This window comes from Dama dama, chromosome 19, assembly GCF_033118175.1.
Source record: "Dama dama isolate Ldn47 chromosome 19, ASM3311817v1, whole genome shotgun sequence".
In the NCBI taxonomy this organism is placed as follows: Eukaryota; Metazoa; Chordata; class Mammalia; order Artiodactyla; family Cervidae; genus Dama; species Dama dama.
This window is the reverse complement of record NC_083699.1, coordinates 59931414-60075592: the sequence shown is the minus strand read 5'-3', so window position 1 is coordinate 60075592 and position 144179 is coordinate 59931414. Positions and strand designations below refer to the sequence as shown.

Sequence of the window (144179 nt, the reverse complement as noted above, 5' to 3'; positions counted from 1 at the left end):
TGCAAGTGAGGTACCCCTTGAGCTGGAACATGTTGCTGCAGGGCCTGCAGATGTTGGCTAGCCTGGGCTGGCTGCTGCTCAGCAATGGAAGCCTGCGAACCGCACTGAACCTCGGTCTGCCTCAACACGGGGGTCACAAAGTTGTTACTAGGCGGAAATAATCGGGTGAGGCCGTCCCCGTGTGCTGGGTTGCTAATAGGCACAACTGAGTTTGAAGAGTTGGGAGGGATCTGACCAACCATCATTTGAGTTTGATCGGAAATGCTGTCTGGAGTTCGGCTCATCAGGGACAGACCTTCAAGCCGGAGGGCTGGCTGACAATGCTTCTGACGTTTAGCTGAAGACAGTAAAAGGTCATCCTGGACAGCACGCTTAGCAGAGTCTTTACGGCTTTCATGACTTGGCTTTAAGAGTGGCTCTTGAATTGGTGTGTTTGGTACGGTACCAGCCATAGTACTTAGCTGTTCTTGGGAGTATTCGGTCATCAGGGATGGTCCAGGAGGCTGACTGCCGTAGGAGCCAGATGAAACTGTCAGATTCACTGTTGTAGGAACAGTTGTTTGTTCTGAAGTTTGGGATAAACCAGTGCAACTGACCAGAGGATGGCTGAGGGTACTCTGGTGGATAAGATTATTCACACTTAAACTGGTGATGCTTGTTGGCTGGGAAGTCGAAACCTGTAAAGAGGCATTTGATGTTTTCATTCCTATAGAACAACTTGGTTTTTCAAGGGGCCTATCCACAGTGGCTTCAATTGAATCCTGAGAATTAAATTCATTTGGTGTTGCTTCTGCCTGTCCTGGACCATTCTCTTTAGATATCTGTGTTTTGAAAGGCTGGTCTCCCTCTAAAGAGGATGCTTCAGAAGGCTTTGAAGGAACTTCCCGTATATCAGCTGGTACCTGGGTACCAGCTCTTCTCTTCTCAAGGTTCTCCTGGTCAAAAATAGCTCGTGCTGCAAGAGCAACTATATCAGTTTGCTCCACAAAGGTACAGCTGTCACATGTATTAGTCGTTGCATTGCTGGTGACATCCTCTCTGGCTGTTTCAGGAAGCATAGATGCAACTGAGAAACTATGACTGCTGCCAGAGCTGGTTGACATAGGAGAGTCAGCCTGCCTACTGGTAAGCAAAGAACCATTAATAACCTCCTGGTCAGGGATGCAGGAATGAGGCTGTCCTGGATCTCTATCATCACTGCTCATCAGTAATAGCTCCTGTTTGGGATGCAATTCAACATTTGAATCAACTATTTTAGAATTTTCTGAAGAAAAGTCAGGATGGTCCACCTGGACTGAAAGAGATGATTTCTGAGGGTCTTTTTCTTTAGCAAGACCGGACAGCAGTACAGTTAAACCTTGCCCCTTTAAGAGACCTGTGGTTTGTACTGTATCTGATGACTCTTGCTCAACCCTGCAAGGGTCAGCAATGACTTCTATCTCAGAAACACAGTCAGTACTTGTAGTGCTTGTGGTAGATGACAAATGAGAAACCTGAGAGACCAAAACGGGGGCATCATTCGCAGAGGAAATCAACATGTTGGCTGACATGTGGGATCTGGCAGCTTCTGGCAACGCCAAACTACTTGGTGGCTTATCCTGAGATGTCTCTTGTTGCGAAATGGGGAGAGAATCTTTGGATTTTGCTGGGGCCATTGTAAATTGTTCACTTGTTACAGATTCTTGGGAGGGTGAGCTAGACTCTTCGGCTGACTTAGATTTGGGTACAGACTCAGGCATCACTGATTCAGAATTCAGAACATTCAAAGAATGTGAACCAGAAACACTTACACTATTTGTCTGGGACACAGTGGCAGATGGTAACACACCAGGGAGGCTTTCCAGAAGTTCATCATTACATGATGGCTCTGCGGAACCTTCAGTGCTGGGGCCGTCTGACTTGCCCACATCTCTGACTGGATTCAGGGAGCAGGCTGACTTGTTAGCGGCTAAGTGTTTCTTGACACCCAGCTTCTTATTCAACCTTTTTGCCTTCGTGATAGGCAAACAAGCCACAGTGTTCACTGAGGGAGTAGTCACTAGGTTGTAAGTACTGGGTAGTGTGGCTGAATTATCTGTTGTCACGGGAGGTGCTACAGTTGTTAATGAAATACAGTTAGCTGGGGTAATTTGACTATTTGCAGCAGTTTGAGGATGGACTGGCTGGCTAACAGACAACTGTACACAGCTTTGCCCAGCCATCTGCGATATGCTTTGATTGAGGCTGGCCAAAGCGCCAAACGTATTCAGGGCAACATTGGTATTTGGATCTTCGCTGGTGGTGGGCTGAATAATTTGCATAGGGGTTTGATTTGTAGTTCCTGATGAAGACATCACAGGCTGCAAAGCAAAGAGCTGTCCGTTTAAAGAAATGGTTTGAGGCTGCTGTTGGCTGGATACAGTAACAGAAAGAGTTTGTGTGGAATTTGATGCTGATAAAGATGTAGGTCGTGGTAATATATGGACAAGGTGCTTTCCTCCAAAAGTCTGCGGGGTGGAAACATTTTGCACTGAATTGTTAGACCCTATAATAGCACTGACTCCATTGACAGGGAGTCGAACAGAACCAGGAGGTGGAGCAGAGAGAAGTGGCAAAGTATTCTGGTTAGCTGCCTGGATGATGACTATCTGCTGACCTCCTGTTTGGTTGGGAACCTCTGCCCTCATCACTGTTGGGCACGGGGTGGTGCTGGGTGGTTGAAGGATGATAACATTCTGATTAGCAGGAGCTGCGTTAACAGCCGACCCCACTGGCTGAGCCATCTGAATCACCTGCATGGCAGAATTCAATGGGAGGATACTTTTTGGAGGCTGAGATTTAACTTGTGGCTGGGTGATCAGTGGCTGCATAGGTAAAGGTGGACAGGAAGGCAAGGTTACAACTACTTGCTCAACTGGCTGCCCCTCTGCTGGAAAGGAATTATTCAAGCTGATGCCTGGAGCCACACATCTACTGTGGTTGGCTGTCGTGGGGCTAATGCTAGACTCATTTAATACTGGGGTCACAGCAGAAGATGGTGTCTGGCTTAAGGGCTGAATAGTGTTTCCCGCCAGTTGCAAAGTAGTCCACGTCGTCTGTGTGTTTCCAGCTGAGGAAATTCGGGTAAGGCTATTCATGTTTTTCAAATCTGAAGCACTGACAGCTGAAGAAGGCAAAGAACAAGAAAGGGTCCAACCACTGTCCATAGGGTTTGAAGAAAGGGTGCTTACAGGCATGGTGGTCATCCCTCCTCCAGGGACAGACGGGGTCACCACCATGGTAACACTTGCGGAGTCTGCACCCTTGCTACTGCTTGCTACACGAGAATCACCGGCAGATCTGGGAGGCTGGGAGCAGACTGCAGTGGTGACGGACACAACCAGGGTGGTTTGAAGATCACTTCTGCGATCCTGTGTGCTCAGGCAGGACTCGCTTCCAGGCTGTCCTTGAGTGGCAGTTGCTGAGCAGCTGGAGGAGATGCTTGTGGCACAAGGGACCGTTTTCTTCAATACTTGGGGGCTTTCTTGCCCCTTCTTATTTTCAGAAGAATTTTGATCATTTAGACATGCGTGCAATGAAGGATGCTGGGGTGGTTCAGGCCCAACAGGAACCGCGATCAGTGAGCTGCTGGTGGGACCAGGCGCACCCACCTCGCTTTCGGAGGTGGCGAGCTCGAGAATGCTTTGAGCAGAAAGAGCAGCAGGAAGACAAAGAGGAACAGGCTGGTTGGCAACCAATGCAGAAACCGTGGTCTGATGCCATGGCTTGTTTTCAGAAGGGTAAACTCCAGAAATAGACACAGGAGTCACAAGATTGCAAGTCCTCTGTACTGGCACCACATTGGCAGTTTGCTTTTGTAAATTATGACCAACATTAAAGGTTATCCCTTGAACAGCTGTTCCCTGGCTGTTTCCACCAGGCTGACTCCCATTGGAATAAACAATGATATTTTTTTGAACCTGGTCACTGGGAATAACAACAGAGACCTTTGAATTTTTAAGATTTCCTTTCCAGTGGATTGTGGGGTCGTCATATAAACATATGTCATTTGCTTTTAGTAATTCAATATATCGGCCATTTTCTTTTTGAATCTCTTCCAGTTGTTTACGTAGCTTTTTAATTTCTTCAGCTATGATATCAAAAAGAAAAAAATTTTTAAATTACCTCTAAATGTCAGTATTTACATCAATTTAAGAAAGAGCTGTATACTGAGCTACTGAATTCTAATTTTAGCAGTCTAAGTACCTCAATTGAGGATCTTCAGCTCTTTTACAATATAAGTTCTTTCTTCTTTTTAGAATGGTGTCTCAAACCTCTATCTCAATCCTTTTAAAAGTACATATCTTTAAAGATCAACAACTCAAAGGTCAAAAATTACTCATAAGGTAGAAATCTCAAAATTACCGAATTCAAAATAGGGCAGCTAAAAAGGTGAAGCAAGGAAAGACATACTGCTATCATGGTAACATGCTAGGAAAATAACACTGAATATCAATATACTAGCATTTCAATGTTAAAATAACGAACATTACTTATGGTGGTAACAGTCTTTCTCCCCCTCCCCCAACCGACCACACTAGCCACACAGCTTGTGGAATCTCAGCACCCTGAAGCCATGTCATGGCAGGGAAAGTTCAGAATCCTAACCACTAGGCAACCAGGGAACTCCAGACAGTCTCTATTATAAACGGCTTTGAAACAATAGAGACGAAGTAGAACATGTAAGAAGTAAGGTGGGAGGGCGAGAAGAAAGCATCAATGGTTGCATTTTCCTTGGTAAGGCCATGTACTCTACTGAGGAATGAAGATATCTGTGATGCCCTAAACCATTTTAAAAGAGACAGCCTCACTCATGGATCCTGCTAAGGGTTAGGCTTGGCTGCTGGTATATGCTCTGTGACCCTATATAGCTCCACCTGCCTTGTCATAGTGGTAGGTATTCACCATTCCCTCCGCCAAAGGCAGCTGATCCTCAAGGCCAATACCCTAGCTGGTAGCCTGAAATAAAAAGTTCTGTTCCAACAAGGAGGAGCTGAGACTGTCAAATTGCTTTTCTCAGGTATTTAAACAGGAGACACAGAATAAAGATGCCAATGTGCTACAGATATCAGGAATTAAAGCACAATTATCATGGACCAAATAATAAAGACGACTGTTTTCACTTACTGCACACTTACTATATGCCTGGCACTTTTCATTCACTATCTCATTTAATAATAATAAAAATAGTAACAACAACAAATAACATTTATCAAACATTTACTATGTTCTGGGCTTTACTCTAAGTGCTTTACCTGTGTATCTCTTTTAATCCTCATAACGACCATGATATGGGAACTACCTTTGTCATCACTACTTTTAGATGTAAAGAAACAGGTTCAGAATAACCATATAATTTGTTTCAAGTTGACCAGATAGATGTTACAATTATCCTCATTTTAAGATAGGAAGACTGAGACTTGGAGCTGAGTAAAGGAAGCCAAGACTCAAACCCTGGTGGTCCTGACTCCCAAGGCCACTGCTGTGGTCACTGTGTGAGACTGTCATATGGACAGTGAGTATGTGAAGGAAGCTGTTGGGAGAAGAAAAGAAGAGACAGCAGATGCACACACACACACACACACACACACACACACACAAAGGATGATGACAGAAACGACAACACGATCGGACTTAAGGGGCCTCAGGTGCTCCCCCAACTCCTGGTCTGGCTATTCAGCTCCTCTTGGATCCCATGAGACTTGAGTTTCCCTTTTCCTTAAGGTAACTTGATGGCCTCAGACACTGGACTATGAAACCAGAGGAGCCCTCATTAGAAATGTATACATCACTCTAGCCTTATCATCCCTTTTGTGAGTGCCAAACACTGATTGGTTACCAAACATTGATTATGTATCTAATTGCCCAACAGCAGCATAAAACAGGACCTGGACCATAAAAGACAGCTGGCTGAGGCGGGTGGGGTAAGTTGTCATCTAACTTAAAAGTAAACAAGAATTCGGAGCGCTGACCTTCTAGATGTGCTTGCCAGTATCCTCCTCATTTCTTACAATAATCACTGCTTTGCATCATCTCCACCTCAATAATTCCACCTTTGTTTCTCTCCTTTTAAGGTGACCTACTGAGCTGTCATAGGATATTCTCTCTCTGCTCTTCTCAGAGACATAAATGAAAGATGGCTCAAACTGCCCTACCCCTCAGAGCTTTATACTTGCCTGGGGTATATTTTTTTTCAGCTGTCATAAGGAAATCTTCTCTTTAGTGCAAGTGGGAAAACAGAACTCATCTGACAGCATAAAAAAGTCACCTCTAAAAATCAATATTATTAAATGATCAGGAAGTACATGCAATACACACAATTATGAACTGAATGCTTTGGCCTTTTGAGTTAATTCACAGTTGAGGGTTGACACAGGCATATACCTGTTTTTAAGTTACACTGAGCAGGACTCCCCCTACATCCTCTTATGGGATTTCCCCTAGCTGGGAGCTCCATCTAGAATGAAGGAGAAACAGAACTATTCATGAGTTAAGCAAACAGGAAGTACAAAAAGAGTATAAAATAAAAATTGTGTATGCCTACAAGGTAAGAATTGCTCAAAGAAGAGGGGAAGAAGTAAACTTGAATAAAGGCTGAATTCATTTGCAACACTATTCTCACAGATCCACTGAATACATGGTCTTAATAATGTTTCGGGGCAAAAAAGCCTTCTGTATTACGATACTAATATCTAAAAAAGTATCTGTATTACGATACTAATACAGTATCGTAAGTTGCACTGTGACACAAAGACCTGAACACTGAAAAAACAATGGAAAGGAAGAATCTCAAGATCTTTACCTTGTTCGTTGTTTCCTCCGTTAAGCAGGAGTTCATCATTCTGCCTTTTCAATTCTGTTATGTACTTAAAGGCTTGGTCCAGGATCATATTCTTGCTCTGTCAAAGAAAGTCAACCATTTAAATGTTTCACTGGAGGTTAAGAACTCACCAGAAGAAAGTTACAACTTTGGTTTTTCCAATATGTATGATACATATCTTTTCACAATTTAAAACTGGCACTGTATTCAAAAACTACTATTCACCTTTTATTTATTAAGTATTTACTGAGGCTCTGTTCTAGGCACTGGGGATGTAATAAACAAAAAGGACAAAGTTCTTGAACCTTGAGGAATATTACTTGTTTACGAGGAATTATTATGTAAAAATATTTATACTTACAAATAAAACCAGGTGGTGATAAGTGTTATCAAGAAAAATAAAGTAGGGTCTTTTACTCTTTTAATCAAGTCACCTCCCCTCCAGGCTCCAGTTCGAGTTCAGATGCATCTTTCTCTAGGAACTCCTTCATAGGTCTCTCTGTTCTAGAATTCTGTATTTCCTTGGGTAAACTGCAGGAATTGTTCCTCTCCTACTAGAATATTTACTGTGTGCTAGAATCACAACATAGCATAATGGATGGGCGTGCAGGCTCCTCCACTTAGCATTTTTGTAACTTGGGAAAGTAACTTATTCTTTCTAAAGCTCAGTTCATTTGTAAAATGGGGATAATAAAGGTGTCTACCTTGAAGGTGTGGTAAGGTTAAAGGCTTTAATACAGACTCTTAGAACTCGATGGGGTATAAAGAAAAGTGCTTCATAAGTGTTAGGTACTTGTAGCTACTATATGTCTGGTGCTATGTTAAGTACTTCAAACGCATTATTTCTTGGACTCATTAGAAGAACTATGTTGTTATTCCTTATTTTTTTAAACTTTATTGATGTACAGTTAACTAAGATATTTAAAAAAAAAATAATAGTAAAGAAGGGTAAGGAAGGAGTCACAGAGATGGCAGAGGTTACTCTGTGCTGTGGACTGAATGTTTGTGTCCCCCCATAATTCATGTTAAGGCCCTAATCCCTGAAGTGATGGGGCTTTTGGAAGATAATTAGGTCATAAGGGTCTATTCTCATGGATGAGATCACTGCCCTCAGAAGAAAAAACATGAGAGAGGTAATCACTGTCTCTGCCATGTGAGGACACAACCAGGAATAAAGCCCCCATCAGGAACCAAACCAGCTGGCACCTTGATCTGGGACTCCCAGCCTCCAGAATTGTGAAAAATACATTTCCGTTGTTTAAGTCACTCAGTCTATGGTAATGTTCTTAGAACAACCCAAACTGACTTAGACATTCTGCTACAATATATTTCATAAAGGGAGGCTGAGGAAGGCTCTCTGTGAGGTGATGTCTAAGCAAAATTTTGAAGGGAGTATAAGAAAGCATGCCCTGTGGACATCTGAAGAAAGAAGGCTCAAGCAGCAGAACTGGCAAGGACTAAGGCTCCCAGGCAGGGTTGAGTTTGGCATGTTGGAGGAACAGAATGAGACAAATGAGATGAATAAGACAAAAGGCAGTATATAGGGCAACAGTGGGAGGAGACAAGCCAGTGAGGGCCTTTAAGACCATGCAAAAATTTCAGATTTTAATGTTATAATTTACTCTGTCAACCACAACTACAAATTATTTTAAATAGTAGGTTGAGATAATAATGTCACTTGGTTGAGTTTTGGTGCCATGCTCCTAGTATATTCCATTCCTAAGCTTTTACAGAAAGGCTGTATTTTACGTCAAAGTCCCTGTACTATTTAATCTAATTTTTTAAATGGAAAACATAATATATACATACTATAAAAAATGTAAATAATGAAGAGATATATAATGAAAAGCACATCCCTTTTGACTTTAGCCCTCTAAAGCCCTTTCCAGAGTCAACCAAGTTACTTATGTATCTTTCCAGAAATATTACATGCCCATACATTTATATGTTATATATACGTATATGTATGTGTGTGTATATATATATATATATATGTATACACCAACACATACACACATATCTTTTTTTAAAAAATCCAAATATAAGGATACTATAAACAGTATGTTACATGGATACAACTAGAGATTATCATACTAAGTGAAGTAAGTCAGAAAGAGACAAACACCATATGATATCACTTACATGTGGAATCTAAAACACGGCACAAATGAACCTATCCACGACACAAAAACAGACTCACAGACATTGAGATGAGACTTGTGGTTGCCAAGGCGGAGGTGGGGAGGGAGATGGATGGACTGGGAGTCTGGGGTTGGTAGATGCAAATTATCATATTTAGAATGCATAAACAACAAGGTCCCACTGTATAGCACAGGGATAGCCCTGGGATAAACCATAATGGAAATGAATTTTTAAAAAAGAAATATATATATGCATATAACTGAATCATTTTGCTGTACAGTAGAGATTGGCACAATATTATAAACCAACTATACTTCAATAATACTTCCCTGATAGCTCAGTTGGTAAAGAATCCGCCTGCAATGCAGGAGACCCCTGTTTGATTCCTGGGTCGGGAAGATCCCTTGGAGAAGAGGTAGCTTACCCACTCCAGTATACTTGGTCTTCCCTTGTGGCTCAGATGGTAAAGAATCCGCCTGCAATGCGGGAGACCTGGGTTCAATCCCTGGTTGGGAAGATCCCTTGGAGAAGGGAAAGGCTACCTACCCTAGTATTCTGGCCTGGAGAATTCCATGGACTATATAGTCCATGGCGTCACAAAGAGTCAGACACGACTGAGTGACTTTCACTTTATACTTCAATAAAAAGATTTTTAAGCATGTTTTAATTTTTAAAAACATACTTTGGATATTATGGTCATTTTAACAATATTAATTCTTCAAATCCTTGAGCATGGTATATCTTTCCATTTGATTGTGTTGTCTTTTAATTTTTTTCACCTGTGTCTTATAGTTTTCCAAGTATAGGTTTTTACCTCCTTAGTTAGATTTATTCCTAGGTATTTTATAGCTTTTGACGCAACTATAAATAGGATTGTTTTCTTAGTTTCTTTTTCAGATACTTTGCTCTTAGTGTATAGAAACATAACAGATTTCTGTATGTTAATTTTGTATGCTGCAAATGTATCATACAACTTTACTAAATTCATTCATGAGTTCTAGTAGTTTCCTAGTGGCATCATTAGGATTTTCTATGAAGAATATCATGTCATCTGCAAAGAGTAATAGTTTACTTCTTTCTTTCCAACTTAGATTCATTTTATTTGTTTTTCTTATCTGATTTCTGTGGCTAGCACTTTTTTTCTATTGGAAGATAATTACTTTACAATGTTGTGTTGGTTTCTGCCACACAACATGAATCAGTCCTAAGTATACATATGTCCTCTCCTTCTTGAACCTCCCTCCCACCCCTCCATCCCACCCTACCCCTCTAGGTTGTCACAGAGCACCAGCTTAAGCTTCCCGTGTTATAAAGCAACTTCCCACTATTTTACATATGGTAATGTAAATGCTTCAATGCTACTCTCTGAATTCATCCCACCCTTTCCTTCCCCCACTGTGTCCCCAAGTTCTCTATGTCTGCATCTCTATTCTTGCTCTGCAAATATGTTCATCAGTATCATTTTCCTAGATTCCATGTATATGCATTAATATATGATATTTGTTTTTCTCTTTCTGACTTACTTCACTATGTATAACAGGCTCTAGGTTCATCTACCTCACTAGAACTGACTCAAATTTGTTCCCTTTTATCGCTGAGTAATATTCCACCTATATATACATACCCATTCATCTGTTGATGGGCATCTAGGTTGCTTCCATGTCCTGGCTACTGTAAATAGTGTTGCAATGAATACTGGGGTGTGACTAGCACTTCTAACACTATGATGAGTAAATGTGGCAAGAGTGCACATTCTTGTCCTGAAGAAATGCTTGCAACTTTTTACCACTGGGTGTTAGCTGTGGGCTTGTCAAATATGGCTTTGTTATGCTGAGGTATGTTTTCTCTATAGCCACTCTGTTGGGAGCTTTTATCATAAATGAATATTGAATTTTGTCAAAAGCTTTTTCTGCATCTATTGAGATGATCATATGATTTTTTTTCTCATTGTATTGATAATGGTATAAAACATTGATTGCTCTGCAGAAAGTGAACCATCCTTGCATCCCAGGGATAAACCCTTCTTGATCATTGTTTATGATTTTTTAACGTACTTTTGAATTCGACTTGCTTACGTTTTGTTGAGAATTTTTGCATCTACTTTCATCAGTGATATTGGCCAGTAATTTTTGCACTCATGGTTTGAAAGGATTAATATTGTTAAGATGAGCATACTACTCAAGGCAATCTACAGATTCAATGCAAAATCAAAATACCAATGGCATTTTTCACAGAACTGGAATGAACAATTTCAATATTTGTATGGAAACAATCTTGAAGAAGAAAAAAGTTGGAGGTATCATGCTCCTTTATTTCATAAAGCTGCAGTAATCAAAACAATATGGTACTGTCCTAACACACACACAGAGCAATGAACAGAATAGAGAGCCAAGAAATAAACCTATCCATTTATGGTCAATTAATCTATGACAAGGGCTTCCCTGGTGGCTCAGAGGTTAAAGCGTCTGCCTGCAATGTGGGAGACCCATGTTCGATCCCTGGGTCGGGAAGATCCCCTGGAGAAGGAAATGGCAACCCACTCCAGTATTCTTGCCTGGAGAATCCCATGGACGGAGGAGCCTGGTAGGCTACAGTCCACGGGGTCACAAAGAGTCGGACACGACTGAGCGACTTCACTTCACTTCACTTCAATCTATGACAAAGGAACCAAGAATACTTTGAGGAAAAAAGACAATCTCTTCAGTACATGGGAAAACTGGACAGCTACACATAAAAGAATAAAATTGGAAATTTTCTCACACCATACACAAAATAAACCGAAAATGGATTAAAGAGTTAAATGTAAGACTGGAAACCATAACAGTCCTAGAAGAAAACACAGGCAGAATGTTCTTTGACATAAATTGCCACAATATTTCTTTGTATCTGTCTCCTAAAGCAAGGGAAACAATAGCGAAAATAAACAAAAGGGACAACATCAAACTAAAACTAAGATAATGTCCTTTCTTAAAGCAAAAGTTGAGACAAAAGCAATTGATAATGCCCACCTTCTCTACTGCAGACAGGGGTGGGGACATGAGGCAAAAGTGAAGAAAGTCTAAATCTATTCAACTTCTAGAAACCAATACTGACTTGCACTGCACACTCTAGGGCACTAAGAAAGAAATGATTATGGTGTCCTCTCAGAGAAACTTGTAGGAATAAAACCCAAGAGGAGGAATATTTCACTAGGCAAATACCAAAGCTTACTGAGCAGTTACTATACACTGAGATATGGGAAAAGAAAAACAACCAGGAGACACAGTGCCAGCCCTTAAGTTTGCTTTTGTGTTAAGGAAACAGAAAGTATATTTTTAAGAAGACGGAAAAATACATTTATGCAAGACTGGGTACCACCTTGCAGGGAAGAATGAAAAGAAACTGAATTATAAGAACTTGCTGAGGGAAACAGTGTTGAGAAGTGAACAAATTGATCTGGCCCTCCCCAACAAACATCTGGGATGGTTTGGGACTGGGAAGCTCCAGTGACCATTGAAGGTGGGGTGAGGCAAGGGGTTAAAAATTGAGGGGACTGGTAGAAAGATTCTTCTTTTGTAATAAGAACCAGTCCCCACACACACCCTATGCAACTGGATGACTTCCACTCCTCCCCAACCACAGGAGACAAGTTTATTTCCTGTGAAATTTGAACCCAAGGATTTCGGCCTCAGAGACACTTTCATGGCACAGAAGTGGACAAAATGAGGCTCCTAAGTGAAAACATGGTGGGTGGGGAAGTAAAACAATGCTTCCTAAAGCATGAGGCTCTCCAGCACCCATTCCCTGCCCCAGCTCCCAGAATGATGGCAATGAGGTAGTCCTCTTCCCACCATCCCCGCTACTAGGTAGGGTGGTGAAGGATCCTTCTCCATAAAATAAAAATTAATAGCTAATTCCAAAAGAAGAAAATCTACAAATGTTGGCATTTTTTCATTCAATAACAACAATAACAACACTGGATCATCAGACAATCACTAAACCATTAGGACCACCAAAAGATAAGCCTGTTCAATCAGCTTTTTAACGCCACCTTCTCAAATATGAAAAACAGTTGAGGTGTCATTAAACATTTAAGGAATGTCTCCAAAAAGAAAGACAAAACATCAAAACAGAGGAGAAACATTTTTAAAAACCAAAACCCTATATATTATTCTCAAAGATGAGATAATACTGCATCATCATAAACAATATAAATGGAACAAAGACAATAAGAAAAAAAGATGTGGGAATTAAAAATATGAGAGCTGAAATTAAAAACAGAAGCATTGAGGACTTCCCCTGTGAGCCAGTAGCTAAGACTGTGCTTCCATTATAGAGGGCGTGGGTTCTGTCCCTGGTCAGGGAACTAAGATCCCATGTGCTGCCTGGCCAAAGACAAAAAACAGAAGATTTGAAAGAGACCAACTAATTGAGACTGAAAAAGAAGGGTAGAGGGGTCCAGAAGTAAAGTCTTAAAGGAAAAATAGGGAAAATGAAATTTCATGGCAATGTGACCATGCAGAAATTATAGTAAGAGACTGTTGGGAGGTGTGGAAAGAATTAGAGAGATGTACAAAAAAAAAAAAAAAAAATCAAGCAAATGAAAAATAATGAGGTGATTATTAACTCTAAAAAAACATTTTTTGACAGGGAACAAAAATAATCATTCTGAGCACAGAAACAACTTAGGGAATTACCTGATCACAAGCAATTGGTTAAAGTATAGGAGGATTTCTTACCTGTTTCAGTGCAGGAGAGCATGGAATCAGCTCTCCTATTCTGTTTATCCCAGCATTGATTTTCTTCTTTCTATGCCTCTCCACTAGATAGAGAAAAAATTCACTTATCAAACCTTGCAGTACTGCTGCCAAAGTGCCTCATTCTCCAAGGGTAAAGAAATTTTAGGTAAAGAAATCTCAAAGAAAGTCTTATCAAACAGTGTCTACTGAATACAAATAACCATAATAAGATTTCTAAGAATGTCATATTCTAAGTTTAGTGTTATGGAAATCAATACAAGCCATACTTTTTTTTTTTCTTTTTTCCTCTCCCCCACCTCCTGAAGAGCTTTCTCCACCTTTATCACCTTTTATTTGGATTTTAAATAAAGGGATCTGTAATAATTAAATTCAAACTACAAAAACAAATTACTAATACTATATTACTCTTAGGTCATTATTATATTTCAAGTAACTATTAGAGATTTTAATGATAACTAAATTTCAAGAACCTGCTACTAGTTATGTTACTAGAAAGCTGCTGCTTTATAGCAAACAGCAAATTAGACCTTTCCAGGCAGATTAAAGAACTTCAAAACACCTTTTAGGCTGACTAGAAGGCATTTTTCGAGTAAAAATAGCTATTAGTTGTGACTTAAAATAGATGAGAAAAGGCAGTGACTTATTTTTCTCTATGGTGTCTGTGCTGTTCACTTTGCCCCATCTAAGGAGCTAGACAACTGACAACTTGTGAGAAATGTGCCAGGCATGCATGCTACAACTTTAAAAGCTGTATGAAAGAGGCAAGAAGATCCAAGAGATTATCTAAATAGTTTCTATAAGATACTTAAAATAGAAAAATTGGTTTACATTTTGTTAATTTTCTAAAATCTTCCTTTTAACAAAGGATTTCAGTGCTTCTAAGAAGATGACCTTTCAGATACAGCATAAGTAGGTCTTTTTTTTTTTTCTTTTTTTTCATAAGTAGGTCTTATTTCACAAATATATATTTTTCGCCTCATAATCTAGCAGTGAGAACACCCTCTCAAAGACAGTGATTTACTTTCTCAATAAATTACTATCAGGACATATTTATTGTCCCACGTGACATTTAATTCCAATAAAAAGATTTAGCTCATAAGGCAAAAAAAAAAAAACAATTTAGATGTACTGATAGGGCAAAAAAACCACACAGAGCAATAAAATAGAGCTCACCATTCTTCTGAATGCTCTAACAATAATATTTGTTGTTATCTAAGAGCATACTTTCTAATGTGTGTAGACAAAACAACAACAAAAATAATATTAAGACTCTATCCACAGTGCTAACAGGGAATTCACATGCAGTGAACTCCCATTCTGGGGAACAGCAGTGTCCCATCAGTGTTCAACACTTCTTTCCATAGATAAAGTCTTCCCCAGGTTCCTTTACTTAGGGAAAGGAAGATATTATTTATAGAGTAAAAGAAACAATTAAATATATATTTTTAGATCTGACCACAGTCCCTGATGGAAAATAAAATGTTAAACAATATATCAAATTGTCAAAGTATGCACAATTACTTCTATAAATGTTTACCGGGCTATGGCCTGTAATTCTAATATTTAAGATAAAAGTGAAGTTTTTTTTCTATATTTCTTCTTATAATTGAGGATTCCACAACTTAATTTAAAACTGGTCACATTTCAAGTAACTTTAAAATCTATAGCCACTTCTTCCCAACTCCTGTAGGCAGCTAGCCTCCTTTAAAATTTCTGCAGACACAGACCCTTCACTCTTTCCATAAGGAGTATATCTGGAGTTCCTCAGAGGGTGAAATCACTTAAAACACTAGCTCCAGAGGTATACTAATCCTTAAATTAGCTAAATAGACTATAAGTCTTCATGAGACTTAGGGAGTACTTTGTCAACTAAAAACAATACAGCACAAATCTTTACGTATAAAATAAATAAGCTATATTGTACAACATAGGAACTACAGCCAATATTTTATAATGACTATACATGGAGTATAACTTTTAGAAATTGTGAGTCACTATGTCATACACTTGTAATTTATATAATATTGCACATCAACTTTACTTCAATTTTAAAAAATGAAAAGTAAAACCCCAAACAATAAAAGAACACTTTCCTAGAATGTAATGAATAATGATTCTGTGCTCATAACATGAAAACACAATCAGCTACAGTATAATTTCATTTTGAATACAAAAAATGCTAACAAATAAAATTTAAAGTATTGTTTCTACCTGCATTGTGTGTCTCCCGATTTTTCTTTCTGAAACAAAAAATATAGATAATAGGAACATGAAAATAATAGGAAAACATTTTACTTTATATTTTGAGAACCATAAAAATTAATTTGATGAATTTGTATTTGTTGTATCAATAAGAAGCCATTTTAAAGAAAATTTTCTCAATAATAGATTATGGTATAAAAACCTGACTACAGATACATCAGTATAAATTCAGAATTCACAACTACTGAAAGTAACTACTATTCTCTATTTTCTCTTACCCCAAAGTCATTGGTTGGGAAGTAAATCAATCATTGAAAACTGATCTATTTGAAAAATGTAATTAAGGAGCTAGTCAATTCCTAAAGTGATAATGCCAAGTACCGTTGACCCTTAAACATCATCATCTGGGACTTGTTCACCTATATAGAGATTTTCTTCAATAGTGAATTCTATAGTACCACAGGAACCAGAGTTGGTTGAATCCATGGATATGGAACCGTGGATATGGAAGAACCATGAATAAGAGGTCTGGCTATACCCTAACTACCACTATGTTCAAGGGTCAACTGTAGCTGATTTCCAGTGTTTGCTCTGGCACTGGCTAAGGGTGGGGGTGACTGTGTAAAGAAGACAAACAGTAAAGAGGAACCTTGTAATCCCAGGGAGGGAAGTGTGGCAGGCACCGGCACTCATACATTAACAACTGCCATCTGAGACATCTTTTGCATTTATGTACATTAGGTTATCCAAATTCTTACATTTTCTCAAAAGCTGATCTACTAAAAATCACCAATTTTCGCATATATACCATTATTCAATACATAAGCATTCTCTAATAGCTATCTAATCTCTAACAATGATTGTAATATTTAATAATGGAACCATTGGTCATGCAATTCCAAGCAAAAATATTGCCTAAAATGATGGAAATTCTGAAGGAGGTATTATACAAGGAACCAGAACTAATGTTATATTGATGTGCATACTGGCATTAATGGTTCGTAATGTCACAAAATGTCTATTCAAACTGACTTCAGTCTAAGTGAACTTTGCGTCCACCACAAAGACTAATATTGAATGCAAGTAAAAATCTCAGAAGAAACTAAAATTTTAGCATATATTTAGGTATTATACTGTTTTAACTACTGACAGTCATTTTACCACTTATACTGCTAGCAGAATTCAAAGGACAGGTAAATTTTAACTATAAACCCCTTTCCATATATCTATTTATATTTATCCACAGCTATTTTTGAAGAGTAATGGTTTTCTACACTTCCAAATTAAAGTTCCCTAAAGGACTACCTGTTTCAAAAAGTGGGGACCAATTCTGCCTATCTGCCAAAACTGTATTATTTTTGGACTGTGGCTTCATACCTGTGCTGCTTTTTTGTAGGAGTCTCTTTCTCTGTCATTTCTGGCATGGTTACAGTGATAGGAACCTACAAGGCATGAAAAAACATGTCAGAAAGTCTAAAGGCATTCTAGTATCTGGGAGAAAGTGATTAATAGCAATTTGGTTTGAATACCAAGATGCTAATAAAATAAAAATGACATCATGAAAAAGCACTGGATTAGGTATTGTGGACAGGAAAAAAAGCATAAGAAAATAGGACAAAAAATATTGTAACCTGCAGCTGGATAACATGCTGAATGTCAAATGTGAGATATAGCCAGGAAGTGCTTGAGAACACTGGAGAAGAGAAGGATCATTACAGATTTGGAAATCAAGAAAAGCCTAAAGGGGGTATAGATTTGAGCAAGATCTGGAAAGACAGGTAAAACATACTTGAGTTGGGAGAATATGTTCTTTGCTCATGATACAAAATTGAAAACAATGGTCATTCTCTCTAAATGCAGAAAAACCAAAAGTGACAAGTATACAAATATATGCTATCCCCCATATGGAAGCAAGTATTCATTCATTTACTCATTTGCTGGGCTTCTTTCATTTCAAACTACTAGAAGTTTTAAACATTATCACTTGAGAATCATTAAAATCTGAGTTTGAGTATGAAAATTCTATTAATACTTAAAATACCATGATACTAAAGAATACATATATTATATGGAAATACACTCAAAAAGCCTGAAAGCAAATATATGACAATATTAATCACAGTTATATAAGCCCAGAAATATTATAGGTGATTTCTCTCTCTTTTCTGATTTTCAAGAATTTTGCAATAACTTTAATGCCTTTAAATCCCAGGGATTGGCAATTTTTCAAAAGAGGCCTGTCAGGTTGGGCTACCTGTTCTGATATACTGCAAGAGGTTGCAAGTGCAGTTTCCCATTTTCTCTCTGAAGGTAGAAAGTAAGGAATTGGAGTCAGTGTGAGTTTAAAATCTGGTTCTGCCATTTCCTAGTTGTGAGGTCCTGGGAAAGTTGTGTAACCTCTTGGAAACTCAGACATTTCATCTAGAAAATGGATCATAATCACAGTATCTAGATCACTGGGTTGTTTCAAGAAAGAAAAGAGGAAATACAGCAAGGAAAGGACAACAGCACGGTGCCCATTTGTAGTGAGGATTTAATCAATGTCAGCCATGGATATAAATGACCTGGATAACCACAGTGATGTGGTCGCTCACCTAGAGCCAGACATCCTGGAGTGTGAAGTCAAGTGGGCCTTAGGAAGCATTACTGTGAATGAAGCTAGTGGAGGTGACAGAATTCCAGCTGAGCTATTTCAAATCCTAAAAGATGATGCTGTTAAAGTATTGCACTCAATATGCCAGCAAATCTGGAAAACTCAGCAATGGCCACAGAACTGGAAAAGGTTCAGCTTTCATTTCAATCCCAAAAAAGGGCAATGCCAAACAATGTTCAAACTACTGTACAACTGAGCTCATTTCACATGCTAGCAAGGCAATGCTCAAAATACTTCAAGTTAGGCTTCAGCAGTGCGTGAACCAAGAACTTCCAGATGTACAAGCTGAATTTAGAAAAGGCAGAGGAACCAGAGATCAAATTGCTAACATCAGATGAATCATAGAGAAAGCAAGAGAATTCCAGAAAAACATCTACTTCTGCTTCATTGACTATGCACAAGCCCTTTACTGTGTGGATCACAACAAACTGTAGAAAATTCTTAAAGAGATGGGAGTGCCAGACCACTTTACCTGTCTCCTGAGTAAGTTATATATGAACCAAGAAGCAACAGTTAGAACCTTATATGGAACAACTGGTTCAAACTGGGAAAGCAGTATGACAAGGCTGTATATTGTCACCCTGCTTATTTAACTTCTATGCAGACTACATGAAGCAAAAAGCCAGGCTAATGAATCACAAACTAGAATTAAGACTGCTGGTAGAAATATCAGAAATATCAATAACCTCAGATATGCAGATGATATGACTCTAATGGCAGAAAGCAAAGAGGACCTAAAGAACCTCTTGATGGGGGTAATAGAGGAGAGTGAAAAAGCTGGCTTACAACTCAATATTCAGAAAACTAAGATCATGGCATCCAGTCCCATCATTTCATGGCAAATATATGTGGAAACAGTGGCAGATTTAATTTTCTTGGGCTCCAAAATCACTGCAGATGGTGAATGCAGCCTTGGAATTAAAAGATGCTTGCTCCTTGGAAGAAAAGCTATGACAAACCTAGACAGTATATTTAAAAGCAGGGATATCACTTTGCCAAGAAAGGTCTGTTTAGTCAAAGCTCTGGTTTTTCCAGTAGTCATGTACAGATGTGAGAGTTGGACCATAAAGAAGGCTGAAAGTCAAATAATTGATGCTTTCAAATTGTGTCCTGGAGAAGACTCTTGAGAGTCCCTTGGACAGGAAGGGGATCAAACCAGTCAAGCCTAAAGGAAATCAACCCTGAATGTTCATTGAAAGGACTGATGCTGAAGCTCCAATACTTTGGCCACTTGATGTGAAAAGCTGACTCACTGGAAAAGGCCCTCATGCTGGGAAAGGTTGAGGGCAAGAGGAGAAGGGGACAACGGAGGATGAGATGTTCAGATAGCATCACGGAGTCAATGGATATGAGTTTGAGCAAACTCCAGGAGACAGTGAAGGACAGGGAAGCCTGGCTTGCTGCAGTCCATAGGGTCACAAAGAGTCAGACATGACTTAGTGACTGAACAACAACAACAGCCATGGATATTGACGATGTATTTCAGGTTAAGGCTTTAGCTCAGGAAAGGAGGGAGAAGAGTCCTGGGAAAGAAGTAAAAGTAGATGCAGACAAGGTGCTGACAGAAAAGTACTGACTGAATCAGCCTGAGGAGAAACATGTGCTCTAGATCTATTTCTGGCAGCTTATTTATTCCACTTTCTCCCTAACATTTATGAAGTCCAGATCAGCCTGAAAGCAAGTTCACATTACATAATGCGGGACACGTGAGTAAATAAATCAATCCCTGTCACCTTTCTCACCCAAGGGCTTGCAGAATCTCTTCACTTTTGATTCCTGGCTTCCAACGCCTCCCGTTTCTGATCCAAATCTATCATCTTCTGCCAGAAGATGGTCTATAAGTTATGTTTTCTTCTTACTACACAAGAGAAAAATCAGTGAATGTTTATAGGTTTCCATTAGCAGCATGAAATAAAACGAGGACTAGCAACCTAAGGCAGGCAGGCAGATATTCCGTGGCCTACAGGGTGATCCTGAATTCTCCGCACCTCTTAAAAGTTAACAAACCTAGTTGCTTTGAAAAGTCACTTCCCAGTGGGTTATGCATGCTCCACCCCCACAAAAATGGTAGCACAGCAGCCATTGGACAGTCTCCAGGAGGGGAGTCTCTCTTTTCTTATGATGGCTCACTGTCACTTGCCTTCTGCCTAGCTTTTACACTAATCGTCCTCAATTCTAAAATTATCTTTCCTTCAATCTCCTACTTCCCCATTCTCTCTTGTGAGAGTGACTGAAGACTTACTCAAGGACCTTCCACTAAAGGCACCAGGAAGACAGCTCTCATATCTGCACATTGTATGTGCTCTTTAAACATGTCAACATGGGGAGAATTCCCTGGTTGTCCAGCAGGTAGGACTTTCCTTGTCGTGGGCCTGGGTTCAATCCCTGCTCAAGAAACTAAGATCCCACAAACCCTGCAGCATGCCCCCCCAAAAGGTGGGGGCTTCATCCCAGACAAATGAAAAGTGCTAAAGAGGGCCACAGAATTGGCGCTTTTGAACTATGGTGTTGGAGAAGACTCTTGAGAGTCCTTTGGCCTGCACGGAGAGCCAACCAGTACATCCTAAAGGAAATCAGTTCTGAATATTCATTGGAAGGACTGATGCTGAAGCTGAAACTCCAATACTTTGGCCACCTGAGGCAAAGAACTGACTCATTTGAAAAGACCCTGATGCTGGGAAAGATTAAAGGCAGGAGGAGAAGAGGACAACAGAGGATGAGATGGCTGGAAGACATCACCGACTCAATGGACATGAGTTTAAGTAAATTCCAGGAGTTGGCAATGAACAAGGAGGCCTGGCGTGCTGCAGTCCATGGGGCTGCAAAAAGTCGGACACAACTGAGAGACTGCACTGAACTGAAGGAGGGCCCAGGAATCTGTATTTCCAAAAAGGTCTCTTTGTGATTTTTCTTTTTCTTTTCTTCTTCTTCTTTTTTTTTTTTTTTGTACAAAAGAAACTCTTTTTTAGGGCAGTATTTCCTAAACATTCCTATTAACCCAAAGATAACAGTTTAAAAATATAGATTCTCAGCTCATCCCAGATGCACTAAATCTGTCTCAAAAGAAGGAATTCCAACCTCCAAGGTAGGAGCCTGAAATTTAATGAGTGCCCGCAGGTGGTTCTTATCTGGACAACTTGAAAGCACAGGCTTGTGTGAAATTCAGGGACCTGATCAATACTTTACTGTAGGAGAGATTGTTTGGGATGTGGTATGAGAGTTGACCAGATAATTTTACCTATAAACCAGTAAAGTCAGATTTGCCTCATACCCACATGAGTCAGCATTTGGTGATTAATATCACTGTTCCAGTTGTTCCCCTCCAGTTGTCTTCTTTTCTTAAACTTTTCAGATTCACATTACAATTAAGATACATGAAGTAAAAGTGTTTTTTTTTTTTTTAAACATCTAGGATCTTAAAGCAATGACAATAGAGTCCTATCACATAAGTAGAGACAATCAATATATTGCAGTGGGGTGAAAGCCAGCAGTTTACTGAAAGAGGAATACAACCTCAAATCAAAATCACCCAGTTTACCAAATGTCAGTATAAATATCCATCTCAAAGCACATTTTAGCCAATTCAATTAACCTAATTCAATGCAAAATTATCTCCATGTCCAGTATCTCCTGATATTAAAATTGTATGCCTGACACTGAAAAAGAACATTTACTGGAACAAAGAACTACTTAATATTGTCATGAATCCTTGTCCACTTATTACCCTACTAATAAGGAAACAGTATTTTTAATATTTATATAACCAAATACAAATACACCCTTTAAAATATTTGAAGTATCATGAATTTTTAAAGAAAACTGTCAAAATGTTACAGTAGTAATCTATATTATTTTTCATGGTAAGAAAGTTATTTCTGAAATTAGTCAAACTCAGTGATTCTCAAAGTGTGGCCTTCAGATCCCCTGTATCAAAATCACATCTGTGGCTGATTCATGTCAATGTATGGCAAAAACCACTAAAATAAATAAATAAATAAAATAAAATCCCTTGGAATTTCAAAAACAAAAAAATTAACAAAAAAGATGAAAAGAGAAAAAAATCACATCTTTTTTCTTTTTTTAATGTGGACCATTTGTAAAGTCTTTATTGAATTTGTTATAACACTACTTCTGCTGTTTATATTCTGATTTTTTGACTGTGACACTTGTGGGATCTTAACGCACTGATTAGGAATCAAACCTGCACTCCCTGCACTGGAAGGCAAAGTTCTAACCACTGGGCATCCAGGGAAGTCCCCAAATCATCTTTTTTCCCCATGAGGTAACTTTTTCCCCGTGAAGTAAAGCTTACATATTAGTAAAATGCACAAATTTTAGTATAACAATCAGTGAGTTTTGACAAATGCATATACCTGCGTGACACAACCTCTATCTAGGCACAGAGCATTATTATCATGAGAGAAAGTTCTCTCATGACCCTCCTGTCAATCCCTTCCCCTACTCCCACGAGGCAACCAGTGTTCTCATTTATTTTTTTCACCACAGAGCTTTATAATGTTTTATCTGAAATTCTACTGTGGGGGGTGGGGGGTAGAAAGGGAACCTGGACCAGACTGTAAAGGAATATTTTACGCCTAATGAATGTGTTCAGATTGCATCTTAAGATCAGTGGTTCTACAGAAACTAGCCTAGCCCTGATCTGAAGTAAAATGAAATCCCCTAGTCTACAGTAAAATGGAAAAAAGGACAATGCAGTTAGGATTTTTTTCTTTATTGATATATAACTTACATACAATAAGTCACTAATTTAAGTTCACTCTGCTGCTGCTGCTAAGTCGCTTCAGTCGTGTTCAACTCTATGAGACCCCATAGACGGCAGCCCACCAGGCTCCCCCGTCCCTGGGATTCTCCAGGCAAGAACACTGGAGTGGGTTGCCATTTCCTTCTCCAATGCAGCAAAGTGAAAAGTGAAAGTGAAGTCGCTCAGTCGTGTCTGACTCTTAGTGACTCCATGGACTGCAGCCTACCAGGCTCCTCTGTCCATGGGATTTTCCAGGCAAGAATACTGGAGTGGTGTGCCATTGCCTTCTCCCAAGTTCACTCCAATCACCTATTATTTATTTTCTCTCTTTTTTTTTTTTGACTGTGCTGCGTGGCTGGGCAAGAGTACTGGAATGGGGTGCCATTGCCTTCTCTCAAGTTCACTCTAATCACCTATTATTTCTCTTTTTTTTTTTTTTTTTTGACTGTGCTGCGTGGCTTGCAGGATCTCAGTTCCCCAACCAGGGACTGAATCCAGGCCACAGCAGCAAAAGCCCAGAATTCTAAGCACTAGACCACCAGGAAACCCCTCATGTATTTTTATACAAGGATACAATCATATAACCACCACTTAGATCAATATATAGAACATTTATCTCAAAAGGCTCTTTCAAGGTCACTGCCACTTAATCCCCTGAAGTTTCTTTTAAAAATATATTTACATTCAAGGAAGAATATATATTCCAAAGAAGACATATAGATGACCAACAAGTATATGAAAAGATGCTCAACATCATTAATCATCAGGTTCATGCAAATCAAAACCACAAAGATATCTTACTTCACACCTGTTAGAATGGCTGTTATCAAAAGTTAAAAGAAAAAGTCTGGCAAGGATGTGAAGAAAAGGGAATCCTTGGACACCACTGGTGAAAACATAAATGGGTACAGCCATTATGGAAAATAGAACTACCATATGTTCTGGCAATCACACTTCTCGATGTATATCCAAAGGAAATAAGTCACCATCTCGAAGAAATATCTGTACTCTAATTTACTGCAACATCATTCACAGTAGGAAAGATAAGGAAACAACCTACGTGCCCATTGACAGGTGAATGGGTAAAGAAAATACTGTACTATATGAGTGTATTATTTCCTACATTATATGTGATATATATATGCTCATGCTCGGTTGTGTCTGACTCTCTGCAACACCACAGACTACAGCCCACCAGGCTCCTCTGTCCATGGAATTTTCCAGGCAAGAATACTGGAGTGGGTTGGTTGCTATTACCTATTCCAGGGAATCTTCCCAACCCAGGGTTCTAAATCTTGTCATTTTCCCAACACAGGGATCTAAATCTTGTCATTTGCATCTCCTACTTTGGCAGGTAGGGTCTTTACCACTGTGCCACCTGGAAAGCCCAACACACACACACACACACATATATGGAAAGCCCCCCCCCCCACACACACACAATTATTCAGCCTTAAAAAAAAAGGAAATCCTGATACTTGTAACAACATGCATCAGTCTGAACGCCAACATGCTAAATGAAATAAGCCAGACACAGGCAAACACAGTTGATCTCAGTTATCAGTTCAGTTTAGTTGCTCAGTCGTGTCCAACTCTTTGAGACCCCATGGACTGCAGCACGTCAGGCCTCCCTATCCATCACCAACTCCTGGAGTCCACTCAAACTCATGTCCATCGAGTCAATGATGCCATCCAACCATCTCATCCTCTGTCGTCCCCTTCTCCTCCTGCCTTCCATCTTTCCCAGCATCAGGGTCTTTTCCAATGAGTCAGCTCTTCACATCAGGTGGCCAAAGTATTGGAGTTTCAGCTTTAGCATCAGGATATTCATCCTTCCAATGAATATTCAGGACTGACTTCCTTCAGGATGGATTGGCTGGATCTCCTTCCAGTCCAAGGCAGTCTCAAGAGTCTTCTCCAACACCATTGTTCAAAAGCATTAATTCTTTGGCACTCAGCTTTCTTTATAGTCCAACTCTCATATCCATACATGACCAATGGAAAAACCATAGCCTTGACTAGACAAACCTTTGTTGGCAAAGTGACGTCTCTGCTTTTTAATACGCTGTTTAGGTTGGTCGTAACTTTTCTTCCAAGGAGTAAGCATCTTAATTTCATGGCTGCAGTCACCATCTGCAGTAATTTTGGAGCCCCCCAAAATAAAATCTGCCACTGTTTCCACTGTTTCTCCATCTATTTGCCATGAAGTGATGGGACCAGATGCCATGATCTTTGTTTTCTGAATGCTGAGCTTTAAGCCAACCTTTTCACTCTCCTCTTTCACTTTCATCAAGAGGCTCTTTAGTTCTTCTTTGCTTTCTGCCATAAGGTTGGTGTCATCTGCATATGTGAGATTATTGATATTTCTGAGATTACTGATACTGATCTCACTTATAAGTGGAAACTAAAAAAGTCAAACTCATAATACGAGAGGGTAAAACTCTTGTTACCAGGGGCTAGGGAGTAGGGGTAAATGGTGAAAAGGTACAGACATTCAGTTATAAGATGAAAAGTTCTGAAGACCTAATGTACAGCACAGTGACTGTAGTTAATATAAAGTACTGTATACTTGAAATTTGTTAATAGAGAAAACCTTAACTGTTCTCACCACAAAAAGTAACTATGTGAGGCGACAGATGTGCTAATTAGCTTGATTGTGATAGTTGTTTCATAATGTATACAAATATGAAAGCATTATGTTATACACCTTGGTGGTGGTGGTTTAGTCACTAAGTCGTGTCCAACTCTTGCAAACCCATGGACTGTAACCCGCCAAGCTCCTCTGTCCACGGGATTTAGCAAGCAAGAATACTGAAGTGGATTGCTATTTCCTTCTCCAGGGGATCTTCCCGACCTAGGAATCGAAACCGGGTCTCCTACATTGCAGGCAGATTCTTTACCAACTGAGCTATGAGGGGAGCCCATTTATTTACTTATTTAATTTATTTGGCTGGTGGTTGGAATTTATTTGGCTGGTGTTTGGTATACACCTTAAATACATATGACTTTTATTTGTCAATCATACTTCAATAAAGCTAGAAAAAAATGCATATATTCAGAAGTGTGCAGTTATCTCATATTTTGCTGGTATGAATGTAAAATGGTGTAGTCACTTTGGAATATGGCAGTTCCTCAGTTAACACAGAGTTGCCTATAACCCAGCAATTCCACCTAGATATATACCGAAGAGAACTGAAAACACATGTTCACACAAAAACGTGTACATGTTTGTAGTAGTGATATTCTTAAAAGCTAAAGTGTTGGAACAAGAGAAATGTCCAAATGACAAATAAATAAAACATGATATAACCACACAGTGGAGTATTATTTGACAATAAAAGGGCATGAAGTACTGATACATGCTTCAACATGGGTGATCCTTTATATTATAAACATTATATTAAGTGAAAGAAGTCTGACACAAAAGGTCACATATTGTGACCTTCATATGTTCCATTTATAGGAAATGTCCATAACAGGCAAATCCATAGAGAAAGAAAGTATATTCGTGGTTGCCAGGGGCTAAAGAGGATGAGGAATGACTGCTAATGGTGGAGTGGGAGGGAGAGAAGGGGTCAGATTTTGGGGGATGATAAAATGTTCTAAAAACCACTAAATTACATTTTAAATGGTAAACTTCATGGTATGTCAGTTATATCTCAATCAAGATCTTAATTTTTTTTAAAAAAAGAAACTGTTAACAGAAGTCTCTTTGGGTAATCTGAAATTCTCTACCATTCATCCTTTTCATCAGTTTGGACATCTGTTTTCGTTCAGCAGGTAACATCAAATTTTACTTAGTTACCAGTCACCCCCAGTTTCCCTAATATGGGAAAAATGTGAAACCACCAAAAACAAGTACCAGCATTTAAGAGAAAACTCAGTTTAACTGTTCAGTGGCAAGTTGTGTTTTTTTCCCACCGAGAAGCAAATTAGTGGTAAAAGTTAGTTTAAATTGTGTCTTTAGATATGATGAACAGAAAAACCTAATTCTTACCACAAAAATTTCAAACTGGAATTAAAGTGTCTTACTTGAAAATATTTTATGGCACACTGCATAAACATTATTTGTCCATGAGTTGAGAAAAATCTTTTCAATCTCTGTGTTTACTTCTGTTCTGCTACCATCAAATACATTCCTAAACATTTTACAATTACTTAAAATGTTTTAACGAGTGGGTACATAGATACACAGTTTTAAAATATGTTCCATTTCTTTATATGAGATCTCTAATAAATCCATAGTCCTCTCCAATCAAAACGACAAACACTACTGAATATGATCCATGGAATCACAACACAAGCATAAATCCTGGTTTGGATCACGGCCATAAAATGTTAGGCCATGGGCAAAGTTCTGACGTTTTTCCCTTAAGGTGGACATTTTTCCATGTCGTTTAAAACTGTGATTACAGCATTTATGTTTAATATCTTGGATATATGTACTCTATCATCTTATTCATGCTCTGAGGCATCTTTGCCCTCTGTATTTTGCTAGATGAGCTATTATTTGTATTTATCATGTCTAGCATTTTAGGTTAAGAAATTCCTACATGGTCTACCTGGTTCAACTCATTAAGTCTTTAAATCTGTATTAATAGTACAAAAATAGCACAGAGGTGCTTTTCATGTGCAAAAGAATCCTTCTTCTACGCATGTGTTTGCAGCAGCTGCTTTCCATCTCGGTGGGAACTCGAGGAGCTGTTTATGATTGTGCTGTGTTGTCTCTGCTTTGTGTAACTGTTATCAGAAGTTCTAATTTCCTTTGCCATTAAAGAAATATTACATCCTTTAACAATGTTTGTTGGCTCCTTCCTCCTCAACATCATGCTGTGTGCCATCAGTCATGGAGATTCCATAAATGCCAACCTTGAGATGCTATGACATATATAAGAATATGAAATAATGAAGTCCTGCTTTCACTGTGCAGTTGAGTGAAACAATACTTCAAGAAAAAGAAATAAGCCAAGGGTATAGTAATTTGCTCAGCATAGTTTTTATTTTTTTATTTTTAAGCTACACTTGTAACCTGTTTGTATAAAAAAGTAATTTTTTATTGAGATATAATTGACATATAACATTACTTTAATTTCAGGTATACTACATAATGATTTGATATTTGTCTGTATTACAAGATGTGTACTACAAGTCTAATTAACATTCATCACCACACACAATCAAGTTCCTGTGATGAGAACTTTTTTTTTTTCTTTTTTTTTTTTGATGAGAACTTTTAACATCTACTCTCTTAGCAGTTTCCAAATATTCAATACAGTATTATTTTAAAAATTATTTTTGGAGAGTCTAGAAATATGTAAAGTTAAATGAAAAAGTTACTTAGCTCTACAATTGCACTCTTCAGGAATACCTGCTGTAAACAGTTTGGCATTTTTTAGACCTTTTCCTTGCTCTTGACCATCCAAACTACAAAAACTTCTGGCTCAGAAACTGTATCATAATTAAATTCAGAGAACTTCAGGCTTTCAGGATTTTTTTTTTTAATTCAGTTGCAAAAAATAATTCTTGCTCTTTGTAAAATTTTAAATAGCACAGATGTATGTATATAAAGTACCAATGCCCTTATACTTTTAACAATCTGGTAATATCAATTCCAAATATCTTTCCTATGTGAGTGAGTGAAAGTCACTCAGTCATGTCCGACTCTTTGTGACCCATCTCCAAGGAAATACTGATGCACATATTAGTAACTGTTAAACTAAATGAGAAGGACACATAAAATGCAAGCAGTATAAAATACCTCCCAGTCCCAGTTCAAATCTCCTCTGGTGGGTGATCCTACTCCTTGGATAAAAATTAGAGCAGATGCCATGACTTTCCTGGTCACAACTACATAATAAAAATCATCTAGTCATTTCTAGTTACAAAACAATCCACTGGGAATACATCAATACAGTTCCTTTATTGTAAGTAATGCCTCCCACCACATAATCTCTTGCACTATCCTCACCCCCCCAACTTCTTTCTCTGTCCTTACAGCTCCCATCTCTTTCACTGAGGTGCCCTTGTCCTGTCAGGAAGGCCTGTGGCTCAGTGCCCAGACCAGCTCCCTCCTGACATAATATGGACTCACATCTGGTTCACAGAAACACATAACTCTTTAATGCAACAACTCCTAGAAATTTACCTGCAAGTATATTCATGTATGTGCCAGCAGATATTTATTCAAGGATATTCAAGTAGCAAAAGACAAGGAAAGGCTCATCAAAAGGAGACTGATTAAATATGTCACTGGATCATGTAGAATCACCTGAAATTGCCCATATTTCATACTTTCTGCCTCTAGAAACTGCAGTTTCAGGTGGTTCAACCTAATAGTCTCACCCATACAATGCAGTTATATGTACTGAAAGTCAAATATATAAATTTATGTATTTGTATGTGCTGTATCATATCTCCCCCAGATGCACATGTTGAAGTCCTAATGGCCAATACTTCAGAATGTGACTGTATTTGAAAACAGGACCTTGAAAGAGGTAGTTAAGTTAAAATGGGGTTGTTAGGGTAGACCCTCATCCAAGATGACTGGTGTCCTCACAAGACAAGGAAATTAGAACACAGACCACAGAGACACAGAGATGACCACATGAGGACACAGCGGGAAAGCATCCATCTCCAAGCCAAGAAGAGGCTTCAGAAAAAGGTAAACCTGCTGATATCTTGATCCTGGACTTTGAGCCTCAGGAACTTTAAGAAAATTAATTTTTCTTATTTAAGCCCTTCAGTCTATGTATTTTGTTATGGCAGCCCTAGCAAATTAATTAATGTATATATGTATTTTACAAATAAACTTGTATATATGTATCCTTTGGGATAGAGAGAAGAACATGTAAATGATGTACAGCTAGTAAATGATGCACAGAATTTCTCTGGAAGGACTGCACAGGGGAAATAGGTAGCAGAGTACATGGGATATCTTCATATGCAATTTTAATTTTTGCCACATATATGCATTGTGAATTAATTTTATCTTTCCAACAAATGCATTTAAGACTATAATATCTCCTCAAGGTACAACTTTGCCCATAGCCTGTAAATTTTGATATGTAGTATTTTCAAGTTACTAATTCCTAAATAGTTTATATAGTTTCAGTTAAATTTTTAAATAATTTTTTAAAATGCTATCCAAGTCAGGTGTTAGTCACTCAGTCAGGTCTGACTCTTTGCTATGCTAATGCTAATTCACTTCAGTCGTGTCCAACTCTTTGCAAACCTATGGACTGCAGACCACTAGGCTTCTCCGTCCATGAGGATTCTCCAGGCAAGAATACTGGAGTGGGTTGCCATGCCCTCCTCCAGGGGATCTTAGACAAAAAAAATTACCCTTAACCACTTCCCTTTCTTCAAGGAAGAAAATTTAAAGTCCCCAGTACAACCTATTCATTCTACCCTCTCCCAACTGGTAATCAATTTGACATCAATTTTCTTGATCTTTCTACAGGTGTACATTTACATATATATCTTATCACATGCACAAAAAATTTTTAATAAAAATTTAATCATGTTCTATGTCACTCTGAAATATGCTTTATTTTAGTGTAGAAATACACTATGGACATCTTTTTAATTTAACTTACTCTTTTTAATACCTGCATAGCATTGTGTAGCATGGATGAGCCATCATTTATTTAGCTGTTACCCATTGATTAATACTCTTTATCCTTCTTCCTTTTTTATTTCTGGATTTTGTTTCACTTGGTTTGCTATTAAAAACAATGCTGACCAAAAAAAGGCTACAATCAATATCTTTTAAGTTTTTAAGTCCAAAGCAACAAAAAATATCATTATTGCTTAACCTGCATCTCCTTGAGGACTAGTGAGGCTGAATATCATTTCACATGTTATGAATCATTTATATTTATTTTTCCAGAATTTGCTTGTTTTTATTATCTAGAATTTTCCTTCCTTATAATTTCAACTTTCATACCTTCTTCAAACTGAGTTAAAGTAAAAAGCTTTCCAAGTAGTTATTTTTCTTCTTTTTTGGTTCCCCTTTTGTTAAAAGTGTGTGTGTGTGTGTCTGTTTCCTTGCACTACGATTGGCAATAACTAATTTTTAATTTTCAGAATTTGAGATTTCCTGTGTAGTCCTGTTACATATTTTTGTTACGTGTTAGATGAGTATTTGAGAAAAGTATGCACTTTTAGCTCTTTAGGTATATAAAGTTTTATCAATTATTTTCCAATTAAATGTTTGTTGTATGGAATTAAACTTTGTCTGATAACAAACTATTATGCATTTTCTTCCATTCAACATTTGCCTGGAGTGTGTATGTGTTTATATTATTTTAACTTTTCTGCATTATTTTGTTCATATTTGTCTGAAATAACATAAATCCGAAGATTTGTTTCTATACAATTTAAGAGCCTTTAAAAAAAAGAGAGAATGTATTGCATTGCTACAATATTTTGCTTTTTTTCTCTTCCCTCCTCCACTATCTTTTTACTTTTCCTTGGCTGATTTTTTGTTTTTCTTTATTTTCCTCAATATCATCTTTCCTTTTATATATATTCTATTCATAAATACCCTTAATAATTTTAAGAAACATACTGTATGGACACTTGTTATACATTTTCTCCTCTTCATTTCATGAACTTCCTCAATTTTCATTTAAGTATGCACCCTTCCCCAACCCAGTCATTGCACTTCAGTAGTAGGCCTTGACTTGTCTTGGCAAATATTTTTTTTCTGACTCTAATGGTCTCCAACTGATCCAGTCAAAGCAAAGCTCAGGACTTTTGTTTGATGAAGCAGGTAGTTATACTCTCACTCCTTCCACTGTAAAGAAAAAGGATGTGATTCCAAATACTGCACTTTTATTTCCAATATTCTGGGAGGTGGGTCATAGAGGATCTTGCTGTGAATTATGTCGGAGAGTGTTTTGCCTATGTTCTCCTCTAGGAGTTTTATAGTTTCTGGTCTTACATTTAGATCTTTAATCCATTTTGAGTTTATTTTTGTGTATGGTGTTAGAAAGTGTTCTAGTTTCATTCTTTTACAAGTGGTTGACCAGTTTTCCCAGCACCACTTGTTAAAGAGGTTGTCTTTTTTCCATTGTATATCCTTGCCTCCTTTGTCAAAGATAAGGTGTCCATAGGTCCGTGGATTTATCTCTGGGCTTTCTATTCTGTTCCATTGATCTATATTTCTGTCTTTGTGCCAGTACCATACTGTCTTGATGACTGTGGCTTTGTAGTAGAGTCTGAAGTCAGGCAGGTTGATTCCTCCAGTTCCATTCTTCTTTCTCAAGATTACTTTGGCTATTCGAGGTTTTTTGTATTTCCATACAAATTGTGAAATGCAAAACAGAAAAAGAGGCACAGAAATACAGAACAGACTTTTGAACTCTGTGGGAGAATGTGAGGGTGGGATATTTCAAAAGAACAGCATGTATACTATCTATGGTGAAACAGATCACCAGCCCAGGTGGGATGCATGAGACAAGTGCTCAGACCTGGTGCACTGGGAAGACCTAGAGGAATCGGGTGGAGAGGGAGGTGGGAGGGGGATCGGGATGGGGAATACGTGTAAATCTATGGCTGATTCATATCAATGTATGACCAAAAAAAAAAATAAAAAAAAAAAAAAAAAAAAAAATACTGCACTTGCAGACATCTTCCAAAAGAGGGAAGCCAGTCTGAGGATGAAAGTAATACACAAAAAGCAAAGCTGAGAGAATAAAGCCAAAAGCAGAGGAATCACATATCAATAACTTAAGACATAATAGTACTGAGTTTAAATATATTTTCTTCATATTAAAAAACAGTATCTATAGTCTCTTCTATCAACACAGAAGTTGTAACACACTCTAATTCTTACCCACCAAACGTCCACTATCTCCCCTCTGACAAAGACTTACTGAAACTGTGCAGAATTTTAGCATAAGGTGTTAGTTCTCCTTCTAGATATATCTTTCATGTCTAACAACTTAAAATTTTCTTCTTTGTTCTTTTGTACCATATTTCAGAAGGACTCCCTGAGTCTGATCTTCCAGTTCATTAATTCAGTCAATCTATTACAACCATGCTGCTATTCAACGTGCTATTAAATTTTTTATCACAGAAAATGTTTTCAACTTTCAGAAACTTTATTGTTCTTATGCCCCATTGCTATTTTATGGAAACTGTATTCCCTAAAATCTTTGAGGACATTTTAAAACAACAAATATCATTTATTATGTTCATTTCCCCAAAAATTGATTCCTCTATTTGTTCAGTTTGGTGTTCCTCTTTCACCCTCTTGATTTTCCTTAAATATTTAGTGAGTCTCAGTTAACTGAACTGATTGCTAAAGTTGGTTTCCCCAGCAAAGTGGTTCTCATCTCTGGATGCACTGTAGAAAACACCTTTAAATTAAAAAATGACCTAGGTGATTTTAATGGTCATCCACCTCTTAGAATCACTGCTTTAATATGTGTGAATATCACTCTTCTCTGCATCATGAACATGTATGCTGATAATAAGAGTTCTGCCTGTCAACAGTGTCATGCAGAGATGGAGGGGAGCAGCTAGGTGGGTAACTTGTGAAGAAAGGAGCCCCACATTCACAGTGGCAATTAGAAGTTCTCTGAGATATAACCCTGATTCTCTCTCTGGCCCTCAAGCCCAATGGAGATACACCTAATTTACATAAATAAGTTCTAGCAGGTTAGTCCAGGAGTAAACATTGTTATTAGCTATTCTAATTAGTCCTAATACAGTTCCAAAATCTAAATTAATTACCTTTTGACTGCTATTATCATCTGAATATTTGCATCCCCCCACCCCAATTCATATGTTGACCTCCTAATCCCTAAGGTGATGTCATTAAGAGGTGCGACCTTTAGAAGATGATTAAGTCATGAGGGCAGAGCCCTCATGAATGAGATTGGTGCCCTTATGAAAGAAGGCCCAAAGAACTCGCTTGCCCCTTCCACCTTGTGAGGCTGCAGCAAGAAGAAGGCAGTCTGCAACCCGGAAAAAGGCCCTCGCCAGAATCCAACCATGTTGGCACCCTGATCTGGACTCCCAGCCTCCAGCACTGTGAGAAGTAAGTTTCTGTTGTTTGTAAGTCATCAAGTCTATGGTATGTTGAAGCAACCAACATGGGCTAAGACAACCAACCTCAACTTTTCAGTCTCTTAGCTTCGGAGTTTTCCAGAATTGTGTTGGAAAACTCACTTTTCTAGCTTTTCCCCTTCAAGTCTATACTGGTTTGCAGACTTCTCAATGCTGTATGATTTTATCATCAAACTGCTCCTATGTGCTGTTCATTTTTCATAAAGTCCTCAACATTTCTGATCCTTAGATGACACCTTTCCCAGCTTTTCAACACTAGTAAGGATGTGTTTTTATTCTCCCATTTTCTTACTCTTGGTGTTACTTAACTAGATTTTCTTTTCATTATACAATAAAACATCCTTACATTAGACTATTCAAATCATTCTGAAGAATTTAAGTTGTAAAAGTAGTAGTCATCCCCACCAACTGTCCTCCTCAAATTTCTTGTTAACACTATTCAAGTAGTTACAGTAATGCCACTGTATTTCCCTTTATATTCTCTATCCTTTGAAAGTGAATACTACTAAGTTGAGTCCACACTCAAAGGGAGGGGAATAAATCTCTCTCTCGGAGAAGACGTATCTAAATACATATTTTCCAGAATTCTTCTATGAAGGAGATTTGTCTCCTCTCTCTCAATTATTTATTCAGTCATTTACTTGTATTATTATGAACTCAGGATACTTATTTTATTCTTTGGGTTAAAATTTAATACTATAGTTATTTTGTTGGTCAAATTGTTCAAGCTTTGGCCATTGGGCACTCCAGTGTTCTTTTTACATGCCCTTCCCCTTCCCCCTCTCCTGCTTTGTAGTACTTCCCTATCTTTTGGCACTATAAGATGCTCCAGACTCATCTTGTGACATATATCCTACTGTTCCTCTGGAGAACCCTGACTAATATAGTGGATAATCAAGGAGTAAGCTGATAAAGGAATGAGTACTTTACAGGGGTAAAGTACAGGGACTTTTTAAAGCCCTTCCAAGTCTTCCGAGACACAGCCACTGTAATCAGTAACACAGATGCTCTCAAGGCCCCGATACTCTTCACCTCACTTTAATGAATGAATGGTAGAGGGTAAAGAGACTACCTTTTGATATCAGACCAAGGATCATATCTCAAAGTAGACATTTACTAGTTATTTGGTTTTAAAAATACGTATTCAAGGGACTTCCTTGGTCCAGTGGTTAAGACTTCGTCCTTCCACTGCAGGGGCACAGGTTGGATCCCTGGTGGGGTAACTAAGATCCCACGTGCCTCGTGGTGCAGCCAAAAAAAAAAAAGAGAGAGAGAAAAATTTAAGACTTCCCTGGTAGCCCAGTGGGTAAGATTCCATGCTCCCAATGTAGGGGGCCCAGGTTCGATCCCTGGTCAGGGAACTGGATCCCACAAGCCACAACTAAGAGTTTGTATGCCGCAACTAAATATACCACATGCCACAACTATGATCCAGCGAAGCCAAATAAATAAATATTTAAATATGTAAAAATTAGTATTCATTGAAGTCTTAGCACACTCAAATTTAAAACTGGCAGATTATCATGAATCCCTCAAAGAACTATTAAGAGTTTACATGATAATATGTGGAATGGATCAAGCGAAGTATCTGGTACATAGCAAGAGCTCAAGACACCTTAATTGTCTTTCTTCCATTTTCCCCCTAATTCACTGGGAAGATAAAGGTCATCTGGTTCAAGTTCCTTAACTAGATCCTACATTTATCCTAACAGACCTCGATCTATACATCTGTCCGTTCAGCTTACCAGAGCATCTATACTTCTTTCCTCTTTAGTACTATATTCCCTCCTTAACCATTTCTCTCTTGCTTCTTCACATTAAACAAGCATTTACTGCTTTTTCTATTTATCATTCTGTTTCTCTCCTCCTATTTCTATGAAACTACTCAGCTTTCTTTCACTGGCCAATCTCTCCTCAACTCCATGGTGGTTTGCCTTCTGACTGCTCCTGCTAATCAAAACTACTTTCTTAGAGGTAAGGGACTATTTTTCAACAAGCCAGAGGCCTTCTCCTCTCTGCAGGATATGAGGTTGCTGATCTCTCCCTTTGCTTGAAATTCTCTCTCCCTCGCTGTCTTCCTCTCTCCAATTATGCATCATCTTTCTCTAACATGAATCCTGTCTTTTTCTCATTTTGACTTCCAAGGATGAATGTTTTTTACTATTTGCTTTTTCCCTACAAAGTTTCAATTTCTTTCTGTATAAAAGCTGCTATGTTTGTACAATACAGCTAACATTCAAAGCTGATCTTATTCCAAATCTTTGGTTAGGCAAAGCACTCTTCGGAACAATTTATTTTGAAGCAATAAACCAGAGTCTGTTTGCAACATGTCAAAATGGCATTGCCTCTTAAGAGAACTACTTCCAATCTCCATTTTATCAACACCACCAAAATTTTAACCTGGTTTTAAACCACAAAATGACCTTCAGATCTTCTCACTGAATCCTATCAATTTGTTTCACAATGTTCATCTCCTAATGTTTGTTACCACCACCTTAGAGTAGTCTCCGTTTTACACAGGTCTGGGACTTAATAGTCTTTTGCTCCCAGTCTTTTCCCTATCCTTCAGTGGTTTTATACTCCAGTGTCTCTTTCCATTGCTATTTTTCCAGTGTTATCTTTCCATTGCACTGTAACCCATCATGTGCCTCTCCTGCTCCAGAGTCTACAGTACCATTTCCCCACATCTACTCAAATCCAAACTCTTGGGTCCTGCCTTTCCTGACCCTACTTCATACTACCGTCTTTTCTGGCAAGGCTTGCTTATCCACATCTCCTAGTACAACACACAGAGGAGCAGGGTTATACAGCTGATCACATCATCAACTCATCCCTCCTCCCCACTTCACATAGGGTCCTCCCTATGCTCCTTACCAGTTAGTTTAGTTTTTGCTAAGTTTATACTATTTTCCCATCGGCATAACCTCTCCATTTTACTCTGCTTATCAAAATCCGATTAACTCTTTAAAGCCCAGTGAAATATGTCTTCTTCTATAAAACCTTAATATTTCCAGCTAACACTTAACCTTCTCCCTTTATTCTGGACTCTATCAGTCCACTTCTTAGCAATCTTGTTACAAAAATATATCTTATTTTTCATATATTAATCTCTCCTAATTTACTAGTGCTTTTACATTAAAATACATTCATTCTTTCCCATTTAAAAGTTTTTAAAATTATTTTTTTATCTTTCTGACCTTGCCACAGATTCTAGGTATTCCTATTCTTTTCTCCCTCCTCACCATCAGGCTCCTTGAACAAGCAGTTTATACTCAAGAGTCCTTTCTTCCTCTCTTGTTAATCACTCTTCAACTCCCTGTTATCTGGCTTTTGTTCCAAAAACTGTTTATGTCAAGCTCACACATCAAGACCTCCACATGGCCAAATTCTATGAACTCTGTAAGAAATGTCTTGTTTGGGACCTTCTGGCAGTACTACCTCACTTGTCCTTTGGAGAGCTTCTCTGTCTCACTCCTGAGATCTGATATGACTATAAAATGTGGGTTCACCCCTGGGATGGGCATCGGGCTGACCAACAAGACTGCACAAGGAGGAAAACTGGCTGAGGTTGAGCTAGCCCCATAGACCCATGTGATCCCAGAAGCTGCTTTCTCTGGTCTTCCCAAGGCTTCATTATTTGACTTTCCTTCCACTTCTGTGCGCCTACCCAGTATCTATCCATAAATCCCCCTTTTCTGCTTAAGTTAGCCAAAGGCAATTTCTGTTGCTCACAACCAAACAGAAATTTATCCTGCAAATGAAGTAGAGGTAGAAGTGGTACCTCTCATGGTTACACTACAAATTTCTTCTCCCTGTTCCCTTCACTATGGATGTCTGCTGTTCAAGAAATTATAGTAGCTAAGGGGAGAATGTTTTTGCCAAGGGACCCAATAATGGCTTCATTAATTTGGAGGGAAGACTGTCTGAGGCTCTCATGCAGCCAGCTAACAGACAAAAGGGAAGTCACAAGGAGCAGGGAACTGAGTGAACCCGGGGGTACCTCTTTTTACTAACACTAGCAGCGAAGTTACCACACTACTGCCACATCACACAGACAAGGTCTGTGAGGGCTCAGATCTGTCAGGAATAAAAGTTTGCAAACCACACGTGTCTGACCCCGAAGTCCATGCTCTTTAACATACCACTTTTCCACCACAACAATCTACTTGCAGCTTCTTAATCAAGAAAAGCCCTCTCTCATTTCCATGCCTTTGTACCTGTCATTCCACAAAGTCTTAAGAGGAAATACACTCTATATTCTTATTGGGTATCCCCAGTAGATTATAAACTTCTAAATGGTAGAAACCAAAGCTTCCACATTTGTATCCTCAATAATTAGTACTCAGTATGGGGACGATAAATGTCTGTTGAAAGAATATCTGGTCTTTCTCTTAATTTTCCATGGTATTCATCACTGCAACATCAATTTTGAGTACTTATTTTAAATTAGGTAATGAATATTGTATTCAGTCCCTTATTTGATATGATGTTCCCCAATCCTCCCAATAAGTCTAAAAACTTCTTAAGAGCTGAGTCCACATCATTTACTACTTTTGTATTCTCTTTAATAGCTAAGAGTATTGGGCACATGGTAAACACTCAATACTTCATGAACTGAATTAAAAACACAGTATTAGCACATTAATAGGAACAACTTATCATCTCCTACTGATCTAATTAAAAGATCTGGCCTTCTGAACTAGTGCAATTGTACCCATATGGAAAACTTAATGAGAAAAAGAAAAATTATCTAATTGGACAGTTAACAGCTTTTCTCTTAGCGTTACACAAATATTTTATGGATAACAAGAGTCAACTTCCAGAGTTGAGAGTAAAAGACTCAAGGTATATATCTCCATGCATATTGGAAGGAAGATTACATGTTTAAGGGATCTATCATAACCACAATTACTTAAATTCCACTAATCCTTAACAAATCCATAATAGTAGTATAGGACATAAAGAATATTTAATGGTGAAATCAATTAATGCCAAATCAACCTATGCTATCTTCACATAATATATAACACAACAGTCATTTACTCATTTAACAAACATTTTTTGAATGCCTACTAATAATTAGTGCTACATTAGGTCCCAAAAGTACAAAGATGAGAGAACACAGTTGCTATGTTGGTGGGGTTCTATTTCCACCATGTTGCAATGGTATGCAAGAATAGAGTGTGAATTATACCTCCTGGAGCCCTCAATGTGGATGCTCCAGGGGTAGCAGGCTCATAGAGAAGGTGGATAAACACATACTCAGGGGCAATGTGATTAGTGTTAACAGAGAAATAAGTACAAGTTGTTACTGGGACCACAGAAGAGAAAATAATCAACTTACTGAAGAAGTAAGGAAAAGACATGGAAGAAACTGACATACATGAATTCTGATGTGAGTTAAGGTGTAAGGAAACTACCAACACAGAAACATCCAGAATGGAATCAAACCTGAAACTATAGCTGCAAGCAGTGTTGGGGAGGTTTCAAAGCAAATCAATCTGACTCAAAGCAAACTGTTGTAGAAGAGCAAACAATAAAACACTCCTTGCCATCAAGTTTAAGAATAATGAAACACAAGCACAAAAGAAGTTAAAACTACCAGATGATATAAGCATAAAGGGAATCTCTTAATATGTGGGTGAAAAGTTCAAAGGGAGCCAGTCACTAAAGAGTTAGAGCTGTCCAGGAAAACCTTCACTGAAGTAGAGTTAGAACTACGGTCATTGGGAGAGGGAGCACAGGGGGGCATCCATATGCTGAGAAAGACCAACATCACTAATAGAAGCCAGGATCTGAACTGCTGATGTGTGGGACCAGGAGGACGCTCATGTTGGGAAGCAGTGGGGAGAAAGCTGGACACGTGAGTGCAGGCCTGATTTAGAAGAGCCTAGAACACAAGTTTATTAGATTGGACATTTTTTAGACACATAGTAGTTCTCAACCCTTATTGCTAAATGGAAACACCTGACGAGCTTTAAAGAATACACCTATGGCTGAGGTTTACCCCATATCAAAAGTAAGAGAATCTCTGACACAAGAAGCCTGGGTATTAAAATGTAAAAGCACATAAAATGATTCTACTATGCAGTCCAGACTGAGAACCACTGGGTCAGAGGGTAGAAAGGAAAGGCATGACAGATATGGTTAAGACCCAAGTATGGAAGCTTCCCTGGTGGTCCAGGGTCTGTTAAGAATCCACCTGCCAATGCAGGGAACATAGGTTTGATCTCTGGTCCAGGAAGACCCCACATGCCTCGGAGGAACTAAGCCAATGCACCACAGCTATGGAAGTTCATGCACCCTAGAGCCCATGCTCTGCAACAAGAGAAGACACCGCAGTGAGAAGCCCAGGCACCTCAGCAAAGAGTAGCCCCCCACTAGCCACAACCAGAGAAGGCTGTGAGCAATGACAACCCACCACAGCTAAAAAATAAAATAAATAAATAAATCTTAAAAAAAAAAAAAAAGACTCAAGTTTGATTCAGTCCCTATTTATAAGCTACAGTTTCACGCTGACTGCCTGTTGAAGCTTATCTCCTGAGTTAAACATTCTGTTTCCTTAGAGCTTCTTTTCCCTGTTGACAATGCTAAACTCTGAAAATAGGAAAATAGCCCATCAACGTCTCTTACCTGACTATTTCACTGACTGCACAATCTGAAACTTTAGAATTTTATTTCCACGATGTCCCACAGACAACTAACTTAGAAAATAATTATTCCAGGGACTTCCCTGGTGGTCCAGTGGTTGACTCCACACATCCAATGCAAGGGGCATGGGTCTGACCCCAGGTTGGGGTTGAGGAACTAGGATTCCACATACCAGCAGAGCATTAAAAAAAATAAGAATCTTAAGTAATTATTTCAATCCTACACTGCTCTTAAATCGCTACAATGGGGTGCTTTTATACTAAGGAATGTTCTAGGCTGCAGGCTTGTCTAGATTTTATGAAACTTTTAAATATATAGAGAATGTAATACCTGTGTATTAAAAAACTCATACTGCTTAGATTAGAGCAAAATATGAGAGTAAGTTCTTCTTTACACCGTTCCTGAGACCAGGTACTTTTCTTGGTTTCAGAAGTGCAATGATTACAAGGTATTTTGCTTATTTTGTAACAAATACTTTTTAAGTACTTCACAAAAAAGCAGAAACAATAAATGTATCCCATATAGCTACTGTGTACTATATTAAATATGTGTGCTGTGTAGGAGGAAAAAGTCATCAAGGTGATGAGGATGTGTGCCAGCCTGCTGATTCTTCAAAAAGGATTGCTTTTTTTTTTTTTTTTAAGAAAAAGCAAAGGTACAAATATGCTTCAGAATCCATGTTACTCACAGAAATGTTTATTCAAGAAATCTGTACTTTGTTAATAAGTAAGCAACTGTCTTTTTTTATGCAAACTTAACTACAATTGTCTAGTGTTGTGTGGTGTTAGGTCAATGTATCTACTACTAGCAGTAAAAATTGCATGAGAACGTAAGTTTAAAGTCTATAGCTGGGATCATACATATAGGTTTACGTTTAGGTTTATAGTTAATAAATCCGAAGGATCATACTCCAGTGTAACAGGGAGGCGGGGGGTGGGGGGAAGGGGGCCGTGAGTTTGGGAGAACCGCTCCAATTCAGAACGGAAAGAAAAGCTTCTAAAAAGAAGACCTGCAAACCTAACTCTACTACATAGAAGTGAGAGTTAAAAAGCAAATCACGTGAGTCTGACCACTGGGTCTGAAGGAAATTCGGAAGGTAAGGAAAGAAGAGGGAATGAAGGAGACAGAAAAAGGTGAAGGAGGCGGGCAAAGGACATCCGGTGTGAACCTGGATGCCCAGTTCTTTAAGCACCCGGGGCAGCGTGGAGCCCTTCTCGCCCCGCGCGCATCTGGGGGCCGGGGCGCAGCGCGAGCCCCCCACGGGCCTGGCACCAGAGGGCGCGGGGCGCCGAGAGGTCGAGCAGAAGAGGGGTGCGCGCGCCTTCCGTGCTCGCGGCCCCCAGGTTCCGCAAGCAGGGATCCCCAGGAAGAAGACACACTCTGCGCAGCCCTAGCCTCCGGGAGCTGGGAAGGGGTGGGTGGAGCAGAGCCCGGAGCCGCCCCCCGGAGCCGCCCCCGCAGCCCCGGCCCCCGCCCCGCGCCCCGGCTGTCAGCGGCCCCCTCCCTCAGTCACTCACCCGCTGGCTGCGTGGTCTCGGCCGCGGTGGCGGCGGCAGCGGCGACCCCAGCCTGGGTCATGATCCCAAGCGGGTTCCGCAGGGGTGTCCGACCGCCCAGGCCAATCTCTCCGTCCGCGGCCGCCTCCTGCTTCTCTGGGGCTGGGGGAGCGCGGGCCCAGGCCCTCCTCTCCCCCCGCCCCCGCCGCCTCTTCTAGCGGCCACCGCCGCCACTGCGAGCCCGAGCCCTCAAGGCCGGAGACCCGGCGGCAGCGCGGCCTCAACTTTCCCAGCCCCCCTCCCCCCGCCCCTCCCCGGCCCTCCCCGGCCCTCCCCGCCCCTCCCGCGGCAGCCGCTCGGCTAGTGAACAGCCTACCCTGGGTGCACCGCGGTCCCGCCCCTACCACTGAGCTCACCAATCCTAACCCGGAGAGGCTCAGTAGTAGCCAGTCGGAGCCCGAGACGCCGTTGCGCTATCTAGGGGGCGGGAGAAGGTGCCGGGAAAACCAAAGAGTGAACGGGCCTCGGGCGGCCCAATGAGGAGGGCCGGGGGTGGGTGCGGAGGTGTGCAAGTTGAGTTGAAGGAACAGGAAATATTCTTAAAGGTAGAGTGATGGGCAGGACCGAAAGCCAGTAGATGAATGGGAAAGAGGTGGGCCTGGTTCCTTAAAAGGGCCGCCTTGAGACCCTAGCAAAAGAGGTGTTTGAAGAAACTTCTTTTGTATCCTGTTCTCTGTTCTGCTTTACACGTCTTTTGTAAGAGTTTGAAAGTGGAAAAACTGGAAAGGAAGAGGACACGGAAGGCTTTCAAGAACGATTAGAGAGATCCTCTTATCCTAGAGGGCAGGAAGGCGATATGAGGCTCTGTAGTAGAAGGTGAGGAAGAATAAAAAGGAATGCAGACATCTCCGGCTGCCATTTCACTGGAAGACCATTGCCGACCTGACGCTGCTCGAATTTGTTGGCTGCGATCATCTATCATTTTTCATTTGCCCCAAAGGCGGATTCCTGCGAACTGGAGATGACTATGTTAAGAAAGGTCCTGGGGGGCTCCTAATTAGAGAAAGCGAGTATGTGCCACTCGGGGGATGGATTTGGAACTTCAGGCTTGGGTTCCTAGATACCTAGATCTGGAAGGTACAGAGCCGCGGGTGATAGCATGGAGACCAGGGTCCGCTAATTCCAAGAAGGGTGTGGGGCCCTGGAACTGTGGTCACATCTCCCTTTTCCTGGTTTCACTTCCTATTTCATAACCCCTCCTCTTCTGAAACAGGTGTCCTCCACCTAGTGGTGGTGAAAGATTTCCAAGCGCTTCCACCGCCAGGTTTGGGAATGTCCCAGATCTTAGACGTCCGGGGACTAGACCAGGTAACTTCCAGAAGGTGCACACGGGGCAAGGTATGGTGGGAATTACTTGAGCCTGTGTACACAGGAAGCTGATCTTGTGTTGGGGAAAGGTGTAAAGTTAAATAGTAACCGCACCTTATGTTTGTACAGCAGTTTAAAAGCTATGATGAAACGAAAAAAATAATAAAAATAAAAGCTATGATGAAACGAATACAAGGCTTTTTGTCTTATTTCTAAACTATGGCACTGTGAACAGTCTGGTAATTTTCTTTAACTTTTGCATCTCAGCATATGAATTTCTAGTTAGTCTCTGAATACATTCAGCACACCCAAATCAAAGCTGCAGATAAGAACTACCCTAGGATTCAGAGGCTAATAGTAATGCTAATAGAGCACCTCCATGAAATTGTATAGCATTAGTTAGTATGTCCAGCTGTAGGAAATAATTTCCATTGTAAACAGAATATAATGTATTCTGTTTAAAAAATTATTCTGGTTAATAAATATAATATCTAGGGTATGTGTGATTTTCTAAGCAAGTACAATGCGTCGAGTCTAAAGTAAAATAACAAATAGTTTTGATTGTTCAGAAAACAGACAGTAAGAGTTTCTTTGGATCACCATTGGAATACACATGAAAACCTTTCTGGGACAATGTAGAAGTGTTAAATAAGAGAAATTTCTATTTGATAAAATGTGGTGAGGGGGATAAATTGGGAATTTGAGATTAACAGGTACAAACTGCTACATATAAAATAAACAATAAGGACCTACTGTATACAACAGGGAGCTATATTCAGTATCTTGTAATAACCTATAGTGGAAAAGAACCGGAATCACTTTGCTATACATCTGAAACATTGTAAATTAGCTATGCTTCAAAAAAAATTAAAAGTAACACAACAAAATGTTCTAAATGTTTGCTTTTTAATTTAATCCTCATTCCTGACTGAATCCCAAATCCCAATCATAGATCTTTTCATTGACTTTGCCAATTCAACATTGGTTTAGTGCTCTACATATGAGAGGATGACATCAAATAATGGCACCAGTCCTATTTCAGGCTAGCTGCCATGTGCTTACATTGCCGTTTTTTATTTATTTATTTATTTTTTAAGTCGCTCAGTCGTGTCCCACTCTTTGGGACCCCATGGACTATACAGTCCATGGAATTGTCTAGGCCAGATTACTGGAGTGGATAGCCCTTCCCTTCTCCAGGGGATCTTCCCATCCCAGGTCTCCCGCTGGGTCAAACCCAGGTCTCCCGCATTTCAGGCGGATTCTTTACTAGCTGAGCCACAAGGGAAGCCCCCTATACTGATAATAAAATGCGGTGGTCAAGTGAAACTGATCCCTTTGCCTCCAGGACAAGTCCATTTTTTACAGGGCTCAAGTAAATTTGATTTTCACCCACATACTTAAGATCCTTCAGTAGCTCTAAAACTCTTCTTAAAGCCCCTTGCTCGCATTCCCAGTTTCATTTCCTGACATCCCTTTTTTTTTTTTCCTGTTCCTGGGGATGAATGACTAGAGAGGGGCGCCGACATCCGCAGGGAGGGGGGCGTCTCTGAGTTCTGCTTTACTGAACCCTTCCCTGCTCCCCGAGCAGGGGACTGCGCAAACTGTGCCTACTTATGGGGGACCGTTGAGTGCAGAGCCTGGTGGGGCACGAGAACGGGGTGGGAGTAGGGGGCTTCTCTCCAACCTCTGGGCGCCCTATATCCCAGGCTGCCCAACCCTTGGGGACCTCCCGCTGCGCCGCCCCCCCTCCCCCAGATGCGCGGCGGGAGAGGCTCCAAGCTGGCATTTTCTTTTAAGAAGCTTTCAGAAATGAATGGCAACGGTATATGCGAACCGTCCATTGTTTTCCAAAATGGTCCTAGTATTTCTCATTGTCAACAGAAATATAGGCGGATTCCAGGTACTCCTCCTCCTCGCCAACCCTTGATATAGTCAGTCTCTTTCATTGTAGCCCACATACTGAGTGTGTCTCTCACGATTTTAATTTGCACTTCTCTTATTACTACTGGTGTTGAGCACATGTTCTATGTTTATTGGACACATGCACATCATCTTTGGTAAAATGTTCAATTATTTAGCCCATTTTAAAAGCAGGATGCGGGTGGCTCAGACAGTAAAGAATCCACCAACAATTTAGGAGACACTGGAGACGCAGGTTTGATTCCTGGGTGGGGAGGATCTGGAGAAGGGAATGGCAACCCACTCCAGTATTCTTGCCTGAAGAATTCCATCCACTGGGTCGCAAAGAATCGGACACGACTGAGCCTCTAACACTAACACTGTCTTATTATTGAGTTGTAAAATGTTTTTTACGTTCTGGATAAACGTTCTTTCTCAGATAAATGTTGTGCAGATATTTTCACCTAGTCTGTATCTTGAAAGCAACAAACAAAATTGCTTTCTTGAGGTATGATTGATCTTCAATAAACTGAACGTTTAAAATATACAGCGTGACAGATTTTGACATTTGCAAGCAGCTGTGAAACCATCTCCACAATCAAAACTGAACATATATGTCCTGCCCTGTTTCCTTCATCTCCTTTTATTCACTTGCCCTCATCCTGTTCTCCAGGCAACCACTGACCTACTGTCACTATACATTCTTTTCATTTTCTAGAATTTTATATAAATGTAATCTTTCTATTTATACTCCGTTTTTTCTGTGTCTTCTTTCATTCAGTATGGGTAGGGGGAGATTAATCCACTTTGTTGTGTGTATCCATTAACTTTTGTTGCTAAGTAGTATTCCATTATATGGATGTATCATGTATATTCATGTTGGTGGACAGTTGGATTGTTTGCAGTTTTTGACTATTACAAATAAAGATGCTAGAACAGTTGTGGACAAATCTTCGTATGGACATTTGCTTTCACTTTCCTTGGGTAATAACTGGGTAAATATCCAGTGGAATGGCCAAGTTAGATGCTGCTGCTGCTGCTGCTAAGTCGCTTCAGTCGTGTCCGACTCTTAGCGACCCCATGGACTGCAGCCCACCAGGCTCCTCCGTCCATGGGATTTTCCAGGCAAGAGTACTGGAGTGGGATGCCATTGCCTTCGATGCTAAGTGTACCTTAAAAATAAAAACCTGCCAAATAATTTCCCACAGCTGTACTAATTTATATTCTCACTAGTACAGTTTGGGGATCTGAAATGTACCATATCAACACTTAGTAAATCTTTTAAAATTTTAATTGTGACCTTAATTTGCATTTCCATAACTAATGATATTGAGCATTTTTCATGTACTTATTAACCATTTGTATATCTTTTGTGAAGCTGTTTTAATCTTTTGCCCATTTTTATTGGGTTGTTATTGAGTTTTAAGTTCTGGATTCTGGACACATATCTTTTATCACATATGTGATATGCAATATATTCTCCCAGTTTTGAGTTGTCTTTTCATTCTTTTAACTGTGTTTTTCAAATAGTTGTTCTTAAAGTCAAGTCTATCAATTATGTCTGAGTCATGCTTATGGGATCATATCGAAGAAGTCTTTGACTAACACAAGTTCACACAGATTTTTCTATTTTTCTTCTAGTAGTTTTACAGTTTCATGTTTTATATTTAGACCACAGCACACTTTGTTGTATATTCAGAAGTATGATCAAAAATCCTTTTGTATGGAGAATATGGATCATATTTTTGTATTAAAGAATCCAATGTTTCAAACACCAATTGTAAAGACCATCCTTCCTCCATTTAGTTGTCTTTGAATTTGGGCAAAAATCAAGTAACCACATATGTGTGGTTGTTAGCTGAACTCTATTCTGTTCCATTGATCTATTTGTTGATCTTGACACCAGTACTAGACTGTTTTAATCACTGCAACTTTGTAAGTCTTGAAGTCAGGTAGTGTAAATCCTCCAATTGTCTTGTTCTTAAAAATTTCTTAACTATTCTAGGTCATTTGCATTTTCATATAGACTTAAGCTTGTCAAGTTAAGGGGTAGAAAAAGCTTGCTAAAATCTTGAGTGGGATTTATAATTCAATTTGGAGAGAAATTTTAACTTAATATTTGGATGAATGTATTCTCTCCCCATTTATTTGGTTCTTTTAAATTTTTCTGAGGGTGTTTTATAACTTTCTGTACACAGGTCTTGCATATATTTTGCTAATTTTTCTCTAAATATCTCATACATTTATGCTATTGTAAATGTTATTTATGAACTTAAACTTCTAATTTTATTAGCTGGAAATACAATGGATATTTGTATCCTGTGGACCTGTTAAACTCATTATTAGTCCTAATATTTTTATTCATAATTAGCACTTTCTACTTCATATTAACTACAAATAATGACAACTTTCTTTCTTTCTATCCAGACTGCAGGCTTATTCAGTTTTTATATTTTGGCTGCCCCATAGGGCATGTGGGATCTAAGCTTCCCAACCAGGGATCAAACTCACACTCCCTCCATTGACAGCACGGAAGTCTTAATGGATCATCACTGGATTGGCAAGGGCTTTCAGAGCAGTACTGTACAGAAGTGGTGAGAGGAGTCATCCTTGTCTTCTTCACAAGCTGAAGTATAAAGTACCCAGGGTTCCCAGTTTGGTGAGCTCTATCAATTTTATTTTTTCAAAGAAATAGCTTTTCATTTTAATTCTCCTACTGTTTTCAATTTTGTGGGTTTCTGCTCTTTATTTCCTTCCTTCAGCTTACTTTAGGTTTAATTAGCTCTTCTTTTTCTAGTTTCTTAAGGTAAAAGCTTAGATCTTTGATTCAAGATCTCATATACAAACAATAAGGATTTACCATATAGCACAGGGAACGATATCAATATCTTTAACAACCTAAAATAATATATATTTATATACACACACTTTGTTGTGCACCTGAAACTACACAGTATTGTAAATCAACTATACTTCAATGGCAAACAAGAACTCATATACACATTTAATGCTATGAATTATCTTTTAAGCATTTTAATCCTACAGCATTGACATATTGTTTTCATTTTCTAACTTTTCTTGCAATTCCTTTTTTAGACACAAGTTATTTAGAAGAATGTTTAATTTCCAAATATTGGTGGGGGGGGGGGGGCAGGGCAGGTTTTCCAGACTTATTGATTTCTTGTTTAGTTCTGGTGAAGGTTAAAGGACGTAGTTTGCACAGTATAGACCCTCTTTTATAATATACTCTGACCCATCTACCAATAGTTCTAAATCACCAAAAAAAAAAAATTTAATATTTGGCTGCACTGGGTCTTAGTTGTGGCATGTGGGATCTAGCTCCCTGATCATGGATTGAACCCGGGCCCCCTGCATTGGGAGCTTGGAGTCTTAGCCACTTGACCACCAGGAAAGTCCCCCAAATCACCAATTTTAGTTGTGAATTGTCTGTTTCACGTCAGTTTTTTATGTATTCTGAAGTTCTGTTATTAGATTCATATTCATTGAAGACTATATTCTCTTGGTAGACTCCTTTATCATAAATCTCTTTTAACCCCTGGAAATATATTTTGTTCCAAAATCTACTTTGGTTTAATCCACTCCAATGTTTCTTTTATTAGTGTTTACATTGTCTTTTCCATCTCTCTTCTGGTTCACTTGTGTTTAGTGAACCCATGCCCATTGCATTGGAAGTGCAGAGTCTTAACCACTGGACCACCAGGGAAGGCCCCATACACTGTTTCATAGGACCTTCATATTTTATATAAAATATAACTTTCACTAATTTCCCTCCTTTATGATAATTGTGAATGGGTTAATATTTCATTATCTAGTTGACAAGTGCTGACAGTATGTTCCTAATACTTGTGTCTCACTTTTATTAAACTTAGTTGGTTCTGTATTGAAATACTGTTGAGATAACTTGGGCTATTAAGATCACCAGGGCAGGGTCATTCCTATCTTTTCCACTGTGGTACTGTCAGGGCCTCAGACATTGGGGGTACATTCTTTGACCATAACCCCTGTACTAAGCCTTTTAAGTTACAAGAATTTTTTTTTTTTTTTTATAATTTTAAGGACTGGCAATAATCCAAGAACTATGCTCTAAATTTGTCCAAAGGGCTACATGTTACTAGCTGGATATGATCTGGAGTGAAGAGACACAATCTTGTCCAAGGAAAGAGGGTTTCAGTATGCAGTAGTTAAGACTGCAGGAGTTATCAGTGCTCCAAATAAAACCAACTAAATAAATCATCTGAGAAATGTGCACAGCAGGATCAAAGGTCATATAGATTCGCTTACACGTAAAATAAAGGAACTGAATCAAGTCCCTAATAGGTGGTCATTCCTAGGGTCAGTATTAGGGGGACGAAATCTGTTAATTAACAGAGAAAAGAAACCAGTGATGAAGGAAGACCTAGGGAGGCAAAAGTTTTCTCTGGATTTTGATGTAAAAGGTCAAATTGCGTGGAAAGTCATTCTTAATTTAGCTGATAGTATAATTTCCAGCTACCAGTTGAGCTCCTCTGCTGTTTCTGAATTGTAGCTTCCTCAAGGCAGTTTGTAATGGGACAGGCTGAGAACTGGGGACAAGCTGAAACTACAACATGTAACTTATATGGTTTCTGTTATATAAATTCTGAATTTATATCTTTTACACTTCCTTTCATACTTTTAGTCTCAATTCTTCCATGGGAATTATGCTTTTTGTTTACACTCAAACCAATGTTAAAAGACAACAAGTCACTATAAGGAATATTCTTCTCCACCAAGTTCTTTCCAAAGTTAAGGTACTTAAGATCTTTGGGGGTTCTGGCTATTTTACTTCCCTTTAAAGACTACGTTTCTTATCTGCCTAGTTCATTTGTCCCTAGAGTTTAGAAACAATTTACAACATTTATGTCAAAAAAGCTGACTGTGGCTAGATCATGAACTCCTTATTGCCTAATTCAGACTTAAATTGAAGAAAGTAGGGAAAAACCACTAGACCATTCAGGTATGACCTAAATCAAATCCCTTGGAAGTGACAAATAGATTTAAGGGACTAGATCTGATAGAGTGCCTGATGAACTAAGGAAGGAGGTGATATTGTACAGGAGACAGGAATCAAGACCATTCCCAAGAAAAAGAAATGCAAAAAAGTAAAATGGCTGTCTGAGGAGGGCTTACAAATAGCTGTGAAAAGAGAAGTGAAAAGCAAAGGAGAAAAGGAAAGATAAATCCATTTGAATGCAGAGTTCCAGAGAATAGCAAGGAGAGATAAGAAAGCCTTCCTCAGGGATCAATACAAAGAAATAGAGGAAAACACAGAAAGGGAAAGACTAGAGATCTCTTCAAGAAATTTAGAGATACCAAAGGGACTTTTCATGCAAAGATGGGAACAATAAAGGACAGAAATGGTATGGACTTAACAGAAGCAGAAGATATTAAGAAAAGGTGGCAAGAATACACAGAACTACACAAAAATAGATCCTCAAGACCCAGATAATCACGATGGTGTGATAACTCACCTAGAGCCAGACATCCTGGAATCTGAAGTCAAGTGGGCCTTAGGAAGCATCACTATGAACAAAGCTAGTAGAGGTGATAGAATTCCAGTTGAGCTATTTCAAATCCTAAAAGATGATGCTGTGAAAGTGCTGCACTCAATATGCCAGCAAATTTGGGAAACTCAGCAGTGGCCACAGGACTGGAAAAGGTCAGTTTTCAGTCCAGTCCCAAAGAAAGGCAATGCCAAAGAATGCTCAAGTTACTACACAATTGCACTCATCTCACACACTAGTAAAGTAATGCTCAAAATCCTCCAAGCCAGGCTTCAACAGTACGTGAACCGTGAACTTCCAGATGTTCAAGCTGGATTTAGAAAAGGCAGAGGAACTATAGATCAAATTGCCAACATCCGTTGGATCACCAAAAAAGCAAGAGAGTTCCAGAAAAATATCTATTTATGCTTTATTGACTATGCCAAAGCCTTTGACTGTGTGGATCACCACAAACTGTAGAAAATTCTGAAAGAGATAGATGGGAATACCAGACCACCTGACTTGCTTCTTGAGAAATCTGTATGCAGGTCAGGAATCAACAGTTAGTACTGGACATGGAACAACACACTGGTTCCAAATAGGAAAAGGAGTACGTCAAGGCTGTATATTGTCACCCTGCTTATTTAACTTATTTGCAGAGTACATCATGAGAAATGCTGAGCTGGATGAAGCACAAGCTGGAATCAAGACTGCTCAGAGAAATATCAATAACCTCAGCTATGGAGATGACACCACCCTTATGGCAGAAAGCGTAGAACTAAAGAGCCTCTTTATGAAAGTGAAAGAGGAGAGTGAAAAAGTTGACTTAAAACTCAACATTCAGAAAACTAAGATCATGGCATCCAGTCCCATCACTTCATGGCAAATAGATTGGGGAAACAGTGGAAACTGTGGCAGGCATTACCTTTTAGTGTTCCAAAGTCACTGCAGATGGTGACTGCAGCCATGAAATTAAAAGACACTCACTCCTTGGAAGAAGAGTTATGACCATCCTAGACAGCATATTAAAAGGCAGAGACCTTACTTTGCCAACAAAAGTTCGTCTAGTCAAGGCTATAGTTTTTCCAGTAGTCATGTATGGATGTGAGAGTTGGACTATAAAGCTGAGCACTGAAGAATTGACGCTTTTGAACTATGGTGTTGAAGACTCTTGACAGTCCCTTGGACTGCAAGGAGAGCCAGCCAGTCCATCCTAAAGGAAATCAATCCTAAATATTCATTGGAAGGACTGATGTTGAAGCCGAAACTCCAACACTTTAGCCACTGATTCAAAGAACTGACTCATTTGAAAAGACCCTGATGCTGGGAAAGATTGAGAGGAGGAGAAAGAGATGACAGAGGATCAGATGGTTGGATGGCATCACCGAGTAAACTCCGGGAGTTGGTGATGGACAGGGAGGCCTGGCGTGCTGCAGTCCATGGCGTTGCAAAGAGTCAGACATGACAGAGTGACTGAACTGGTATCAATGAAAGGCGGCTAGTTTTTTCACAATGGAAGATGGTTAAGGAGAAAGTCATGAAAGTTTATTATAGCAGCTTTTAGGTTGCTATAATAAAGCTCTCATCTTATCAGATTTTACTGTTCTGTATACTAATTATTTCAAGTTGTGTATTCAAATTTCACCTGCATGAGCAGTTTTACTTGTGGTACCTATTTTTAGTGTATAGTTTCATTTCATTTTAGTATATGGATTACTAGTGACAAACAGGATTCAAGATCCTTCACATCTTTACAGAGAATTTTTTATATTGCCAATATGGTTTTTAAAAGATGAACTAGATGGGCTCAGAAGTTTGGTCAAGGAAACAAAAACATTAGTCATTTTCTTGAGGCTATAGCCATTTAATGTGATTTAAATTATAATTGAAATTGGAAGTGTTAGTTGCTTGGTTGTATCCAACTCTCTGCAACCCCATATACTGTAGCCACCAGGCTCCTGTCCATGGATTTCTTCAGGCAAGAATACTGGAGTGGGTTGCCACTTCCTTCCCAGGGGATCTTCCCAACCCAGGGATCAAACCTGGGTGTCCTGCTTTGCAGGCAGATGCTGTACGGTCTGAGCTGCCAGGGAAGGGGAGAATTAATTTATACTCAGATTCCTTTAAAAAGAATGTCTTGAGTTTTTGAAGGCAGTAATAAGAATTAAAAACTTGGATAAAGTTCAGCTATGTGGAAGTTTTCAGCTTATCAGGAATATCTAATTCAAAGTTCACTAACACCAAATATCCCAACCCAATAGACTATTTTCCCAAATGCTGGGTTTAAGCTTCATCACAAATTAATATAAAACAGGCTGTAAATCTTTGAGATTTAAATTCTAGGTAGTGATTGATTCATATTAACTTTATGCTCCCGATTCTTAGAGCAGGTTTTTTATATTTTTATCAAACTGCTTTAGAGAACTGAAAAGGTTAAGCACTGCTGCCCCAGTTAACAGATTATGTATTCTCTGACTTCACATTTCTCCATGTCTCATCAAGGTAACTACACCTACATTTAAGAATCTGACTCACACCTTTCTCCATATGGCTATGTTACTTGGTTGTATCTCAAACTAGGACTAAATTCCTATAGCATGGCATTGTAAAGAAGTCCAATTCAGGATTCTCTTCTATATGGCTTATTATATCTGAAAAGTTCTCAAAGGCTCACCACTTCCACTCATTGTCACAGTACTCAATTTCCCAGGAATGTTCAAATTACACAGCTAGAGAAGTTAGAATCATGTAAGAGTATGGCTTCTGCTTACTCTCTAGGATCACTCGCTCTTGAGCCAATTCAGCTGCCAGCTGTCATTCAGGAGGTGCTGTGGAGACACCCACATAGTAAGGAACTGAATCCCTCCAACAGCCATGTGAGTCAGCCATCTCCAAAGTAGCTTCTCCAGGCCTGGCTGACGGTACTGTAACCCAATGAGACCTTAAGCCAGAATCGTCCAACTAAGCTGCCCTTGGATTCCTGACTCAGAAACTATGGGTGATGATGCATGTTGTTTTAAGCCACATTTTTTAAGAAAAAAAATCTGAATATAAGTTTATCTCTAGTCAATGAACATGGCTAATTAAATCACAGTCTAAAGTGTCTAGTGTTTTTTAACAACTGCATTCAAAATATAGCAGCAGTAAGACAGCCCTTTGGATCTTACTTTTTTCTCTCATTGGGACTGAACTTTCAGCAGATTCTGAACAGTGTTTCTATCAAGTTCCAAAAGGTCTGAATTAGGAGGGCTTGATTACATTGGGCCTGTTTTAATTAAAGTTAGATCTTAAAGAAATGTGAAAGTACATAAAATAGTATGGGCAACAGTAAACAATGACTATATAGCTGCTGATCTCAGAATTCAACACAATGCATTTACATTTCTTTGACATTTAGCAGACATCACAGATTTCTACCAGAACATCACATAAGTTTATTTCAGATGTAACAGCAATGTTAAAATCAACAAGTTTAAATCTTAACTGCACCAAGTAAACTTAGCTATTTAAGTATTTTTAAAGTTATTCCCTCCAAAAAACTGAGGGAGCTCTTTTCCACCCCACATTCCACGGTTTCTCAATAGTTAGTTCTATTCTGGAGGACTCTCAATTGATAAGTAAACTGCTTTGGGGATATTTCAGAACTTTTTGCCCCAAATGAAAACTAATCTGGACGAATTACATTTTGCATAGATTTCTCTGCAGATTTTCTTTAGAACCTAAATGTAATTACCATATAATTTTACCTATTTGCCCCACAGAAAAAAACTATCTTCCCTAAAAAATATGATGGATACATCTTGTGATCTTCTAGTTAATAGAATTATTTTACCTCAATGATAATTATCGTATTTCAAAATAACCTACTCAACATGGGACATTATTTCAGTCTTTACTGACTTCTAGGCACATGAAAGAGTGCCTAGCTTCTACCTCTTCTACATCCTCCTCTTCCATAAATGGATGGAATTATTTCATCTAAGTCTGATGTAGGACAATTCACCTTTTACGAACACAATTTAGGTTAAAGTCAGTGACTAGTGTGGAGAAAGAAACACTAAAATGATAGGGAGCCTACACACTCAATTCAAAAGTTAATATTTTTTCCTCCATAAATAATATGTACTTAATTGTCATGAGGCAGCTATTCGGTTTTCATTAACCACATCTAGGGATACATTCATAGGACTGATTAGATAGTCCAGGTGAAATGGTTATAGAAATAGAGGCAGTGTCATCTCACAAAACTCATTTATATATCAAAATCTATTTTGACATCTGAAGTTTACAAAAAGACTGAATTCTTCAAACTAATCTTGCCTTCTGTAACTCAAGCACTCTTCTCTTGGCAAGAGCAAGCTGAAGCTTATCCATGAAGGTAAAGGTGCTCAATGCTAAACTTTTCTTCTAAGCTTAGATTTGGACTGCTTAAGAAACTGATACCCAAGAAACCAGCAAGGTCTTTCTACATTTTTACTATCTTAAGATTAGAACTCTATGAACTCACTCATCAACTATCTTCCTTTTCTATATTATTCTTGGCACTCAACTAAGACTGTTGAAGTCTATTGTACCTTGCATTTTCACATTCTCAAATAAGAACTTAAGATTATAAGATGTGCATAAACATTGTGTAAAATAATTTTGTCATTCAATGTATTTAAAGAGATGAAACTTTTATGCCAGAATTTACACAAGAAGATAAATGTTATGAATCAACCTTTTTAAAGTCAAATGACAGAAAATTCAAGCTCTGTGCATCGTTTTAAGTCTAATGAAAACATTTCTTAGGCCACTGGTATTGGCAACGTAGAAAATTTTGAATATTGGAGATGGGATTATGGAGGAAAACCTGAAAATTTTAGAGGTCTTCTATCTTACAGAAAGTTACTGACCTGTCAAAGCCACTCCCTAAGTGCCAGAAAATGATCTGGCGTAAACCAGTCCTGTCAGTACACGAGGTCACAGTGACATTCGCATTATTAACACTTCTAGACTTCTACTTTTCCCAAGAACAGAAGCAATGTGTTTAATAATTCCCCCTCCCCCAAATCCTTAAACTCAGTATCACAGGCACAGAATGTAAGCAAATCTGGGATGTTCTCCAACAGATAAGCAATAGCACAGCTATGTTATTCTCAAAAATACTGTCTAGATATTCTTTCCTCTAAAATCAAATGCTCAGTGGCCACACTTCTAACAGTCTGCGTTAGCTGACATTAAATGCATTTATTGTGCCACAAATCCATCTAAGCTTCTGTTTAGGTATTTTTTTGTATGTCCAGGAGACAATACCTACTTCAGGTTTATTTAAGGGCACTGACCTATAAAGGACATCAACTCCATATTTAAGGTCTGACCAACTACTGTGGGTTTACTGAAGAAAAACAACAGGAGAAAAAAAGCAGATCACAACAAACCTCTTTAGGTCAGTTAAAGGCTGTATCTCTAGCTGGGATATTAAAAAAAAAAAAAATCTCACCAGCCCATATGCTAAAAGATAATGCCACTAGTAACAATCAACAGCAGGAAAAACAAACCTGCTAACCAAGAGCCCACTCATTAGCAAAAAGCAGTTTAACTCACATACTGAGACCAAAGTCTAATACTACCAATTCAAACTGTCCCACCCACCTTCAGCCACCAGCAAGGAAGGAAGGAATATTGCTTAACAGAACAAAATAAGCTTAGTATTTCTTACAAGGATAACAATGGCCCAACTCCTGAGATAATACTCAGAAGGACAAAAGGTGGATTGAAGGCAATGTATAGGGATTAGTATCCCACAAAATCTTTTAAAAACCCAAAGTACCACAAACACACTAAACTTGTCTAAGAGTTAGAGAACAAGATATTGCTGCTGCTCCTTTTTGTCCTTTGAAATATACAATATTTTGTAGGCTCTGCCTTTCAATGTGAAAGCAGGACATTAAAAAAAAAAAGGAAATTGACACTCAAGATTTTTGGGACCATATATATCTTAACTGTGAAACTAAACCGATCTATACCTTCTCCTTCCTACAATCAAACCACCTCACAAAAATAAGAAAACTAAAACAATCCAAACATGATTAATAAGTCCTTAAAAGTTTAACACTTTTAGAGGAAAGGGAAGCAAGTTTTGAAAGGAGGAAAAGTAAGAACAAGAAAGGGGGAAAGTTTTAAAAGAAAGGGGGGAGGGGAATCAATGGGCCTCTCTTTTATTTGGCGACAAGCAAGTGCAAGAAAGTTCATCTGTAATTTGTTCAGTTGTCTGTCTTTTGCACATCTGCGTTCTGGCCAGAAGGGACTTTGAGGTTTTTCTGCAGCACATGAGCATCTGCGGGCTCTATCCTTTTATAGTAGTTCTTCTTTGTCTCAATAATCTCAAAGCCAAACTTTCTGTAGAAGTCAATTGCAGACTCATTGCTGATCTGGACATGCCTGAGATGTAAAAGGGTATCAAAAAAAAAGAAATGAAGATTTCATCAGCTTTTATGTATCCTCCACAGATAGCTTCAAATTGGTTGAAAACGAGAATAATCTTAATATCTGTATTATAAAAGAATCCACACTGGAAGCTATATCCAATATCCTATGATAAACCATAATGGAAAAGAATATTTTTAAAAAAGCATGTAAGTGTATAACTGAGTCACTTTGCTGTCAGCAGAGACTGGCACAATATTACTGTAAACCAACTATGCTTCACTGAAAAAACAAGAACCCAAAGTTGCTATCTTCACCTTACTCTTAAGATTCAAGTATAAATCAGCTAAGTACCCTCTGATTTTGATTATTAAAATTCTACTACTAAAGAGAGTGTCACTGAAAGCCCTGAACAAAACTCAGAATGACATGATAAAAGTAATATTAATGTTATTCATTTCTTAAATTCTGAAGACTTAATCTTGGCTTCACATCTGTGACTTTGGAACTCCCACCCCAAAGTAATAAAGCAAAGTAAGAATGTTTTGTCGAAGGTTCCTTAACTATTATTAAAACAAAACAAACTTCATAACTATTATTAATACTTCCATGGTATTTCCAAAAGACAATAAGTGACCAGATTTAAATTCTTCTAGTAAAGATTTCTATTGCCAATTTATTAAATTCCTTAGATACGATCATTAAATATGACTTTACTTACAGATAGATGTTGTCAAAAGTGCCATCTTTTTCACAGATGTTTAAGACATGATTTAACATTTTAGTTCCTATTAACGAGACAAACAACAAATAAGTAATCTCATAAAAATCAATTTTTACATTAAACATCTTTTTGAGTCCTAAAGGAATTTGAGGTAAACATCAGGCAGCCTGATTTTCCAAAATTTTGTTCTGTCTATACTACCTACAATGTTTAAAACTTCTGGCAGAAAAGCAATCTTACACCCTTCCAGTAAGAAGGAAAACAGAAAAAGGAAAAGGGTTATTAGTAACAAATCTATACAGGGCTTGCAACTGAATTATGTTAATAAGTGTCTTTGAAGAAAAAAACAAAAACCACAAATAATTTTTACCAATTCCTAGCCTTCGGTATGGTGCCAGACATCCTAGTGTCATGATGTAAAGTCTCTTCTGATTCTGCGAATGATCCACCCTACAGCACACGGCACCCACTGCGATATCATTGAAATAGGCTGCCACAGAAAACAAAGACACGAGGTTTAGCAGACACAGACACATTTTATTGAATCTTCCCTTCCCTTAGTTAAATTGCTGCTATCAGAATTAATTAAATTTTTATCAGCTACTCTTAAGTATCAATACCCTCAAAAATATCCTAAACCTTAAGAATTTAAGACCCCTTTTGAGTAAAGCTAAATATGTGAAAACACGGACACAGCCTAAATAAGAAAAAATATTTAGCATTTCCTTCTAAAATTAAAGTATCTATCTTGATTCTTCTCAGAACCTGGACTGCCCCCACTTCCTCACCTGTAAAACAATGAGATTAAATTAGTTATCTCTTTTTTTTTTGCCCTATTTAAAACTGAGGTGTCAAGAACATGAATAAACAAATGAAAGGAAGAAAAAGAATATCCTACCAAGTTTTGCTAGTTCGCCAACCTCCAGCACATCCTTGTAGAACTTGTCATTGTAGCTGACTGGAAAGATGACCTGGTTTAATCTCTTCAGCTGTTTAATATTGTGTGGTGTCACATCTCCCAGCTCGATCCGGCTACTGGAACAAACCAAAATGTACTCAATAAAATATAATAAGCTTCATTTATTATGATGGACATAAAATTAAATTAAATTAAAAGGGTACCAAGTCTTTTTTACATGACTGACAAATTCGGCCCTTTCAAAGCAACCTTATAGTCCTATGAACATCACCATTTATAAGTAGCTTTTGCCTGTCATTCCGTCCAGATTCCAACTCCTAGCTTTCATACAATTGTGTATACATTTAGAGACAAATACGATAAACAACAATTACTAAGAAGGCCAGAATAATAATCGACATAAAGGTCAACATTTTCAGAGAAATTTAAAGATACCTATGACTTATCAAAAAGATTTATGATACCTAATTGGCAAAGGTGTAGCAAGATTTTTATACTCTGCTGGCAGAGATGCAAATAGACACAGTATCTCTGGAAGACAATCTAGCACTATGCACTGAGAAGCATAAAAAGTATACCTCCTTAGTCAAAGCAACCCCACTGCAGGAATTTATTCTAAGAAAATAATCAAAACATGCAAAAATCATGTATATTCTATTCACTTGACACAGAAACCACACATGGGGTGGTAATCAAATGCAGATTACAGGAACCACCCACTCCCACCTCGAGCCTCACCCCCACCCCGTCCCCACCAACTCCCACCACACACACACATCTTCAGAAGCAGAATATCTGGAAATGGAACATGGGAATCTACATTTTGAAAACAAAACCAACCAAACAAAACAAACCCTAGCTTGAAGACTACTTATCAAAAACACAAAACACACAAACACAAAAAAACCTACTCATCAAAAACAGCAGCATTGCTAAGAAACTATACTTAACCAAAACAATTGGTTCCATGGGAGAAGACTAAAAAAGTTTTGGGATTCACAGTGATAAAGTTGTTTTGCCTATAGTGAAAGTGAAAGTCACTCACTCTTGTCCAACTCTGGGCAACCCCATGGACTATACAGTCCATGGAATTCTCCAGGCCAGATTATTGGGGTGGGTAGCCATTCCCTTCTCCAGGGGATCTTCCCAACCCAGGGGTAGAACCCAGGTCTCCCATATTGCAGGTGGATTCTTTACCAGCTGAGCCACAAGGGAAGCCCAAGAATACTGGAGTGGGTAGACTATCTCTTCTCCAGTGGATCTTCCCGAGCCAGGAATTGAACTGGGGTCTGGTCTCCTGCAGTGCAGGCGGATTCTTTACCAACTGAACTATTAGGGAAGCCCAACCTGTCAACAAACGAAATTTTTAGGAGCTCAAGTCAATCTCACCACCACAAGCTAAACGTTGATCAACAGTGACAAGACAAACCTAAAATCTTAATAGTAGGTGGTAAAAAGATTTATAGAAAACAATGTCAAATCAAACATTGAATTCAAAAATAAACAAATGAATTCAAAAATAAACAAAACAATCTGGGGTCAACCAAATTAGAAAATGATGGAGGTCCTACTGCTAGGTGCTAGTTCCAGACCACAATGGCATTAGTCAGTAGCAGGAAAATGCAAACAATGCACCCTAATTAATCATTTACATCATATGCACAGAGGTTTTGAAAACTCTCTGTTGGAGAAATGACTAAATAAAAAGGTTAATCATCGCACTTTTATAATGACTTAAAAAAAGAAAAAAAAAATCTGAGTGTCCACCATTAGAGGACTGGTTAATTAAATAAAGCATGATACATTTATACTACTAGCACAGAAAAATATTGATATATTGTTTTCTGGGGGGGGAACATGTATGTGTGTATCTTTTCCCAACTTTTGCTAACATACAGAAAAATGTGGTGAGAATTGTAGATAATTTTGATAACAATATTCTCTGAAATATTATTACAACAACAAAAACCTGATTACAGACCATTATGCTCATTTGGAACATTAGTCTTTCTAACTCAATTATTTCATTTTTATGGTACTGATTTTTATTGTTCCCTAATGACTGACCACACTTGTATATCTGGCATGTCTTAAAATGTAGGCACACTGAATTTCTTAGCAACCACACAAATTTTAAGATACAAGACATTCCAGTAAAAAACATAGTCTACTCTTTTATAAAGAAGGATTCCTTTCATTTAGTTAATTTTATCCATCAACTTTTTATTTTGGTGAGAACATTTAAGTTCTACTGTTAAAATTACACTATAGTGTTATCAACTATATTTTATATTCTCTGACGTTATTCACCTTATAGCTCCAAGTTTCTACCCTTTCACCAACCTGGCAACCACTTTCCTACTGTTTCTATGAGCATGACACTTTTCTTTTTTAAAGAGTCCATGTACAAGTGACACTATCCAGTATTTGTTTTTCTTTATCTGGCTTATTTCACTTAACCAAATATTACTCTTCAGTATTATACTACAAACTGGGTACAGTAATTTATTTTAAATATGAGACAGGTTATATTGATTATATTTAGAACACACTAAAAATCACTCCAGGGAAATTTCCTGGTGGCTCAGTGGTTAAGACCCCACAGTTTCATTGCAGGGGGCACAGGTCTGATCCCTGGCTGGGGAACTAACATCTTGCATGCTGTGCAGAACAGCAAAAAGAAAAAAAAGAAAAAGAAAAAAAACCTCCATTGCTCTTTAAAGCCGGTCTCTGTATTTTAAGTGATTGAAAATTTACATTATGAACTCTAACAGTAAACAACAATAAAGGAAAACGTCAAAATCCATGAAGTGAAGCTTCTAGATAATAACTTTAAAGAACTTGAGTTTTTAAAAGTTTAAGAATAATTTATAGGTAATTACCATGCAGATGGTGACTGCAGCCATGAATTTAAAAGACACTTGCTCCTTGGAAAAAACTATGACAAACTTAGAGGCTGTATTAAAAAGCAGGGACATTATTTTACCAACAAAGGTCCATATAGTCAAAGCTATGGTTTTTCCAGTAGTCACAAATGGATGTGAGAGTTGGACTATAAAGAGAGCTAAGCGCCAAAGAATTGATGCTTTTGAAACGTGGGGTTGGAGAAGACTCTTATGAGTCTCTTGGACAGCAAGATCAAACCAATCAATCCTAAAGGAAATCAGTCCTGAAAATTCACTGAAAAGACTGATGCTAAAGCTCCAATACTTTGGCCACCTGATGGGAAGAACTGACTCATTAAAAAAGACCCTGATGCTGCGAAAGATTGAAGACAGGCGGAGAAGGCGACAACAGAGGATGAGATGGTTGGATGGCATCACTGACTCGATGGACAGGAGTTTGAGCAAGCTCCAGGAGATGGTGACAGACAGGGAAGCCTGGTGTGCCGCAGTCCGTGGAGTTGCAAAGGGCTGGATACGACTGAGCGACTGAACTGAACTGAACCATGCTTCAAGATAATAAATAAATTTTTAAAAAGATAATAACCAGGTACTGTGTGATTTCAAACAGAAGAAAAAGGTGGCAGTGGTGCGGTGTGTTAGACTGAAACTATAATAAAAGGTAACTACTAAAAGTTTCCATCAGGGTGGGCAGTCATGACTAAACACAGAACTTTCCTTAGTGGTCCAGTGGTGAAGAATCTACCTGCCAATGCAGGGGGCACAGGTTCAATCCCTGGTCCCAGAAGATTCCACATGCCCTGGGGCAACTAAGCCTGGTGCCACAGCTCTGAGCCCGTGTGCCATGAAGCCCATGCTCTCCAACAAGAGAAGCCACTGCACTGCAACTAGAGACAAGCCCTGGCTCAGCACAACTAGAAAAAGCCCCTATGCAGCAACGAAGAACCAGTGCAGTAAACAAATAAATCTTTAAAGACTAAATATAGAATACAATACTGAATCATTAGGGAATACACAGTTTAATCTTTCCCTGCCTAAATTTAAATCCAGCACCACAGAAATGTTAGGTGTATACAATCTTCCAATATTCTTCTCTGCACATACACAGTAACAAACGTTTAAGAAAGACATTAACCAAGTTTGATTTTTTAAATTGAAATATAGTTGATTTACCATGTTGTGCCAATATCTGCTGTACAATAAAGTGATTCACATAGATATATTCTTTTTTAAATATTCTTTTCCATTATGTTTCTCCAAGGAGATAGGATATAGTTACATGTGCTATACAGTAGGATTCTGTTGTTTATAATCAATGTTTATCATTACCAGACTGTCAGCATATTGGAGAAACAGAAACTCAAAATGTCTATTAAATGTAATTTTGTCAGCAAAATTCACCTTCGAATACAATTTAACTCTCTTGAACATGATATTCTGATTGAAATGGAACACTTCTGTAATCCTGATCACTTAGTTCCAAATTATTCCAAGATGTGGATATTCTAAATATATCAGAGTAGTATCAACTTATAAATTAAGTACAGAATGTGTAGTATTAAAGGCATAAACAGACAGCTACATAGAAATGTCAAGTATTTAGAACACCATTTGACTGTAAATAACCAAAAAGCTTTTAAAAGTCTGAAAGAATTTGATTCAAAAATTAATAGCTTTAAAAAATTTTAATTGAAGAAATTAGAGCTTTTAAGAATTCCATCTGTGAATCTAAAATTTTCTACAGTTCTTAAGAACATAGTAAGTTACCTATTAAAGCATAAATCAATTCTATTTCAGTATGTATTTCAGTATCTATGTGCTAACACCTGGAATGCAAAGGAGTTTACATCTAGTAGAAAATACAGGTGTATATAATACAGTGTGATAGTAAGAGCAAACATATCAGTTCAGTTTAGTTTGGTTGCATCTGAATCTTTGCCACTCTACGGACAGCAGTATGCCAGGCTTCCCTGTCCATCACCAACTCCCAGAGCTTGCTCAAACTCATGTCCACTGAGTTGGTGATACCATCCAACCATCTTATCCTCTATCGTCCCCTTCTCCCCCTGCCTTCAATCTTTCCCAGCATCAGGGTCTTTTCTAATGAGTCAGTTTTTCCCATCAGGTGCATATGTATATAAAATGTAAAAATATTAGAATGGAAGTGATCCTGGGAAAGGTAATGGAGGATGACCAGGAGTTTGTTTTGTGGGAGGGCAAGAATTGCAAAATATACCCATGTACAAGGGCAAAGGAGAAGCCCCAGCAAGGCAGTAGAAGGGGGGAAATCGCATTTACAATCAAATCATACCCGCCAGAGATGCTCAGAGGGCTCAAACAAAACCTTGTGTATGCGTACCAGGAGACTCCAGAGACTGAGCCAGACCTGCCTCTGAGGGTCTGAGTGTCTCCTGTGGAGGTAGGAGTCAGCAGTGGCCTGCTGCAGTGTCAGGGACACTGAGTGTGGCAGCGCAAGCAGGTCACCATTATCTTCATTACCTCCACCATAGTTTGGCCTCAGGTCAAACAACAAGGAGGGAATACAACCCCGCCCAACAACAGAAAATTGGACTGAAGATTTATTGGGAATGGCTCCAGCCATCAAAACAAGACCCAGTTACCCCCTCAGTCAGTTTCTCCCATCAGGAAGCCTCTATAAGCCTCTTATCCATCAGAGGGCAGACTGAAAACCAAGATCACAGAAAACTAACCAATCTGATCGCATGGACCACAGCTTTGTCTAACTCAGTAAGACTATAAGCCATGCCATGTAGGGCCACCCAAGACAGAGGTGTCATGGTGGAGAGTTCTGACAAAACGTGGTCCACTGGAGAAGGGAATGGCAAACCGTTTCAGTATTCTTTCCTTGAGAACCCCATGACAGTATGACAAGGCAAAAAGATAGGACACTGCAAGATGAACACCCCAGGTGGGTAGATGTCCAATATGCCACTGGAGATCAGTGGAGAAATAACTCCAGAAAGAACGAAGAGACGGAGCCAAAGCAAAAACATCCCCCAGCTGAGGATGTGACGGGTGATGGAAGTCAAGTCCAATGCTATAAAGAGCAATATTGAATAGGAACCTGAAATGTTAAGTCCATGAATCAAGGCAAATTGGAAGTGGTCAAACAGGAGATGGCAAGAGTGAACGACGACATTTTAGGAATCTGCGAAATAAAATGGACTGGAATGGGTGAATTTAACTCAGATGACCATTATATCTACTACTGTGGGCAAGAATCCCTTAGAAGAAATGGAGTAGCCATCATAGTCAACAAAAGAGTTTCAATAGCCGTACTTGGATGCAGTCTCAAAAACGACAGAATAATCTCTGTTCATTTCCAAGGCAAACCATTTAATATCACAGTAATCCAAGCCTATGACCCAACCAGTAATGCTGAAGAAGCTGAAATTGAACGGTTCTGTGAAGACCTACAAGACCTTCTAGAACTAACATCCAAAAAAGATGTCCTTTTCATTATAGAGAACTGGAATGCAAAAATAGGGAGTCAAGAAACACCTGGAGTAACGGGCAAATTTGGCCTTGGAGTACAGAATGAAGCAGGGCAAAGGCGAACAGAGTTTTGCCAAGAGAATGCACTGTCATAGCAAACACCCTCTTCCAACAACACAAAAGAAGACTCTACACATGGACCTCACCAGACGATCAATACTGAAATCAGACTGATTATATTCTTTGCAGCGAAAGATGGTGAAGCTCTAGACAGTCAGCAAAAGCAAGACTGGGACCTGACTGTGCCTCAGAGCATGAACTCCTTATTGCCAAATTCAGACTTAAATTGAAGAAGTAGGGAAAACCACTAGACCATTCAGGTATGACCTAAATCAAATCCCTTACCATTATACAGTGGAAGTGACAAATAGATTCAAGGGATTAGATCTGTTAGAGTGCCTGATGAACCATGGACGGAGCTTTGTGACACTGTATAGGAGGCAGGGATCAAGATCATCCCCAAGAAAAACAAATGCAGAAAGGTAAAATGGTTGTCTGAGGAATAGCTGTGAAAGAAGAGAAGTGAAAGGCAAAGGAGAAAAGGAAAGATATACCCATTTGAACGCAGAGTTCCAAAGAATAGCAAGGAGAGATAAGAAAGTCTTCCCCAGGGATCAATGCAAAGAAATAGAGGAAAACAACAGAATAGGAAACAAAAGAATGGGAAAGACTAGAGATCTCTTCAAGAAAATTAGAAACACCAAGGGAACATTTCATGCAAAGATGGGAACAATAAAGGACAGAAATGGTATGGACCTAAAAGAAGCAAAGATATTAAGAAGACGTGGCAAGAATACACAGAACTATCCAGAAAAGATCTTCATGACCCAGAGAACCACAATGGTGTGATCACTCACCTAGAGCCAGACATCCTGGAATGCAAAGTCAAGTGGGCCTTAGGAAGCATCACTATGAAGAAAGCTAGTGGAGATAATGGAATCCCAGTTGAGCTATTTCAAATCCTAAAAGATGATGCTGTGAAAGTGCTGCACTCAATATGCCAGCAAATTTGGGAAACTCAGCAGTGGCCACAGGACTGGAAAAGGTCAGTTTTCAGTCCAGTCCCAAAGAAAGGCAATGCCAAAGAATATTCAAACTACCACACAATTGCACTCATCTCACATGCTAGCAAAGTAATGCTCAAAATTCTCCAAGCCAGGCTTCAACAGTACATGAACTGTGAACTTCCAGATGTTCAACCTGGATTTAGAAAAGGCAGAGGAACCAGAGATTAAATTGCCGACATCCATTGGATCGCAGAAACAGCAGGGGAGTTCCAGAAAAACATCTACTTCTGTTTTGTTGACTAGGCCAAAACCTTTGACTGTGTGGATCACCACAAACTGTGGAAAATTCTGAAAGAGATGGGAATACCAGACCACCTGATCTGCCTCCTGAGAAATCTGTATGCAGGTCAAGAAGCAACAGCTAGAACCAGGCATGGAATAGACTGGTTCCAAATCAGGAAAGGAGTACATCGAAGCTGTATATTGTCACCCTGCTTATTGAAATTATATGCAGAGTACATGCGAAATGCTGGGCTGGATGAAGCACAAGCTGGATCAAGATTGCCGGGAGAAATATCAATAAGCTCAGATATGCAGATAATACCACCCTAATGGCAGCAAGCGTAGAAGAACTAAAGAGCCTCTTGATGAAAGTGCAAGAGAGTGGAAAAGTTGCATTAAAACTCAACATTCAGAAAACTAAGATCACAGCAGCTGGGCCCTTCACTTCATGGAAAACAGATAGGGAAAAAAATGGAGACAATGAGAGACTTTATTTTTTTGGGCTCCAAAATCACTGCAGATGGTGACTGCAGTCATGAAATTAAAAGATGCTTACTCCTTAGAAGAAAAGCTATGACCAACTTAGATGGAATATTAAAAAGCAGAGACCTTACTTTGCCAAAATAGGTCTGTCTAGTCAAGGCTATGGTTTTTCCAGTAGTCATGTATGGATGTGAGAGCTGGACTATAAAGAAAGCTGAGCATCAAACAATTGATGCTTTTGAACTGTGGTTGTGAAGATACTCTTGAAAGTCCCTTAGATATTAAGGAGATCTAACCAATCCATCCTAAAGTCCTGAATATTCATTGGAAGGACTGATGCTGAAGCTCCAATACTTTGGCCACCTGGTGCAAAAAACTGACTCATTGGAAAAGACCCTGATGCTGGGAAAGATTGAAGGCGGGAGGAGAAAGGGATGACAGAGGATGAGATGACTGCATGGCATCACCGACTCGATGGACATGACTTTAAGCAAGCTCATGGAGTTGGTGATGGACAGGGAAGCCTGGTGTGCTGCAGTCCACGGGGTCACAAAGAGTCAGACACAACTGAGTGACCGAACTGAAGAACTGCAATTTAAGGAGATGGTAGAACACCAACAAAGAGAAATCATGTACTCCCCAAACCACATGCAGTTTGCTATAGTAAAAGTATGTTTTTATGTAATAAACATGGAAGCTAGGGTTGAAAAGGAAGCAGAACCAATTTTATGAGGGCCTTGCACATCAAGTCAGTATTGCTCATGTTCTCTACCTACCTTTTCTTGGTGATTTCAATCCATATACAGTCCTATGAATTTAATGCTGCCAACCCAATTTCTGTCACTTAGAAGTCACTCCCATATGCAAAAGCATCTCTAACAGACACTTCAAATCAAACATATCCAAAAATAAATATCTGATCTTACCCAGAAAATCTGCTTCGCCTGCAATTTGCCCTATCTCAGTTGGTGGCTTTTCCATCCTTGGCTGAAAGTTATTCTGTCACCCCCTTTGCTGCTGCTGCTAAGTCCCTGAGCCATCAGGGAAGCCCAAAGTATGCATGCTTTTTCCATCCGGTTTCAGACTTGGACCTTTTGCCTGTGAGGCAAACCTGATAACCACTGCTGCTGCTGCTGTTGCTGCTAAGTCGAGTCAGTCATGTCCAACTCTGCGACCCCACAGAGGCTCCGCCATCCCTGGGATTCTCCAGGCAAGAACAATGGAGTAGGTTGCCATTTCCTTCTCCAATCAATCAAAGTGAAAAGTGAAAATGAAGTTGCTCAGTCGAACTCAGTGTTCGACTCTTCGCGACCCCATGGACTGCAGCCTACCAGGCTCCTCCGTCCATGAGATTTTCCAGGCAAGAGTACTGGAGTGGGTTGCCACTGCCTTCTGCAGTCACCCCCTTTAAGTCAGTTTAAATGATACATCAGTAAGTCTTACCCTGACACAGCCTTCTCCCCCCTTACATATCTTTGATAGGTTTTCTTATCAATAAGGTTTACTGGCATCAAAGAAAGTTTGGAAGTCTTTCTTCTTGCTCTTCAGTTCTGTCAATGCTTGCTTCTATTTTCAACGTTTGGGACTGTTATGAGTTGGTGAATCAATCCTTTTATCATTTTGAAATGTCCACCTTTTTGATGTAATATTCCTCATCTTAAAGTCACTTCGTTTATCACTACAGACAGACTGCCTTCTTCTAATCAATGTTGCATAGTGTATTTTCTATCACTCTTTACTTTGAACTCCTGTGTTCCTTAAAGTGTATCTTCTTGTGAACAGCATACGCCTAAATCTTGTTCCTTTAATCTGATAATCAGAGCATTCAGTCTGTTCAGATTTAACATAAGTATTGTTTTAGTCTATTCAAGTCTATCAGTTTGCAGTTTTCTAATCTCTATCAACTATTAGTTGTTACCTTATGTTTCCAGGCTTTTTGAGGATAAATTTGCTTTCTTAGGAGGAAAAAAAAATTATTCCTTAGATTAAAAAAAAAAAGTTCACATAAAAATTTTTTTTAATTCCGTTTTTTTTTTCCTTTGGTTACATCACACAGCTTACAGGATCTTAGTTACCCACCCAGAGATCGAACGTGGGCCCACAGGAGTGAAAGCACCAAGCTCTAAGCACTAGGCTGCCAAGGAATTCCCTATATAAAATTACCCTTAGGCATATGGTTCTGATTTTTGACAAATATGTATAGTCACCTAACTACCACTCAATTATCAAGAAACAGAATGATTCTATCACCCCAAAAGTCTCCCACATGACCTTTTGCAGTTTCACTCTACCACCACTCCCAAGAAGCCATTTATGTTTTGTTTCCCATAGTTTTGCCTTTTCAACAGTTATCATATAAACACACAAAACACAGTTACTTGCATGGCTTCTTTCATTCAGCGTAATGCCTTTGAGATTCACCATACTATTTTTATCAACAATTCATTCTTACACGGATGTAGCATGAGTTTATACTTTTATTGGATGTTTCTAGTTTTGGGAGATTATAAAGTTGCTACAATTTCTGTACAGATTCTTGTGTGAATATAAGTTTTTCTTTCTCCTAAATACGTAGGAGAGGGGGTGCTGGGTCATTAGCTAAGTATATAAGAGTTTCAGGTGTTCTGCATCCAAATTAGCATTTGGCACTATGAACTTTTAAAATTTATCCCTTTCTAATTGATTTGTAGTGACATTTCACTGTGGTTCTCATTTGCATATCCCTAAATAATGGTGAACATCTTTTCATGTACTTCTTTGCCACTCATGTATTTTCTGTGGTAAAAGAGATGTTGCAATCTATTACTCTTAAAAAACTGGGTTTGAAATATTGAGACTTAAGTTACTATGAATACATGTCCTTTGCAAGTTATGTGTGTTGCAGAAGATTTATCCCAGCTGTGGCTTTTTTCATTTTCTTAGCAGTGTTTTTCACAGAGCAGAAGTTATACATTTTGAAGAACTTCTGTGGATCATACTTTTCAGGGTCATATATAACAAATCTTTGCCTGACCCAGGGTCATTAAGATTTAGATTTTTGTTTTCTTCTAGAAGTTTTATTACACTTAGGTGTATGAACCCAATCCCTATACATTGTTCTTGTTTTTCTCTTAAACAGCCTTCTTGAAGTATGATTTACATTGTATAAAATTCACCTACTTTAAGTGTACAATTCAAGGATTTTAATTTTTAATACAGAGTTGTGATCTTAACAATATTGAGTCTTTCTGCCCATGCACAGTGTGTATGTCTCCATTTACTGACCTTTTTTCACGCTTGTCAGCAATGTTCAGTAGTTTTCAATGTGCAGGTTTTTTGCATCTTTGGTCAGATTTGTCCCAAATATTTCACTTTTTTGATGCTTCTGTAAACTTTCTTTTTAAATTCATTTTGGCCACACTGTGTCTTAGTTGTAGTGGGTGGAAACTATGACCTTCACTGCAGCATTCATGATCTAGTTCCCTAACCAGGGATCAAACCCAGGCCCCTTGTATTAGGAGCACAGAGTCTTAGTCACTAAACCAACAGGGAATCCCAATGATATTTTGTTTTAATGTCAATTTTCAATAGTTTGTTGCTTCATATATGGAAACACAATTTCACATTCCTTCACAGGAATGTGAAGTATCTTAAATACTCAATGTATAATAAAAAAGTCTAACAAAAAACTATTTAGAGTTGTTAAACCATCCTCTCAATTTAGCTTTAGAGCACTCAAATCATACCCTTCAAATCTCTCGCGCACAGCTGAGATAAATCCCCTTACCTACTCCAAGGCAGCCACTAAATTCACCTTCTTTCTCAAGACTTACCATTTCTGACATTTCATATAAAGTGATCTTTTGAACTAGACTTCTTTCATACAGCATATTTCTGAGGTTCAACTATATTCCAATTTGTCAGTAGCTGAATAGTATTTCATTATATGAATATATCACATTTTGTTTATCCATTTACCACTTGCTGGGATTTTAACTGTGTTTACTTCATGGCTATTATAAACAATGCTGCTATGAATACTGCATACAAATCTGTATGCAGACATATACTTCATCTTTTTTCTGGTAGATACCTAGAAGTGGGACTGCTGGGTCATATGGCAAATATGTTTTACTTTTTAAAGAAACTGCCTGTGGTAGGCAGAATGATGACACCCAGAGGCTGTCTAATCCCAGGAACCTTTAATATGTTATCTTATATGAAAAATGAACTTTGCAGATGTAAGAACCTGAGACAGAAAAATTAACCAGGACTATCTGGTTGGGTCCTCTGTAATCATACAGATTCTTAGGAATCAGAGAAGATGTGACAACAGAGAAAAGAGAGATTTAAAGATGCCATGCTGCTGGCTTTGAAGATGAACCATAAACCAAGGCATAGAAGTAGTCTGCAGAAGTTGAAAAGGCAAGAAAACATTATCTTAGGCCTTTGGAAAAAACACAGGTCTACTGTATCAGTTTCTTAGAACTGCACAGACTCAGTGGCTTAAAACAATAGAAATGTATTCTCTCAAAGTTCTGGAGGCCAGAAGTCCAAAATCAGAGTGTCAGAAGGGCCATGCTCTCCAGGCTCTGGAGCAGAATCTTTCCTCACCTTTGCCAGCTTCTGGCGGCCTCAGATGTTTCTAATGTCTGCCTCTATCTTTACATGATCTTCTGTGTGTATGTAGGCTCTCTTCTTATAAGGACATCAGGGCCCACCCTAAAGTATGACCTCATCTCAATTACATTTGTAAAGACCCTATTTCTAAATAAGGTCACAGTCTGAGGTCCAAGGTAGACAGGAGTCATTATACCTAACAACACCTTGATTTTAACACAGTGAAACCAATTTCAGACTTTTGATCCTAAGAACCAAGATGATACATCTGTGCTGTTTAAGTCACCAAGTTTGTAGTCATTTGCTATAGTGGTAAGGGAAAACGAATACCTTGTTAAACTTTCCTTAAGTGGCCACACCATTTATATTCCTATTAGTAGTGTATTAAGGTTCCAGTTTCTCCATATCCTCATCAATGCTTTTTTACTGCCTGTTTATAGCTATTCTACTGGTATGAAGTGATAATCTCATTGGATTTGCATTTCTCTAATCATGCTAAGCAATTTTTTTCCCCTTTGATTTGGTCATTAGCCACTGGTACATCTTCTTTGGTGAAACATCTATTTAAATCTTTTGCCCATGATCTAGGACTTAAACCTACAGTTTTTACGTTAGTTCATAAAAAAAGAATTTCCATTTTAAAATTATCTCACTGAGTTGTAAGGATTGTTTACATATTCTGGATATAAGTCCTTTATTACATATATAATCTGCAACTATTTTCTCTCAATTCATGGCTTGTCTTTTCATTTTCTATGTACCATACTAATGTGAGTTGCTACTAATAGGGGATAGTGGGAATACAGGGAAAATGGGTCTGCACCACCTTTAGAAATATAAATCTAAAACCATAACCAAAACTATTCTAAGTAATATTTTTTTTTTTTTTAAAGGAGGAGGAACTGTCAGATTATAAAAGATGACGAGATACTTCAGCCAACTGGGACATGTGGACCTTTATGGATTCTGACTTCAACAAGCCTAATACAGACTGGGTGTCAGATCATAATATGGTATTAGGTATAACAGTATTGTAGTTACTTACTAATAACATTACTTCTGATACCAAAACTCAGTAGAAAGCACTCAATGTCTCAATTATTCTTTACTATTTTAAAGAACAAAAGGAGGCTAGAAGTTCAAACTTTTAACAAACTACTAAAACTTCTCTATTTCCAGCTGTAGCAAGCTTTCTGTTTTTGTAGAAGGGAAGCTGAATGAGAGGTAGATGAGAATGAACCTTCCATTCTGGTAAAGACCTAATCTAAATTCAGCAGTCTCTAGCCTGTCATGGTCTGTTTTTGGTGTAACTGGCTACATGGCCAGACGAGCCTCCCCACCCTGCCACATTGAAACTACAGTGTCCCTCTGTTCCAAGACCTTCTGCTGCCCCGTGAGGAACCAGATCCAAGGAGGCCCAAGTTCGTTATATATAATGACATAGTACAGTTGGCCTTCTGTATAATACTGTCAAGTATTTTAAAGGTAAGAATAATCATTAAAAATATTTATATAACCATTCAAATGCTACCTAATGTGACTGAATGCAATGTTGTTAAGTAGATAGAATGCACCTGAACTTTTTATTCTAACTCCTAAAGAAAGAATTCTCTTTTGTAAGACATCACTTTGAGAGTTGTTTCCTGGAATATCAATAATGTATAATGCAGATCTTCTATTTATGGGAACAGATCACATTACCAAGAATGTCTATACTGGGAAGAAAATCTAAAAACTACCAAAAGTGAAATAAAGTGAAAAATGTTAGTCGCTCAGTCATGTCTGACTCCTTGTGACTCCATGGGTTGTACCGTGCCAGACTCCTCTGTCCATGGAATTCTCCAGGCAAGAAAACTGGAGCGAGTTGCCACTTCCTCCTCCAGGAGATCTATCCAACCCAGGGAATGAACCCACATCTCTTGAGTCTCCTGCACCCGCACCTGAATTTCAGAAGTAAAAGAACAGGAGCCCATAAAGATACCTGAAAAACAATCTTCAAGACAGTTTAGGGATTAATCTGGAGAAGCAGTGTATGTGACATAATTAGTATTGAGGAACTGTGACTCAAACTCAAATTGGCCTAATTCTGAAAGCTGGGTTTTTTAATCACTACACTAACTACTTACTTTAGATAAAATTTCAATATAATTTTGACAACATAAACTACTTTTAATGGATCAGTTTAAGACCTCTGCTCTGTAAATAAGCGCAAATTCCTGGCCTAAGAGGTAAATCAGCCACGTGGCCTCATCTGTTTGAGTCAACAATTTTTTGTTTTTCCTAATTAAGTTGGCTGCTAATTTTTAAACCAGGAGATTTTCTACATAAACCTTACATTTCTTGTTTAACACAATTACCTTATATGCTTGATGCCAGGTCCTGGGTTCCTGCTGGCACTAGAGTTCACAACCCTAACTAAAAAACTGAAGACAGCAGTTATTAAAGAAACTATTAGCTCAGTAAATTCACATGATATGTCATTTTTTGTTTTTCAAATCCATAACAAACTCTTAAGACATCTCCATACCAAAATTTTGAGACTAAGGAAGGATCTAAAGGGGTGGGGGCAGACTGATACTGCACAAGCACCCATAGAAATGTGAACCAAATCCTTAGATCTGGAAAACACAGCTACTTGCCTCCTACTTTATAAAGCAGCAACACAAGATTTGCCTGTTACTCATACAAATCTCATATAATTGTTGCACTTAGAATACAGTAGTAGGAAATCTTTACTCTTAGCTATGCTTTACTCTTAAGTGCTATGATAAAATGAAACAATCTGTGTAAAACATTTAGTAGCAACATCAGATAATCAGCACTTTAAATATTTCTAGCTTTTTAAAGGTAATGTCAATTATGGCCATAATTATAAAACAAAATTTAGGGGCAATATTCTGAAAGGCCACAAGATGGAGGCATGACTACACAGAAGTGGGTCTTTTTGTACAAAGTCTGACCGCTAAAGTTACATAGCAACAAGAGAAAATGATGTACAGAGAAAGCTTAAAGCCTTTATACTTTAGATGAGTTTTAAGTGCACCTTGGCACAAAATTTTAACTGGTCACCTCGTATGAAGAAGGGTTTGATTTGGAAGGGACCGCAGAAGCCACTGACTCTAATCCCCTTCATTTTATAGATGACAGAACTGAAGCCTAGACAGATATGCCTGCAGCCAATTATCAATAAAGCCAGAATCAGGCCTATGTCTACAAGGTTAGCTACACTGTACGACTTTCCTCAAAGAAGTCATCTTTACTTCTCAAGGTTAAAAACACTTATCTAAGGTGTACTGATAAAGCAGCTTTGCATAAAATTTAAGTTTTCTAACAAGGATCAAAGTATGCCCACGGTCCTTTGATAAAAAATTTAAGGGGTTTAAAGGATAATTTTTTCTTAGCTAGCAGTAATCTGGTTCTAAACTCTTGCCTTCAAGTAAATTACATGGAAGAGTGATTCCTCTAAAGTATAAATTCCTTGAACCTAAAAGTAAGCCCACTCAGCATTTATCAAAGCACACAGCTTAAATACTGTTCTTGAGGCCTTAACCTGTCATCCTGCTGAGATTTCTACCTCATTTGAACTATATCACAGTTGTACTCTTCCAAGGAACATAACCTCTGCACTGCTGTAAGCATTTGTGTTTGAACCTAACCTCTACAAAACTTAGGGCAGAATCTCAACTACTTCACAGAATTGCTAATTTAATTTTAGGATATCTAAGAATCTCTAGGACCTTAGTAAAACTCATGAACTCTCTTTCATTTCATCTAGATTTTAGAGCAGTTTCTCAATTTTGGCCCTACTGATATTTAGGGCTCAATAATTCTGTTGTGAGGGGCTTCACAGAGCACTGTGGGATGTTTAGCAGCATTGCTAGCCCTACCCACTAGATGCCAGTAACCATCCCCCCTACTGAGATTACTTATAATTGTCTCCAGACATTATCAGGTGTCCGGAGTGGGATGGGAGTGTGCCCCTGGTTGAGAGTCACTGCTCTAGAGGTTTAGCGTATCAAAACAGCAGTGGTGGGTGAATCAGTTCTCCAAGCTGTGTGACTGCAAATATTAGATGTGTAAAAATCTCAGTAATTATTTGGTTGCATACTAGAAGCACTAGACACACACAGGGACATAATATATTTAAAGTTATAATGTAAAAAGAATAAGATTATTCCTTGAAAAAAATTTTCCATGGTTATCTGTATGTTCAACCTAAATACTGATGTTTTGGACTTCCCTAGTAGTACACTGTATAAGAATCTGCCTGCCAACGCAGGGAGCATGAATTCAATCCCTGGTCCAGGAAGATTTCGCATGCTGCAGAGCAACGCAGCCAAAACTACTGAGCCTGCGTGCTGACAACTACTGAAGCTCACATGCCTAGAGCCTGTGGCCCACAACAAGAGAAGCCACCATGTTGAGAAGCCCCTACACTGCAATGAAGAGTAGGCCCACTTGCCACGACTAGAAAAAACCCTCATGCAGCAACAAAGACCCAGCACAACCAGAAATACAGGAATCAAGAAGAACTGACTCATTGGAAAAGACCCTGATGCTGGGAATGACTGAAGGCAGGAGGAGAAGGGGACGACACCAGGATGAGATGGTTGGATGGCATCACTGACTCAATGGACATGACTCTGAGTAAGCTCTGGGAGTTGGTGATGGACAGGGAAGACTGGCAGGCTGCAGTCCATGGGGTTGCAAAGAGTCAGGCACAACTGAGCGACTGAGCTGAACAGGAATTACAAATTCAACACATCAAAAACTGAACTCATCATTCTCCATAGGAAATCTGTTCTCTATGCATAGACTCATCACTCATCCAATACAGAAACCTAGCTTTAACTGTACTCTAATGTCCCATTTTAATCCTTACTGATTCTGCCTCCCAACTATCTTCATAACCTGTTCCTATACCCTTTCTCTTGGTAGTATGGTTCGGGCCATCATTTTAACCCATATCTTAATAGCCTAATAAGGGGGAAAAACTCTACAGCTGAGACAAAGCATCTCAATGCAGTCAGAATAATCCTATAAAACACAAATTTGACCATTTTACTTATCTACTTAAAATCGTTCCAAAAAGCTGCACATAACCTACCAAACAAAAATTCAAATTAGCCCTTCATCACCTACCTGTGCCACTGGCCTAGCCTTGTCTCTGCCACCTCCCCTTTTTTTTTTTTTTTTTTTTTGGCTATACACAACTTCTCAAAAACCTCAGAACCCATTTGCTTTCTTTCTTGGCTCACCTCTGTATGTTTCATACTATATTTATGGTTACATTAATAGACCATGGACACTATTTTAGATGAGGTTTTTTGCCTGGCCTGTTGCCTTAACAGTGCCTCCACTGTAAAAGGTAATAGTGGCAAGGGAGAGAGATGGGAGAACAGGTCCCAAAAAGCAGACACAAGAGAAAAATGAAGAGAGCAGCTTAAAAGAGAACAATTCAAATATGATTCCAAAGTTTTGTTTCTTGGTATCACAGAAAGTTAGAATTGACAGAGACCAGAAATGGCAAACATATGACACATGTGCCATTAATAATCAAAGATATCACTCCCTCCTCCACAGTCTGAGACCTCATAAAGCTTCCAACAGATTAAATATAATAATACTGATAAGACACTATCAACAGATTAGAACTGGCACAAGAATCTCTGGCCTTTCCTATTCAGGTTCAAGCTGTTCTCTTTAAAGAAAGAAATGAGAGAATTTCCTAGCAGTCCAGTGGTTAGGTACTGGGTTCAATCCCTGGTTGGGGAACTAAAGATTACACAAACTGCTAAAGAGACAAAGAAATGAAGGCCCAGAAGTTAAGAATCTTATTAGTTAGTGACTAACTAACTAACTAGTTAGTGCTAACAATTATTGGTGGCACACAGAACTATGACATGTGGTTGCTTTTAGTTCAAATGCTTTTTGCATTATAAGTCTCCTTTTTAAAGAAAAATTATGCTACAAATAATCAACTCTACAGTCTGGTTGGGGGGAGGATTCCAAATACATCTTTAAACATATCTTAGTTTTCTGGAAAGAGAAAAAAGAAATGTTTAAAATGCTTCTAAGTACAAAACATTTTCCTTGCCTACCCGAGCTTAATAAGCTCTGCATATAAAAATTTTTCTGATGATCTGGGTTCTAAATTGACAACACAAAAAATATTTACTAACGTGAATATCTCAAGCCCATTTTCTAAAGAATATTATATTTGATGTTTTGTAATTTGAAATCAAAAAAGCAATCTAAATCTAAATTAAAAACTGGGACGTTTATGTAACAGTTAAGTCACAAAGATACACAAATGGCCAGAAAGATGGGAAATGTCCAGCTTCACCAAGTAATCAATAAGAAAGGAAGAAAGGCCATTTATCACCTAGTCAGCAAAGTAAAACTAGAATTAAGGGTGTATGTGTCCTCAAAAGCAGCTTGTAAAAAAGGAACTGTTATTTCCATCATTTATAAATGCTCAGTGTGTGTCATTCATCCCAGAAAAAGGTAATTTACACCACCCATGAAATGGTAGCCACAAGGTCTTCCTCCATTTCCCTGAGGTTTCTGCAAGTGTTCCCCTGTTTCTCATCAGTCCTTGAAGAAGAGCATTCTCATACACTTCAGGCAGTATAAATTGTTACTATGTTTCTGGAGCTCAGGTGGCAACAAATATCAGAGCTTTAAAAATGGCAGTACTTTTTGACTCAACAAATTCTTCTCCAGTGAATTATCCAATCCAAAATAATTATCCAAAAAAGGTAGAATATAGGCTGCACTAGCTCAGGCAAGGCAAATGCATACCCCTCTTCCTTTACTCAGAAGATCTGACTGGATTATAATATTTTAATCTAAAACGAGGAGCAGTTACCACAAATGTGTTAACAGCCACACACTATCTGTTGTCCCACAGATAAATGTCCCACATTTACCATCTGTGTTCTAGATCCCAAGGGAAGAGATCATGTTTTAGACATTTATCTGTTCCCCACTCCCACAAGGGTCTAGCACAGTACCGCCCAAGAGAAATATAATTCTAGTCACATATATAATTTAAACATTTTTAGGTCCAAAGTTTAAGTCCCTGTTAAAAAAATTTTTTCCCTAGTATCTACATTAACAAGACAAAAAGAAATAGGTGAAATTATTGCAACATGTCATCAAAATAAAATTAATGATATTTTTAAAAATCATTTTTCATAGTAAGTAAGCACTTATTAAATCCAGTGTACATTACACTAATGGTACATCTCAATTCAGATGCTAATTTTTCCTTGGAAATATTTTATCTGCACTTACATTTCATAAAATTTACACTGGACTCACATATCCAAGTTGTTTGAAACATACATAGAAACTGTCCAACAACTGACGTTTTAATTCTGTTCCTCAGTAACACAAGACACATTTCAACTGTTCTACAGCCAACTGTAGTTAGTCCCTACTGTATTGGACAGGACAGGACTAATATTTTGCTAGTAAGTCAGGCACTGAATGAGCGTGACTAGGAGATGACGGAAGAAAACAGCTTAAGAGAAAGGAGTGTTTTATGACAGCACAATTAAATAATTTTGTAGTTATTAAACTGTATTATAATCCATACAATTCACATTTCTATGATGGAAAAGACGTTTTTATTGATACTACTGGTATTCTAATGGTTTCTGTAGGCTGCACTTCTAAAAAAGAAAAAAGGACACCATTTAAATAATTGAAAATGTATATCTTCTCAGATGGCACAAAGCTGGAAGACATAAAACCAAGAGTCAAAAGGATTTCTACAGACCAAAAGAGAGGATTGATCAAAATGAAATTTAATATAGATACTCGTTTGGTTAGGCAAAGGCACTGGCTTTGAAAGATAATGCCTTTATAAATAGCCTTTAAAAATCCTTTCTAATCCACAAATTCTTGATCATTCTGTGTTTTGTTCAGAACTTCACCAAGAGCTGTCCATAACTGGGGGGGGGGGGGAGGATCATAATAACACTGATGACAACACAGCATTACTTACCAATGCACACATCTATATTGGTAGTAGATATACTTTATAAATTTAGAGTTCATATTTACAGACAGATGCAAACATCTGATCTTATGATTTATGATGTTGTTATACCTGTTCATCTGGATCTTAAAATAGATATCATATTGCAGTTTACATTCATTTTAATCTCCTTTATATTTGTTAGGACATTTTTTTTTTTAACAGCTCAATGATTTTGCCAATACAGGATACAGGAGTTTGATCTCTGGGTTGGGAAGATCCCCTTGGAGAAAGAAATGGCAACCGACTCCAGTATTTTTGCCTGAGAAACCCCATGGACAGAGGAGCTTAGTGGGCTTCAGTCCATGGGGTGCAAAGAATCAGATACAGTTTAGCAACTGAACAACACAGCCCTTCAACCAATACCCAAGGTAAAGATGTTGCGATTTGGGGCATTTAATGCTCTGACCAGGGATCAAACCCAGGCCCCCTGCACTGAGAATGTGGAGTCTTATCAACTGGACTACCAGGGAAGTCCCCAGAATCTTTGTATTTTAACACTTCAACTGGTAAACTACACTGTTTTATTTACTTTATTAGTGCTATCATCTTTACTTTGTTCACGTGGATTCACATCTAGTTAGACATCTTTATTAGAATTTACACCTCTTTGCTACAGTTGAAGGGTAAATGGATTCAGTTTTACTTTATATTGTATTGACTAATTACACTGCCATCTCAGTCCGGGCTGTGTACAACATACCTTCTTGCTTGAGTATCACCCTCCCTAGAGAGGAACAGATAAAAATAATCAGCTTACCTCCCACAAATTCAATCATAGTCTCTGGTTCATAAAAAAACAAGCAACCTTGGTACAAAGGAAGTAACATCTCAAGTAGTATACTTCAAATTTCTAGACCATGCATAGAAACATATGCGGTAATTAATAACTGGAAATCTATCTTGTTTGGCGGAAAAGCAAATACACACCAATACCGTAGAAAGTCCTACTGCTACTAATAAACCAAAAATATGAAGAACAAACCAGGTAGGATACTTAAGTTTTAAAAGCTTAAAAATGATAGACAATATAGGTAACAATGCAAAATATTCAAACAGTACATTAATTTAGAGTTAGGAGTTCTACATGTTTCCAGTGTTAGGTATTTCTATCCAACTTACAGTTCAATCAGCTCAGTATCCAAAAAAAAAAAACACTTAGCAAATAAAATTTCCTACAAAAACCACATAATCAGACCCATTGTTTCATTTTCATAAGCCTTTATAAACCAAGAGGCAGGACTATTAACACTGACTACATTGCACACAGCAATACACATCTTTGAACTCAAGGACCTTAAAAATCTTTTAAATAACATCTAGTCTTCATTTGTTCAGTCTTAAGAATAAGACTAACAAGTGAAAAAAACTTTAAAGTTCCATCTTAAGTAGGAGTTAGTTCATCTGAGAAGTAAAAGGTCTATTCCTCCGAAATCACGTCAAAAGTTTACCATTAGGAACAGGATCTTAAACTCCCAATCGTGAGAGGTGACAGGAACTCGACTTAAGGACTCTTAACTGCCTCATGAGTATACTAACTGATGGTAGATTATGAATATTAACTGCTGTTTGACCCCATTTCTACTGCCAAGTTAGTAACAGGAAGGGCATTACATCCTAGGCAGACAGCTAGACCAAAAGAATTTGGATATAAACATCCAGAATAATTCCTTGGAGACCCTCCTTTACAAATTCGCGGACAACCTCAACACCAACAACTCTTCAGCCTCGTTTTCATTACTTAAACAAAAGTAAGTAAGTATTGAGTGCCAATGAGAACACAAAAACAAGTAAGAGAAAGCACTCGTACTCAAGGAAAGACAGACATAAAACTTGCCAAGTTATACTGGATCACATATAAAATAGCCAACATTCTAGATTATGATTCAAGTGCAGCACATACTTCCCATACCCCCAATTAGTATCCTGATTGGAACTCTTTAGAACTTGATGTGAAATAACGCACGAAATGCGAAAATTTCATTTTTCTCTAAACGTTAATACTAAGCAACTGAACAACAAAGATCAAATTAAATTTTCTTGGACCTCTTCTGCGGCCTCAAACACAAACACACACCACGAAAAGCGGCGTGTGCGCTCAGTCGCGCGGGACTCTTTACGACCCCACAGACTGCAATCCGCAAGGCTCCTCTGTCCATGGAATTTTCCAGACAAGGATACTGGAGTGGGTTGTCATTTCCTCCTCCAGGGGACCTTCCCCAACCAGGGATCGAACCAGCGTTTCTTTTGTCTCCTGTATTGCAGGTGGATTCTTTAACAGCTGGGAAGCCCCATACACACACTAAAGTAGTATTTAAATCCTTGTTTTAGGCAGTATGAGATTACTTACAACACGGACTTTTACTCTTTCTTCAAAAGGGTTGCGGAACAGTTTGAAAGCCTTCCCTAACTCAAAACATAGTTACAATTCTTTAACTGACTTACTGTAACAGAAAAAACTCAGCCACCTAAGAAAGCTTTTAACACTGATAAGATTCCATTTCTTTCTCTAAGGAGGGTAAAGGCAAGCAAGGGCTAACTCCGTCAATATTTTAAAACACAGTTTTATGTAATTAATACTTTAACAGTGTGTAACTGAATAGTAAGTTGACATCTTATCGAAATGGAAATAGTCGAACCAAAATAATCCCTAACTTTGTCCAAGAGGTAACCTGTGAAAGAATATTAACTTTGCCAAACACCTTAAGAAAGCTTGCTAGGAACCCGGGACTCCCTCTCGGCCCAGGAGCAATAGCTCCACCTATTGATGAGCAACACTTCCTTCAACATTTTGGCACCCCAAGTCTCCAGTGCTCACGCTCTCTCCCCCTCCTCCACTCGCTCTGACCCAACCCAAATCCAGTTGAGTCACTAGCTCTGAATACTACTATCCGTGCTCTTTATTCCAATTCCTGCTCTCTCCAGAAGGTTCTGGGCCGCTTCCAAGTGTGGATAACCCCGAAAGGTGTCAAAGACCACAGTTCTCAGTGTCGAGCCTGGATCTGAAGAGGACAACCGGACCGCTCCCTCGGAGTGCCGGGCCGCGGGTGGCTCTGCCGTTCGCTCCCGGGGAGCAGGAGGCCTCAGGAGCCTCACGACAGCTTTTCCCCGCCGCCCCGCTCAGCAGCTCTTCTCCAAGCAACCCGCACTCGTCCTCCGGGCCCCAATCCTGGGTTCCCGGGGTCCTACCTCCGCTGGCCCTTCAGCCCGCCAACAGCCCGAGCCGAGCCTCCGCCCCCTCCGTGTGCAGAGAAGCCCAGAAACCTCCCACCGCCGGGTCTTCATCCAGAGTCTCATCCCTCCTTCACAGCCCCTCTCCCGCGCCGGTCGGGCCCTGCCCCGCTGCCCTTCCTCACCCTTTCATCTTCCCCGCCTGCTGAGGCCGTTGTTACCGCCGATATCAACGCCGTTGTCGTCGCCGCCCTGAGCTCTCCGCGCCCTCAGCTCGGGCCACTCAACCCCACAAGCCGGCCTCCTCGCCTAAGGCAAGGAGCTGAGCGGGTGACGGAGACCGCGAGAGTTTAGCGCGGCCCTGCGTCTTCGGAGGGGGCGGAGGTGCCTCCCGCCGCCGCGCTAGTGCAGCAGCTTCTCCACACGTGCACACGGGGAACTAGCCTCCCGCCCGCGGCCACCAGCCAGACCCGCCGCCGCGCCTTGACCTTTCACCCCGCCCCCTCTGCGCGCCGGCGCGTCGGCCGCCCCTCGCGCAGCCGCACTCCAGGCCTCCCCGTACCCTTCCCCCTCCACTTTAAGACCTCCATCTTTCTACTGGGCTGTGCCCTCGGGCGTCATCTTCCTCCTCCCATTCTTTACGACACAACTTGTGAGGCTTGCTTGGTAGGCCCTGGCGGTAAAATCCGGATTTTTCCACCCCTCCCTCTCCCCTCTCGCACTTCAACAAGCTCAGTCTTCCCTGACTCTGGTCTTCCCAGCTGGTAGTCTCCAGTATGACCTTCAAATGCACCTGTCTCCTAAAAAGATTTCATAAATCTTGTTCCTCTAAATGTAAAGAAGCCTGTGGAAAGTAATGAGGTGCTTTTAAGACAAATAAACGTAGTCAACAATTGGCTAGGTAACTTGGCTTACGTCCAACACTTTTCAGTTTCGATATCACGTGATTGACCAAACCTCTAAGCCTGGGGATTTTACCGGCAGGCCCCACGGGGACGGAACTCCATTGCCATTTCCGGTCCCTAGACCACGGCGTAAAGGTCACTTCCTTAGCAATGCACTTTAACCCGTTCCACCCACGCGTTCTGCGTTGCACTTTACAACCTGATCTTTGTGGGCATTTTTTTTCCTTTCTAAAATCTAATCGCAAGGAAATTAATGTTCAAACGATCCGCTAAAATACAAGCCCCGGAGATGCAGCCAGCCCGGCTGGGGTTGACAGGGCGGAGCTCGGGATCACGTGACGACCTACGCCCGCCCCCGTCTGCAGCTGAAGACTTCCCCTCCCGCAGTGACAGAGCCTCTGGGTCGGTGATCGGTACAGTTTCTGCACCTCGCGCCCCGGCAGGTGAGCGGCGACCGGTAACCGGCGGCTGGTGGGGATAGAAGGGGTGGGAGGAGGAGGAGAAGAGAGAATGTGAATAGTGGCCTCTGCTGTCCCAGGCTTTCTCCTGCTGTCATTCTGCCCCGGCGAGGATCTCGTTTCTCCATTTATCTTGACCCCCGCACCCCACCCCCCGCCACCATGGTCTCCCCTGAAACTTAGGGATTGAGATGTTCACCTTTCTTGGGGCTAGGGGTGAGTGCGGCCATTATGGTTCCCCATTCGAGTCTTTGGGGCTTCGGGTAGTGGGGTTGATTCAGGCATTAGTTGGGGTCTGCGATAGTCTCCAGGTCTCAATCCCCAAAGCCTGTTCTTTGGCAGAGGCCTTGTAAGGTCTTCCTCTTAAGCTCCCGACTGGGGAACCGGGAGATGGGAAAAACCCCGGAGGCAGAGGCGTCTCCTGTGAAACAGGCTTAGGAGAGAATGTCGCGATGCAGACACACTCTCACTGCAGAGTCACTGCACACTGCTTCCTAGTGTGCATTTTCAGTAATTCTGAGTTTTTATCTGACATCCCTGCGAAAGATATTCACAACTTTTGAATGGGTCTGGAAGGGTAAAAGGTGGCTTTTTACCTTTCTCTTCTCCAATTTTATGGTGTAGAAACGGAGAGGATACTTGAAAGAGTAAAGCTGTACTAGCTTCAAAAACAGGCAGTGTTGTTACTGCGACAGTCTAGATTGAATGAGGAGGCGTTGAAAGATGGTGTTGCGATGTCATGATCTACAGGAGACCCAGGCTAGCTTATGCAGAACTGACTTCCCTGAAAGGGAGTAATTCTACAGAAACAAATTGAAAGATAATAAACCAGTGTGTTTGACCGTAAACGTAAAGGTAAGGAGGTTAAGTCTAAATATTTTTTGCCTTTGACATCCTTTTGCCTTTTCTCCCTAAAATCCTGCTTAATCTCTACTCCCAATCAATTCCTTAACTAATGCTAAATTAATATTAAATAGCATTTGTATCCTTCCTTTCCCTGTTTGTAAAACTCCAGGTGACCTCTTCAGATTTTGATGAATAGTATTTTCTGAAAATGCAGAAATGATTGTTTAGGTTTTTGCCCAACCCAGTGTACTCCCATTTCATGTAGTAACCAATGTAGTAACGTAACCAATGTTTTGACCCCAAACAGTGTGCTTTATGGAAGAATGTTTTTCTGTTTGGAGTTAAACTCTTGTTTACGCTACAAATTCGGAAAGTGCCTTCCTGCTTTTGAATTGAAAGGACTTGCAGAAATTACAAATTTGATTTTTAAAATTTAAATTACACTTTTTCTTAATCTGAAAAATCATTTTCTCAGTTAAACCTTAAAGCCAAGTTCAAAAATAGAGAAACTCGCCTATTGATGCTCATTACTAGATAAGATAATCTGAAAGATCTTTCTTGCTTTCTCTAAGTAATGAAGACTACTATTATGCTTTACAGTTTTACTGTTTTGTGCATATACCTTTATTGGTATATATCTTTTCTGTTGAGATGTTTATGTTTCAGTATGTCTGCTACTGATATATAGTTTTATCTATTAATTTGCTCCAAAGTGAGATTCCCTGATCTCTAGAGGGCAGAAAAACATAAGCAGTGTTTCTTCATTGCCCAGGTGGCATTTCACCAAATAAGACGAATTCACCAAATAATAAGGATTCTTTAAGTCCAAAAATGGGATAGAGAAAACAGGCTAAAAAGGATTGAGTACTAGAGGAGAAAATGTCAATGTGAAAGAGATTGAATGAGTTTGCACTTTTACTTCACAATTCCCCTGATTTTAGGAATCTTATTAAAGCAATCATTTTGACCATTAATGAAATCTGGAAGGTTGGCAGCAGGAATTGGTGACTGAATTACTATTAAAGTTGAATTTGAAAAAGAGTTCTGATATTGTACACAGTTTTCACAAACAAGTGATCTGTGTGTGCCATGGTGAGACTAGCTTTGTCTATCAATGAGTATTATATGTAGAAATCTCTCGGGTTTTTTTTTTTTGGCCATGCCTCACGGCTTGAGGGAGTTCCTCCATCAGGGATCAAACCCAGGCCCTCGGCAGTGAAAGGGATGAGTCCTAACTACTGGACTGCCAGGATATTCCCTATATAGAAATCTTAACATTCGTTAGAAAACTGTGCTGAAGTTCAGTATTAAATGGCACACAGGGGTTCTTGTGTTTGAGTCCCCAACACCTCTTGTATGCTTACTCTGAAGTCTTGCTTATATGTCACTATCTTTATAGATTATGGCCGGCACCAAGAATGCTTTCTTCCTCTGTGAGCCAAGCTAGGCACTCACTTCTGTAAAATACTGCACAATATTCTATTCCTCCATTTTCACCTCCAGAACATTGTTTTTAATTACTCTTTGCTGGGCTGTACCTTAATAAACTATAAAACTCCTAGGAATTCAAGGAGTGTCCCTACTCTTTGTCTTTAGCTCCTGGATGATGGAGTACTTGATAGGCATTGAATAAATTGTTTATTGACTGAGTATGAGACAACTGGACAGGGAGATTAAGCTAGTTTTAAAATTCCTGCAGATCATAGCGCCTTCTAAGGTAACGCACTAGATAAAAGCTTTCAAGTATAAATTGTCAATAGTGAGTGAGTGAAGTCTCTCAGTCCTGTCTGACTCTTTGCGACCCCATGGACTATAGCCTACCAGGCTCCTCCCTCCATGGGATTCTCCAGGCAAGAGTATTGGAGTGGGTTGCCATTTCCTTCTCCAGGGGATCTTCCCAACTCAGGGATCGAACCGGGGTCTCCCGCATTCCAGGCAGACGCTTTAACCTCTGAGCCACCAGGGAAGCTCATAAATTGTCAATAGTAGTCATCAAAATCATGGTCAGTAGAATAGATATAAACCTCAGGTGGTCTTTATTAACGTAGTGACCAACTTATTTTCACAGCATGTTTTTAATGTTTTGGATGATATGGGAGGGAAGGAAAGTGGAGTGAGTTGTATTTAATGTAAAAGGCTACATGTGCTATAGCACTAGACTAAAAGTCAGTAGATCATCCTTCACTGCCACTTTAGTTATATGCTTTTTAGAAAAGTTGGGGTTGGGGGCTTAGGGTTTGATGTTTAGGACCTTTCTGTCAAGGGTATTAAGATTTCAAGTTAGAGAAACCCTAAATAATCTATGTGAAAAATATTTTTAAAACTAAGTGGTATTTAAATGTGAAGCAAGATTGTACAAACTACAAGAATAGATTTCTTGATCGAATAGACCTGGGTTCAAGTCTGGCCTTACCACATATTTAAGCTGTGTGACCTTGGACAGTTTACTTAATCTAAGCTTAAATTTCCTCATGTTTTAATCTATGCTATAGATACTGTTAAATTAGATCATGAATGCAGAGGGCTTAGTACATACTTTGTACCTTTTAAAAATTAATTTTACTGATATCTAGTTGCCGTCCATTGTGGAGCTGATGCTGGGAAAGATTGAGGGCAAGAGGAGAAGGGCGACAGAGGAGATGTTTGTATGATATCACTGACTCAGTGGACATGAATTTGAGCAAACTCAAGGTGATAGTGAAGGACAGGGAAGCCTGATGTGCTGCAGTTCCTGGGGTTGCAAAGAATTGGATACAACTTAGCAACTGAACAACAACAGTTTGAGTATACATAACATACTGAATTTCTAATGGAGACTTTTAGATATACTATAAAATTAAGCAACAAGTTTGGGATATGGAGAAAGGAGTAAACTTTGAAATAAGGCTATTACCAATAGCAAAAAAAATGTACCTCTAGCAAAGATTCTGAAACAAATTTTATTATTTTTTTAATTATCTTTATTTTTGGCTGCACTGGGTCTTCGTTCTGTGCGGGCTTTTCTCTGATTGTGAGATGAGGCTATTCTTTAGTTGCAGACTTCTTGTTGTGGTGGCTTCTCTTGTTGTAGAGCACTAGCTCTAGACATACCACCTTCGGTAGTTGTGGCACACGAACATAGCTACCTCGAAGCATGTGGGATCTTCCTGAACCAGGGATCAAACCCATGTCCCCTGCATTACACTTGATCTTAGCCAAAAGGCCGAGAAGCAATGTCCCCTGCATTACAAAGTGAATTGTTAACCACTGGACCACCAGGGAAGCCCTAAAACAGATTTATTAATAGAATCTAAGAAATATCAATATAAAGCCCATTATTTTGGCAACTGCAAGGACAATATTTTCTGTATAAAGATTTTCCAGAGCTTGTGATCATTAATAATGTGGAATCAGTGTAAAGAGGTATTTATTTCTGAATTCTTATAGAAATGTATTAAAGTTATCCCAACCTGTACAGGAGGGACTTTTGAGTTTGTGCTTATATTTTAAATTTCTGCCCTTTATTCTAAATGTTTTTATATCTTATTTTTGTTTTGTAAAATATCAGTAAGTTAAATAATAATTGAAGTGTAGCTAGCATAAGTTTATGTTTCACCTTAATCCTGAAAAAATAACTCATTTGTTCTAAGGAAAGATTTTATGAAGAGATTATTGAATATTCTCTTTAATATCAAGTTTTCTATTACAGTGAAATAAATTATGATCAGTAACCATATTTTACATTTTTCTGTAGAGACTTTAAAAGCTACTTTGTTTTTGTTCCCTGCTATGAACTGAAAGTGACTTGGGTTTATATAAGTGTATTCTTTTATATATACAGTATATACATATTATATATATATATATATATATATAGTAAACACATAGACATAGTGTGTGTATTTATAGTCAGCTGAAATAGATGTATATTTTCATAGTAATAAATTTTGTTACCTGGAACTATTAAAGTCATGTTTATAATTAGTTACTGTGTGAATAAAATTATCTGATGATTATTTTAAACTCGCTTTTTTATTTGTTCATGGTTTGATTTAATGAATTTCACAACTGCAGTTAGTTTTCAAAAATTGATGGTATTTCATAGGTATTTTGAGATTTAACCTAATGTTTTTTTGTTGCTGTTTTCTTGGCATCAATATTGTGACTTCGAGTGCATGCTGAGTCGCTCAGCTCAGTCATGTCCAACTCTTTACGAATGCATAGACTGTAGCTCGCCAAGCTTTTCTGTCCATGGGATATTCTAGGTAAGAATACTGGAGTGAGTTGCCCTTTCCTCTTCCGGGAATCTTCCTGACCCAGGGATCAAACCCCATTCTCCTGCGTCTTCTGCATGAGCAGGCGGGTTCTTTACCACTGAGCCACTTGGCAAGCCCTCAATATTATGACTAGCTGCTACAATAAAATTTTCAATTTTGAATTTTAGTACTATCTGTGGAAACTATTGTTCTTTTGTTGACGAACATTTTTAAAAATTATATCAACAACGTGCCATGCATGATATAATGTAGAAGAGCTCCACCTGTGCTTGAGCAATGAAAAACAACCAGACTAATCTTTAAGTGTTTATTTAATAATAAAGTAGAGAAGGCTGATTACATTTGAAAACATTTATAAAAATGAAGAAAGGGCATGATTCAGAAACTGTAATAATGATTGTATATACATATGTGAAAAAGATGATGGAAATTCAGCAAAATAAGTAATTATCTCTAGATTAAGAGTTTTAAGAAAGATTTAAAATTTATTGTATGTTTTGAGTTTCTCCAATTAGTGTTAATTGCTTTGAGCAGCAAAAATTTTTTAATTTGAAATGGAGAATTGAGCCATTTAAATGATGATTTCTTCTTGGTTACTTGAATATCTTTAAGTGAAAATGTTTCAACTTATCTAGATAATGAACATCTTATTTAAGTTTATATGTGAAGGTATATTTTTAGGCCTTTGTAAGTTTAGCAGAATTTAAAAAAGCAGAAGTAAACCCAGAATATAAAGGAATTTAATATATGGCAAGGTGATATTTCAATCCAGTGGGGGAAAAGGGGACATATGTAGTAAATATAACTGACACAGCTTATCTGTCTGGAAGAAATTAAATTGAGCCAGTACTTTGTAGCATATGCAGAAACCAATTTCAAGATGGACTAAAAATTTAAACATTTAAAATATTAAAAATGTTAGTTCCTAAAATTTTTTTTTATATTTATATTCTAAATGTAGTAATGATCTTTTAAACCAAGATAGGGAATCTGAAAGTCATGGAAGTAAACATAGGAATGTGAGAACACAGAGAAATGAAAAATATTTCAATGGCAAAAATAGAAGATAGATTTAAGAGAATTGAAATATGCATAACAGTTGAAGAGTTAAAAGTGCACACAACAGAAACATGGGTAAAGCATATGACCAGAACTTAAAAAATCGAAGCATTCTACAAACTTATGAAAAAATGTGTAACTTCACTAGTAATCAGTATTCTAACAATGAAATTTTTTTCTGATTAGTAAAAATTAAGTGGTAAACCTACTGGTAGCAGGAATGTGTGATAGAGGATTTTCTCAAAATGCTAGTGAAGATGTAAATTGTTAGAATTTTGTGGGGTTTTTTTTTTTTAAGTAAACAATAAGACAGTATCTGTTTATATTAAAAATACATATTCTTCCATCCAGCAGTCCTGCTGTTTGTGATTGCCAGAAATGGCAATTGTCTGAAATTTTTTTTGTCTTATTAAGTATCTGAAGGGAAAGTGTATAAATTACACTGATAATTCCATAAACTCTCCTTAACTTTGTATATGTGATAACCCACGGGCACCCAATAAGAAGGTGTCATCAAAAATGCATAGGAAAGTGATAGGCATTATAAGATAGGGTTACAGATTTTATTTTTGTGTGAATATTAAGTCTTCCAGAAATGGTTTCTTCTTTGGGGATAATAGAACATATTGCACAAGTATGGAGTCTGTCACCTGATGTAATCATATGACAGCATAAGGAGAAGTCCACATTTGGGTTTTGGTGAGTAAAAAAACTAGGTAGAAGATTAACTCTCCTTGAGAAAGCTTCAAGCAAGGTTGCCTGTAAGGCAAAATTAAAAGTAATTTTAACCAATTACTAATCTTGTACTTGATTTCAGTCCTTTTAAGAGTCTGAAATTAATATATTATTCAAAGTCGTAATGGAAAACAGCAGATGGTTTAGAGTGAGATTTGTTACCTGTTGAAAGCATCCACATCTATGTTATTGGAAATAGCAAGATTTCATTCTTTTTTATGGCTGAGAAACATTCCATTGTATGTGTATACCACGTGATCTTTGTCCTTTCATCTGTTGATGTGTACTTGGTTGCTTCCGTAATTGGGCAATCATCAGTAATACTGCAAAGAACAGAATGGAGTGCATATATCTTTTCTAATCAGTGTTTTTACTTTCTTCAAAAAGAATAGCCAAGAGTGAAATTGTTGGATCATATGGGAGTTCTGTTTTTCATTTTTGAAGAATGTACGAATTCTTTTGGGAAAGAGTTGGGATATATATAAATAAAAAGTAATTTTAGGTCTTCTGGTAGTGCAGTGGATAAGACATCTGCCTGCCAATCTTCCATGGTCCAGGAAGATTCCCATATTCTGGGGATCAGCTAAGCCCATGCTCCACAACTATTGAGCCTGTGCTCTGGAGGCCGCAAACCACAACTACTGAAGCCCGAGTGCCCTAGGCCAGTGCTGCCCAACAAGAGAAGCCACCCACCACCATGAGAAACCCGTGGACCGCAATAGAGTAGCCTCTGCTCGCTGCAGCTAGGGAAAGCCTGCTCACAGCAACGAAGACCCAACGCAACCAAAAATAAATAAAAGTAATCTTAGAGTAGTATTGAGAGGCAGTATAGCTAGCAAGGAGGTTAGGTATATAAGTACTAAAGCCAGACTGGCTCAAATCCTGGGGAAGTTTCTTTTATCTTCCTGTATTGCATTTTCTTATTAGGAGTATAGTTATTTCATTAAGTGTTGTGAAGAGTAAATGAATAATAAAAGTGATTAGAATTACTGGTATATGTATAATAAGATCTATATGCATGTTTGCCATTATTATTTAGTTACTATGCTCTTTGCTCACCTAATTAGATATATATAGTAATTTTATCCCCTGGCTTAGTTGTTTTAGCACACATCTAATCATTCAATATTTTTAATTAAGTTGAATGGATGATACATGTACAAATATAGTGAAAATTTTAGATTCTTACATATGTGCGTTTTCTCCCTCTTCATGCTTACTCTTTTTGTTCACAAAGGTAGCATCTCATCATATTCTGGGCATTACATTTTTCATTTAACAATATTACCTTGGAGATTTTTCCACATTGATACAGTTAAAGACGCCTCATTCTTTTTAATAATCCTCTAGTACTCAGTTGTACTAATGTACCATCATCATCCTATGACATTTATTGATAATTTACTCCTGTGTTGGGCACTTTTCTTCAATTAAGTCATGCAGGACTCACAACAACTTTAGGAGACTAGGTATTGTTTGAAGCCTCATTTAACAAATGAGGCAGTTTAGGCTTTGAGTGATTAAATGCCCACCAGTGTCACACAGTTCGTAAGTAATAGAACTCTGAAGGAAAAGAGTCTTTTTCCAGATTACCATCTTAACACCACAACCTCTCATACTACCACAAGTGATGTTTGCTGTATTCTCCATATTAATGGACATTCTTTTTTTTTCTTTTTTTGCTGTAAGAAATAGTGCTATAGTAGATATTTTGTTAGGAGATAAAGTAAATTCCTGAAAATTAAAGAGGCAAGTCAAACAATATGTACATTTTGAATTTTGGTGGGTATTGCCAAATCATTCTTCCATTTAGGGATGCACTGAAGGTCAGGTTTGTCCTCAGTATTTTGCCAAAATCTGCCGTTTAGCTTGAGTCTTTGGGAAGCTGAATAGCTAAATGCCTTTAATATTTTTAGCATCCCTGAATTACATGTGACGTACCATCACGTGATAGCATAGGTTGCCATCATATCTAATTAGTATAACAATATCAGTATGAGAATAAGGTCTGACAAATGTCATGACTTTTTGTTACTCTCTAAGAATGGTAAGCGTTGTAAATGCAATTTAAAGTGCTGTTTATGTGACTCATACGTTGAAATTCTATCAGTTGAAGTTTGAATGTAAATTATTAAAAGAATGGCATACTACAGTTGTTAATAATTGGAAAACTTGCTGATTTTATGTACGAAAACAATTTTGTTAGAGCTCTGAAATAAAACCTAGGGAATCAGATTGCCCGTTAATATGAACATTGAGAGTGTGATAACTAGTTAAGTGTAAGAATAACTGTATATTTTCTTGTGAAAAATGGACTTACTGGACTCTATAAGTCCTAGTCCTAGGTTTAGGCAGATTTAGGCAGTGAGAGACTTTATTAAGATGGGTTACAATATCCACAGATTATTTTGAATATAGCATGCTTCTCTTCAGTGTCCTCTTTGATTTGTTTCAAGAAGGAGAAAAATACCTCTTATTAATCCAAGGAATCGGCTAAGTGACACAAGACTCTTTAGTATGATCCAGAGTAGACACTTAAAATACAGGATGCTCAAGTCCTAAATTGGTACACCTACAGTGCTTGAATAGATTAATAGTACCTGCTGTTGTTATTTGTGTATGTTTTAAATATGATCTCATCCTCACACAAAAATACTGTTGGATAAGGAGAGTGGGGTAAACACCTATAAACAAGCAAAGATAGACTATTAATTCTTTATTGTAAACTATTTTGTAAACTTTATTGTAAACTATTTCTATCTCAGAGTAGAATAAAACAACAGATAACTCCCTCCACTTTCACTCTCCAAATGAGTTATTGCATTATAGCGACTTTGATATCCAAAATACTAGAGTTTAGCCTGAGTTTTAGAAGACAAACCCTTCTATGCCTCATGGCTCAACAGTTCAACCTAGGATTCTTTTCCTAAATCCTCACCAAAGATACTGTCATTAAGCTTTGATCTGAAACATAAATGAGTAAGTACTTTAGAGGCATTTCTGACTAATAAACTCCTGAGCTCTTAAGGGACTATGGAAAGTCCCATGATTTGCTGAACTTGACTGGACAAGTGAGTACCCACACAGCCTTATCAGGAGCCACGTAAGTTGGTTCAAAACAGACAAAAGCCCATTTGGTTGTTTTCAGCCATTGTATCTACAATATTCCCAGGGTTAAGCTTCTCTTATTAGTATAGGCCATATGGTCTTTAATTACTGTTAGCTAACAAGTAAAAACAAAAGTGAATACAATTTATTCTGTGTAAGCATTATGCCCTTACAGGAGTCATATTGTCAATACTTTGTGCTTTTATTTTTTTTAAGTGTTATTGAGGTATAATTGACATAATTGCATGTATTTCAAATGTATTGTTTGACATTTTGGTATATGTATACACCCATGAAACTGTCACTACAATCAGTGTAGTGAACATGTCCATCACCTTCAAAAGAAATTTCCTCCTGCCTGTTTGTGATCCCTCCCTTCCATACCTCCCCACTGCTTGTCCACAAGGACCACTGATCTCTTTTCTATCACTGTGGGTTAGTTCTACCTCTTTTATAGGCATCAATGTTTCATTTCTTTCTTTTTTTTTTTTTTTGGTTTGTGCTGGGTCTTCATAGCCGCATGAACTTTTCTCTAGTTGGGGAGAGCCAGGGCTTCTCTCTAGTTGCTGTGGGCAGACTTCTCTGCTGTGGCGTCTCTTGTTGCACACAGCATGGGCTGTTGGGTACGAAGGCTTCAGAAGTTGTGGCTCTTGGGATCTAGAGCACAGGCTCAGCAGTTGTGGCACACAGGCTTAGTTGCTCTGCAGCATGTAGGATCTCCCTGGACCAGGAATTAAACTCGTGTCTCCTGCATTGGCAAGTGAATTCTTTACCACTGAGCCAGCAGGGAGGCCCAGTTCATTTTTTTTTTTTAATTGCTGAGTATTCACTGTATTGGATTTCCCTGGTAGTTGAGCTGGGATAGAATCTGCCTGCAGTGCAGGAGACCCTGGTTCGATTCCTGGTTTAGGAAGGTCCCCTGGAGGAAGGCATGGCAACCCACTCCAGTATTGTTTCCTGGAGAATCCCCATGGACAGAGGAGCCTGGCAGGCTGCAGTCCATGGGGTCACAAAGAGTCAGACACAACTGAGTGACTAAGCGCACAGCACACCACATTCACTGTATTCATAGATGACGCAGTGGTAAGGAATCCACCTGCCAATGCAGGAGACACAGGAGACGTGCATTTGATCAGGGTCAGGAAGAAACCCTGGAGAAGGAAATGGAAACCCAATCCAGTATTCTTGCCTGGGAAATCCCATGGACAGAGGAGCCTGGTGGGCTACAGTCCATGGGGTCTCAAAAGAGTCGGACATGACTTAGCAACTAAACAGCAACAACAACATTCGCTGTATACCACAAATGCCACAATTTGTTTATCCCTTCACTTGTTAATGGATATTTGGCTTGTGTTTCTGCTTTCTGGCTATTGTGAATAAAGTGACTATGAGCTTCCATGTAAAAGTCTTTGTTTGGACATGAGCTTTCGTTTCTCATGGGTAAATGCCAAGGATAGAATGACTGGGTCATATGATAGGTGTATGCTTAGGTCTGTAAGAAACTGCCAAATTGCTTTTCATAGTGGTTGTACATTTTACATTCCTACCAGCAGTACATGAAAGTTGTAGTTCTGCATCCTTACCAACACTTCCTGTGGTCAGTCTTAAAATTTTAACCATCCTGCTAGGTGGCATTTCATTGTTATTTCCTTTGCATTTTCCTAGTATTAAGCATATTTTCATGTATTTATTTGCCACTCATATATTTTCTTTGTGCAGTATATCTTCAGATCTTTTGCCCATCATTTTAATTGTGTAGTTTTCTTACTGAGTTTTAGGAGTTCTTTTTATGGCCTAGGTATGAGTCCTTTATCAGATTTATGCTTTGCAAATATTTTCTCCCAGTCTATAACTTGTCTTTCAGTTCTAACAACATTTCTCCAAGAGCAGGCGTTTGTTACTTTTATGAAATACAGTTTACCAATTTGTTCTTGTATCAGTTTTGCTTCCAGTGTTGTAGCCTATAAATCTACCTAATCCAGGGTCACAAAGGAAGTTTTGTAGTTTAAGGTTTTACATTTTAATCTGCCATACATTTTTAGTTTATTTTTGCTTATGGCACAAGATATGGTTTGAAGTATCCTGTTTTTGCATTTACACATCAACTTGTTTTACTACCACCTGTTAAAAAACTACACTTTCTCCACTGAACTGCATTTCTATTTCTGTCAAAAGTCAGTTGTCCATTTCTGTGTGTGGTTGTATAGCCTTTTTGAGCTCAGATTTGTTTCTAAAATTTTAAATAGTAATGCCAGGCAAAATAGTGGAGATAAAATTGTATCTGTTCTTTGTAGAATTATTTGGTGTTCTAGTGTTTATAACATCAAACAAAGTAACCACCTAAAGCTGTAACATTTTAAACTTTTAATAAACATTTTTGTTCTTTTACATCAAAAAGTCATTCTAGTTCTGTCATGGTGATATTTGGCTTCAGCTTTGGCCTCAGGTAAATACTGATTTTTAAAACCTTGGCCATTGAGCATTAGGCCAAAATGGGTATGCAGTGCCTTTCAAAGGAGATGTATCACTTTTCATTCAGTGAATGCGGGTGACTATTTCCTTAGTACTATCTCTGAACAGTATTTAGTAATTGCCTTCTACGTGTCAAGGTGCTTTACTATCTGACTGGGGTACACAATGAACAAAGCAGACTTGGTCTCTGTTTTCCTCACACTTCCAGTCTGGCAGTAGAGAGATCCGAGAACAATTCTGTTAACAGACTTTTTAATTACAGCAGTGGCAAGTGCTTCAGAAGAGCAGTATTGAAGGCTGGGGCACGTACCATGGGGAACTGGAAGTAAAATCCTTAGCAAACCATACTGTTGAAAGCATCCATCGTATCTTTAAATCCAGACTGTTTTTTCACCTCTATTAAGCAGGGTGCGTTTCCTTTTTTATCCTCAGTTGATGCTTTACGTCATATTTTAATTGCAGAGATCTTATGAACTCTTAAGTTAGAGGTTAGTTGATGTAGGGTGACGTGCTTTAGTCTCTCCGTCGTGTCCGACTCTAGCCCACCAGGCTCCTCTGTCCATGAGATTCTCCAGGCAAGAATACTGGAGTGGGATTACTATTACCTGGCATTACTATTTAATACTATGCCTGCCTCCAGGGGATCTTCCCAACCCAGGGATCGAACCCAGGTCTACCACATTGCAGGCAGATTCTTTACCATCTGAGCCACCAGGGAAGCCCAGTTAGGGTGATGCTTCCTTGTAAACATTGAGTTTTAATGAATCTTTGCATAGTTTGTAAATCTTCTTTCTCTTCCATCTCACCCATGAAATAAATGCCAGGACAGATCAATTTGAATATGTAATCATGATTTCATAACACACGTGTAGTAGCATTCTTATTGCAGTACTGCTGATGCTAACTCTTCTCCTGTGTATATCATTCTCAAATACATGCATTGCTTATATTTGGCTTGCTCATGATATGTTTTCTTGGCAAAGCAATCAAGGAAATTTCTCATTAACATTCAGAAAAGTGGTATCATAATAATTTTAGGCAGTTTTCAAGAAGAGTTTCTAAGTGTTTTGAGCGATAGTTTTGGTTTTGGGTTTTTTTTTTTTTTAATAGTTATAAAATTTCTGGGTTGACTGCTTTTGAAAGGGATAGTTGTCATGCAAGACTGTTTGAATATTTTCTTTAATTAATTAAAGTTACTTCTTAGGCAGTTTATCTGAGAAAATCTATCCAAAAGCTGAAGAGCCGCTGCAGTGCTCAGAACCCACGAAGATTAAGAATCCTTTCAGAAGAGAATTTGCTACAGAGAGCGCTTGGCACTGTGAGCTTGGAGTTTAAACCATTTAACCCAAGAAATTTCATTATTATTATTAAATATTTCTAGGAAGGAGGACTAGGATTTGAAATAAACTAATACTTAATTTTTTATCATTATTGGATTTTAAAGGTAATTCTAGTTGTTCATTCACTTTTGTAGTGTTAAACACATAGGGAATTCCCTGGTGGTTCCTTGGTTAGGATGCCATGTTCTCACTGCTGAGGGCCCTGGGTTCAGCCCCTGGTCAGGGAACTAAGAACTTATAAGCCACTCAATGCAGCACCGAAAATAAACAAACACACACATATAGATAAATCCTTATATACATAGCGAACATATTTTGTGAAGTACTGTTTACAAATAAAAAGGTTTGAACATTTTTAAAGGCCTTGTTATGTATTGCCAAATTACTTCCCACATTTCTTACAAAATAATAAACCCAAGTTGACCTTTGATGGTTGTAGGTCATTTTAATGGCCATTAATCAAATCATAAAGTCTTGTCTATTTTTTCCCTTTTTTTGGTGGTTTTTTCTTTTTTCTTGTCTATTTTCTATTCTTAGAGTGTAGCTCTTTGATGATTTGTCACTTTAAATCTACAGTAGTCTAAAATATTAGTAATAACTTTTAATTATACATAAATTGAGGCAGTAAGACTATACAGAGTTCCCTTGCAGTGTGCAGAATCTTGTAGACTGTTTCTAGCAGTATAGAGATCATAATTTTTCTATTTCTTAGGTCTTTATTCCAATGAAGGTTGGCAAGTCTGACCTCTTTTTATATAAACATTATTGTGCTATATTTAGTTCTAATACCATATATTATCATTCCTAGGACATACTCCCCCCACCCATATCTTATAGTTTTGAAATTGGTATCTGTCCTGCAGTTTCTGATGTGCCATAGTTTAATATGTGGGGTTTTAATAGTTCTTGAATATATTATAATTGATGGTATCTTAGATTAGATGAAATATGGTATTACTTCTAGGCAAGAGTGTATGTGTAAGAATTTCCCTTGTGAGACAGCAGCATAAGAGTATTAGTATGGATCCTCAGTTGGTTGCTTTACCTTGGCTTCACCTAGTCAGTGAGTTGTGAATGAACGTATATTAGCAAAATGTAAAAAATAAAAATAGCAAAAAATGGGAAACCGTAAAAACTACAAATAACAAAAAGTGGACTACTCTAGTTTAAAGAAGATTGTTAAACTGTGGTATCCATTTAATGAACTATTAGACAGTTTAAAATGATGCTTATTGACAATATATAAAGTTGTATTATAGTATTGATTATAGTTATGTAAAAAAATGGGGAGGAAATAATATCACGGTCAACAGTATTCAAGTTGTGAGAATTTTCTTTAGGTATTCCTTAAGTTATAAGTATAAAAAAAAAGTTATAAGTATATTGCTTCTGGAAATAAACTTTAAGGAAAAGTACATAATAAATGGGCTTCCCTGGTGGCTCAGTGGTAAAGAAAACACCTGCCAATGCAGGAGACCAGAGTTTGATCCCTAGGTTCACAAGATTCTCTGGAGAAGGAAATGGCAACCCACTCCAGCATTCTTGCTCTGAAAATCCCATGGACAGAGGAGCCTGCAGGCTATAGGTTGCACAGAGTTAAACACAACTTAATGACTAAACAATAGCAATAACATAATAAATGCTTGTTTTCTTTACTGTTTGTATCATTTAGCTGTCTTCTCAGCTGTTTACATTCTTGATAAGTTAAAGTATAAAATCATTGACTTGTTTTTTTCTTTGTAACTTGAAACCAAGAAATATGCTAAAAATTCACTTAGAAGCCTTATGGGCTATTAATGTTAGCCTCACTATAACTTTTAACTCTTTAGTAAGTTTTATTTTAGAAATAAGAATAAGAGGAATTTCTCAGGTATTGTTTAGATAACTTTTTTATTCCAAATTTATGACAGTCGATTAGCCAGAAATTTTCTACTACTATTTCCAGTAGCAAAATTGTGTTGGATCTGTTTTCGTTAGTATTGTTGTTTCCAAATATGCCCATTTACTTTGCAGCTTTTTTTTACTATTATTTTCAGTTATTTATGTTGTCTTCTAAACCTAGGCATTAATAAAATATAGCATTATGCATTATTCTTTAGAAATCTTAGTTCTTTAGAAGATGGATATTCTAGGAACAGTTGATTCTTGGTTGTTCTACTTGCTCTTTAGTTTGTGAATGATCTGTTCTGTCATGTCTTTTTCATCTCCCTTTTGCTATTCTAATATAGAGTTAGTTAATAGTGGAAAAGAGACATCCCAGGCTGTTCTTTAAGGTGAAAGTATTAGTCACTCAGTTGCGTCCAACTCTATGTGACCCCATGGTCTGCAGCTTGCCAAGCTTCTCTGTCCATGGAATTCTCCAGGCAAGAATACTGGAGTGGTTTGCCATGCCCTCCTCCGGGGAGCTTCCCAACCCAGGGATTGAACCCAGGTCTCTTGCATTGCAGGCAAATTCTTTACCGACTGAGCCGCCAGGGAAGCCTAATTTTTTAAGGTAATAACGGTTAAAGTTACTGGCTAAAATAAGGTCTTTTGAATTATTTGGTATTAATCTCCTCCATAGCTCTCATCTTGAGTGGGTTGCTTAAGTCTTAAAACCTGTTTTCCTAATCAAACAATACCTGTCTCCTACAACTGTTGTTAAGGGTTAAATGAAATGCGTTTCTTGTATAGCACAATGTCAGGAGTGTGATGTGTGCATAACAAGTGGTAGTTTATATCTGTTTTTAATTTCAGAACATATTTAATTGAGTTACTGATGTGCAGTGTGGAGGGAAGGGAGAAAAAAAAAGATAAATATACTCCTTGAAGGCAGGGATACCAGAGTCTGTTCGTATGACAGTTTTACCATTGGTCATAGGATTCTAGCCTATAAATTCATACCATAGAACTTATACACTAAATACAGTATTCTGTTATTCTGGTTAATACAGAATATTACACTCAGCCCAGTTTTATTTATAAAATTTTGAAGTGAAAGGAATCTGTGATTATTTCTAGAAATGGTATAAAGGTTGTTTATGGATAAGCTTGTCATCAAACCATAAGCATATGTAGTGGATACATTTTGAATTCTCTTCCCAGCTAATTGTCCACTGGAGCTTTTACCTTTTCTGTTTCTTATACAGGATTCATTGTATTTTGATAAGTGAAGGGATGTATGTGTTTGTGCACTCAAAAAGATTTCATTTTGGTAGGAAGAACTCGTTCCTGATTCTGTTAGTCCAGTTTGCCATTTGTGATCATTCTGTACTTCTCTATTCTGATTCCCACTTGTGCCTGCACATTTCCTGTAATTCATCTCAGTAATTTTTATAAGTTAGTTATATAGTGACCTTATATTCACCTTTATTCTTAACCTTTTGGCCTATCTATTTTTTTAAAAAGTAGCATTTTGAAATGTGTATATCGTGTAAAAATATTTATTCTTGAAGCCCTCTCCTTTCTATTATGTTGCTAGATTCAGTGGATCAAGAAAGAAAACAAGGACCTAGATGCTTTCTGTCTTTCAGTTTTGCTGTTATTAGCAAGGTGGCCTGTCTGCTTAGATTTGCTCCCTTTGAGGTCCTAAAATGGCTTGCCTGTCCCATACAGGTGACCAGAGTGGGTTGCCATATTCCAAGGGAGTAAGTGTTTCTCATGGCCTGTATCTTTTAAAAGAACAAAAAAATCATTCCCAGAAGGTCCCCAATAGACTTTGCCCTACCTCTTACTGGTGAGAACATTGTTTCATGCTCGTTTCCAAACCAGTCCTTGCCAAGGGTACTGGAATAATACCTTGATATTTAACGTTTCGCTATCACAAGATAAAAAGGGGGAACTAATGTGGCAGTCAGTAATCTGCCACATAAGCCTTTCTCGTGGCGTTGTTCAGTAGGTAGGTTAAATAAAATGAATAGAAAGGTGCTTCACAAAATTATTTTTGTACTATATAAATATAAGGTAATGTTATTAGCTGGAATTGTACCAATTCTGCAAGCATGAAAATATTAAACAGGATCTTGATGCCTTGTCCCAAGAAGATAAACTGTGTATGAAAATAAGTATTTGCTTTTCTTCATCTTCAGAAAGAAATAGTCTTCAATCAGTTGGGTGGAATGTATTTTTCTAAGTGTTACACTATTAATGAAGTACCCCAGTATCCATGAACGATTTTGTATATAAATACTGTCTTGGAACCTTGATATTTAGCTTTTACATAACACCTCACTCTTGCCCCCAACACCTGTATCATCTAAGACTGGTACTAAAAACATTTCTGGGATAATGAAATCACAATGTGTTGTGCATTAACCAGTAGCAGTTTGTAAGGGATCTTGTAAGACAGAAGGAACAGAAGTCGGCCTGTGATGTCGTGATTTACCACTGCGGTGTTCTGCAGTGTGGGGTAGAGACTGATGACTCATTAAATCGAATGGTTGCCTGTGCCATCTGGATTTTTCCCTGTCTACGGCATGACTTTTTTTTTTAATCTTTCACAAATACGGGGAAAGGGTACTGTTTCAGTTTGTGGCTATTAGAATATTGGTTTTAATTGCATTTACTTTTTATCCTTAGAACAGGAGTCCAACAGCTAAAGGCATTGTTTATTTTTTTTTAAGGCATTGTTTAGAATATAATCATTTGAGTTTATTCTCTTTGAGTGCAGGTACATATACCACATTGTTTTCATGAAAGCAATGGTTTTTAAAGTAAATATCACGCTTTTATTTTTTAAACAATTGAAAATATCAGTAATAGTTGCATACTATATTAGAAAAGAGTTATTACATAGCATATAAAACTTGATGTAGCATTAAATCACATCATGATTGCTTGGATCTTATGGAGATTTGGCATAAGTTTAATTTACAGTATAATCTAATTTTATAGATTATAATAATTTATAATTTTATAGATTATTATAATCTAATAATCTATAGTTTGCTTATTGCAGAGTTAAACTGTTTCAGGAGATTTTTATCTTAAAATGTTTTTAAAAGCCCATGCTTTTTCATGGAAAGACATAAGGATTCAGTAGTGAAGCAGATTTTAGTGGAGTTTTTTATTTTCACTCTTTTCATAGATAACAATGATGGGTGATTAGTGGATACAAATTAGTATGTTATATGGCCATGTCTATTAAACTGCTATATGCTTTGCCCAATTCAGTGATTAAGTCAATATGTCTGCCTAATTCATCTTTTTTTTTTTTTTACCATTTTTATTTTATTTGTGGAAAGGAAGTACTTCTATCTTTTTCTTGTAAAACATACATGTGTATCATGAAGGAGAGGGCAAAACTTGTTTGGATTAAGAGGATATACAAGAGCACACAAAGAATTTCCCTGATTACAGTTGACTGCTATAACATTGTCCTATTGTCTGTCAAGATTCTGGTGGGAGGATATTTATTTATTTAAGGTTTACTTGTTTTTCTGCAGTTGGGGTATTTTGGTGAAAAAGCTTTAAAATTATAGTGTATCTATCCATCTGTATGTATGTGTATCCTTATGTCAGTGCTGCAGGAATTACAAATTTTAATGTTCAAGAGAGTCTATTACCTTGGACTAATCCTTGGAAGTTTCTCAAAGTGCTTAACTCTTAAGAGGTTGGAGCCTGAAACTTCTGGAGCAAGGAAACATTTTCCAGTATCAGAAAATAGTACCTTAGACTTTTCCCCTGTAACTACTGGTGATGGGCTCTATCTAAGGTTTATGTTGGAGGAGGAGGAACAAGTTCTTTTTAGAAACTAAGACTTCCGTTGTATGGAAACCTGAACTCTATACTAATTGCTTGACTTAACCTGAGAACTGTCATATGGGCTCTGCTTTCTGAATCTGCTTTTGTATTTTTTTTTCCATTTCAAGATTACTAAAAGAGAAAACAAGCCAAATATTGTTGTGCTTCAAGTGTGAGTCTTAAGCTTCAGTTATCCAGGGAGCAATTATTCAGCTTACTCATTGTTTAAATATTTGGGTTCTCTTAAGTCTAGACGGAAGTCTGGTGTATAAGGTGTTTCTTAGGGATCAACACACAGTGAGAGGAAGTGGGCAGGAGCAGAATTTGGCAGAAATTTCAAGGTAAGCCCTGCAGAGCCTCAGCCAACCAGGTGGAGTGATCTGGACTGAGCATTTATTGCTTGTGATAGTATCCCACATTGGACTGACAGGATGGGGTCTTCATATATATACCTCCACTTTACTTGGTCACCCAGCTCAGGTTGCTCTGTGAAGGGTGTCAGTGTGGGCAAGGCAGCTCTTTGAATCTGACCCTGAAGGGCTGCCAGCTGTTGACTTTCCACTCCCTTGTCCTTCCTTGAAGTAGAATCTGGATTTTGCAGTTCTGTCCCTAATATAATAAAACATATGTCTTGAGAGAGAGACTATTGTCCTCTGTACCACATAGGATTGTTTAGATGTTTATAATAGAAATCAGCCTAGTTAATTTTGGAGGCTGAGTGCAGTACTTAAAGAGCATAGGCTTTGGAGTCAGGTAGTCAGGCTGCCTGCGCTCACAATTCCACCTTTAACTGCTGGTTAAGAGCTGGGTTTGGGATATGTTTGTAACCACTTCTCTGCACGTTGCACAATGGTGTACAGAAAGCTAAATTACTTGGCAACCGTCATACTTTTGTCCTCTTAACACTGACTTTTTTTCCTTCTAGTTTTATACGTATTGAGTATATTCCCTACACTGTACATTTCATGCCTGTGACTCATTTATTTTGCAACTGGAAGTTTGTACCTCTTATCTCACATTTCTGTCTTTTCCCACCTGTCTTTCCTCTGGCAGCCACCTGTCTGTATCCATGGCTCTACATGTGTCTTATTAATCTTTCTTCATTTGCTTTGTTTTTAAGATTACACATTTGAGAACTCAGACAGTATTGTCTTATTTCATTAAGAATAATACCCTCTAGGCTCAGTGGCAAGATTTCCTTCTTTCTTATGGCTGAGGAAAGTGGTAGTAGGCTTCCCAGGGAGCTCAGTGGTAGAGAATCCGCCTGCCAGTGAGGAAATGCAGGTTCATCCCCTGGAAAAGGAAATGGCAACCCACTCCAGTATTCTTGCTAGGGTAATCCCATGGACCGAGTAGCCTGGCAGGCTACAGTCCATGGGGTCACAAGAGTCAGACAGGACTTAACAACTAAAAAACAGTGCTCGCTTCAGCAGCACATACACTAAAACAACTAAAAAACAACAATGTTATATTATTTATGTGTTCCCCGCCTTCTTTACCCGTTCATCTATTAATGGGCACTTAGGTTGCTTCCATATCTTGGCTGTTGTAAACACTGATTTGTTTAAAGATAGGATCATATTGATTTATATAATATTAATCAGATGAATGCAAATTTGTGGATCTGGTAAAAAATGTACCTAAGAAAATCTATATAGAATGATCACTTAAGACTTTTGATTTTCTTATGAGTTTGATGTCAGTGTTCTTAATGCCTGCTGTCTTTGGCATATAAATGGCAACCCACTCCAGTGTTCTTGCCTGGAGAATCCCAATGGACATGGGTTTGGGTGGACTCCCAGAGTTGATGATGGACAGGGAGGCCTGGCATGCTGTGATTCATGGGGTCGCATGGAGTCGGACACGACTGAGGCGACTTAGCAGCAGCAGCAGCCTAAAAATAAAGTTGAAAACTAGAGAATCATCAGTTTCCTATGGTGGCTAGAATTATCCAGCTGAGTAATATATCCACAAGGCAGCTGAATCATGAATCAAACTCATTTGATTTCCACAAATTATTGCTCATGCATTTGGAGGCTCTCAGTGTTTAAAGGGAAAAGTTGTAAATACCTGTATTTTAAAAATCAGAACAGATACCATTGTTGCCTCATAAACATTTCAGAACACCTTCGTGACCCCTAGGAGATTTGAGGCATCTATAAGAAAGTTCTACTGTATACTCTAATATCTCTTTATTCATCTTTCAAGTTTCAGTTTATTATTCTCTAAGTCACTCTTGTCCTGCCCAAGTTTAGGTCAGATCCTCTGCTTTATCTAAATCACTCTGCATTGCTCCTATGAGAGTACATTTGTCAACTTATTGTAACTATGTTTGCTTTTTATCCCACCAGGCTAGAAACTCCTTGGGGGAGAGATTGTGTCTTACTCCATTGTATTTTCAATCTATAATACTGCACTTGGCATATCACTGATGCTTAAAATCTGTTTCATTTTAGCAAATAAAGGTATGGTAAAACACATAATAACTAAGGGAAAAAACTAGCCACTTGGCTAGATTTGGTTCAAATAACAAGAAGATAAGAATGTTCGGTTTGCTTCAGTTCAATTCAGTCACTCAGTCGTGTCCAATTCTTTGCGACCCCATGAATCACAGCACGCCAGGCCTCCCTGTCCATCACCAACTCCCAGAGTCCACCCAAACCCATGTCCATTGAGTCAGTGATGCCATCCAGCCATCTAATCCTCTGTCTTCCCCTTCTCCTCCTGCCCCCAATCCTTCCCAGCATTAGGGTCTTTTCCAGTGAGTCAATTCTTTGCATGAGGTGGCCAAAGTATTGGAGTTTCAGCTTCAATATCAGTCCTTCCAGTGAACACCCAGGACTGATCTCCTTTAGGATGGACTGGTCAGATCTCCTTGCAGTCCAAGCGACTCTCAAAGAGTCTTCTCCAACACCACAGTTCAAAAGCATCAATTCTTCGGCACTCAGCTTTCTTCACTGTCCAACTCTCAGATCCATACATGACCACTGGAAAAACCATAGCCTTGACTAGACGGACCTTTGTTAGCAAAGTAATGTCTCTGCTTTTAAATATGCTATCTAGGTTGGTCATAACTTTCCTTACAAGGAGTAAGCGTCTTTTAATTTCATGGCTGCAGTCACCTTCTGCAGTGATTTTGGAGCCCAAAAAAATAAAGTCTGACACTGTTTCCACTGTTTCCCCATCTATTTCCCATGAAGTGATGGGACTGGATGCCGTGATCTTAGTTTTCCGAATGTTGAACTTTAAGCCAAGTTTTTCACTCTCCTCTTTCACTTTCATCAAGAGGCTTTTTGGTTCCTCTTCACTTTCTGCCATAAGGGTGGTGTCACATTAGGCAATATAACTTACACTAACAGAATAGAGTTAGTAGTTATCAGTATTTTCTATTAGGCTTACTGTTTGGTGCTTCACAACAATCCCAGTAGATTTTACAAATGAAATGAGTCTCAAAAGGTTGAAAGAAGTTGATTTGCTTAAGGGCACAGTTTTTAAATTTCAAACTCAATTTGTCTGACTCAAAGCCTTGGTCTCTGTTTCTAAATAAAAAGAAGCAGTCAGAATAGATAAAGTGGTACTCTTGAAGAGTTACTCATATGACGTTTAGAATATAGTTTTTAATTTTATTTGCTCTGTTTTAAAAGAAACAGTGACATTGTAAAATACTTCGAGAACAGGGTATACCCTCAGGGGAGGAAGAGCTGAAAAAGGCTGTCCTTTCAGGGACAGTTGAAGACACTAAAGAGAATTTCCTTGGAGAGGGAGTATGCTCTGTGTGGCTACAGTAGTTGGAAGAAACAGGGCCAGAGAGTACAGGTTATGAGCAAGTGTTAGTAGATTTAGGTTGGATACAAAACAACCCTCTTAGAGGAGATTTTTAAAAATAGAATAGGTTTTTAAAAATTGAAGCCCTGTTTAAATAGTAGGTATTACTTATGAGAGTTTTGTAAGCATTTTACACCTCACAAGGAACATTTTTGACAAAACTGTAATTTAGTCATAACCCCAGGGTAGGGGATACTTCAAAGGAAGATACAAAGAGATTCTGATTTGTCCAAGATCTCCTGCTGTGTGTCACTGGCAGAATTAGGATCTTTCCTAAGTGTGACTCAGTATTTCATGCTCTTTCCACTTTAATAGGCAGATGACCGTGTATCATAGGAAATAACCATATTTGAGGAAGAAGTTAGACTGTATTGTTATAAATTTCTCTTCTGACTTTGAAAATCTTTGATTTTCTGAAGATTAAAATTTGACTTCCTTTGCTTGTTCACTACTTCAAAGCCTTTGCCTAACCCATCTCCCAAATAAATGCTTATCTTTAAACTTTGTTTATTCTCTTATCTAAGTAGTTTCTAAAAAAACTTCCATCTTTTAAAATTTAATTCTAATCTTTTGCAGTCCCATTCCTCCTTACTCAGCAATCCCTTCTGCATCTTTAGGAGGCTGGAAAATCCTAATAAACCAGTTTCCCCTTTTCTTTACTTCCTCCCTCAACTGCCCTGCCTCCAATTTAATTTTCCTACAGAATCCAAAATTCTTGATCCTTTATGCTGACATTTGTGACTATAATAAATATTTTTTCATGATTTCCAGTGACTTAGGCACTGACTTCATCTTTGCCAACAAATAACCAAAGTGATGATAGTCTCTTATCTATCACCATCTTTTATCATCTTTAAGGTATTGGTACTTATCTTGCCCCTTTGCTCATATCCTTCTTACTTGGAAGGTCTCCTTTTTTGCCATATGGTTTTGATCTTTGTTTTTACTCTTGCTTGTTTCTTTAATCACTCTTTAATTCTTCCCTGTTAGCTCTGTCCACCATCCCCTTTCTGAAAGTACCAAGAATAGAAAACCAGAATTCCACTTTACTGTTATACTCCCCTCCCAAATTGCTCGACACCTTGGTTTGTTGTTCTTGTTCATTTGCTCTGTCGTAACTCTTTGTGACCCCATGGACTGCAACACGGCAGGCTTCCCTGTCCTTCACCATCTCCCAGAGCTTGCTCAAACTTATATCCATTGAGTTGGTGATATCATCCAGCCATCTAGCCCTCTGTCATCCCCTTCTCCTCCTGCCTTCAGTCCTTCCAATGAATATTCAGGATTGATTTCCTTTAGGATTGGCTGTTGATCTCTTTGCTGTCCAAGGAACTCTCAGGAGTCTTCTCCAGCACCACAGTTAAAAAGCATCAATTCTTCAGTGCTAAGCCTTCTTTGTGGTCCAACTCTCACATCCATACATCACTACTAGAAAAACCAATAGCTTTGACTAGACAAACCTTTGTCGTCAAAGTAATGTCTCTGCTTTGGTACACTTTGGTTGAAAGTGGAAATTACTCAGTCATGTCTGACTCTTTGCGTCCTCATGGACTATACAGCCCATAGAATTCTCGGGGCCAGAGTACTGGAGTGGATAGCCATTCCCTTCTCCAGGGGATCTTCCCAACCCAAGTATCGAACCCAGGTCTGCATTACAGGCGGATTCTTTGCCAGCTAAACTATCAGGGAAGCCACCTTGGTTAATGGATTACAGATCATATTCCAAGAAATGTAGGATTCTGTAGTGATCCTTCAGTGACTCCAGAAAGACTGGAAAACATTACTCTACCCTGCCTGAGTGAATCCCCAAGGCTCGGGGTTTGATTTTCCTCTTGTTCTGTATTCTTTCTTTCTGGACTCAACTCAGCCTTGAAACTTCCTTTCCAATTACTGGTTCCGCCAACTCATCCCTGTTGGTTCACACATTGCCCACAACTGAGTCAGCTTTTCCTCTGCTCCCTGTGTATTGTCATTTTGAACACTTAAGTACTTTTGCTTTATGGTACAGTTGTTTAAAGCTAGTGAAAACTCCTTTTATTCACAATCTTTATTCCCTAAGTTTAACACAGTACCTTTTCCTTGGTAGGAGCTTGGTAAACAGTTAATGAATTGAGTCCATTTGTTAACCAAATTAAGTTGTATGTACCCTGCTCAGGCTGTAGCCCACTGAGACCCCCTGCCTCCATGGGGAAGGTTTTATTCCCCCTTTCGTGTTCCGGCAGCCAAAAAATGAAACCAAAGCGTAATTGAAGCAACACAAACTTTGTTCAGTGGCCAGAGAATGGAGAAGTGGGAACTTAGTCCAGTAGTCAAATTGTCCCCTTAGTGGCAAGCTGCTGCTGCTGCTGCTAAGTCACTTCAGTCATGTCCGACTCTGTGTGACCCCATAGACGGCAGCCCACCAGGTTCCGCCGTCCCTGGGATTCTCCAGGCAAGAACTCTAGAGTGGGTTGCCATTTCCTTCTCCAGTGCGTGAAAGTGAAAAGTGAAAGTGAAGTCGCTCAGTTGTGTCCAACTCTTCGCGACCCTATGGACTGCAGCCTACCAGGCTCCTCCATCCATGGGATTTTCCAGGCAAGAGTACTGGAGTGGGTTGCCATTGCCTTCTCCGTAGTGGCAAGTGGGATTTGCTTATAAGGAATAAAGACAATAGGGAGAGCAAGACTAATGATGGGGAAGTATATGCATTAGTTTTCTGGGAAAAAGGCAAGGTTTTCCTGGAAACGGACACCACCACCTTTCTGTCCATTTTTGGTCAGTGACTTCCAGTCATGGCTGCAGGTAGGAGTGTCATTTTGTACACCAATGTAGTAAAACAAAAATCACTGTAGAAAGAGATTCAGGGTCTGTTGGAGATCAAATTCATCACCATCTTGACTTCAGTTTTTTGATATCCAGTTTTTTGTTTTTCTCTCCCTATAACTTCCTCTGTGTCCAGACCCTGTGATTAAAGATATGTTAGTTCCTGTTCAAGGGAGGGGTTGGTTGGTTTTGAGCAAGGGTCTGGTGACAGCTCTGGACACAACCCATACTATTTCCAGAGCTTTTCAACTTCTCATCATGCCTACTTCCCCTCTCCTCTTGATTGATTGATTAAACAGCATTCTTCTCATAACAATCTTTGGTTGTTTCCTCTTGTTTGTAGGATAAAGTCCACTAGGCATTCATCTCTAGACCCACAAACTAATCTCTACCTTTGAATCCTTATTTCTCACTGTTGCAGTAACAGTGCAGTTTTTTATTGCAGTCAGGCTGGTCCATTAACTCTCCTGAAATTTTTATTTCCCTTCTCTTGTTCTTGTTATTTCTCCACCTGGAATGCCTTTGCAGGCCTCCTTTTCTTTTGCCAATTCTCCCTGATCTTCAAGATGTTTTCCATAAACGTGCTAATCTTTGAACTTTTAGTAAATAAGTGTATATATTATTTGGTACTTTATTATATACTGGTCTGTGTCCTTTTCTTTAAGGTTGTTAGGAGACATTATTTAGCTTTTTATCTGTGCATGTATTTTATTTCCTTTATTAAATTGTCCATAATAAGTTAGACCAGCAGTTACAAAGAAACTTTCTACTTTGGGATCTGTAACTAGTTTTCTATTTAGACTTAGTACATTGTTTGGGTTTTTCAGGTTGTGCATCTTAAAGTAAATAAATTGAACTAAATTTCCTAAACTGTTCTGTATTCTGCTAGAGGTCGGGGTGAGGGGGTGGGGGGGAGGTGTTAGGGGGTGGGGATGATCACAGAAACATTTTAAAGATACATTATTCATTTAAGCATTTTTTTTTAACATAAGATATAATTTGTTAGATGGTAAAAAATAAAATAGGGAAGGAGGGAGGTATGTTACAATTTTAAATAGATGGGCAGATAGGCAAAAAAGCCTCTCAGAGTGGGGGATATTTGAGTGAAGACCTGAAGGGGGTATAGGAGCTGACATCCAGGAGAAGAGCACTCTGGACAAGGGTGACAGTGTGTACAAAGACCCCGAGGCAGGATGTGTATGTGTTTTGAGTAATAACAGAGTTCCATGTTTATGCAGCATGATAAAGGTAAAGAGTAGTGGGGGAAGTCAGAGAGCTAAATGGCAGGGCAAGATGTTACAGGGCTAGAAAAGCCATTGGAAAGACATCACATTCCTTGTTATAGTCCATGGGATATTTTCTATGGAATACCTTGTATAGGGATACAATTCTGAGTTTTCATAACTGTAGACTATATACAACTACAGTTGTAATAACTGTAGACTATCCAAGAATGAGGTAATTTTAACCAAATCTTAAGAATTTTATATTCTATTTTACTTTGAAGAAGTGGTAATAACTCAAGTATACACCAGAGTTCACTACCTATATTGGTTCTTTTGCTTTAAAGTTTTTAATTATAACTTAATTACTTTTTTTATCATAGGTAAATTAACATGATGGATTTCTCCAAGCTCCCCAAAATACGTGATGAAGATAAAGAAAGCACATTTGGTTATGTGCATGGGGTCTCAGGACCTGGTGAGTAATACGTAATAATCATAACAGTAAAAAATCCCTAATATCAGTTAATATCTTTTCAAGGTGTTTTAAGCAGAAATACACAAGTTTCTCTTCACCTATGTAAATTCTGTCTTTAGAAGATTTCATACCTGCTGTAAGACTGAGGCAATACTTCTATCATAAGGGTTACTATGACATTTATTATCTAAATTTGATAATTATTATGTAAATGGATAGATAGTGTTACATGTCTTAAATTTTTTTTTTTTGTTAAATCTGAGGTTAAAAGGCTATAAAGTTTATAGGTTTTATTTTGTGATACCTAAATGTCTGTTAATGTGATTTAAATTTTAGTAATTGCTTTTAGAACATTTCTCAGAAACATCAACCATGGCTCTTTGCATGTATAAATCCTTCTGAGTGATGATTCAGATATCACGTAACTAGCTACCTGTAGCAAAGTAGTCTTATGACATGATAATAAGAATGGAAAGCAGTTTATGTTTGTTTTGCCCACAACTTGGAGCATTTTAAATAGTAAATAAATCTCCTCCTGGTATTAAGTTTGTTATTCCACATTTCCACTGCAAAATGTAATTCAGTTTCTGTTGGTAAAACTACTCATTGATTTGTAATTTTTAGTGCCATGAAAATTCACTTTTCCTTGTCTTTTTATAAACCTCATGATGTAGTCTTTTTGATGTTCTAATCACAATAGAGGTGATGGTGCTTTTGGGTGTTAATACAAATGAAGATTATCAGTCACTGGGCCGCTTATTTCTCTCTAGTAAGCTTCTACTGCTTAGAACTTGGTGTTTGAGCTTGAATTTTTAGCAAATATAATATATTTCACTATTTTCAGTCTCTTCACCATTCAGAGAAACACCTTTTCACCTTGATGATCAATAAGGCCTTTAAGGAAGACAGACTGTACATAGGAACTTTGAGGGAAAAGGCAAAGAACACTCTCAAAAGAGTTTATGTGAAAATATTTTTCTGAAATGTGTCAACACTTTAGTTATCTGTGGTATTTCAGTGTGGGCCTCCCAGGTGGCACTAGTGGTAAAGAACGTGCCTGCCTATGAAGGAGACGTAAGAGATGTGGGTTAGATCCTTGGGTCGGGAAGATCCCCTGGAGGATCTTCCTCCCACTCCAGTATTCTTGCCTGGAGAATCTCATGGACAGAGGAGCCTGGTGGGCTGCAGTCCATGGAGTCACAGAGTCAGACATGATTGGAGTGACTTAGCACACAGCACACATTTCTGTGCTTCTTAATTATTCTTATAGATACAGAGGTAAATATTTATAAAAGAAATAAATTTCCATTGTTCTAATGTAAGTTAAATAAATATTAATTCCCTAATAGTTTCTACTTGAATATTACCTAATTCATAGTTCTAATTAATTGTATCTGAAGGCTAAATATTGAAATAGACTTACTCCATTGAGGCCTGCGCAGGTCCCAGCCTGTCTGTGGTTTGGGGTTGCTATCTGCCTCATAGAGCAAAGTAGAGGCTTTGTCTTCTGGGAAGACAAAAGTCGTCTTCTCCTGAAAAGACCTCTTACACAGTTGGCATTGGCATCTTCCAAGAATAGGAGGGCAGGAGTTGAGACCTTAGGAGTCTGGTAGGGAGAGGCAGAGATAGAAAAATTGAGGTTCTAGGGAGACGATGTTGGTTGTAACTAGAAAGTTCAGAGTAGGGTATTGTTACCTCCAGAACTCATTACTGTTAACTCTGCTTGGCTTCGTGACAGTCATAAAAATGGATTCCTTAATAAAATAATAATACAGTTTCAAAAAAAAAAACCATCATAGACTTATTCCTATATATATCTGAAAACATACAACCTTCCCCTCCTGCCAGAAAAGTAACTTTTGCTTGCTGGGCAACATGATCCAAAATAATAAGTGCAAATTCTAATCTAGTATTTGTAAGAAATAGGGATTCTTGATGAGGCTTTCATCCAGTGGTCGTGACTGATTATAAACATCCTGTTTGTTGTTGTGCTCAATCATGTCTGACTCTCTGTGACTCCATGAACTATAGCTTGCCAAGCTCCTCTGTCCATGGGATTCTCCAGGCAAGAATACTGGAGTGCATTGCCAACCTACTCCAAAGGCTCTTCCTGACCCAGGGATCGAACCCACATCTCTTGCATCTCCTGCATTGGCAGGCAGATACTTTTACCACTGCACCACCTGGGAAGCCCAAATGCAAGTGGAAGTTTTTCTAGGTAGATCTGTCCAAGAAGAGTTTCAACAACCACTAGTATAAAGTGTTAGAAAGTAAAGTTGTTGTTTTATGTGATATTTCTCAAAGGAATGGTGAAAACAGAGCGTGCTGATGATTGTTTTAGTCTTTTATTTTTATTATTACTTTTCCAGTACCCACCATTCCTTGTATTATAGCAAGCTAGGTTGATCAAAACTTGCCTAAGTGCTCCTAGTTAAGAGTTTGACTTTTATTTGTCATATAGAACTTCAAAATGAAAATAGTATTCATGTGTATCATGTAAACAAGTAATCTTAGCCTAAAGCCTAACAAAATTTTATTCTGTTTATCCCATCTATGACATATGCTAAAAAATGTGTCTTTTTATTAACAAAACAAAAAGAAATGGAAGAAAATATTTGCAGTGATGTGACTATAGAGGGTTAATATACGAAATATACAAACAGCTAATGTAACTCAATATAGAAAAACCAAAACAACCCAATCAAAAAAATGGGCAGAAGACCTAAATAGACATCTTACCAAAAAAGACATACAGATGGCCAACAGGTACATGAAAAGATGTTCAACATCACTAATTATTAGAGAAATGCAAATCAAAACCACAGTGAGGTATCTTTGCACAGCAGTCAGAATGGCTGCCATCAAAAAGTCTGCAAATAATAAATCCTGAAGAGGGTATGGAGAAAAGAGAACCCTCCTACACTGTTGATGGGAATATAAATTGGTGTAACTACTATGGAAAACAGTACAGGTTTCCTTAAAAATAAAAATAGAGCTACGTATGATTCAGCAGTCCCATTCATGACTACATATCCAGAAAAGAGTAAAACTGTAATTTAAAAAGATATATGTACCCCAGTGTTCATAGCATAACTATTTATAGCAACCAAGACCCAGAAGCAACCTAAGTGCCCATCAACAGTTGATCAACTTAAGAGGATGTGGTATATATACACAATGGAATGTTATTCAGCCATATAAAGAATGAAATATTGCCGTTTGCAGCAACATGGATGAACCTAGAGAATCTTACACTTAGCGAAGAAAATCAGACAGATAAATGTTGTGTGATATCCCTTATATGTGGAATCTAAAAAATAATGCAAATAAATCTGTATATGAAGCAGAAACAGACTCACATAGAAAACAAATTTATGGTCACCAGTGGGGAGAGGGAGGGAGGGACAAATCAAGAGTATGAGATTAACAAATAAAAACTACTGTACATAAAATAGATAAGCAACAGTGATTTACTATACAGCACAGGGAATTATACTCAATATATTATAATAATCTATAGAAAATGATCTGAAAAAAATACATGTATATAGCTGAATTATGTTATATACCTGAAACGAACATAGTGTTTTAAATCAAGTATAATTTAAAAAAAAAAAAATGTTCTTTTTGAGAGACTGTGTGTCCCATAGTAGGTGTTTTATTTTTCCTATAAATATGTAAGAGAAGTATATTAACAAATTTATTCGGTATTTTAATCATCTGGAACTATTCAGAGTCTTAAGTCATTAAAATGCTCATTTGTTCCTTTCAGTGGTTACAGCCTGTGACATGGCAGGTGCAGCCATGTATGAACTGGTGAGAGTGGGCCACAGCGAGTTGGTTGGAGAGATTATCCGATTAGAGGGTGACATGGCTACCATCCAGGTGTATGAAGAAACTTGTATCCTTTTTAGTTCAATTTCTGGCCATTTTCTACAAGTCAGAATTTAAAGATTTTTGGCAAAGGTAAAAGCAATACCAGTGGTATCAGAAACATGCAATGCTGGTGTTTTGAAGAAACCTGATGTATAGAAGTTTATTGAAAGGTACTAGGAATTAGTGCTCTTATTTTGAGAAATCAGTATTTTCTCCTGAACTTTCATTGCTGTTAATATTTCAGTGCTGTTACTTAAGCATTACTTCTCTGACTACTTATTTAAGTTTTATTTGGTACAGCCTTTTTGCCATGCTAAAATATATGCTTACAGTACTTCTTTCTATGTCAGTATTGGAGTGCTAATTCTAAACAAAATCACCTGAAATTTTTAATAAAATTAAAAGTATTCATAGCTATGAAATCATCACTAATCAAAAGGACTTTTTTCTATTGTTAGCCTTATTTTTTATCTAGTCTTTCACATGGTTTAAAGATTTAAAGTAAACAAATGAGCATGTGTATATTGAGAACCAGCTCCACTTTTGTCATCCTGTATTTGGCCAGTTTTCAAAACAGACATGCATTCATGCAACCAGTTTTGTTAGTTCCACTTACTGTATATCCTTCTAGTTTTTTATATGGACCATTATAAATGTGTATTTTTATTTCCTTTTTTTCCCCAGAAGATAGTGTATTATAGGTAATGTTCTGCACCTTTTATTCATTTAAAAATATATGTATTGTGGAAGATGGATAGATACATGATGAATACAATGCAGTGTGTACGGTAGATCACTGTAATATTCTTTCAACTTTGCTGTAGGCTTGAAATATTTTTATAAACAAATATTGGAAATTATATTTTAGAGATCTTTCATGCAAAATTCATAAAAGTACCTGTCCTTTTTTACAGCTACATAGAATTCCAGCATATGAATATACCATCACTTGTTAATAAATCTCTTAATGATTGTTAAGTCTTAAAATTTTTTTGGTTGTTTCTCAGTCTTAAGAGTTTAAGTTTTTTTTCCCCTAATTCTAATATCCTTTTTAAGGAACTGATATTCCTCATCAATATAGGTGAAGCAATGTATTATAGAGAGACTTTTGATTCTGTTTTTAGCCTGTGGTTCCCAAACTGTGCCCAAGGCACTCTGGGCAGGTGCAGCAAACTCATGTGGTGCTCCGGGATGTTTTAAGGATTTGCAGTAAAGACAAGAATATTTGACATCTTCTCAGACACCATGAGAACTAGTAGCTTGAGATAATAAACAGTTTCATTATCTGACTGCACTGCATTCTTGTTGATGATGTTATATCTTTGTGAAGCCGAGTTTTTGGCAATTGCTAAGCTAAAAACCAAGGGTCATATGAAAATGATGTGGATTGGGTATTCAGTCTGACTCCTAGGTTTGGAAATTATAGACTACCCAACAGGCACATAAATCCCCTTTGCAAGAATTGAGATTATTTAAAAATGAAATTAAAATGTTTTTTTCTTTCAATTTATGTGTCTTTTTGTTTCAGTTTATGTGTCTTTTTCTTTCAAAGTGCTACTCACTTGTTAGACATATAAACTTATTAAAATGTTTGAGCATGATTATTTAGTAGATGAAAATATTAAATGTATCTTTTGTTGTAGATCTCTATGAAAAAGTTACCGAAACACTCACGATGCTGTGGACTATAAGTTTGAGAATCTCAGGTTTAGCTTCTTATATGTCATTTCCTGTTAAGCTGTGGTACTTCTTTATTTTACAGTATCTCCAGTATTTCATAGTGAATTTTCCTCAACCACCTTTCCCAGCTGGTGTGTCTGTTGGAGACCCTGTACTCCGCACTGGTAAACCCCTCTCAGTTGAACTTGGTCCGGGCATTATGGGAGCCATTTTTGATGGTATTCAGAGACCTTTGTCAGATATCAGCAGTCAGACTCAAAGTATTTACATTCCCAGAGGAGTAAATGTGTCTGCTCTTAGCAGAGATGTCAAATGGGATTTCACACCTTGCAAAAACCTACGGGTATGTCTTTGTAATCATAATTTCTAAAGTTGGTGAAAGAATGTGAAAAGAGTGTTTAGTGAACTATTTTGTACTCTTAGTCAAAATAAAAGTAGCCCACAGAAGCATAGTTAACTTTTTTTTTTTTAAAGCTCCACGAGAAGGATTGTAGAACAAATATATTTTATTGATAAGTGAGGCAAATGAGTTAAATAATGGCAGGGGAGTCTCCTTGATGTTTATTGAACATTAAGTGGCTTGACGTTTGTTTGAATATTAAGCAACAAGTATGTTTGTTCTCTAGGTTGGTAGTCACATCACTGGTGGAGATATTTACGGAATTGTCAATGAGAACTCTCTCATCAAACACAAAATCATGTTGCCTCCACGAAACAGAGGAACTGTCACCTACATTGCTCCACCTGGAAATTACGATACCTCTGTAAGTATCATATAAACTTTAACTCACATGAGTGGCCCCACTGATATAGTTACCCAGTTGTAGAACTCTAAATAGTTATAGAATTCATATTTAATATGTAAGTTTTAAGTTACTTTCATAATTTAAGATATTCTCCTTTAAAACTTGAGCTTGAGACTACAAAAGGCAAAATATATTGTTTCTTTTCAAAGAGAAACAACTAGTACAGTGTTTTCTTACCTTCCTAACTTATGCTGTATTATTTAAACCCCTGATTCTTTTCTCCTTTTTTATTTTGGTCACACAGTGGGGTATGGGGGAGCATAGTTCCCCAACCAGAGATGAAACTCGTACTCCCTGCAGTGGAAACACGGAGTCTTGACTGCTGGACTGCCAGGGAAGTTCCCAAACCCCTGATTCTTTAGGCATAGAAGAGACTTTGATCTTAATTTTCAGTCTCTATTCACATAATGAATCATGAAATGGATTGTAAGTTCTTACTCTCAGTGAACCATTTAAAACTTAGTCCTTTGCTATTACTGATAATCACATCATATCAAATACAGTAGATACGTGATAATCTTTGTGGGTATGAAGAATCTTTTTTGGGAAGGTCATTGTAGCATATAACTTTTTCCCAATGAGATATGATGATAATAATTTTCTGATTATCTCACATCAACAAGATCTGTGCTCTACAGTATAATAGAGAACAGAAGAATTAAGATTGGGGTTCTGGGCAGTCAGCTAACCTTACTCACTAGCTTAGAGAATCACTCACCTACACGTTAATTCAAATCCGTGTATCAACAAGATAACAAATTTCTGTAGGTCTTTGGACCTTGAGATCTTTTGTGAATAGTTAAAATCATTTCACTGTTTACAGATGTTGAGTTACTCATTATCTTTTTGCTTTTGTAAATAATTTAAAATATTTAACTTTATTAAATATTTTAGGATTCTTAATTAGATTAGTATTTTTCATTAAAGCAGTGCAAGAATATTATAATAAAGTAAAAAAGCAAAGAATGGAAAATAAATTATGAAAGTTTTCATTTCTTCCCTCCCTCAGTTCCAGGAATATCTTTTGTATCCTTCAGGAATTTTTCCTGTGTATATTCATGTAATTTATTTAATTGTTTCTCTATTACTTGAAATACTTCTTTCCCAAAAATTTCTAAACTTTTTTTTAATCATTAAAATAGTAGTAAGTGTACCTGGTTTAAAAAAAAAATCAGAACGGTATATATTTATAACAAAAGATGTAGATCTCCCTCCCTACTTCCACATACCACCTCTCTAATCCCCCCTAGAAGTCTGGCATTACTTTTCTTTAGAGGAGGAAATGTTCATAGTATTCTGAAAGTCCCACTGTATTTTTGTAGGATGTTGTGTTGGAGCTTGAATTTGAAGGTATAAAGGAGAAGTTCAGCATGGTCCAAGTATGGCCTGTACGTCAGGTTCGGCCTGTCACTGAGAAGTTGCCAGCTAATCATCCTCTGTTGACTGGCCAGAGAGTCCTTGATGCCCTTTTTCCGTGAGTTTGAACTGTGTCCCATAGTTTTCCCTCAGATTTTTATATGTGCTTACTATTTCACTTCTTTATAGATAAGGTTTTATGTGCTAATCCTATAATACGTTTTATCTAGAGAAACATGTTTTATGTTTTTGCCAGTGCTTATTTAGAGAGTCAGACCATTGAAGAGAATTTTTCACAGTTGCAAAAGGAAAGCATTATTTCTAAAACTTTCTGAAATTTTCTTGTTATCCTATAATTAGTAGATTGATGTCACTTTAATTGATGATTTCTAAAATCACGTGGGTTCTCTGTGCTATCCAGCAATCTTTCTTAACTTTATAGTCTGCTCTTTGCCATTTTCTTCAATTGCATAAAAACCTTTCTCTTTAAGGTTTTGGCATAAGCATACTATCCTTTACTTTTAACAAATAACTTCATCTTTTAATTTGCAGAAAAGACTGAAGCAGTGATATTAACTCTTTTAACTTCTGATCACCAACCCCTGCATGTCTCCCTTCAGCTCTCTTACCTTTAAACTACTCTGTGTTGTTCTGTTCCTCTCTTATAAGATCTTCAGTACTCGTTAAAAAGAATACGTTTGAATCAGTTCTAATGAGATGGATGAAACTGGAGCCCATTATACAGAGTGAAGTAAGCCAGAAAGATAAAGACCAATACAGTATACTAACACATATATATGGAATTTAAAAAGATGTAACGATAACCCTATATGCAAAACAGAAAAAGAGACACAGCTGTATAGAACAGACTTTTGGAGTCTGTGGGAGAAGGCGAGGGTGGGATGTTCTGAGAGAATAGCATTGAAACAAGTATACTATCAAGTGTGAAACAGATCGCCAGCCCAGGTTGGATGCATGAGACAAGTGCTCAGGGCTGGTGCACTGGGAAGACCCAGAAGGATGGGATGGGAAGTGAGGTGGGAGGGGGGATCAGAATGGTGAACACATGTAAATCCATGGCTGATTCATGTCAATGTATGGCAAAAACCACTTAATGAAAATAAATGGAAAAAAAATAAAAGATCGTCAGTACTTTGACTCTTCTTATTTAGTCAGTACCTCCTGTTTCTATATCCTTTAGAATCCAGTTTAAATTTAATAGTATATCATTTCTATGAATATTTGTCAGTATATTAAATTTTCTTGTTTCTCTGTCTTCCATCATACCTGCCTGGTAAAGTATCAACTGTGAATCAGTCTGGCTATCTCCTTCTCCCAAATCTACACTCAGGCTGCTGAGAAAAATAAATAGTAAGTGCAAGTTGGTATCTCAGCACTGTGGCGTAATCCTTCTGCAGTTCCCTAATTGTCATTCTTCTGCTCTCCTCAGTGACTATTTCAAACTCTCTACCTGCCTCAGATCTTCAACTCTTCTTTCTCCTTCATTCTCACCAAATGGTCATCTCAGATCCTTCACACAGAAATGAGGGGCCATCAGATTTGGAATTCTTTCAGTTAACACATGTTCCCATTTATCCTTTATTCCTCTTTCTTTTTCTGGTGTTTACCCCACCTCATATCTCCTCAGAGACCTTCTATTAGGTGATCTTCCTTTCTTCTCCCATCTAATGAAAAGACATCTGCCTTCTACCCTTCTCTTTCTGCCTTCCACTACTTTTCTCCTTATCTTCACAGCCAAACTTCTTGAACAAAAGTTGTCCCCACTTTTCCCACTTTAATTCACTGTACCTCTATGGCCATGGTTCCACTCCTCAGTGAAACTACTCTTACGAACATTGTCAGTCACTCCCATACTGATAATTCAATAAATAAGTTAGTATTTTCTTAATTGCTACAACTTTTGATGTTGGATATTGCTTTCTACTCCTTCTTCCTTGAGACACCCACTTACTTTGCTCTTCCATTTACCTTCTTCTATAGGAAGCTATTGCTTATTCTCCATTGCAGTTTCCTTCTCCTTAATTTTGCTATTTCTTAGAGTTTTTCTCCTTTCTTTCCTTATTATATACATCTTACCCTCTGTGAATGACTTCATCCACCCTCAAGACTTAAATGTTCATCTGTATATGTTGATTTCTAAACCTGTATCTTCATCCCAGATCTCTTCTAAGTTCCAGGCTCATATATCCACTTTGGATTATACCTCTTCTTTTGAATATCTTACAGGTACCCCAGAGTCAGTGTTTTAAAACTAATATCATCATCTTAATCACCACTCCATTTCTTGAAACTTTGCTGCCTCTCAGCAAATGTCATTACTGTACATCCAGTGAATCCCTCTTCTAAAATCTGTGACTTCTCTCAAGGGTTGTTTTTACCACATCTCATTAATGAACTAGTGCTATTATTCTGTTCCCTCAATATTTTTTTATCTGCATCTCTCATCCCTACTCCATGACTGTAATTAAGGATCTTACCCTAATTCCTGCAATAATCATATTTAATCAGACTTCACATCTTCAGTTTTGCCTTCTTTCTGAGTGGTTGTCCATATTACATAGTGATCCAACTAAAACACATATTTGATCCTGCACTGTTTTGCTTGAAGTGCTCTTTATTGCTCTCAAGACAAACACACAATCCTTAACCCCATACAAAGCCACCTGTGACCTGGCTCCTGCTTACCTTCCAGTATTGTCTCAGCCACTTGCTATCCAACTGCTTCCTTACAGACCATGCTCCAGGCTTCCCGATGGGCTTTTAAATCCTCAAGCAGGGCTCCCTCCCGCTTGGCCCTGGACTTTTGCTTATGCTGTTCCCTCTGCATGGCATGTTATTTCCCTACATATGGCTGATTTCTATTTCCTTTCAGGTCTTAGCTTCTTTCAGAAAGAATTTCCTAGCTCAACTCCAGACCAGTGTCAGACTTTGTACCCCTTCTGTGTACTCCCACAAACCTTGAATGGTCTCTGTGATAGCACTTTTCACATTAGATTGTTGAACTTCTAACATGGGACACACCCAGCCCTGCCTTCCCACCCTGACTTAAAAATGATTTGAAAGAAGTATGCAAAGCCATAGGATGAATGGCCTTGGCCTTCCTAGTTTATCAGAGTCACTGAAAGGTTTCAATGAGAAAACGTTTTAATGCATACTAGTTTCATATGAGAAAAGTATGTTATCCTTATTAAGGATGCAGTGTTTGTGTCTAAGTGTCACAACTGTCTAAGTTGGTCATAGCTTTCCTTCAAGGAGTAAGCGTCTTTTAATTTCATTGCTGCAATCACCATCTGCAGTGATTGAGCCCGCCTTTGCATGAAAGGAAATTCTTATTTTTTACCTCAGAAGACAACTTTCAAAAGTGTTCATATTTTTCTTTTAGCTTTAATTCTTATTTTGTCCTTTCATAAACTGATTTATTTAAGCATTCAGAGTATCTTTACTACTATTTTATTTATCTTATTTTCATATTCCTCTTCTCCAGGTACCTTATGGAACATACTTTCACTTTCCAGCTGTTACAGATGATTAATTATTATAAAAAACATATCCTACTTTAGGTGCAGATAGGGGAGCAATTGTTATATCTCCGTCAGTACCTCATTCTTTCTAAGTGTATGTACAGGTACAGATGACAGTATTTTAAAGTGCTTTCTTTAACTTGTATCTTTAACTGTGTCACTTTTGTTGTTGTTCAGTTGCTAAGTTGTGTCTGACTCTTTGCGCCCCCACAGATCATAGCCTGCCAGGCTCCTCTGTCCATGGGATTGTTTACCATTGAACCACCAGGGTAGCCCCTGTGTCTCTAACCTACTTTTTTTATTGGTGTATATTAGCGAGTAAAGTAATCCTTACTTGTTTGCTTTGTGTAGATGTGTACAGGGAGGAACTACTGCAATCCCTGGGGCTTTTGGCTGTGGGAAGACAGTGATATCACAGTCTCTATCCAAGTATTCCAACAGTGATGTGATCATCTATGTAGGATGTGGTGAGAGAGGAAACGAGATGTCTGAAGTCCTCCGGGACTTCCCAGAGGTCTGTATCTATAAAGCTTCCAATACTAGTCTAGATACTAGTCTAATCAACTAATACTAATCAACTTTCATTGGCAATTAATAAAGCCTTGTTTTGGATCTGGAGCAATGCTCTTATTCATGAAAGATCTTTTAAGGAATTTTCTAATTATATTTATGATTCAATTTGTATACCGAAGGAAGGGAATTGGAATTTTTCAGTCAAAACACTTGAAAGTTTCTTTTTGTGGTCTGGTGATTTTCAGTTATTGGGAGAAAGATAAAATAGGCAAAATATTTATTGGTGTGAATGTCACATAGACTTTGTATGGTCTACTAGGTTACTGTAATAATAACATTCCTATTTCCATAAAATAATGGACTTTTTTTATGAAATGGAAATACTGACTGTTTTCTTTACAGCACAGTGGGATAGAGGAAATAGGTTTGAATGATGGGAAATACTTCTTTGGGGACACAGATTATAAGAAAGATTAAATATAAACAAGTTGTGAAAAAGAAACTAAAAAGTTCTATTTCAAGGATAAGAAAGCTGTGGTACATATACGCAATGAAATATTACTCAGCCATTAAAAAGAATACATTTGAATCAGTTCTAAGGAAATGGATGAAACTGGAGCCTATTATACAGGGTGAAGTAAGCCAGAAAGAAAAACACCAATACAGTATACTAATGCATATATATGGAATTTAGAAAGATGGTAACGGTAACCCTGTATGTGAGATAGCAAGAGAGACACAGATGTATTGAACAGTCTTTTGGACTCTGGAAGAGGGCGAGGGTGGGATGATATGGGAGAATGGCACTGAAACATGTAAATTATCATATGTGAAACGAATCGCCAGTCCAGGTTCGGTGCATGATACAGGATGCTCAGGGCTGTGGTGCACTGGGATGACCCAGAGGGATGGGATGGGGAGAGAGGTGGGAGGGGGATTTCAGGCTGGGGAACACATGTACACCCATGGCAGATTCAAGTCAAAGTATGGCAAAACCAATACAATGTTGTAAAGTAAAATAAATAAATAATTAATTTTTTAAAAAAGTTCTATTTCAAAACTGGGGGAATCACTAATAGATTGTCTGTCTCTAGCTCACGATGGAAGTCGATGGTAAGGTAGAGTCAATTATGAAGAGAACAGCATTGGTAGCCAATACGTCCAATATGCCTGTGGCTGCTAGAGAAGCCTCTATTTATACTGGTGAGTATATGAATTGGAATGAAAGAGATTAACATGTGTTCTTTAGTTTAAAGCTAGCACCAAAATTTTTTTTTCCAAAGAACTTTTCATTCTAAAGTATCTTCATACATATAACCATATTCCTAGAACTTTTTTTTTTTTTTTTTAATATTGGCCTTCCCAGATGGCTCAGTGATTAAGAAGCCACCTGCCAAGCAGGAGACTCAGGTTCAATCCCTGGATCAGGCAGATTCCCTGGAGAAGGAAATGGCAATTCACTCCAGTATTCTTGCCCAGGAAATCCCGTGGACAGAAGAGAGTGGAGGCTCCACAGTTCATAGAGTCAGATACGACTTAGTGATTAAACCACCACCACCACATTGCACTCATTATTATATCTTAAGACTCTGTCCATATAAGACATTAATGTGTGTGTGCGCGCACATGCACACATGCACTCAGTCATATCCTACTCTGTGATCCCATGGAATGTAGCCCACTAGGCTCCTCTGTCCATGAATTCTCTAGGCAAGAATGCTGGAGTGAGTTGCCATATCCTACTTCAGGGGATCTTTCTGACCCAGGGATCAAACCCATGGTCTTTTGCATTTCCTGCAGTGGCAGGTGGATTCTTTACCACCTTGCTACCTGGTAAGCACCATAAGGCATTAATAGAACTGCTTTAATCTTTTTAATGACTTTAAAATGAAGTATCTTATATTTCTGGGTTTTGAGGGGTTTTTGTTTTTTTTTCATGTTTTATGATTGCTCTGTCTCTGAATATATCTGTATCTCTATAACTTGAATTTTCAGCTTTGAATTATAATACTTTGATTATGTTTATGTATTACCTTCCATCTTTGCTCCCATTTTCATCCCAGCTTTTGGTATTTTGAATTCTACATATTTAAGAGTTACAATATTCACATTCTGTTCTGTATCCATAGATACAATGTTTGTATTAGCTTTAGACCTAGTAAAGTGGAGTCAGTTTCCACTGGCAGCACAGTCCCTTGACTGTAATTTTTCCATTTGTTTTACAACTGGACAAATTTTGATTTTTGGAAGTTTTTTCAAGAAAGGCTCATGGAAACTATATTCTCTGAATTCTTACTTCTTTGTAAGTTTGGATTTTTTCTACTGCCTTATGATTTTAACAGTAATTTGACCGAATATAAAATTTTTCTATCAGCATTTCTTGTGCTGAGGAGAAATCTGACACTGGCCTACTTTTTTTCCTTTTGTAGGTGATTTTTCTTTCTACCCAAAGGAATGCTTCTTTAACTTTAAAGTGTTATAATTTTTTTTTATTGAAATGTTATAATTTTATTGGAATATATCCCACTATTGGTAGTTCTGTTAATTTTTTCCTGAGGCATAGTATACCTTTACGGTCTGTGACTATGTCTTTTACTTTGGAAAAATTTTGAGAATTTTTCCTGAAAATTTTTCTCTTCCATTATGGTTATCTTCAAGTGGAACATATTGCATCTCCTTTATCTGTTTCCATATGCATTATTTCCTGATTCTTTTTATTTAGCCATTTGTTCATTTTTTCAGAGGATAATCAGTGTTTATTCTTTGTATTGCTTCTGATGAAACTTTTATGTTGTTCTAGTTCTTTGTTGAGTTCTGCTGGCTCATGAAACAACCTTTTTATCTTCCTATATATTCCTTGAGATTTTTATTTTGTGGTAGGATGCAGTATAAAGATTTGCTTTAATTTATTGTGATCTCAGTTCTCATTTGTTCCTTGGCAGGTTCACTGTTGTACTGTGCTCTTCTTTTTTTTCTTCTTTTATTTTTGTTTAGTTCATATGCTGATGTTTATTGTTACTATCACTTATCTTTGCAGGAGATGGGAGGGGATGGTTGTTACTATGATTCAAAGTAGCAGGACTTCTTCCTGGTAATCAGTGAAGTTTGTTACAGCATAAAATTATATAATTTATTTTACTTTTTCTTCTGTCCTACCAGGAAAATCCACAGCGACAAGGCCACTTACAATGAATTCTTTCTCTTCTACCCTGCTTCATTCACTTTTTACTTACTGAAAAGGGGTATCTTTCTGAATTTTATTTGTCCCCACCCCCCTACTTCCCCTTGAGGCCAGACTGGGTCCATAGAACCCCTGCTGCTAGCGCTGTACCCCTTTTTCCGTGTTCCAGACAAAGAATTCTTGGTTTTGCTCCTCAGGATGTACTTTCTAGTTTGCAGAAGCATTGTCTGAGGCTGTGTAGCCTCAGGTGAATTCTTGGTGTTTTTTTGTTGTTGTTTGTTTTGTTTTAATCTCTTTTAGTTAGCTTTCCGCATTATTTTGTTTTGAAGCTAAACATGGCCCCTGGTTTTTGACAGTGGAGTTTGTGTTTCTGTATTTCTTGTTTGGTGGTCACTCTTCTGAGAAGGAGAAAGTGACATAATCACCTACTATTTTAAGACAAGAAGTCTACCTCCTCCTTTTAACTGACTACACAGATTCCCTTTGTATGGATATATCACAGTCTATTTAACTGGGATTCCTTTGGTGGACACTTGGATTATTGATAGTTTTTTTGCTCTCACAAGCATCACACCATAAAACATCCTTATGCATGTTATTTACACTGTTACATCATATGTTTTATGTGCATGTTTCTTTGTATTTTTGTCAGGTTAAGTTATTAGAAGTAAAATTGCTGAGAATATAACTGTTAATGTAGATTTTAGATTCTAATAGCTCTTCACAAGGAATAACAGTGGACACAAATTCTGTTTCTTCACATACTCACCAATGCTCATTTTCCCAGTAGTTTTTTATGATAATCATACAGAAAAGTTAAAAGAATACTGCAGTGAGTACCTATGTACCCCACACCTAGATTTGACAGTTAACATTTTACTCCCTCTGCTTTACTAGATGACTCTTGGTTCTGTATTCCTTACAGGGAGCTAGCATTTTTCCTGAATCTGTTAACCATTTGAAAATTGCCTTCTGTCCATTTTTACATTGGTTAGTAGTTTATCAAACTGATTGGTAAAGCTCTTTGAAATGAGTCCTTCATCTTTTGTGAGTAGCAGATATTTTCCTAGTTTGTTCATCTTTTGATTTTGTCTGATTTGTAGGCACTAATATCTTTAGGTTTATGAAAGTGGCCTGTCAGACTTCTTTCAGGTTTACTCTTGTGTATCTGTCTCTTTTGTCAAGTCTTTTTAATATATATACAGATACACAAGCATTAGTGAATGTCATCATAGAGACATAGCATGCTTGTATAAAAGACATGGCATGCTTGTACCATCAGATTGAAATATGTGATACTGTGTTTTTTAAGCCTTAATAATGATAAGTGATACTACTTAAAAGACTTTGTTCCTTGGACCATATTTTGGAAGCCTTGGAAGTTAGTATTTTTTATTCTGACAGATGTATTATGATAAATAGTAAAGTTCTGAATTTTCCAGCAGCTATTTTATTTATACAACCCTTTGTTTCTTAACGGGTAAAATAAAGGAATTAAGGCAGTAGATTTTGGAATTGTTATGATGTAGCAACTAATATACAATTCTAATATCTTATAGTTGTATAGTACTTTGTATTTTTCAGAGGGCATTTATAGATACCATATCATCTGATGTGTACAGCTAGATGGGGTGAGAATTATTCCATTTTAACAAATGAAGAAACCACACTGGGAAGTGAGGTTACTTTGCTAACATTAATGACAGTATGGGAACTAGAACCCAGGACTGCTTTCTGTATACTGTATCAGCTTCTTCTGAGTGGTTTACTGAATGTGATTTTACAGGAGAGGACCCAGTCTATGTAGAAGAATGATCTAGATAATGAGTATTATTTCTCACATTAACAACATTTACTACTTTTGAAAAATAACCAAACAAGCTAATTAATTGAGGGTATTTTTGGTGCATATGTGTGTGAGATACATAGGAAAAAATGCATTATAAATTAATTTCAGACTTAATTATCTGAACAAAGAATGGGAAAAAAGTCTTTTCCTACTTTTAAAAATGTTTATCAGGGTAGACTAGGCTATGAAAAACCCAAACATAATTGTTGAGTATAATAGATGTTTATTTCAGATGATGAGGGCATTCTCCTTTATTCTGTCATTTTGGGGTTGGGACCCAGGCTAAAAAGAGCTCTTTCATTTTAACACATACCTTCCATAGATCCTGGGAGTTCTCACCCTCTCAGTAAGCCAGAAGGAAGAAGTAGCATGGAAGGATGTGTGTCTTGCCTTCTGAAGAAACACTTGACTCTACATTCCGTTAGATAAGGGTCAGTTACTTGCCAAATCTAAATGCAGAGGAGGCTAGATAGTATGTTCAACTGTGTACCCAAAAGAACCACAAACTATGATGAATAGCTAGCAGTCTTAACTTAGGAACCTACCGCTTTAAAGTTTTCTTAAGGGTAAAAAGTCAGGATTATATATTACAGAATTATAATTTATAATATTCTTCCCAATGTAGGAATTACACTGTCAGAATATTTCCGTGACATGGGCTATCATGTCAGTATGATGGCTGACTCCACCTCTCGATGGGCTGAGGCTCTTAGAGAAATCTCTGGTCGTTTAGCTGAAATGCCTGCAGGTAAATCTTTATATTGCTTATTGTATAAGCAAGACTGATAGGATTTGGGGGTTGGCTTAGAACTTCTCTTTTAAAATTTTCTTTTCATTTTTCAGATAGTGGATATCCTGCATATCTTGGTGCCCGTTTGGCCTCTTTCTATGAGCGAGCCGGCAGAGTGAAGTGTCTTGGAAATCCTGAGAGAGAAGGGAGTGTCAGCATTGTAGGAGCGTAAGCACCCAAACTGTTTACTTATTATAAGAAAAAAGTTACTTTATTTTAAAGAGATAATATTTAGCCCCACTGAGGGAAGTGCTTCTTAACCAAGGTTGCACTGGAGTCGCCCAAAGGGCTTTTTAGAATGCACATGTTTAGGTCATCTCTGCTTGTGCTGGTTTCATAGGTTTGACTTATCTAGCAACAATTTAGAAACTTATAAACATGTTAAGGTAAGATCATATCACAATAAAAACAATATGAAGATTCACTATCCCCACATATAGCCATACCTTGTTCTCACAGCTTTTCCTTCCTTCTTGCTTCATCTGTCTTAATTAGAAAAATGAAACAGATTGTGATTAAATGTCTGTCTCATGTCTCAAACTAGAAGGTTTTCATTAGTTGTCACTCTTAACTTTCAACTTAGTACTGGTTTTTATTCAAGGTTTTTATATAGGATTTTCTTCCCAAAGGTTGTATTTCTTAAGTTATTTACATTAAAATTGACTTCAAAGAAGTACTTTTGTTTTATTCATTTATTTTTTGAAATTGCTTTTATATACAAGTTATTTTCCAAGCATTTCTAATGACTTTTTCCTGTTTTTAGAGTTTCTCCACCTGGTGGTGACTTTTCTGATCCAGTTACATCTGCTACTCTTGGTATTGTTCAGGTATGTCTTTTCCTATTGTAGTCAACTTCTGAGCCCTGCCCCACCCCCATGCTGTCCTAATGTTGTCCTCATCATTGTGAAGCATTTAATTTAGTCACTGAAAAGTAGGCAAGGGTCAAGTCAGTTTTAGCAATATTCTTACTACTGAAAGTCTTTGATGCCCTATGTTCTTAGCTCTTTACCTAGAATTTATAATAGATTTAGTGTCTAAAGTAGTAATACATCCAAGTAGCAAACTTTTATTAGTGTTAGAGTAATACTGCACTCTTAACTTTTGAGTTAGAGTAACCCTAGGAATAGAAACAAATGAGCCCAAAAGGGCATAATAGCAAAATCACACAGAAGTTTTTCTCCTCGTTGTTTGGTCCAAGGCAGGTGATCCTGTCAGAGGGTGGCTCTTTTCCATTCAATACAAATTCACACCAGCACTTCACCTTGGCTCCACTTGCCTGGTAATGGTCTGCGTTTGGCTGGTACAGGACGACTGGAGGAGGCTCACCTGCGTTTTGAACTTTGGGCTCAGACCTGGTTACTCAACTCATTCTGTTAGCCACACCCAGACGAAAGCAAAGCTGGAAAGTGTAGTTTCTGCCTAGGCAGCTGCTTCCCAGTGACAAGACATGAATTCTGGTGCATAGCTAGCCAACTTGGCCATTAAAAGTAAGCCTAAATGAAAGACAAATATAAATCAGGGCTATAATTGTTTTTGATCTTGATATATTTATAGCACATGTATTATTCATATGAGAAAAATACAATACTTGCCTATGTTTCTGTCAATATCAGGTAAAAGGAAGTGGCAGAGGCTAAATTTACAACTTTCAAGGTGTTTAACATTTGCTAAAATTTTGAATTTTAAATAACAGGGAAGTGAGGAGCAAAATTAGGAATGCCTAAAATATATGTGAATGTTTAGCCTCAGAAAATTGACTGTCATGGTGGAGAGTTCTGACGAAATGTGTTCCACTGGAGAAGGGAATGGCAAACCACTTCAGTATTCTTGCCCTGAGAACCCCATGAACAGTATGAAAAGGCAAAAAGATAGGACACTGGAAGATGAACACCCCAGGTGGGTAGATGTCCAATATGCCACTGGATATCAGTGGAGAAATAACTCCAGAAAGAATGAAGAGACAGAGCCAAAGCAAAAACAACACCCAGTTGTGGATGTGACTGGTGATGGAAGTAAAGTCCGATGCTGTAAAGAGTAATATTGCATAGGAACCTGAAATGTTAGGTCCATGAATCAAGGCAAATTGGAAGTGCTCAAACAGGAGATGGCAAGAGTGAATGTCGACATTTAGGAATCAGCAAACTAAAATTGACTGGAATGGGTGAATTTAACTCAAATGACCATTGTATCTACTACTGTGGGCAAGAATCCATTCGAAGAAATGGAGTAGCCATCATAGTCAACAAAAGAGTCCAAAATGCAGTACTTGGATGCAATCTCAAAAACGACAGAATGATCTCTGTTCTTTTCCAAGGCAAACCATTCAGTATCACAATAATCCAAGTCTGTGCCCCTACCAGTAATGCTGAAGAAGCTGAAACCTTCTAGAACTTCTAGAACTAACACTCAAAAAAGATGTCCTTCTCATTATAGGGGACTGGAATGCAAAAGTAGGAAGTCAAGAAATACCTGGAGTAACAGGCAAATTTGGCCTTGGAGTACAGATTGAAGCAGGGCAAAGGCGAACAGAGTTTTGCCAAGAGAATGCACTGTCATAGCAAACACCCTCTTCCAACAACACAAGAGAAGACTCTACACAGATGGTCAATACTGAAATCAGATTGATTATATTCTTTGCAGCCAAAGATGGAGAAGCTCTAGACAGTCAGCAAAAACAAGACTGAGAGTTGACTGTGGCTCAGATCATTAACGCTTTATTGCCAAATTCAGACTTAAATTGAAGAAAGTAGGGAAAAGCACTAGACTATTCCGGTATGACTTAAATCCTTTACGATTATACAGTGGAAGTGACAAATATATTCAAGGGATTAGATCTGATAGAGTGCCTGAAGAACTATGGATGGAGGTTCATGACATTGTACAGGAGACCGGAATCAAGACCATCCCCAAGAAAAATAAATGCAAAAGAGCAAAATGATTGTCCGAGGAGGCCTTAAAATAGCTGTGAAAAGAAGAGAAGTGAAAAGCAAAGGAGAAAAGTAAAGATATACCCATTTGAATGCAGAGTTCCAGAGAACAGCAAGGAGAGATAAGAAAGCCTTCCTCAGTGATCAATGTAAAGAAATAGAGGAAAACAACAGAATGGGAAAGACTAGAGATCTCTTCAAGAAAATTCGAGATACCAAGGGAACATTTCATGCAAAGATGGGAACAATAAAGGACAGAAATGGTGTGGGCCTAACAGAAGCAGAAGATATTAGGAAGAGGTGGCAAGAATACACAGAAGAACTGTACAAAAAAGATTTTCTCGACCCAGATAATTCCAATGGGATGATCACTCACCTAAAGCCAGACATCCTAGAATTCAAAGTCAAGTGGGCCTTAGGAAGCATCACTACGAACAAAGCTAGAGGAGGTGATGGAATTCCAGTTGAGCTATTTCAAATTCTGAAAGATGATGCTGTGAAAGTGCTGCACTCAACATGCCAGCAAATTTGGAAAACTCAGCAGTGGCCACAGGACTGGGAAAGGTCAGTTTTCATTCCAATCCCAAAGAAAGCAATGCCAAAGAATGTTCAAACTGCTGCACAGTTGCAGTCATCTCACAACGCTAGTAAAGTAATGCTCAAAATTCTCCAAGCCAGGCTTCAGCAATATGTGAACTGTTCAAGCTGGATTTAGAAAAGGCAGAGGAACCAGAGATCAAATTGCCAACATCCGTTGGATCATCAATAAAGCAGGAAAGTTCCAAAAAAATATCTATTTCTGCTTTATTGACTATGCCAAAGCCTTTGACTGTGTGGATCACAACAAACTGGAAAATTGTGAAAGAAATGGGAAAATTCTGAAAGAGATGGGAATACCAGACCACCTGACCTGCCTCTTGAGAAATCTGTATGCAGGTAGGAAACAACAGTTAAAACTGGACATGGAGCAACAGACCAGTTACAAATTGGAAAAGGAGTGCGTCAAGACTGTATATTGTCACCCTGCTTTTTGAAATTGTATGCAGAGTACATCATGAGAGACCCTGGGCTGGATGAAGCACAAGCTAGAATCAAGATTCCTGGGAGAAATATAAAAAACCTCAGATAGGCAGATGATAGCGCCCTTATGGCAGAAAGCGAAGAACTAAAGAGCCTGTTGATGAAAGTGAAACAGGAGAGTGAAAAAGTTGGCTTAAAATTCAACGTTCAAAAAACTAAGATTATGACTTTTGGTCCCATTACTTTATAGCAAATAGTGGGGAAACATTGAAAGGCTTTATTTTTTTTTTTGAGTTTGGAGACACTGCATACTGACTGTAGCCATGAAGTCGCTTACTTCTTGGAAGAAAACTGTGACCAACCTAGCATAGTAAAAAGCAGAGATATTACTTTGCCAACAAAGGTCTGTCTAGTCAAAGATATGGTTTTTCCAGTAGTTATGTAAGTGAAGTGTCTGTCATAATTAGCATTTTCTGGTTCATATGTTTATATTGCACCATACCAGTTTTCAAAGGAGTCAGTATCTTTTGCTGTCAGATTTGATGAACTGTTAAGGAAATCCAGATAAAGTTTGATTCATAGAAGAGCCAACTTATTGGAAAAGACCCTGATGCTGGGAAAGATTGAGGGTAGGAAGAGAAGGGGGCAACAGAGATGGTTGGATGGCATCAGTGACTCAATGGACATGAGTTTGAGCAAAGTTCAGGAGATGGTGAAGGACAGGAAAGCCCAGTGTGCTGCAGTCCACGGGATTGCAGAGTCAGGCACAGCTTAGTGACTGAACAACAACAATCCATATTGAAACTAAAAGAAATATTTTTCTGTTTGCAAGTTTTATTCTATTTCATTTATATTTGGTATATACTAAAAAGATAAATAATTTGACCAAAACGGTATAGAATTCCATAGTTAGGACAAACAAATATGCTTCAATACTTTAAAAATTTGTTTTTAAGAAAAATCTTTGTGTTTTGTTTTTGGCTTTGTTCTTAAATCAGGTGTTCTGGGGCTTAGATAAGAAACTAGCTCAACGTAAGCATTTTCCTTCTGTCAATTGGCTGATCAGCTACAGCAAGTACATGCGTGCCTTGGATGAGTACTATGACAAACACTTCACAGAGTTCGTTCCTCTGAGGACCAAAGCTAAGGAGATTCTTCAGGAAGAAGAGGACTTGGCAGAAATTGTACAGCTGGTGGGAAAGGTAAGTTGTAAAATCTTGTGCAGAACAGTCTGTGAGTTACACTGGGTCTTCATTCCGGTGCATGGGCTTCCCATTGCAGTGGCTTCTCTTGTTGCAGAGCACAGGCTTTAGGCATGGAGGCTTCAGTAGTTATGGCACACAGGCTTAGTTGCTTTGCAGCATGTCAAACCTTCCTGGACCAAGGATCGAACCTGTGTCCCCTGCATTGGCAGGCGGACTCCTGTCCACTGTACCACCAGGGAAGTCCACACTGGAGCTTTTTGAGGACAAACAGAACCTTGGAAAGGCAGATTCTTGCCTGGAAAAATAAGAAAATTGTAGATTATTCCTTTATTCAGCAAATATTTCAGGGGCCTGCTTGTATTGTGGAAAATAGAAAGATGATTATTGTTTATAGATTATTATCTGTTATTGAATAACAAACCACTTTGACATTTAGTGGCTTAAATAGTGCTTTATTGCTCATGATTTTGGGGTTGGTGGTCTTACTTGGGCAGTCTTTCTTGGGTCCCCTCATATAGTTTTTGCTGTCACGGTGGCTGAGACTGTAGTCATCTGAAAGTTTTTTCCCTCACACGTCTGGTGCCTGAGTTAGGATAACTAGCACAGCTAAGGATTGGGTAGGCATTTCTCTTTCTGTATGGTGTGTCAAAAAAAACACATCATAGGTCTATTTGCCATGTTCATAGCAGCACTTACAAGCGCTAAAAGGTAGAAGCAACAGAGATGTCCTTTCCAACACACGTGTGCATGTACTCACATATGCATACACAATGAAATATTATTCAGCCTTGAAAAGGAAGGAAAATTCTAACACATGCTACAACGTGATGAACCTTGAGGGACCATTATGTTAATAAATAAGTCAAATTCATAGAAACAGAAAATAGAGTGGTGGTTACCAGGGGTCCAGAGGACAAAGGAAAAGGAGTTGTTTAATGGGTATAGTTTCAGATTTGTAAGGTGGAGAGTATTGGAAGTCATTTCACAGCAATGTGAACATGCTTAACCTACTGAACTACACTTAGAAATGGTTAAGGTGGTAGATGTACATTATATCAATAGTTTTTGCAACGAAAACAACGCGAGAAAATCAGGAAGCAATCAGGAGGTGAATTTATTAATAATAGGTGATCATGTTTTGATTACTTGGTTTCTGGTTGCTAATTAATTGCAACAATTGGTCCCACATTGTAGCAGTTAATTTCTAAAAATATGTTTTTTCCTCTTCTAGGCTTCTCTAGCAGAAACAGATAAAATCACTCTGGAGGTAGCAAAACTTATCAAAGATGATTTCCTTCAACAAAATGGATATACTCCTTATGACAGGTAACCTATCCTGATTTTCTTTGGATATTCTATCAAGTTTTGAAGAAGGAGCTGCCTACATGCATGTTAACCGCCCACCAGCCTTTTTTCTCATACAGACACACACAGACTCAGTGTATAGGTTTATTTTATATTTTTATAGCATGCATCTAATGATCCAGTATGTTCCCTTATATTGATTTGGCTCATTTTCCAAGTTATGACTTTTCTCACTCATTATCCAGCCAGCTTAAATTAAATTATGGCTTAGTGTACAGAGCCCGAGGAATCACTGCCTCCTTCAGAAGCTTTTCTCACTACATGTTGTGACAGCCCATGCCTCTTCTACTCTTTGCCAAAATAATATACTTTTGTGCCCCATTGCCCAAGAGTCCTGTTTTTTTTTCTTTCTACTATTGGACACCTCACCAGTCCCTATTACTCCTGCCCAACGCTTTCTGTTTTTTCGTTATTTAACTCTGCTACTACAAGGGCTTTCCTTGTGGCTAAGCTGGTAAAGAATCCACCTGGAATGCGAGAGACCTGGGTTCGGTCCCTGGGTTGGGAAGATCCCTTGGAGAAGGGGAGGACTACCCACTCCAATATTCTGGCTTGGAGAATTCCATGGACAATACAGCCCATGGTGTCACAAAGAGTCGGACACGACTGAGTGACTTTCACTTTCACTACCATGGCCAAAAATTTCCCATTTCTTTTAAACTTAGATAATTTGAACCTTTCATCATAGTCTATAACTTTTCCTCCCTCAGATCATATTTGGCCCCATATAAGACTGTAGAAACAAATAGATTAGCAGAATATAGGACAAGCAGGAAATATGACAATATAATCAGTAAGGCAGAAACTCTAGGAACCAGCCACACAAAGATAACTCCACAAGGGAAAATTATTTGAAAAGAGAGTGTACGTGAAATTGTGTATGCAAATAAGTTTAAATGTGTTAGAAAGTTTATTAGAATGCATGTGATTCAAGTTGAATATTAACTTGTGTGTCTTTATTATTAAAAAGTATGTGTAAATGCAAATGGACACTTTTAGTGGAGAAAGGGGCTGCTTATTAGCTCTAGGAAATTACAGTTCCCTGCTTTCCTATTATTTATTCAACCTTAACTAACCATCACAAGGGACTCTTTACAACTTAGTTATTTTCCATTTGGGTTACTGCTTTAACTGCATTGTACACAAACACTCTCTCAGAGAGTCATTAGATTGTAGCAGTACTGTTTTATTGTTCTTCAGATAAAAATTAACATCACTCTTAAATAAAAGAACGCATATGGCTCCATCTCTCTATCCACCCCATATTCCTGAGACATCTCTGTCCAAAAACTCCGGTTAAGTGTTTCTGATCTTTTCCACTATTTTTTTTTCATTCCTTAAGTATCATACCATAAATATAAGTAGTATGCATATCTAAATAAATAAACCAATGCTCTGGTATTTCACAGATGAAATAAAAAGTATGAACTTGTTTTCGATTTTCTGTTTTATTATTTTGACTTTCATTTATCCTAGGTTCTGCCCATTCTACAAGACAGTGGGAATGCTGTCCAACATGATCGCATTTTATGATATGGCCCGCAGAGCTGTTGAAACCACTGCCCAGAGTGACAATAAAATCACATGGTCCATTATCCGTGAGCACATGGGGGAGATCCTCTATAAGCTTTCCTCCATGAAATTCAAGGTATATTTGTTTGTACCATAAACTTTTTTTAGTAGGAAGTGTTTCTTTTTGATTTTTTTGAAATATTTGGTTCTCAAACTTGGTGTGTGAAACTTGCATTTATCATTTTCACACATGCTCGGGTTATGTAAAAGCAGAGCAGACCTCAAAGCTGTGTTCAAATAGGAATTCTAGTGATAAAGATTATAGTATGTCATGTCTAAAATAAATGCTGACATGTTTTCCCTTTTGTCTTAACCACCAAGCAGTTTAGAACTAAAATCATTGCTAAGTAGCAGTTAGCTCACCTCAAATGCTTGTTGCTATCTGTCTAAACTCCATGCTCCTTCTTGAAATGATTTCTGCTGCCTAGTTATTTTAAGTATCCTGTTATACATATCATTTTTACTTTTAAGTGGACTCTCATTACTTGGGAAGTGCACAAGACATAAATAGATAATTAAGTGAAATTATTGGTGGAAACTCAAATGTGTAAGATTGTTTTTATTTTTATTTTTTTGTAAGATTGTTTTTAAAGTACTTGATCAGTTGGGTTGTATTTATTTCTAAATCATGATATCCAAGTATAGTTACTAATCTCCTGTTGAGATATTGAGACGGATTCTTTGAATGTGTATGTTAGGATTGAGAGTAAATTTGTACAAATAGATACTCACTGTATCAAGAATTTTAAAATGTCCACATGGTTTGAGTCCTGTCTTTCCACTTAAAAACTGATAACCCAAGGAAATAATCAGAGATCTTGATATGGATACATGTAGAAGACTGCATATCAAACTTCGTAAATGTCATCCAAAAGTGAACAGAGCCAGCAGTACATTGTGCCATGTACCTTACAACAAAAATATTATGAAGGCATTAACATCATACATCTTTTTTTTAAGGAACATCCAAAGACACAGGGACATGGTTATGGTATAATGAGTGGAAAAAAAGTCAGGTTGCAAAGAAATTCCACATGTAATTTGATCCAAATTTTATTTTTAAAAATTACACATTCATAGGAAAATTATAAAAATGATATGCAATAATGTAATAATGATGACTTCTGGTAACATAACTAAAGGTGCTATAATTTTTATGTTTACAGGTACATTGTATCAAATTAACATCTGTTATTTTTTAGTATTATTCAGTATTTTTCTGTAGCACTATTTTGTGGCTGAAGAATATTTTCCTTTTCTTAGGCATTTTGAAGTTTTTGGTATGGACAACTTTGTTAATGCAGTTGGGTTTGTGTATCTTCCTCATATTTGTTCTCAGAAGTAGAATGATTGGATCAGAGGGCTTAAACACTTTAAAGTCTCTTTTGTACATTTTACTCAATTAAGTGGCTTTCTATACAGACTTTAAATGGGGTGCATTTTGACGTTATTTCATGTCCCAGCATGATGATGCCAGGCCCTGAATAGTAAATTCTGTTTTTATTAAATTAATTCCAACTATGTATATACAAAGAGGAATGTATCTAATATGCGTTGCTGCATAGTTTCCTAATATTTTGCATATTGTCAAGGGTAAATCCTTTGGTTGTTGAACACAGTTAGCAGGCAGGGCACAAAATTGAAATTTTGTCTTCTGTTTATGGTTAGACTATTCCTTTATGCATTTTACCCTTAAAGGAAAGAAAATAAGGTTAATCCTGCCTCCTGCCTTGTGTTTTACTAGTGCATCTCACTTAACCTCCTGCTCAAATAACTCACTATGTGTCACAAAAATTATTTTCCAAAGGTAGATTGAATTCTGTAATGTCTTTTTTCAGGATCCAGTGAAAGATGGTGAGGCGAAGATCAAGGCCGACTATGCACAACTTCTTGAAGATATGCAGAATGCATTCCGTAGCCTTGAAGATTAGAACTGTGATTTCTCTCCTCCTTTTCCTCAGCAAGTTCTCATATGTGTATATTTTCCTAAATTTCTCATCTTAGACCCTTTGCTTCTTTACTGTGTGGGTTTCAGACTAGTGCCTCTGTGTGTAATCATTTGTTTCCCCATGTATTTGATAGGTCTTATATAAAACAAACATTCCTTTGTTCCAGTGTTTGAAGGGCCCCCCTGAACATTTCTCCGAAGTGGTGAATGTAGTAAATTTGATATACAATGGCTACACTACTGTAAACTTGTATGTAGGGTGACGTCTCTCCTTGTCCTAGGTTTACCCTTTCCTCATCACTATTAAATTGTAAACAGGACTGCTGCATGTTACTCTCTTTGCAGTGGATTTGGGTTGGAAGGCCAGACTTCTATACATTTTGACAGGTACTTTGTGAAATGACTTTACCTGCAGTTTAGCATTTTGCTAAGTAACTGCTTTGCAGGAAATAATTGCTTTTTTAAAAAACATGAATGATTAATGTTTTGATTATGTGTTGCTTCCTCCAGTATAAATCAAGAATATTTGTGGGAAACTGTTGAAAACTATACTGTTTTTAAAGCAGGCTTCTGTGGGACTCAGCACAATAGATGAATCAGTGCCCTCTAAAAAAGTGAAAAAAGAGCCAGATGGTCAAACTTAGGTTAACATCACCTTGTTAAAGCCCATTTTACTTCACGGGGAAAAATTCAGTATCAAGGACTATTCTACTACATTACTAGGCAATTCTTTTTAAAATGACATTTAAAACAATCACGAGAACTTGATTTACATCACACCTTTTTTTTTCCCTCAAACATCTTAGAAGGCTAAGCTTCTGAGAATCATGTGGCAGTGTGATGGGCAGAAAAATGCCACAGAGAATATATTTTGTAGTGGTTAAAGGCTGTTTGCACCTCTAAGGACCAGTTGGGCTTTGGTGATTGTTGGGGCCAGAGTGGCATTATGTTTTTACAAGATAATAACATGTGTCACATGTTTGCATGTTTGTTCGCTTATTGAACCTTTAAACAACCAGTTTCCTGATTGTAGAAAACACTGTTCTTTCATGTGATTTTATGATTCACTGGCTCAAAAGATTTCCCAGAATATCTGTAGCTGTAGGAGCATAACAGTTCCAATTCTGTTTCATAGGAATGAAGTTAGTTCTAAAATCAGCAGATGCAAGATAATAGAATTTGGGTTATGTGAAAAAAAAAGATTATTTCTGCCTATCTGTTAAGTATATGTTTTAAAATAATAGTTTCTGCATTTGTGTGATAAGGCACACTGTAGGATAGCTCTAAAAACATCAGTTTCCCATGAAGTCTTTCTGACCAATCACGCTGGCGCCATTGCTTCCTCTTTGGGAAGAGGAAAGGGTATGTGAACATGTTCAACAATCTCAAATACTGAAATATAATAGCATTTATTTATGTTACACCTCAGTATGTTGTTATTTAAGTTTTTAAGTAATGTATTTCTCTTGGTCTATTAAGGAGAGATGCAGTCAATAGAGAATTCATCTTTGTTTGTTTCTTACAGATTGCATTTTCTTATAGTGGCCTGCTATTCAGGATAAGTATCCTTCTTTAACCTTTTGGAGTATTGGAAGATAAAAATTATGCAGTGATTTGTTGAGATGTGGACATAATGGTGCTGCTTAATCAGTTTGCTTCCAGTGTGGTCTCCTACCTAGAGGCCCTAAGACCAGTGGAAATTAAAAGAATTTCAAAAAACTTTCAGTTCCTACCTTAAATCTACCAGCAAACTAGGATTGTGGTAGTAATGAATGATATGGCAAAGAAAGTTTGACCAAGTTGTCTTTTGTTGTTCTGAATTTGCAATATACATTCTTACTCCTTTTTAAGAACGTTGGGGTGTGGCTATGAAGCTACTAGAGAAACTTCGCTCAGAGCCTCATTGTAAGTGTCCCTTCATCGGTATGTTGTAGAATTTCACATTAGTCACTGATCAGTTTCTTTAGTAAGAATGTGTCAAAGTTACAATAATCTTTTAAAAAGATGATTCAGTTCTATATTTATTGTGCTGTGTCTGGTCCTAAGTGGAGCCAGTCAACAAGTTACATGTGTATTTTTCCAGTGTTAAATCTCACACATTGTACCCTTTGGAACTTTCCATCCTGAAGAGTGAATAGAAGAGGTCGTGTGTATTGCCTCCTTATCCTTGAGGTTTCACTGTCTTTATGTTAAAAGTTGTGTATAATTGTTAAAATCTATGAAAGAATAAAAAGTGGATTTAAATTAATATTTTTTTCTTTTTGGGGGTGTGTGGCCAGATCTGCTTTAAAAAAGAAGTGTCATGTTGTATTTTGGCTTGTTTTCAGTATGAACTTTTAAAGTTCTTTCTTTTTCTCTTTCTGCTTAAGATCATGAAGTTGAATTGGGACCCTCACTACAGACTGCATAAAGTCCTATAATCATATACCACTGTGACTAAAAAATGTAGTACATGGAATCACATAGCGTTAAGAATATTACTTTAAATTGAAAAAATGAATGGTTTCTAAAAATAGAGTTATAAATGAAAGGAAATCAGTGTACTCATCTCTACTTTTGGAAAATGAACTAAAGCTTTGTAATTCATAGTTTTGCAAGGCAAATTAATTAAGATCCAATGTAGCGTGTTCACAGGGCATTTTATTTCCTTAAGAATATTTTTATTTCAATTGATGGTTTTGCACTGTGGTGTTGGAGAAGACTCTTGAGAGTCCCTTGGATAGCACAGAGATCAAACCAGTCAGTCCTAAAGGAAATCAATCCTGAATATTTATTGGAAGGACTGATGCTGAAACTGAAGGTCCAGTACTTTGGCCAGCTGATTCAAAGAACTGACTCATTGGAAAAGAACCTGATTCTGGGGAAGATTGAAGTCGGGAGGAGAAGGGGGTGACAGAGAATGAGATGGTTGAATGGCATCACTGACTCGGTGGACTTGAGTTTGAGCAAGCTCCAGGAATTGGTGACGGACAGGGAAGCCTGGCATGCTGCAGTACATGAGCTCGCAAAGAGTTAAACATGACTGAGTGACTGAACTGAAGGGTATTTTTAACAATTTCTAAAGTAATAAGAAGCAGTGTGAAATGAACAACTCTATATTACTATCGAGGGCCAAGTTTCTATAGAGAAATCCTTAAAAATTAACTGGAAAGTTTATTGATTATAGATTTTTTGGGTGATTTTTAGTCTTCTTTGGTAATAATGCAATATTTTCAGATTATTTGTTTTACTGTGTTGCCACAACATAAAAGTATGAAGAAGGGAACTGATAAAATGCCACTGAAGTTGTTCTAAGGGCTCCCTTTTAGTTTGAGTTCCCCTAGAAGTTGACACTGAAATGTGTCTTTGATTGCAGGCAGTCTGTTTGGGATGTGATCCCAGGAAAGTCCCAGTAGGGAAATAGAGAATTAAGACAGAACTGAAGGAGCCAGTAAGTGTTATCAAACAAGTCAATATTTTGGAGCACAGTCCTGCTGGAGAGTTGTGGGAACAGCTGAAAAATATGCACTTCATTATCCCACCTGGGATGCAAGGAAACTAGGGTACTTTTCAGCATCACTGATGGGCAGTCAGCGATTCATTGGAAAAGACCCTGATGCTGGGAAAGATTTAGGGCAGGAGGAGAAGGGGGCGACAGAGGATGAGATGGTTGGATGGTATCACAGGCTCAATGGGCATGAGTTGAACGACAACGAAAGCTGCTGTCAGTCATCCACTGAAGGTTGTTCCCACAAAGAGAAGGAGAATCAATGACCAGCACATGCATATAAATAGATCAGGTTCAGGTGGCCACAGAAAACCCTTTGCAAAGAGATTCACGTGCATGTGACCCCATGGACTGCAGCCCTCCAGCCTCCTCTGTCCATGGAATTTTCCAGGTAAGAATACTGGAGTGGGTTGCTGTTTCTTGATCC

General features: G+C 38.1%; 3 protein-coding genes across 8 annotated transcripts in view; 1 reads left to right on the top strand and 2 right to left on the bottom strand.

Annotated features, from left to right (window-relative positions):
* The window catches only part of USF3 (upstream transcription factor family member 3), a 51376-nt gene extending 8523 nt beyond the window's left edge, over window positions 1-42853 (bottom strand). The window contains exons 1-7 of one of the 3 annotated variants that reach the window (XM_061167196.1): window positions 42581-42853; window positions 20308-20432; window positions 17299-17363; window positions 15931-15959; window positions 13699-13781; window positions 6821-6917; window positions 1-4108 (exon numbers count right to left, since the gene is read on the bottom strand). The exon at window positions 1-4108 is cut by the window's left edge and continues 8523 nt beyond it. In XM_061167196.1, coding sequence (XP_061023179.1) covers window positions 1-4108; window positions 6821-6917; window positions 13699-13781; window positions 15931-15959; window positions 17299-17345 — 4364 coding nt within the window. In that variant the 5' untranslated portion in view covers window positions 17346-17363; window positions 20308-20432; window positions 42581-42853. The remainder of the gene's footprint in view (window positions 4109-6820; window positions 6918-13698; window positions 13782-15930; window positions 15960-17298; window positions 17364-20307; window positions 20433-42580) is intronic. The other 2 variants (XM_061167194.1, XM_061167195.1) reach the window with 2 other exon arrangements.
* An 11905-nt stretch (window positions 42854-54758) lies between these two features.
* NAA50 (N-alpha-acetyltransferase 50, NatE catalytic subunit) lies at window positions 54759-83931 on the bottom strand. 2 transcript variants are annotated; one of them, XM_061167193.1, is made up of 5 exons: window positions 83593-83931; window positions 59379-59512; window positions 58851-58970; window positions 58478-58544; window positions 54759-57771 (listed from the first exon to the last, which is right to left on the bottom strand). In XM_061167193.1, the coding sequence occupies exons 1-5, from the start codon at window positions 83598-83600 to the stop codon at window positions 57594-57596; spliced, it is 507 nt and encodes a 168-aa protein (XP_061023176.1). In that variant the 5' UTR covers window positions 83601-83931; the 3' UTR covers window positions 54759-57593. The 2 variants fall into 2 exon arrangements, with proteins under 2 accessions (XP_061023176.1, XP_061023175.1); XM_061167192.1 differs by having other exon boundaries at window positions 59379-59515; window positions 83593-83930.
* Window positions 83932-84542: 611 nt separating this feature from the next.
* ATP6V1A (ATPase H+ transporting V1 subunit A) lies at window positions 84543-142513 on the top strand. Of its 3 annotated transcripts, none has more exons than XM_061167189.1 (15): window positions 84543-84755; window positions 112541-112635; window positions 116408-116536; window positions 118320-118534; window positions 118818-118955; window positions 120320-120471; window positions 124247-124409; window positions 125503-125611; window positions 130064-130186; window positions 130282-130396; window positions 130992-131055; window positions 135174-135377; window positions 136612-136706; window positions 138222-138393; window positions 140156-142513. In XM_061167189.1, the coding sequence occupies exons 2-15, from the start codon at window positions 112551-112553 to the stop codon at window positions 140246-140248; spliced, it is 1857 nt and encodes a 618-aa protein (XP_061023172.1). In that variant the 5' UTR covers window positions 84543-84755; window positions 112541-112550; the 3' UTR covers window positions 140249-142513. The 3 variants fall into 3 exon arrangements, with proteins under 3 accessions (XP_061023172.1, XP_061023173.1, XP_061023174.1); XM_061167190.1 differs by lacking the exon at window positions 84543-84755 and adding an exon at window positions 85432-85625; XM_061167191.1 differs by lacking the exon at window positions 84543-84755 and adding an exon at window positions 89837-89860.
* Window positions 142514-144179: the final 1666 nt, after the last annotated feature.

Excerpts from the sequence above, each read along its gene's own strand:
- ATP6V1A (XM_061167189.1), top strand. The coding sequence starts at position 112,551 with ATGATGGATTTCTCCAAGCTCCCCAAAATACGTGATGAAGATAAAGAA. Across the intron at positions 112,636-116,407 it reads GCATGGGGTCTCAGGACCTG|TGGTTACAGCCTGTGACATG; the intron begins GTGAGTAATACG and ends TGTTCCTTTCAG. Across the intron at positions 131,056-135,173 it reads CTACTCTTGGTATTGTTCAG|GTGTTCTGGGGCTTAGATAA; the intron begins GTATGTCTTTTC and ends TTCTTAAATCAG.
- NAA50 (XM_061167192.1), bottom strand. Across the intron at positions 58,545-58,850 it reads ATACCGAAGGCTAGGAATTG|GAACTAAAATGTTAAATCAT; the intron begins GTAAAAATTATT and ends TCTCGTTAATAG. Across the intron at positions 57,772-58,477 it reads ACTTTTGACAACATCTATCT|GCATGTCCAGATCAGCAATG; the intron begins GTAAGTAAAGTC and ends TTTACATCTCAG.